Raw genomic sequence first — 144,179 nt, 5'->3', positions numbered from 1 at the left:
CCAGGACCTCCCTTTCTCAGAACAGTTAGCACATGTATAGCCATTGTGGTGTCATATGACCAAGGAAAAACAGATTAGACATGTAGACAAATTCTGTAAAGATATAAAATATAAACATTGTATGATGCCAGAATTTGAATAATAACTGCAGCAGGTTTGGACTGAAGGTATTTCTCATTCACACTGACTGTTAAGAGTTAATAATAAGATGCTTGGGACAGGACAATATGCCTGGGATGGCATACAAATTTTGTTTTCATCTACCATCCTTGAAGAAGCCATTAGAGCCACCAGCCTGAGAACAGGCTGTCATATACCTTTACATTTTTAAGAATTAGGTTATGGGGTTAATGAGTAAAAATGATTAACTCTGTTTATCAATGATGTCAGAACTTGAGGGAAATGATTGGAAAAAGATAACTTTGTTTATCAATGATGATTAAAAGATGCTCAAGTAAAAATGATTTTGTGTATAAATAAAGCCTGTAAGAGATAGAGGTTGTCAGAGTAGGACAAGCCATGTCGAGATATGCTTCTTCTCTGTCCATCTGTCCTAAAACAAAACTAAGAAGTGTCCTGTGTCTGATTCCTATGATCTTCATACCCTGCCCACATCCAGAGCTGGACTCCAGCAGTGAGTCATACCACATTTTCTAAGTTAACTAGCACAAACAGAAATATTTACACAATTGTAGAGTCACAAACCACGACAAATACAACAGATGGCAAATAATAATTAAGGTCAACCCACCAGATGAATAATTATCTGATGGGGAGTTCCACTTAGAAAAAAACATTGGGGTACAGTCTGTGAATGACTGATTGCTTCTGTATTTTTTCTCATGGGTCACTACATTTCTTTCCTAAAGCAGCTATAGATATTTTCTCCACTGCTTATGTGTTTATCTCACGTATATATTCCATCTACTAGGCACACATATATTTGTGGATGGTCAGGAAGATGATCTCTTCTTAAGCTGTACAGTTTTGATGAATAGAAATAATACTGGGATATTTTTCATAACTCAGACTGACATAGGAAAATAAAAGTATTCTCAGCTACATACAAAGACATATTTTTATACATTTAGCTAATTGTAGACCTCATAGCAAATCCACAATGGACTAGTTGCCCCTGGAGATGAATTGCACAAGGACAAGTTCCCAGGTGTCTATTGCTGTACCAAGGTGAGGCATGAAACAACTTTTGTGCCAGTTTTTCCACTTACAAAAACCTGGCAGATAACATGAAAACAGAATTCCCTCTACAAATCCTCTTAGCAATTGACTTTCTGCATATACTCCTAATCTTACTTTATGATACAAGACTCAAGGTTCAGCCAACTACCTATTCATTGTTTAGGTCCTGAATTTCAATGTCACTCTCTGTTGGGGAATGCTGATCACTTAAACCTGCAGGCTTGCTTAATCACTGGCCAGTCAGCATGAAACCCTAGCCTGACAGAAAGTGTCATTTTCTCATGTGTTATCAAAATGGCTCAGACAATGAATATATAACTTTTATATTGTCCAGAGTTTTCTTGTTGAAGGAGATGTGTGCAGAAAGAGCTGTGTAGAGAAATGAGTAGCTATGTAGAAGAGAGCTGTGCAGAGAGATGTAGTAGGTAGCTATGTAAAGATGTATGTAGGAAGAGATATATAGAAAAGAGATGTAACTGTGTATAGAGATATATGGCTGTATAGTAGAGAGATGTAGCTGTATAGAGATGTGTGGCTGTGTAGAAGAGAGATATAGCTGTAGGAGAAAGACATAGCTATGTAGAGACAGATTTTTTTTCAAGATGCAGTAATACAGAAAGTTACCATATATGTGCTTTCTTCCTTGCACCCCCCAGATAGAAAAAGTCTAGCCCTTGACACATTTGTGGATTTCTTTTGCATACCTTGGTGCTGACTGGAGGTTTGCACACCAGGCAGCAATATCCTAACATTCATAGGGCTTTTCTGCAGTGTGAGTTTGTTGATGTATTAACAGTAAAGCTGGAAAACCAATTACTTGTATGCTTGAATCAAATTCAACAAGTATACTTAATGTGGGGACTCCTACATATCTTCTAATTGCTCTGAGAGTGATGTATGTTTTGTCTTTCCATATAACAAATAAAAGGTTTCCACATTTAATTCACTGCATGACTTTCTATTCCTCATAGACTTATGGTATAAGGATTAAAGTTTCTCCACAAAAAATGTCCCTTGACTTTTACTCTAATTTCCCCTCTCACTCAACTGAGCACAGTCACAACAAATATGCCTTTTGTAAGACAGCATAGCTCTCATGGTGCTATGATTCAAATGGCAATATCTGTTTAAGGCATTGTTTTCTTGTTTTCTTTCTTAAAATAATGCATGGCAAATGCAATTCACCTACCTGAAATAGAGGTATATGGTTTCTGAGAATTTAATAATCATCAACGCACTATAAGCTGTGCTTATTTACACTGTTGCTTTTGTTTAAAACTTCCAGGACACATAACAATTTCTTCAGAGGCACAGTTGTATCACCTAGCACATGAAAATTACCTTTCATATCTCCGAGAACTGTGATGATGTTCTTTGATATTACAGTCTTTCAAACTGTATCCTAAAATATACTACCAGAAAATGTATGTTATATTATTGAAAATTGTGCAAAATTTAAGTTGCTATCTTCAGTGAACCTTAGAACTATGATTCATTCACCTCATTCATCTTCTTTCTCAATCATATTAGAGGAGCAGCAATAACCAAAGAACAGTTGCCCCCTTATTTTAAAATGTGAAGAAAAATTCAGTCTTACCTATAGTAGTGAGGTTCCTATAAGTCTCCAACATCACATCTTTGTAGAGATTCTTCTGGGAAGGATCCAGCAAAGTCCACTCTTCCCAAGTGAAGTCAACATGCACATCATCATAGGTCACTGCATTCTAAAACATCCCATACATGTGTACAACAGAAAGCATGATACTGACAACATAGCATAGTCATATAATTCTTGTGCTCCCCACACTTATTCCATGACATATACATTATAATGTAACCACTAAGTCATTTTGAAGAAAACTTGATAGGAGGCTCATCTCTATCATTTCTGTACCGTTTGAGTGGAATATCACCTTACAATAGAAATGCCTATTAACAAACACAGAGAGAGAAATAAACAGATCAACACTACAGAGTACACATGAGAGAAATTGTATGAGCAGTTACTAACTACAGAGAAGAAAAATAATATAGATAAACTGGCTCACACCTTTAACCCCAGCACTCAGAAGGAAGAGGCAAGTATATCTGTCTCTGAGTGGAATGCCAACCTAGTCTATGCAATCAACTCCAGGACAGCCAGAAATACATATTGAGACCCTGTCTCGCATTTAAAAGAAATAGTCAATCTTGCCAGGTGGTGGTGGTGCATGCCTTTAATCCCAGCACTCAGGAGGCAGAGGCAGGCAGATCTCTGTGAGTTTGAAGCCATCCTGGTCTACAAAGTGAGTTCCTGGAAAGGCGCAAAGCTACACAGAGAAACCCTGTCTCAAAAAAAAAAAAATCAGTCAAACTAACAAAAATGATAGAAAGAACTCAGAGGTTTTTACTGAAGTGCCTACAAAGAGTTATGCATTCATTCCAGTTCTGTATTCACCCCCTAGAAACCTGAAGTGCCCTACTTTATACTGTAACATCAATAAGATTTTACTAAAAGATTATTTACTAAAATATTATTACTAAAAGATTTTACATTTTTAAACAGTTACAAATGGACAGATGAAAACATAAACGATATAAATGTTGATCATATATAATCAACACAGGGCAGGAGAGATGGCTCAGTAGTAAAGAGCTCTTGCTGGTCTTGCATATAGGTAGGCTCAATTGCCAGTACTTACATGGGCATCAGAACTACTCATTATTCCAAGTTCAGGGTTTCTGAGACCATCTTTTGAACACTGTGAGGTGATCACCAGGTATCCACATGGTGCATACCCATGCATACAAGTAAAATACTGATATTCATTTAAAAAATTCAAAACAAACACAACAGGCAGGAAGGTGGTCATGCACCTACAATCCAATGACTCAGAAGGCTCAGGCAGTATTAATGTCATGAATACATGCCATCCTGGGAAGCAGAATGATAACCTCTGCCAAATTTTTAAATTCAAGGTATGAGTAAAGCTTAGTTCACCAGCATATGCTTGACGTGTACAAAAACCTACACCACAGGCCCATCACCCAATAATATAAAAACAAAAAAAGCCAAGAATGTTGGCCCACCTTTAATCCCAGGATTTAGGAGCCAGAGTCAGGGGGATCTCTGAGTTTAAGCCCAGCCTGGTGCACAGAGCTACTTTCATGACAGCCAGGGCTATAAAGACAAACCTTGTCTTCAAAAACAAACAAACAAACAAGCAAAACTAAAACAGCCGGCTACCAAACTGCCTTAGCCTGCAATAGCAATTGCTTCTACTGTATTTTATGTGATTTAGAGATACAGTCTATAATGGTAGTAAAGGCATAACAGTACAAGAAGGAAGCTGGCTGATTAGTTTCAACCACAACACACTAGATACAAACTACAGTAAACGGGTTGAGACTATCCCATTCCCAATGAGGAATTTCATCCAGAAAGGCCCCTCCTATTACAGGTTTCACAAGCAATTTAAAGAAATCACCAAGGAGATATACATGTTCAAATATATCATCCTATCTGGGAGGTTTTCATTCATTCTGACAAAGGTCACTATAGGCTCATGGTCATCCACAAAGAAAATGCATTTAGTCACTTCAATGATCCTCATAGTCTGCAACAGCCCCTGAGCTGTTCAAATGTCCAAAGTCTCTTCTGATACTCAAGACCATCTCTTGACAGTGCCATCTTGTAAACTCATAAATCAAGTTACATCTTTCCAATACACAATAGATGTTGGAATACCATTACCATTCCAAATGAGAGAAATGGAGACATAGTGAGGGAAGATTGGACCAAGGCAAGACTGAAGCACAGCCGGACAAACATCAAATTCTTTATCTCTGTCTCAGACACATAGGGCTTCAGTTTCAAAGGGCTTAGATGGCCCTATTCCTGCAACTTCTCATACATCTCTCTTTTTGGTTACTTTCACTCCCTATATGCAGCTCAGTCTCCATGTAAAATTTCTCATAGCTTAGATATCTCAACATCTTGTGGTCTCAAAATGCTACCCAGGCTGTTGTGGAATATTATTTTAAAATGTGTTATATCTGTTTATATTGAACATTTCTTTTAACGATGCAAAGATCTGTTGCATTCTGTTGTGTTGCATTTGTTTAACTCTGTGAGACTGTGATACTTTGCCTGTCTAAAATATCTGATTGATCTAATAAAGAGCTGAATGGGCAACAGCTTGGCAGGAAAGGAAAGGCAGGGCTGGCAGATGGAACAAATGTGAGGAGAAATCTGGAAAGAAAAATAGGAAGGAGGAGCAAGAAAATGAGAGGACACCAGGTGCTAACCATCTAGCTACACAGCAAGCCATGGAGTAAGAAGTAAAGAAAGGTATAATCAGAATAGAGAAAGATAAAAGACCAGAGGCATATAGAATAGAGAAAGATAAAAGCTCACAGGCATAAAGTAGATGGGATAATTTAAGAAAATCTGGTTAGAAACAACCCAAACTAAGGCTGGGCATTTGTAAGAAAGAATAAGCCTGTGTGTGTGTGAGTGTTGAGAGCTGATTGGTAGGACACCAAAAGAGTAGAGTTAAAAAAAAAAAAACAACAACAACCAATAACACCAAGCATCATGCAATGAACTCTTACAGTCTTCTCACTGGGTTTCTGACTCTGCCAAACACAGATGCTTGCAACAATCCTGAACTGTAAACACAGAGTAAGAATCTTGACCTTAAAATTTGATTTTCTTGTTTCCAGGACTAGCCCATGAAAGGTGATCCTGCAAAGTTTGATTTCTTAATTGGGATGGACATTAACATACTTGGACCACAGGAGCAGCAGATTTTGTATGAAGTTGCTTCCTGGGACTTAAAATCACTTTGCTTACTCCTTCCATAAATTGAAGCTTTAGCTGGATGGAGTCTTACCCTTAGGGCACCTTGGTATGCTTCCATTCTATAGCAAGGGCCTTCTTTATAATGATAAATTCCTTGAAAATCCCTGTTTCAGCAATTGACTGCCACCTGAAACTCACAGCTATCCAGATGGATCTCTGCCTCTTGAGTTTTAGAATTAAAAGTGTGTACCACCATTGCCTGACCTCTAATCTGTGTCTGATCTAGTGGCTTGCTCTGTCCTCTTGATACTCAGGCAAGCTTTATTAGGGTACACACTATTATCATTATAGGCTTCCACCTGGGGGAGAGGGGAATCATTCTTTTCCACATTGTGTAATGGGCTGTGCAAGCTAGCCACATTGTGTGCAGGAGGAAGAATGGAAAGTTCCTATGGAGTGCAGGAAGATAGCAGGGTCAGTTATCTTCCATGGAGCCAAGGCAAGTACTATTGAAATGCTTACCTGTGTAAATTTGGAAAAGTCTGGGTCTGGAGTGGGAGGCAGGGCCAAGGAATCACTGTGCTATGTCTTTAAGCACAGGGTAACCCTAAGGGACTTTCTCTTGTCACTCAGTCTTTAGGAGCCAATCAGGGCCTCCAGTCTGTCAGTCAGAAGTGGTGCAGGGCTCTTGCTGGGGCCAGTTCAACTGAGACTCTTTTGAGTGAGGACTCAAGAAAGACATGGCAGTGGCTTGCTCTGCTTCTCTGATCTTTCAGCTTTCACCCCAATATCTGGCTCAGGGATTTTTATTGTAAGAATATTTAACATTTGAACAACAGAAGGGTGCCCAAAATATTAGCAATTAAGAGAGATTTTAGGACCAAAAAGGAGATGTTTGCTCTGTGGCTCCATGCTGAGGTCAGGTGAATTCAAGGTACTTTTTATCTGGTTGTCCCAGGGACTTCAAACAACCAGAAGAGAAAAGCAGGAACTAGATCACAAACAAGATGATAGGTCTTTCTCCCATAAGAAGGCTGGATGATGGCTCCATTGCTTTAGGAGTTTTCTTCTGAAATGCATTTCAATCACTTGAAATTTTAATAATAATAAAAAGTGCAGTCTTCACAATAAGTTGAATACTTAGAAACTGAGCAAGGAAAAATGCTTTTATGGGCACTATAGTTAGCTAGCATGTGTTACTCAATGGGCAGCTGAAAAAACAGCAGTATTAATCAAGGTTCTCTGCTTGAATAGGACTGATAAAATAAATCTCTGTATGTATTTAGTAAGTGGATTTATTAGAATATCTCACAGACTGTAGTCCAGCTAGTCCAGCATTGGTTATTTAACAATGAAAAATTGAAGAATTCAATAGTTCTTTAATCCATGAGGGTGGATGTCTCAGATGGTCTTCAGTATACAACAGAATTCCTAAGATCCACCCTCTAAAGATAATAAAGAAATAACCTTCCCAGCCACAGCCAGGGCAATCATTCAAAGAGAAAGGGCTTCCATCTTCAATTTCTTTTATATATGTAGTCTGCCACCAGAAGGTCTGACAAGATTACAGGTAGATTTTATTACCTCAAAAGATCAAGATTAATGAAGGATTTTCACATTTCAAAACGTTTAATTAAGTAAAATGCTTCCCAGGTATACCCATTTCTTTGTATATTGGTTAATTTCAGAGGTAGTTAGTTTGACTACCAAGAATAGCCATCACAATAGTCAAGATGGAAGAAATGAGAAAAATTTCCTGCCTGCAGGAGGCAAGGACAGCATAGGAGTTATTTCCAAACCAATATTTTTCCAAAACAGAGGAAGCATGGGGATTTTACTTAGGGAGTCTAGACATGTTCATGTAGCATAACAAATCCACTTCTGAACATGATCACAATCTAAAAGGAGTGACATTTAGGGACATTCTCGCCTCAAAGTCATGCAGGAACATATATAAGTTATACAAATGATGGAAAGAAATCTCTCTGGCATGTTCATCTTGTACCACAAGGTCTAAGCTGAAAATCAAGGAAATGGCACTATGAAATTAGATTGCTTTGGAGCCTATGCCGCCTGTCAATCGTGATGTTTCATCTAATAGATACATGTATCAATTCTCACAAAACAAAGGACAGAGAATGCAAACACAGAAAACATCAAGGAAAAGTTACCTATCAGCACTATGGTTACTGCTCTTAGTTTGATAGCTCTGCTGAGCTATTTTCAGCTCAGAACAAGGTTGCTTTTACCAATGTGCAGATGGCTCAGAAGAAGATCATAGCTTCTTCTATGCAGGACAAGGAGTTCATTTTAATTACCCCTGGATGCTGTCTGTCTCAGGCCTGTGACATCACTGCAGAAAATTCCATTCTTTCCTCTTTTCTTTTCTTTTTTAAATTGGTTTTAAATTTTAGTTATGTGGGTATTTTGCCTGAATGTGTATGTTCACAGGACCTACAGAGTCCAGAAGAAGGTAGGAGATGCCTGGGACTGGAGTTACAGCAAATGGTTAGCTACCATGTGGGTTCTGGGAATGGAACCTGGGTCCTCTGTAAAAACAGAGTTATTAATTGCTGAGCCATCTCTCTAGCCCCTCTTTCTATTTAAAATTTATTTCTATACAGTTTATTTAAAAAATATAACACCACTTTCCGAATTTTTTCTATTCACTCCATCCCTTCTCAAATAGTTTGCTTCCAACTTCTTCCTTGTAAAGTATGAATGAATAAGTATGCTAAAATATATGAAGACAACCTGCTGAGTCTGTTTTTCTTGGTTTTATGTATATGATTGCAGGGCTGATGATGTAATAGAGAGAAATAAAGAATTATACATTAGTGACACAGAAAAGGACTCAAACTTGTATGTTGAAGATCACTATTAAAAGTGTGTTTCAGTAGAAAGTCTTATAGATGTCAATGAATTAATATCTGGGTTCTTTTTATTTTGAGCAGAAAAAAAGGGCAGTGAAGTAATTTCATTTCTATTAAATAGATAAAATAATCTGAGTCAAAGTAACTTTGGGGATAAAATATTCATTTGACTCATAATTTTATGGTACATCCCTATCAAAACAGATGTTTTCATCCATGGTCCCCAAAGTCTCATGTTAATCATAACATAAGTGCTGTGGACATCATTCTGTATAAATAAAATGCTGATTGGCCAGTAGCCAGGCAGGAAGTATAGGCGGGACAAGCAGAGAAGAGAATTCTGGGAAGTGGAAGGCCGAGGCAGAGAGATGCCAGCCACCCAGCCACCACCATGAAAAGTGAGATGTAAAGTACTGGTAAGCCATGAGCCACGTGGCAACTTATAGACTAATAGAAATGGGTTAATTTAAGATATAAGAACTAGATAACAAGAAGCCTACTGTGGCCATACAGTTTGTAAGCAATATGTCTCTGTGTGTTCACTTGCTTGGGTCTAAGTGGCTGTGGGACTGGTGCGTGAGAGAGATTTGTCCAGGCCGTGGGCCAGGCAGGACTGGAGAAAACTCTAGCTACAAAATTAACTTCTGAAATCCCATAGTCTTTAAAAATTCCAACATTTAAAAAGTCTACAGTCTCCTAAATGTATACTCTGAAAAAAAAAATGAATAACAGCCCACTGTTTTCAAAACTGGAAGAACAGGAGCACAGCAAATAATCACATTTAAGGGAACCAAAACAGAAAGCTATGCTCCTGTTCTTCCCTTTTTGAGCAGCTTCCTGTATCACATTTTGCAAATTCTGAGACTCTTAATGATATTCTGATTTGGGCTCTCATGGACTGGGGAAGTTCCATGTTTCAGGCTTTGCTATCCCTAGCACACACAGCTTTCCTATCATGTCATTTCTATTCCATGCCTGAAGCTGTCTTTGTTTAGCCTATGGTTCTAGACTCTACCACACCTTCAGGTGCCCACTGTAAGCAGTGTCCTTTCAAGTCCTTTCTGCAGGTGTTTCAAATCTGTAACAGGATCATCAGCTCTCCATGAAACCTTCAATCTTAGATTGACAGTCAAGACACAGACAGAAGAATCTCAGTAAACTCTCAAACAGTCTAGACTCTAGCCAGATAGCAAGCAAGGGTAGTTTCTATTCCTTCAACCTACTGTATATTGATTTACTATTAATCTGATCACACTGTATCCACAATCAGGAGCTAGAGTGTGATAAATGTTGGTCCTTATTGCATAATTCAGTACCAAGACCATGGAATGGAATGGTGATATCACTTCTGGAAGGGAGACAAGTCTTCTCATCTCAATGAACTTAATATATAAGCTAACATATCTAAGCACACCCCAGAGAATAACATGATCTAGATAAGCCCTCACAGGTGTGCCTGGAGAAGTGTCTTTTGACTGATTCCAGATCTTACAAAGTCAAAATGAATATTAACCATAACAAAAAATAACAAAATGTTATAGACAGAGAAAATCTTTCTTTTTTTTTGTGATATCTCAAACACCAATGAGCTATGTTTGAGGCCAAAGTATATAAAACCTCTTGAGTATGGACTTACTCCTTTCCCAGATGTAAGAAGTACTCTTCTGAAGATTGCCAGGGTAGAATTATGAACCTCATGTAGAGTAAGATACAGTGTAGACCTCTTATGACCCATGCTTTTATCTTATTAAATCAGAATCCCACCCAAGCCTCCTCAGGAACTGACCTATGATCTTGTTACCAAAGAAGAGGAGAGAAAAAGAGACAGAAAAATACAAAAAGGAAATAAAAACCAAAGAACATAACACCCACACAACTTAGCAAAATGCAGAAAATCAAGACCTAGACCTATAATCATCCCAAACCCAGATGCCTAGATGATAGCATAAGAACATAGTCAACAACAGCCAGGGCAATATGTTTCCACCAGAACCCAGCTATCCTAGCACAGCAGGCCCTGAATATTCCAACATAGGCTGAAGCACAAGAAAAAGACCTTAACACCAACTATATGAAGATGATAGAGATCCTTAAAGATGAAATAAATAAATCTCTTAAAGAAAGTGAAGAAAACACAAGAATTGGAGGAAATGAATAAATCCTTTAAATAAAGCAAGAAAAAGGGGGGAAAAAAGGTTGAAGGAAATGAATAAAACCTGTCCAAAACCTGAAAATGGAAATGGAAGCAATAAAGAAAATACAAACTAAGGGAATTTTGGAAAGGAAAAGTTTAGGAATACAAACAGGAACTATAGAAGCAATTTCACCAACAGAATAGAAGAGATGGAAGAATCTCAAGCATTAAAGTTAAGATAGAAGAAATGGATAAATTGGTCAAAGAAAATTTTTTTAAAAATTCCTAAAAAAATACAGGAAATCTACAAGAATAATAAAGAATACAGGAAAAAGAAGAAACTCAGGTCAAAGGCACAGAGAATATGTTCACCAAATAATAGAAGAAAATGTCTCTAACCTAAGGAGGAAAGGCCTATCAAAGTAAAAGAAGCATACAGAACATCAAAGAGATTGAACCAAAAATGTCCCCTCACCACATAATAATCTAAACATTAAACATATTGAAGAAAGAATATTAAAAGCTATGGTGATATATTGTGTACCCTAATAAACTTGCTTGGGGATCTGAGAACAGAGCCAGCTACTAGATTAGACATAGAGGCCAGACAGTGGTGGCACACATCCTTAATCCTATAACTTGGGAGGCAGAGATTTGTCTGGATTTCTGTGAGTTCAAGGCCACACTGGAAACAGAGCCTGGTAGTGATGGCACACACCTTTAATCCCAGTACTGGGAAGCACACATGCCTTTAATCCCAGGAAGTGATGTCTGGGCAGAGAAAGGTATATAAGGCATGAGGAAATAGGAACTCATGCTCTTGAGGCTGAGGATTTTGTAGTGGTTAAAAACATGGCTGGCTTGTTCTGTTTCTCTGATCTTTCAGCTTTCACTCCTATATGTGTCTATGGGGTTTTTTTTTAATTAATAGGACTTTTTAATATTCATGCTACAAAAAGCTGAAGAAAAAAACACCAAGTAACACATAAATCTATTAGAATTACACTTGATTTCTCAATGAAGGTTCTAAAAGCCAAGGACCTGGACACATGTGCTGCAGACTCTAAGAGACCACAGATGCCAACCCAGACTAGTATACCCAGCAAAACTTTCAATTACCACAGATGGAGAAAATAAGATATTCCATAATAAATCAAATTTAAACAATATCTATCTACGAATCCAGCTCTACAGAAGAAAAACTCTATTCCATGGAGGGTAACTACAACCATGGAAACACAGGAAATAATCTCATACCAGCAAAGCCAAAAGAAGGGAAACTAATACTCTGTCTCTCTCTGTCTCTGTCTCTCTCTCTCTCTCTCTCTCTCTCTCTCTCTCACACACACACACACACAGAGAGAGAGAGAGAGAGAGAGAGAGAGAGAGAGAGAGAGAGAGAGAGAGAGAGAGAGAGAGAGAGAGAGAGAGAGAGAGAGAGAGAGAGAGGAACAATAACAACAAATCAACAATCATTGGTCATTGATATCTCTCAATATAAATGGTCTCAATTATGCAATAAGAAAATACAAACTAACAGAATGGATATGAAAACAGGGTCCATGCTTCTGCTGCATACAAGAAACACGCCTCAATATCAAAAATAAACATTACCTCCTGGAAAGGGGAGGAAAAAATATATTTCAATCAAATGGAATTATGAAGCATGCTTGTGTACTCATTTTAGTATCAAAATATGCTGCCACCCTTTCAATTCCTCTATATCCTCTCAAAGACAGACTAAAATCTTGAATTGTATTATAGTCTTCATTCTGGGAGTGTGTTTCCACAATGATGGTCTAGGCATATACTCTGCTACAAATATGTAAATAAGTGTAAAGGTATATACTTTGATATAAATATCATTGCATTATCACTACTTTTTATATTTTGGTTACATTTTATCATAAAATACAGAGTAGCAACAGAATGTACCTCTGAAAAAAGCTCAAGAGCCTTACAAGTTAAAAATAAAAAAAAATGCTATTTATATATATGTACTTATACTCTAATTGTTCTAAGTATGTAATGAGCAAACATTAAAATGCACATTATCCAATATGAGATCTTAGATTTTATGAACAAAGTAGGACGCCAATGTGGTACATTTACTGTTACTGCACACCAGAAACAAACATTGCTGCTTTTAATTAACACACAGAAATTGAACTCTTTCTCTTGAAAAATGCTTAAGTATCTACACAATGACCTATAGAACAATGTGATAACAGGACAATAGCAAAATTATAAGTAATAATTTCAAAACATCTTGATTCTCCTAACATTAAAGATATTTGTAAGTACACATGATCACCAAGACACCTGTACATGAGTACACAAATAATAAAACCTAAATGCAATCTACATGGTTATATATTGTAGAACTGAATGAAAGTTATGCTGGACTGCATTAAGTCCTAGGATGGCAGGCAAACCTATGTATGATTAATATTTAAAGATAGACAAGCAGGACCATCTGAGTGAGATCCTTAGACACACATGCAAATTAGCCCTAACAAATAAAAGTAATAAAATACAAGAGCTGAGAGTTGCCTCAGACAATAAAGGACATTGCAATCAAGGCTAAAGACTAGTTTGATCCACAAGACACATATGTTAGAAGGAAACAAAACCCCCATAGTTGTCCTCTGCCCTCCACAAAAGCACTGTGGAATCTGTGTGTGTGCAAACAGTAGAATATTGAACACATGTGTTTTCATTAACAAGACAAGTAGCCGGGCGTTGGTGGCGCACGCCTTTAATCCCAGCACTCGGGAGGCAGAGCCAGGCGGATCTCTGTGAGTTCGAGGCGAGCCTGGGCTACCAAGTGAGTTCCAGGAAAAGGCGCAAAGCTACACAGAGAAACCCTGTCTCGAAAAACCAAAAAAAAAAAAAAAAACCAAGACAGGTAGTGTGCTTTTCTTCTTTCATTTCCCTAATGATAAAACACTTTCTGGTACCCTATTGACATCACTCCTATCTCCTAATTTACACTTAATCATTCCTACTAACCCTCTTGACTTAAATGACTCTTCTGAATCTTATTCCCTCCCTAAGACTTCAATCAGCCCACTTAAGTTCCAAAATTCAACTTGTGCTCTAGAAACAAAAACCAGTCATATTAATGAACTCCTAGACATTTTCACTTATTATTCCTAAACTTTAATTTTTCTTTTTATTTTGCATATGTATTCAAATGAAGGTGCACATGTGTGTATGGGGTACAATGTTCCTGAGAGGGCAAGAGGACAACTTTGGGTGTCATTCCTCAGTATTATCCTGACATTTGATTTAGGAACAAAGATCAAAGTGTATGACACCTGGAGCAGATCCTACCCATATCCAAAGCATCCTTCTCTGCTTTATACCTCTGAACAAAATCATCAGACTTGTTTAAAAGCCAAACTTAAGAAAAGACAAAAATAATAGATGCTTTCATAACGAAACATTCCAACATCTTGGGATGAGGACCAAATTATTTGAAAAGAGTAATGATAAAAGATAAATGAATTGTAAGGGTTTATTTAGTTAGCTTGTTACTTTATTTGATTTTATTTTCAGATAGGGTTTCACTACATAGCTCAGGCTGGCACTTAACTCATGGTCCTTGTCCTGGTTGGCTTTTCCTCAAGAAGACATAAGCTAGAACTATTGGGGAAGATGACCTTCAATTATAGGGTGTTTTCTTGATTAATGATTTATGAGGGAGGGCCCAACCCACTATGGAGCTGTACTATTCTTATGCAGGTGGTACTGCAGTGTATAAGAAAGCAAACAGAATTTTTAGATGCCTGTTTCTTTTCTAATGAGAGAGAGAAGGAGTATAGATTTGGATGCGAGGGGAGCATGTCGGAGGAATTGGGGATGGGGAAATCATAATCAAAACATGTATGAAAATCTATTTTCAATTAAAAAAGGCAAGGGTCTTACCTTTAATGGTACTAAAATCTCTGAAAATCCTTACTTCTTTTTCACCACTGGACTGCCATCTGAGACTACCTAGTGCTGTTTTTCTCAACAAAATAGAGCTTTTCATTTCTTTCTACGTGTTTCTTTTTCACTGTAGACCTGAATGAGTCAACAGTAATAACCATCCAACAAAAACAATATTTTGTCTAAGAAATTAGCCCATTACTTTTTAATTCTGCCCACTTTCTCTGGACTTGGAGAGAATAAGAAAGATTTGGGTCAAACTATCAAACAAATGAACTCTAGCTAATTTTTTCATTAAGTCTTCTAAGCACCTGCCCATACTTACCAGGCCAAGTTCACCTGATATGGCCACAAGGAATGAAGCCAGGCTTGGGCTGGAGGGGCCACAGCAAGAGGAGGCTATGACTGTTTTATTGAAAGCAATCATACTTTTTATATCTTTATCAGAAACAGAACACAATGGCAACTTCCAGGATACAATGAATTGTCAAGCTATATACAGGGTACACAAGATTAATGTCTAAGACCTGTTGTTCGAATGTTAAATGTTTTTATAATAAAAAACTCTGAGGCAGATATTGGGATGAAAGCTGAAAGATCAGAGCACTGCCATGTCTCACCTCACCAATTCCACGAATCCTCTGACTGAAATCCTCTAAGTCCTCACCCAAAAGGGTCTCAGCTGAAATGCTTTTAGTTCTGATCTCTTCACATCTGATATAACTTTCTCTGCCCTGCCATTTTACTTCATGGCCTGTGTGCTTCCCAAGCAAAGGTATGAGATCTTAAGTGCTGGAATTAAAGATATGTGCCACCACTGCCTGGCTCTGTTTCTCTCCTACACTGGATCAATCTCCTGTAGCCCAGTGTGGATTTGAACTCACAGAGATCTAGATGGATCTCTGCCTCCTAGTGATAGGATTAAAAGTGTGTGCCACCGCTGCCTGACCTCTATATCTAATCTAGTGGCTGGCTCTGTCCTCTGATCCTCAGGCAAGTTTTACTGGGGTACACAATATATCACCACAAAGACCAATTGTCCTGTTAATTTTCCATGCTTTTTGACTACTAAGAGATCATACAGAAAGCCAAAAATCAGCTTGAATGCTTCACTGCCTGAAGGAGTGCATCAGTCTGTCAGAACTGGAAGGCACATTGTGCCCCAGGAGCCATGGACTTTAACCTGAAAAACATATGACACATCTCTCAAGGAAGGTAGGCCAGGCTAACTCCATGGTTTCCTGAAGAGCTTATTGCCCAATAAAATCTTATGACCTTGACCTCCACTGTCTGCCATTACTTTCAGCATTCCCATCTTCCAGGAACTACAAGAACAGCCAATTATCTCTGTGTCTAGCTGTCTAAGGCTTTTGACATCTTAAGATGTAGCATGAATCTTAAACGTTCTTATTAATAAAATCAAACTTGAGGCTAGGTATTGGGGTGAACACTGGAAGATCAGAGAAGCAGAACAAGCCACAGCCACCTCACCTTGCCAATTCCTCAGCTGATCCTGTTTCCTCAGACTGGAAGCCTCTGAGTCCTTATCCAGAATCAATGTCTGCTGAACGGCTGCTCAAAAGCCTAAAAGCTTAACCAGCCAAATGCTTCTAGTTTCTGGTCCTCACACCTTATATACCTTTCTGCTTTCTACCACCACTCCCTGGGATTAAAGGCTCACTTTCTGGGATTAAAAGCATGAGTCACCATTCCTGGCTGTTTCCAATGTGGCCTTGAACTCACAGAGATCCAGAGGGATTTCTGCATCTGGAATGCTAGGATTAAAGGCGTGTGCTACCACAGCCTATCCTCTACATTTAATAATGTGGCTGTTCTCTTTTCTGACCCAAGATAAGTTTATTAGCATGCACAATATTTTGGGGAACACAACACCACCACATTAAGACCTGATATCTTCAACATTTTTCCAAAAATCAACATTTCCAGATCCTTTGCAGCAACAAAATCACTTCTGAGTTACAACTTTCTTCTCTGTTGCTGTGACTAAATTATCTAACCAAAAGCAACTCAGGTACCAAACAGATTCATTTGGTTGATACCCCTAGGTCACAGTCCTTCCTTGTGGGAGCTTAGGATAGAAACTCAATCTAATAACTGAAGGCAGAACATGTGGAAACATTGTTTCCTGGCTTTGTCTCTTGCTTTATCACTGCCTTATGCTCAGCTAGCTCTCTTATCCAGCCCAGGCCCACTTCCTCAGAGATACTGCCAACTCAGTGGAAGAGCCTTCCCACATCAAACAAAATCAGCACAATCTCGCCGGGTGTTGGTGGCGCACGCCTTTAATCCCAGCACTCGGGAGGCAGAGCCAGGCGGATCTCTGTGAGTTCGAGGCCAGCCTGGGCTACCAAGTGAGTTCCAGGAAAGGTGCAAAGCTACACAGAAAAACCCTGTCTCGAAAAACCAAAAAAAAAAAAAAAAAAAAAAAGCACAATCTCTCTTTGACACAGTAACCAGATATTTTGATCTAGGCATACTCTCAATTGATGTTTCCTCAGATGACTGTAGGCTGTCATGTTGACAGCTGAAGCTAATTAGGAAAAACAATAATATACAAGAAGGTTTTAAAGATCCAAAGCCAATGTATTAATCCTATCAATCACTTATGCAGCAAAAACACAAACATGAAGATAGCAACAAATGGAAAACACAGATGTGCCAGAAAATGGGAAGAGGCAAGCGTCTAACATCAAGAAGAGAAAACTAAAACTGTCTCTCCACAGAAACTTCCCAAACCAACAAAAACACAAGGATCTCATAACAAGGAATTTTCTGAATACAAAATTGGTGAAGGTTCATCATTTTCCAGAAAATGAGCAATATAACTAGATAATTGATAAAATTAACAACATAGTTGATACCACTAACAAAACAAGACCCAAAGACAGACCTATAAATATATATTGTGGTCCCTTAAACAAGAATGACAAGATTCTAATCAAAATCAAACACCAAGAAATCACTGACCAAAACTCATCCTGCACACTCCGGTTCTCTCCTTTTCCAATAACAGAAAATGGGTTGGGAGAGGAGGACTGTTCCACCAAAATTGAAGAGATTCACTTGAAGCTTTCTGATGTTTTAACTTTGTAGAAAATAGTTTTGACTACTAAAAGGAGCTCATTCTCTTATGATAAAGAAAAAGATGTCTGTTAGGATCACTTAGACACCACTTTGTTTCCTATGTTTGATAATTTCCTGTAAGTCTGCATCAGAGTGAGGAAATAAAAACTTTTTAAAACAAAATTCAAGAAAACAGATTTTTAAGGAACACTTAAAGCAACTTGTTTTACTCTAATTGTTTTATAAATCAAAAGCACTTTTGAAAACAAGTTTGCTGCTACTTTTTTGAATAAGTTTGTGCAAGAGAATGTCTTCCACATGTGTACAGGTGACATACAAAAGAGGGTGTCAGAGCCCCTGGATCTGGAATAGCAGAGAGTTATGAGCCTCCCAACTGTAGGTATCTTAACTCAGGCCATCACCAAAAAGAATATGTGCTAAGCCACATGCCAAGACCCATAATACCTTTTATCTAATAAAACAAAAGTCTTTCACAGATTAACAAAAACAATAACAACAAAATCTAAATAAAGTAAAGAAATGATCCTTGGGAACATGAAGCATCAAAATTAAGATGTTCTGTATGATAAACTTGCACCATAAAATGAATACCATCCAATAACAGTGCTCAACAATTTATAACAGGAAAGCTGATTACAAAGCTACATTCACAGTACAAACAATCAGAATTTTCAATGGGATTATAAAAAAAATGGTACACAGATTGACATGACTTCTATACTTATCATAAAGATACAACAATCAAGAATGTGTAAAATATCTGTGAAAGAATAAAGGGGAAAGAGAGAAAAAGCCAGAAATGAAGGCAGGAAAATATAGTCAACTTTTAATCAAAAGACCAAAGGAAACTTCACCAGGAAAAGTGTGATCTTGACCAATGTCAGCCAGCTACCTATGATTCTATGTGAATAGAAATTAAATACACACAGACTTCACAACTTTCACAAAATTAACTTTAAGTGACCCTTAAACTGTTGTTTCTGACCCTCCAGCTACTGATATTTCTTTCAAAGACAGAAGCCCCATGATCTAGAGCTCTCTTTGCAAATGGAAGTGATCTTTTACTATGGCTCTGCAGCCCCTTATGCCTCTTTGTGGTTTCAGGTAAACCCAGCCCCACTGATGCCCAATCCCAAAACAACAGAGAAGAATAATTTAAAATCTGCTTTCTGCCACATGGATTATGGCACAAGATGTGGATTCTGCCCTATCTACCTGCCCAACACCATGCACACCTGAGAAATCTCTGCAGATCACTCCTTTTGTCCCCTGGAACTAAACTTCACCGAATCACACCACTGTGGCTGGTAGTAGCAGAAATTTAAAAGCATTCTAATCATGTATTGCTGACAGGTGATCCACATCACCATCTTTCTACCGGTTTCTAAACTATTTGTAACATTTATAAAATAAACCTGAAATTGGAATGCAATATTCAGAACTTCTAGAAACCAGACCTTTAGTTTTTCAATCTGTCTTCCCACTGCACACCAAAAGCAGTGCCTGTGTGTGCACACTGGACAGTGACACTATAAGCATCATATCCTCCCATGTCAGGGCTGCAGAGTCTCCCCTTCCCCAGGAAATCCATACGCAGGGAGGCTCAGAGGACAAGGGCCACTGTCCAGGTCAACACATGGACCAACAGAACCACAGTCTGCCTCATGGTCCATCCAAATCTCAGCAGAAATGACAGCTCAGCAGACCTGCTCTGAACACCCTACACACACCACAGTATGGCTTGTGGTCTTTTTTACAACTCCCTACAGCAGAAGCAGAGGAGAATCCTGGAAAGAACCCACAAGCTACCTGCCACTATTTCTCCTGATTGCTAAGCCTCCCCAGAATTCCTCATTGGCTAGGGCCATCCAGCTGGACCTCAGAATATTAGCAGCTCCCCTACTGGGTGACCAGAGATCAAATGACTTAGACAGCACAGTCCTTCAAGCTCTGCCCTTCCAACCCAGCAGAAAGGGCCCTAGTCTGGAACATTTATTTGTATTTTAGTAGGCATTCTTCCACTCTCCTAGAGCACATCCTGTTCCTCATTCAAAGCACAGGTTCCTTTGTATGCACATTTCATTACACACTCAATGTCCAGTACAACCAACCCACTGCCTCATAGCTGGGAAATCCTGCAGACAAACACACTGAAAGCTTTGCTTGATCAGGCAAGTCCTTAACTGTACCGGCGAGGGTCTGCGGATTAAAAAATAAGGAACAAGAGACAGCTAGTCATTCCCCACAGCTGAATGCTGAAACCTTAAATACAGGCTTACAGCACAATGGCGGATCCCCGGAGGGCAGAAGTTCGCTACATTTTTGCATCTAAGCTGTTTACACCAAATGCAGGATACAGGAACAAAGAATCTCCAATTGATCAGTTAGGTGAGAAGGAAACCGGCAGGGAATCTGAATAGGGAGGACATCTGGTCAAGGTCAGCAAGCAAGGCGGCAGCCACTCACAGTGGGGACCAGGGCCCACACTTAACACAACAGTCTTTTACTTATCAAATAGTTGTCACCTGGTTTCATATTGCCCATCTGACAGAACTATGCTTTTCTCAAGAAAACTGGAACTTTATGGTACAGCAGGCCTTAAGGTTGGTTGTGACTCTGAAAGCCGCCTTTAGCAGCCTGTTTTTTGATATGGGGGTGGGTCTAGTGGCTAGTTGTAAATCAGGGGTGGCTTCTTTGTAATGGTTTGGAGCCAAATGTTTGGACAATCCTGGTGAACAAATGTGTATCCTAGCATTCTAATCTCTAACAGGGCTGGTTAGCATATACTTATCTTTTGGGTGTTTTAGACGTAGTCTTCCCTCAGCTGAATTCTACTTTGTGAGACTTACACTCTCCTAAGCATTGGTAAATTTTTTAAATCAACAATTCTACTCTTCTACATGGTGGCATATTAGTGGAATGCTACACAACACTTGAGATGCCCTTTACAACCTCCACAAAATTAACTATAAATGGATCTTACACATAAAGATTAAATGCAAAGTGCTGAACATCTAGAAGATACTGGAGAAACTAGGCCTCTCCAAGTTTCACAACCTGCTTTCCATGGATGCACCAAAAGCATGTTTAAGTTGACTACAAAAATGTTTCTACACAGAGCTCCCTGCTCCCAATGCTCTGAGCAGATTCAGCCCACACAGGAAAATTACTCAGAGGCCTGCCCCTGGGTCCAGGGAGTTGCAAAGACCACATGAGACCTCACAGGACAGGGAATCTGGCTCCAAGTTCCCACCCAGATCTGGGGAGGACCCACCACACTGGCTGCTGCACCTCACCATCTGCTCCTACCCATCTGGGGACAGCAGTCCCTCACTTACCATGTTGTGGTTTCCCAGCTCATCCAAGCTCCTTGCAGCAGCAATGGCAGAATGGCACACAAAACCACTGGTGCCAGCTCCTCTTCAAAGCCAAGCCTGAATTCGGACGCCTGGAAGAGCCCTGCACCACTTCTGACTGGCAGGTCACCTAGAGGGCCTGATTGGCTAGTGAGGTCTGAGTGACAAGAGCACCTCCCATAGGGTTACAGTGTGCTTAAAGACACAGCACAATGGTTCTTGACCCTGCCTTCCACCACAGACAGAAACATTTTCTAGATCAGCAGAGATATGCATTTCAATAGCACTTGTCCCTGCCTCCAACAGCCAACCAGGAAAGAAAAGCAGGAACCAGATCTCAAACAAGATAATAGGTCTTTCTCCAATCAGAAGGCTAGATGATGGCTCCATTGCTTTAGGAGTTTTATTCCTAAATTCAGAGCAAATTCTTGGCAAATGAATAATAACAAAAAAGAGTAGGCTTCACAGAAAGTTGAATATTTAGAGAATAATGAAGCTAGGAAAATGTCTTTATGAGCACTACTGTTAGCCAGCACATCTTCCTCGGTGGGCAGGTGGAGAAAAATAAATAAATAAAAAATAAAATAGCTGCATTATTTAAGGTTCTCTACAAGAATAGAACTGGTAGAATAAATCTCTCCATGTATGTAGAAAGTGGATTTATTAGAATGTCTCACAAACTGTGGTACAGGTAATCCAACAATGGCTGCCTACCAATGGAATGTGAAGAATCCAATAGTTGTTCATTCCATGAGACTGGATGTCTCAGCTGGTCTTCAGGATACACCAGAATTCCAAAGAAGTGGGTTCTAATGCTAGCAAAGGAATGAACTTGATAGTCAGAGTTAGGGCAAGCAGGCAAAAAGAGAGAACTTCCTTCTTCAATATCCTTTATATATGTCAGCTGCTACCAGAAGGCACAATCCAGATTAAAGGTGGATCTTATTCTTTGTTTGATTGTTTGTTTGTTTATTTTGGTGTTTTGGAGACAGGGTTTAATCTGTGTAGCCCTGGAACTCATTTTGCAGACCAGATTGGCCTCAAACTCAGAAAATATGACTGCCTCTGCTTCCTAAAAACTGGGATTAATGCTGTGCACTGCCAACAAGCAGCTAAAGTTGGATCATATCACCTAAAATGATCCAGATTAAAGATGGGTCTTTAACTTCAAAACCTTTAAGAAAGATCATTCACAGGTGTATCTAACTCTTTGGGTCTTAGTTAAGTCCAGATGTAGTCAGTTTGATTACCAAGAATAGCCATCACAACAGCCAAGATGGAAGAAATGAAAAAGATTTCTTACCTGCAGGAGGCAAGGAGAGCATGAGAATTATTTCCAAAACAATACTTTTCCTAAACAAAGGAAGCATATGGATTTTACTTAGGGAGTTTAGACACGTTTACATAGAGTTCTGCCTATTCCCAAGCATGCTCAGTTAACAAATACACTTCTGAACATGATTACAATGTAAAAGTAGAGACATTTAGGGACTTTCTTACCTCAAAGTCATGCAAGAACATATATAAATTATAAAAATGATGGAAAAAATGCCTCTGGTGTATTTATCTTGCACCACAAGGTCTTAGCTGAAAACCAAGTAAATGACACAGTGAAAGTAAATTGCTTTGGAGCCTATGTGACCTGTCAATCGTGATGTTTAATCTAAAAGATAACTGTACCAATGCCACAATTCTCATAGATATAAAAGATAGAGAACACAAATACAGAAAAATTCAAGGAAAAGTCACCTAAAACACTGTATACTCTGCTCCTAGATTAATGGTTATAATAATCTCTATTAATATCAGAACAAAGGTGCTTTTGCCTCTGAGCAGACTGGTTCAGCAGAAGGCCACAGCTGCTTTAATGTAAGACCAGAGGAACTCATTTTAACTAGCCCTGGCTTGCTGTCTGTCTCAGGGCTATGATATCATTGTAGAGAATTTCATTCTTTCATTTTTCTAACTTTTAAAAAATAGCTTTAGTTATATGATGTTTTGCTTGTATGTGTCTCTGCACAGTACCTACAGAGGCCAGAAGATGGGAGATGCCTGAGACTGGAGTTATATCAAATGGTTAGCTACCATGCAGGTTCTGGGAATGGAACCTGGGTCTTCTGTAAAATCACCCAGTGCTCTTAATTGCTAAGTCATCTATCTAGTCCTTTTTTATTTAAAATTTATTTCCATAAATTGTTAATTAAGTGACATTACATCACTTTCCACTTTTATCTCTTCATTCCATCCCTTCCCAAATCCCTTCCAACCTCTTCCTTGTTAAATATGGGTGAATAAGAACACTGAAATACATGAATACAACCTTTTGCACCAATTTTGGTTGGTTGTATATATATGGATAATGGGCTGACCACATTGTATTGGATAAACAACTAGGGAGCTCATTCCTGCTTGAGGCTAACTCTCTCAAATGGAGGCAAATTCCACTTTTTAATGAGCATCAGCTGTCTGACCCTGACTAGGCTGCCATGAACAGGAAACATAATCAAGAATAGAAAACTTAGGGTGGAAAATACCTTAGCAGTTAAGAGCACTGAAAATTCTTTCAAATTATCCAGCTTCTATTCCCAGTACATATAGAAGCTCACTACTATCTATAACTCCAGTATCAGGGGTTCTAACACCATATCCTGGCCTTCCTGGCCACAATAAGAAGAGGAGATTTGAACAATAAAAATTATTTTTCAAGCTGTGTGTGGTAGTGCATCCTTTCAGCACAAGCAATCTGAACACAGAGGCAGGAAGGTCATTGTAAGTTTTAAACCCTCTGCTACACAGTCCACACACACACACACACACACACACACACACACACACACACATACACACACACACCTAGAAAAGAAGATAACTTAAAACATACAAGAAAAGGAGCATTGGAGAATTGGGACAATATAATACCTCTTAAAGTCATTTCAAGTGTCTGCCACTGGTGCCCATTAGAATCATTTTCAAAAATAAACATGGCCAAGCATGTGAGCACATGCCATTAATTCCAGCCACTGGAAGAACCTGAACATTTGACAGTGGGCCACCATTTTACCATGCAACCTGAACTGCCCATCATGAGCTGTGTGTTATCAGATCCACCAAGTCATAAAGTAGGACATGCACAGCAGCAATCTATTATCAAATGGAAGTGGTATATAAGAGATCAGGCCCAAGCAGGTCCTGAAGGCACAAGCAAGATACATGAAGAAGATGCCCAAATGTCTATGGTTTCTACTTCTGTTACAATGCTTTCTGCTGCCAAGCATACACCTGTAGCCTCATGGGGTGTTCCCTATGATTGGTTGACTGAGGAAGATAGAGACTAAGGCCTGGTTTACTAATGGTTCTGTGCATCAGGCAGGCGCCACCCAGAAGTAGACACCTGCAGCATTACAACCCCATTCTGGGACAACCCTGAAAGATGCTGGTGAAGGGAAGAGAAGGGAGAGATATTGAAGAAGTTCAGGCAATACACATAGTCATACAGCTTGTTTGGAAGGAGAAATGGCTTAATGTGCAACTATTCACTGATTGATGGGCTGCTGCAAATGGATTGGCTGGATGGTCAGGGACTTGGAAAGAGTATGATTGGAAAATTGGTGAGAAAAGACATCTGGCGAAGAGAAGTATGTAGATAGTTTTCTCCAGATGGGCTAAGGGTATGAAGATATTTGTATCCCATGGAAATGCTAACCAAAACGTGACTTCAGCTAAGGAGGAGTTCAGTAATCAAGCAGATAGGCTGACTCTGTAGACAGTCAGTCTCCTTTCCCAGACATTTATGTCATTGCCCAATGGGCCCATGAGCAATATGGCCATGATGGCAGAGATGGGGTCTATGCATGGGCTCAACAACATGAACTTCCACTCACCATAGCTGACCTGGCTACTGCTGCTGCTGAGTGCCAGATCAGCCAACAGCAGAGATCAACACTTAGCCCTAGATATGACACCATTATCCAGGGTGACAAGTCAGCAATCTAGTGGCAGGTTGACTACACTGGACCATTTCCTTCATGGAAAGGACAACTCTTTTTCCTTACTAGAGTAGATACTTATTCTGATTATGGATTTGCCTTTCATACATATAATGCTTCTTCCAAAACCATTATCAATGGACTTATAGAATGTATTATCCACCAATGTGATATTCCACATAGTATTGTTTCTGACCAGAGAACTCAATTCACAGTCAGAGAAGTACAACAGTGGCCCACAATCATGGAAGCTACTGGTCTTTCCATGTTCCCCAGCATCTTGAAGAAGCTGGCCTGATAGAGAGATGTAATGGACTTTGGTCTTTTGAAGACACAGTTACAGTACCAATTAGGTGGCAGCATCTTTAGGGCTGGGGCAAGGTTCTCCAGAAGGCAGTATATGCCCTGGATCACCATCTGATATATGGTATGGTTTCTCCTATAGCCAGGATCACCATGGGTCCAGGAATCAAGGGATGGTAAAGGAAATAGTTCCAGTCACTATCACCCTAGTAACCGATTAGGAAAGTTTTTGCTTCTTGTATTCACAACTCTAAGTTCTGCTGGCCTAGAAATTTTGGTTCCAGAGTAGAGAGTGCTTCTGCCAGAAGCCCAGCCACAACAAACATTCCATTGAACTGGAAAGTCAGACTTCCCCCTGGTCATTTTGGGCTTCAAATGCCCTTAAACCAACAGACTAAGAAAGGAATAACACCATTAGAAAGGATGATATATTCAGATTACCATGGGGAAATTAGATTGCCTCTCTACAATGGAGGTAAGCAAGATGATATCTGGAGTGCAGGAGATCCTTTAGGGCATCTCTTGGTGCTATTGTGCCCTGTGATTAAAGTTAATGGGAAACTACAACAATCTAATCCAGGAAGGATGACAAAGGGCACAGATGCATCAGGAATGAAGGTATGGGTCACGTCTCCAGGAAAAGACCCAAGACTTCTGAAGTGTTTGCAGAAGGTGGAAGATATACAGAATGCATAGTAGAGGGATGTAGTTCTAAATATCATCTAAGGCCACGTCACCAGTTACAGAAGTGAGGATTATAACTGACATAAGTGCTTCTATTGCATTTTCTTAATAATGTATTTGTACAGATATTTGTATGTTCTTTCCATTTTCTTATCATATGTTATAATATCAATTAAGAGAATATCAGTGGTTATCAGATGTAAGTTTGAAATACCAGAAAGATATCCCCCAAGAAAGATTACCACTATTCTAAATATATAATGCATTTGCAATTGTAGGATAGTTACATTGTGTTTAGGAATAATTATGACATGGTTATTATTTTTCATTTGGAAATTAATCATGACATAAGGTGATATAATTCTGTGCCAAGTATAATTCCATGACAAGGGGTGGATCTTGATGGCTATTCTTGGTTGTCAACTTGACTATATCTGGAATGTACTATAATTCAGAAATGGAGGGCACAGTTGCCACCTGGATTTTAAGGCAAGAAGACAACATGCCTTTGATCCAGATCCTGAGGCTGAATGACATGCATCTTTAATCCAGACTTTCAGGCTGGAAGCCACACCCTTAATTTGGGTCACACCTTCTGCTAGCAGGACAATGGAAAAAGGCTGCTTTCCCTCATCTTGTCAGCACATTCATTCCTGAACTGGCATTGAAGCCTACTTCTTTGGGATTCCAGCATATACAAAAAGACCAGCTGAGACACCCAGCCTCATGGGACTGAGCAACTACTAAATTCTTGGACTTTTCATTCACAGCTAGCCATTTTTGGATTGCAGTCTATAAGTCATTCCAATAAATTCACACACACACACACACACACACACACACACACACACACACACAGAGAGAGAGAGAGAGAGAGAGAGAGAGAGAGAGAGAGAGAGAGAGAGAGAGAAATTTATTCCATAAGTTTTGTGACTCTAGAGAACCCTGACTAATACACTGGGATTTCCAGTCAATTAAATTTCTATATTTTTAGGTCTTAATTTTTGATTTATACTCCAACTACACATCTGAAACACTTTTATCAAATACCTCCATACCACATTGCATACATCTACAGAAAATAACCTTTCCTATTGTATAAAGCTAAAGAATATGTGAAACAGTGAAGCATAGGGTTGGGTGTTATTTCTGATAAAAAAAATTAAAAAACAGTATGAAACATTAGACACATAGCAAGATTTGGTTATTTTTGATCAAGTTGATAGGTACTTGCTACTTGGTGGATAGCTACTTATTTATTAATTTAATCTTGTAGGCATTCGTTCTTCAAACCTATTAAAGTTCAAAAGTTAAGTAAAGTGATGCTTAAAAGGGAAACACCATCATCAAAGCTCCAATCACCAAGGAAGGAGAAAGTAAACTGTCTCCAGTTCTAAAGCTACCATTTAGAATTGCAGTTAAAGGACTGAATGATGGGAGAGATGGCTTGGTGGTTAAGAGCACTGATTGCTCTTCCAGAAGACCGAGGTTCAATTCTCAATACCCGTATGATAGCTCACATCTGTCTGTAGCTCCAGTCCTAGGGACCTGACACCTTTACATGGACATACATGCAGGCAAAACAACAATGCACATAAAATAAAAATAAATAAATTTAAAGTACTGAATGAAATTTAGCATCACTTTCTAAATGGAGGTATCTTATTCTAGTATCATCCTGACTTAACAGATTTCCCAGTTGCTAAACTTGAAGAAATAAAATTGGAACATTAAAGCTTTAAATGTATGGGTTAATAATGAACTGTAAGTGTTACAGTTCTGAAGGGAAAGGTATACTGACCTGTCAGGAAGTCAGGCTATACCTGAAGCTGGGATGAAGTGAGGAATGGTCTCCCCACAGGATGTAGCAATCCTGCTCCTCTCATAGAGACAGCCATTAGCGCTGAGCTCTGCTCTGTCCTCCTACGGGAACATCCTAGCAGAGCTATTGGTTTCTTCTTCTGTTCTGGCCCAAGATGGTATTTCTGCTTCACTCTGCTAAAGGGGAAACCCCTGCAGAAATGTAGCAATCTGCTCTGGCTCTGGCAACAAGTTGTTACTTTTTTCTGCTCAATCCCCCTAATGGAACATCTCAGCAAAGATTCTTCTGCTCCATGCTGGCAAAAGAATATCTTCACCCAAAACTCTTTTAAGGGAGAGATTTATTTGGGAAGGAGGAGTCAAGGAGAGTGGCTGCCTTGGCCAAGGTGGAAAAGGACAGCTGATAACCTAAACAGGCAGAGGGGCTTATATAGTGCTTCTTAGGGTTGGAGTTTTTTTTTTTTTTCCAGGGAGATTTTCTGCTCAGTGATTGGTTAGTTTTCTTGCTCAGGGATTAGTTGGTTTAGTTGGTCAGGGGCAGAGTTGGCTCTGGTTTAAGGGCCAAAGTGTTTCTTTCACTGGCTCTTTTCAGCCTTTTGGCTCTAGTTTCAGGGCTGGGGTGTATTTCTTTCACTGCCTCTGGTTCTAGGGCCAAAGTGTGTTTCTGCTAGCTTCTTGCTGCTTCTTGGGTGGCAGGCTGGTGTCTCCCCTGACTCTGCCCTTCTTCTCTCTGTATCTCTACTTGGATTTCCCTCCTGGCTGAAAACTTTCTTGCCATAGGCCAAAACAGCTTTATTTACTAACCAATGGGAACAGCATATATTCATAGTATACAGAAAGACATCGCACAGCACTTCCCCACTCTGGTAACCCCAAATCAAAACATGCTTCTCACTTGAGAAATGGGTGTCCTAGGTCCTCAGCCACCTTGTAATAATCCAATCTGTGTATTACCTAGACTGGTGTCCTTAATGTTTGTCTGTCCTATTTTTCTAACTAGCTATTGTGCAGAGTGGGCATATAAGCTGCAAGTCCCAGTCCAAGGGGTCCCAGTCCAAGGAACCCTTCAGCTGCTAGTAGAGGTGTGTAGCTACTGTGAACAGAAATTCTTGTGCACCATGCAAGCAAAATCCGCCCACCCACATTCATGAATGACTTTATGTATTATTTCCTCTTTTCATTTATTTTTATTTTGTTTATGAGACAGCTTTCCTCCTACAGGACAGAACTAGATGCCTTAGCAAAGACCATTGAAAAAGCTGAGATACTGACACCCCTGAGCTCTTATTGAAATAGTTTGCCCACCCCTGGTTTGAACATGGTCTGGCAGAAACCTAGGCCCCAGGAGTACACCACTCACTTGCCTGCCACACAGTCTTTGCTAGTGTGTTTGCAAAGTAAAGTTTAGGGCCTTCAGTTTTCTGCTTTGGAGAATTTGTTCCACAGATTTCTATTTCATTTACAAAAGTCCCAGGGCCTGAGCCTAGCCAGAAGGATCAGATGGCTTTTGGCAGCAGCAACACCATGGATCTGATCTTCTATCTGCCTGCAGGTACCTCCACAGGCTGCACTGTCTGGTCTAAGAATATCAGAGGTCTGGTATCCTCCCACAACATCTTGGAGGATCCACAGAAGCTAAAAGTGCTGAACACCTCCCATGAGAATCTGGAGGTCTATATCTGCCAGCAGCAGCTTACTTAGGGTGTTCTGTGGCATTTTACTGTGGGTGTGAAAGGTTAAGTGTTTGGTGGCTAGGGCTCCCAAGTGTGTTGAGCAGCTGCATAGCCAGGGAGGTCAGGGCAGTCCTAGGCAGGGTGGCTGCAAGATCACTGGTTCAAGAATGTTGCTAGCTGTAGTACCCCCAAGTATGTGCTATTTCAGTGAGTGGACTTGCAGCGGCAGTATTGAAAAGGCAGGGTGCAGTGGGCCCTGAAGGTAGAGAGTAGTGGACCCCAAAATGGGAGCAGCAGGTCTCTGGATGTGCTGGAAATTGGAAAATCACATAGTTCATTCTACATAACAGTTTGAATACAGCTCTGTTTTTAAGCTGTCGGCTCTCAGGAATACCCCACAACTCAATGAATCTGAAGTGGGTGTAATCTCTGTGTTGTTTATTCTTTATCATCAAAGTTGCATGTTCTGCAAGGTCAACTCAACATCAGTAGGTAAGGGAGTCCACTTGGACTCTGATCCTCATACATTCATCAGACAAGTTCTGAAATTACAGACACGCATCACAACTATACAGCCTTTTCATTTTAATGCAGGTCTTATCTAATGAAAAATTATATAAACACATCAAAGCAAGTATGTTGGGTCTTGTTGATTCTCACTGAAGTAAATAGTCAGAAGTCAAGTTTCCAATATTATGCTTATCATATGAAACTGAGCAGGTATATAGGAACTGACATGATGAAAGATACTGTTCATTCTCATGGAAGTCCATTTAAGTAGAATATAATTGAAAAAGTAACAGTTTTGGTGAGTATTACCTCTAAAATTGTGATAAAAGAGTATGTATCATTAATATTTTGAGGCATTATACACTCATGTGTCTAGTGGTCGACTAGATGTTCCTGTTTGGATTTTTATTTTTGTTGAGTGATAATATGAATATAAGTTCAAAACTATTTCAGGTGGAAGTTCCTTTTTAACTTTGTGAATTTATAATTAGCTATTTGTGAGTGTATAATATGATTACATCATATCCTTCTATGGTGATATTTTATTTTGTACTAAAATGTTATTTGTATGTTAATAAATAAAGTTGCCTGGGAGTCAGAGCTATTAGCAAGCCATAGAAAAGCCGGGCGGTGGTGGTGCACGCCTTTAATCCCAGTACTTGGTAGGCAGAGCTAGGTAGATCTCTGTGTGTTCAGGGATACAGCCAGCATTGGAGACACATGCCTTTAATCTCAATACCAACCGTAGAAGACCTGGAGGTCTGTACAGACAGGCAGTGACGAGGCGGTCATGTGGTTGGGTTTACAACCAATGAGAAGGCAGAACAGAAAGTCTTTATAAAGACTTTAACACAGAAATTAGCTCTCTTTCGGAGAGGTAGGACCACCGCAGGAGGAAGGGTAAGGTTTTAGCTCTTAGCTCTGACCTCTTGGCTTTCTTCTTTGCATTGGTTCCGTGTTTCTTATTTAATAAGATGGTTGGTTACATCTACATCCCTCTCACTTTCCTCCTGAGAAACAGACAAGCCACCCATGGAAGCTCTCTATCTAAGGCATGACCTATTTTTCATTTATTTTTGGTATATACAAATATATGTGTATATATATATTCTTAAACATATAAATACACTATAGTTGGTTATTTTTCTAATATTAAATATTAATAAGCCTGAATCTGAGCAATACATTAGAGATATTAGCATGAGATTCAAATCATTGATTCAAGTATGGCAAAAATAAATGGTCCTTTGTTTTTAGATACAAAGACTGTGTCCATATCAGTTTATAACACTGTGGAACACAATTGAATCTTCTTTTTTCACAGTCAAAGGCGATTTTGGGGAATTAGTATATTTTATAATAGTGAGAAGGTTATATGATTAACACAGAATGGCTGAGATATTGAGATGGTATACATCCCATAAACAGAGTTTCAATTCTCATCATAATGTATGTACCTGCCTTTCCAAACCCTGCTGTAGATATGTACAAATTGTCTGTGTTAAATAAGTATTAACATCTGAAAGTCTAGATTACTGAGGAGCTGTATTACCAGGTATCCTACAGTGAAAAGCTAATATACACACATATATGTGTGTGTATTGCACTTATAAATATATATATACATATACATGTATTCACAAATATATATATGTATATGTATTTCAAGATGCCTTATGCTTGTAATTTCATCACAGGAGAAATGTATGAAGAGTATTCCTGAGCATATTAGTAGAGTCATCCATTCGTTATAGTGTATGAAACGCAAGGTATATTATTCATGTGTTTAAGCCAAAGGATGTAGATGCAATATTGAATGACAAAAACCAAATGATTCTTATTTTGTGTCTAGGCAAAACTATGGATGCTAACTGTATACAGTTCTGGTTCAAAAGTCAGATAGTTTCACTCTCAACTCATTATGTGAGTATCTTATCTTTTCTGGTGACTATAAAAACAATGTATACAGTATATTAAATTCACACTCATATTAAGTATTCTAGTTGTAGCTTTACCAAAACATTTTGAGACAGTTAACTAATTCAGAAGTGATTTATTTTTGTATCGTTGTTTCAGGGGATCCCACATCATCACGGAGCAAAGGTCAGGCTGGAGATACTTATATTAAAGGACTGTGGATTTTTTGCAATAAATTTTCTACTCTCCCAGAAAGCTGGGTTCATACACAAAAAGATTTCTATATCATTTTGGTTCCTCATCTAAAACTTCCATGAACCCCACAATCATGAAACAAGTGGGAATGTTTACACATTCTTTCCATCTAAGTGGATAAGTGGCTTCTAGAACATGTTTTTACAACTGTTAGAAAATGAAACAATGAAAAATGTTATGAAGCTTAGAGAAATTACAGTTAGTAAATCATAAAAATATTTTTGTAATATAGGTTAATATCTCTTTTCTGTTAATAAAGCAGAAAAAATGTTTTGCCTGATGACATGATAAGAAAGTAAGGGTTTGAAGTTCATGTCAGTCTGAAAATTTAGCATGTGGTTTAAGAAAACTACAAAGAAAATTATCAATTAATATTTAGTTAGACTTTTTAAAATTATCAGCATTATATCTCATTAAATATTGGTTTTAAAAAGTCATATGTACAAAGTTTAAATAACTCCTGTTGGATATCACTCTTTCAGAGGAAATGTAAAACAATACGTGAACTTTTATTTTAGGATTACACATTCAATCAAATCATTTACTGTTCCTTTTATTAATGGAATAAAATGCACATTTAAAGCAGAATGTGAGGCACACGTACACACACACCCAAATATACATATATACACATATATATAATATTTCACACATCATAGTAACAATTGTTCTTTATTAGCAAATTTCCAATGAACTAAAATGTTAAATTTAATGTCTTTAATTTAATTCTTGTAAGTGTATTCTTGTTTCCAGGATAGTAATGACTGCCATTTACAATTAATTCTGAAAATATGGTAAAAACTATTTATGTATTTTTTTTGTTTGGGCAATCCCTACTTTACACATACATAAACACTATAACTAAATTTAAGTAAATGACAAAATACATTCACACTATCTAATGCAGTTCAATTATTTCTTCTCAGTCTCAGGTGTCCTTCCATTTGTGTTATATTTTCTATAAGTAGTACCAACTTCATATACTTGAAATTTTTTGAAAAAAAAAAAGAAAATTAGAAAACTGAGTGCAGCATTCTGTAAGTATATCTAATTTTAGGTGGCTACAAACATGCTTATTTAGCTTTTTTATATAAGAAAATATTTAACATTTGTTTTGAATCATCAGCATTACTTGACAATAAGTCTCTTTTCAGGTATGTACAAACCACACTTTGGGGTACATATAATTTTTAAATAAATTTTCATATTATCTTAAATCAGAAAGGTCAATGAGACCATTGGCAAGCATCACATCTGTGTCATTGGATTTAACCACCAAAGTGTTGTGTGTCACTGTCACTGAGGAGGAATGAAGAAATATCTATTCATTCCAAATCCTAACCCAAGGGCTTTATTATGCCATCATGTTTATTGGAAAAGCAACTACACTTAGATATCTCATAAGGAATATGAACTGTCTATCAGATATAATTCTATCAATTGTGAAATACCTTGGTGTACCCAGAATGACCTAGACCCATATATGATTATGTGAAGTAAAATACCATCATTATTCTTACAATCTAAAAAAAGGTATAACATTGTACATATTAAATATCAAACTAAAGATAGACTATTATTTTTTGCAATCACAGTCTAGAAGGGAATGATTAATGATGCACCTAGCATGTTGATATCCTGAAGTAGAATGCCACACATCCATCAATATACGGGCAAAACAAATTGGACACAATAGGTTAAACAAAAAGGAAAGTAAGTGTGTGTGTGTGTGTGTGTGTGTGTGTGTGTGTGTGTTGTCTTGTTTGAGTAGAGAAGGGATTTGTTTGTGTGTGGATGTTTTGCCTGCCTGCCTGTCTACAAACCATGTAATTGCCTGGTGCCTTTGTGTGGGGCGGTTACCCAACCACCCCCACAGTTCCCCAGAGCTTTCTTGAGTGCGAGCAGCAAGAAATATTAGATAGAAGGATTTATCGCAGAGAATATTGCAGAGATAAACAGATAGAAAATAAAGGATAGCCTTGAGAGGGCCTGGAACCTATTCCAATGGGGCCCAACTGTCTCTGCCCCAGGGTTTTTATAGAGACGCCAAGGGGTGGAGCAGAAGACCTCCTCCCCCAGCACAGTCAAGTGCAGACCATCTAAAACACCTGCACTCAGGCCCGTGGTCCTAATTATCCTCTATGCTGACCTGCTGGGTAAAGCCACGAGAAACCAGAGAACGGGCTCCCACAGGTCCCCCTTTCTTAATATATAAAAAATAACTATTAGTGGCTTACAGCAATCTCCATAGCTGTTACACCTTGAGTATGGAGTAGAGGATGATATAGATGGCATTTCTCTTTTGAATTAGGTCCAAGGTGACTACAGCAGTCTTTGCTGCCTCAAGCCCTTTCTAAGCCAAAAACTCTTAAGACAACTACAAACTTAAAGAATCCCTTGGCTTCATCATTACCATTAACAGGTTAACATAAATATTGCTATACATAGCCACAATTCTCTCAATCTTACAACTCAAAGCAAACTCTTAACAGAACCATTTGAATTAGCATATATGGTGCTATATATAGTTAACAATTTTCTCCGTCTTACAACTTTAACTCAATCATTTGAATTTTCTTGCTAACAGAACATAGGAAAAACTTCAATGTTCACATCAAACTTAAATATTTCCTTAACTCCACAAAACCAGGGTGCATTAATATCAATAGGTTTCTGCAAACATAATTCAATCTCATAACTCCTCCTTTTCTTTATAATTTTTTAAACAAAATCTCAAACCTAGATAGATGAACCCAAACTCATACAATTCCTACAAACCCACATTGAAAAGCAATCTTCTCAATCTAACCATTAACACTTTGAAAACTTAGCAAAACATCCAAAAGCAGTTTCTTAATAAAACTCTTTACACTTTAAAAGTAGTCTCTTAATATACCCCATTTGCATTTCTTACTAACAAAAACATGACATTAATCCACTCAAACAACTTTTGAAATTAGACTAAGGAATATTAACTCTCCCCCTTTTCTTTATAATTTTTTAAGCAAAATCTCAAGCCTAGTTATAACACCCAAACTTTTCCATTTAAACAGTTCCATTTGTAACACAAAACCAGTTATGTATGTAATTCCATTTTTACATAAACAGTTCCACAAAACAATTCATGAATCACCAATTAATAAAGCATATATGCATACACAAAACTGCATCTTGATTCTAGGTAGAAATAATAAATTTCTTCATTTAACCCATTAACTTCATTTAACAGGAAAACTGTTCCTAGGTCATTACTCAAAATTGTCCCATTGCAATGAAATCTATTGTTCAGTTCATTAAGTCCTAGAATTCAAATGATAAATTCTGGTACTAGCCTTCCAAATATGAAGAAATCCAGAACCAAAATCTTTCTGTAGTTTTATCTCATTTTAAGTTCAAAAAGTTAAAACAAGAAATAAATTCTGGTATCAGGCTTCACTTCCAAATATGAAGAGACGTTTTACAACCAAGACTTTTTGCAGTTAACAATTTTAGTTCAAACAAGCCTCTGCAACTTTTGTTCTCACAGACCGACCTTTTTAGGTACAGTAGTATTCTAAACCGCACCGTTTTTTGATGTTAGCTCAGGTTTTTCTGTGTTGCGTGGATTTTCCACGGATCTCAGCTGCGGATGCCTTGTGCTGGTTCTCGCGTCCGCCATTCTTATCTTCTTAGCGGCTTCTGGAGCTTTTGAAAACTGCTCAGACTGACTACTTTGCAGTCTACTAGGACACCTCCTTCCGTGTCTCAGGTTCTTTCAACCATATACATTAAGAATAGACTCACACTTAACATTTACACTTTTTTACAAACTCACATATAACCTTTTGCCTTGTAAAGCATTTAGACTCACATTCAACATCTACATTTTACAAACTCACATATAACGTATTAACATCTACTTATTTATACTCCTTAAAGAAACTATAGAACTACTTTAGCAAATATATTTCTTATTACTTCTTATATACTTATCATATTTCTTATTTAAACTTACATTTACAATTAGTATCTTTACTTCTTACAAGCTTATTACTACATGTCTTAAGACTACCTTAGATATTTCTTGCAAGCTTATTTTCTTAAAGGAACTCTATAGATCTATTTTACAAACTTATACAGGGCTACCGTTAGCATATATTTAACTTAGCAAACACCTAAAGATTTCTTAACTCAGATCTAACAAGAGAATTTTTACAAACTCACATATCTTATTTTCATCTTTTTCTACTTCTTACTCTTAATTATTATCACTATCTCTATTAGAAAGATTCTTAACTAGACAGGAAGTACGTACATCATTTCTAAAGTTTAGAGTTTATAGTCAGCTTTGCTATAAAACACTGGGATTTAGTAAGTGTTGTTGTTATAGAATTGTGATATTTGTTGCTAGGGGACTATAACATTCCCAGGATGACGCCACACTCCAAAGTTGCCAGTTCTCTCAGCCGTTCAGGAACCGGCAGAGATGCACTGTCAGCGGTAGACGGTTTTTAACTAGAGGCTGTCCCTTTACCCAAATTCATAATAGTTCCCCTAAGTGCTTCAATTCAGACAAACATTTCTATTACAGCAGTACTTTTGGTTTGTTCTACGGAAAAACTTCACTTCACACTGAGGGTGAAATTACCGTATTTAGCTGCTGTAAGGTCTTTGCCAAATACCGCACAGCTATTAGATGATATAAAGTATTTTTCCAAAGGAGCTAGTAAAGCCAAAAGTGGCACAGCTCCGAACTGTATTTAGTATTTTCACTTCATTAGCTTTAACTCCTGATGTTATTAGCAGCTGTGATATTTAGCATTGACTTCTAATAAGAAACTTTCAGGTGAAGTAACCTTTGTAAGACAGATTTTCTGAAGTTTGTTTCCCATCTATAAAGCAGTCATTTCTTTTTGAATGCCTGGTTCTTATCCCCTTAATTAGATTTGCAGAAAAATCACTTATTGCAGGCAGTTTGTTCAAAAGGTAAATAATTTTTAATTTCACATAAGTTTCTTCATATCTAAGACAACGTTCAGTGTATAATCTGCTCTCTCTTGCTTTCTTAAGGATTTCAAAGTGGCTTGTTTGCTCTTAAAGGTAGCTTTTTGTCATCCAACTACCGCAAAAAATTTGCACAGCTATTAGAGTAAATAAGGCATTTTACCAACCCCCCAAACTGTGAAGTGCCTAGTTCCATATCCTTTCAATGTTTCATTGAAACTGACACAAACTCTTAGACGATTATCTTCCTTATTCTTTTAAAAGCTGTATTTTAAGTTTACCATGAACATATTTTTGAGCTGACAAACGTGTTTCAGGGCAATGTCACCATCTTTCGCGGAAAAACTACCTTTCCCGGAATGCATTTCCCTTATATCAGTCCATAATAATATCAGTCCCTTATATCAGTCATTTCCCATAGTTCTTTTTGGGTCTGAGAGTCAACTGGTTCTCTTTTACCAAACTTGCTTACAAATTCTTGCCTGGGAGGTTTGAACAAAGTTTTTTGCTTTTGCAATGGGAGATTTGTACAAGCATTTTACATTTTCAGCTATGGCACATTGGGAGATTTCTATTCTCTCCTCAACTGGCTTTAACAGGTGTTTCTCCTTCATTAGACACTGGCCCCCAAATCAGAACTGCACCTGCCTCGTTAGCCGGCATTGAGGCTGGCATTTCTGATAGCAACTTTCCTCGGGGCTTGTGTTTGTCTTAGCCAGTCAGTGAAAAACAAGATCATGTACAACAGCTTTTCCATAGCTCCTTCAGAGAGATTTTCTCCCACTGATCTATCTCATTTTGCTTGTTCCTCCCTTCCCCAGATGCAGAGCTTCAGGTATCTGTCTGCGGCTCTGTTCCCCAGCTAGCTGCTTTTGGAGGTAGGGGTGCTGTGGGATGTTCTGTATGGCAAATGTGTTGCTGATTAGTCAATAAATAAAACACTGATTGGCCATTGGCTAGGCAGGAAGTGTAGGCAGGACAAGGAGGAGAATAAAGCTGGGAAGTGGAAGGCTGAGTCAGAGAGACACTACCAGCCGCCATGATGACAAGCAGCATGTGAAGATGCCGGTAAGCCATGAGCCGTGTGGCAAGGTATAGATTAATGGAAATGGATTAATTTAAGCTGTAAGAACAGTTAGCAAGAAGCCTGCCACGGCCCTACAGTTTGTAACCAATATAAGTCTCTGTGTTTACTTGGTCGGGTTCTGAGTGGCTGTGGGACTGGCAGGTGAGAGAGATTTGTCCTGACTGTGGGCCAGGCAGGAAAACTCAAGCTACATAGGGGCTTTTTTTTCTCCCCCCGAATCTGCCTCAAATTCTAGCAGCTTTTCACAGGTCATGTATTTTCTGGGAAGGTATCTGTCCATTCTGTTTCTTCGGAGTCTTTTTCCCAGACAGTTCCCAGTTTGGTCTCAGTTTATCCCCTCTACCTCAGAAACAGTTTCCGACACTACAGTGGCTGCTTTCCCTGCTACTGAAGGTAGGGGCTTTTGTCCGTTTGTTTTCCGGGTCTGTGTGGTTTGCGTACAAACTGAAAATCTAACAAGGGAGGTTTTTGCCATTTATAAACTCCCATTAGGACAGGTGTTTTGTCTTATCAGGCCTTCACCTGGCCCAGTCCCCCAGTGGGTTGTGTTTGCTTGTCTGGGTGCTCAAGGACAGAGCTTATGCCAGAGGCAATCGCCCCTTAGGGTTACACTCCCTCATCTCAGGGAGTCAGTTGAAACAAAGCTTTTCTCAAAGAGATGCTTTCTCTGACAGAAAAGAAAGCTTTACTCCTGGATAGTTCTGTTCTGCCTGGCTGGGCTCTTTCCCCAGACAGCGTTCTGACTCAGCAGCACAACTGCTTCAGACACAGTTCAGCTTTATTGTTTTCCCAGAAAGGTCCTTACTCTGATAGGAAAGCTTTTCTCAGATTTCTTTTTGCAGCTGTGGACCTATCAACCCAGGACTTGTAGGAAAGTAGACAACTGTGCCGTTCCCACTGGCTTTAGCTTTGTTCGTTGGCAATCTTCCCCTGGGTCCTGCACCTTCCTGCCTCAGCTCTGTGCTCCAGGAAGTTTACCACTGCAGGAACCCTAGTATCCCCAAAGTGCACTCCAACTCAGAGACGCTAACCAGTCGCCTCTGGGTTTTTGGTCAGAAGCGAGGATACAATGCTAACAGTTTGCATTGCTTCAGGGGATTTTTGCATTAGGTCGATTAGGAGCACCTTTTCATTCTGAAACACTCACTCAAACAAAACCCTTGATGCCTCAGCTCGGCTGTAAGTGAAAAGCTTGGCTTTTTTGCTTTTCCCAGTAAAGTTTCCCGCCCTTTTGGGCTCTCTGTAGCTCTTTACCCACACTCTCCCAAGCGTTTCCCTCAGGGTACACTGACACACTGTCTTTTACTAACTTGAAGAGACAGAGCTTAGAAGAGGTTTTTAGGAACTTGTCCCTGCCTCTTGCATTGCAGGGAGGATTGTTAAAGCTTGAAAGAGAACTTAGGTTTTGCTGTCTTAAGTTTGTTGTTTTCCCTTTGAGCTAATCACAGGTGGTCCCCATACTAATATCTTCAGGTGATTCTAATTTGTCCTTCTGAGAAAGTTAAAGGCTTTAGTTTTTAAGTTTGAGAGCTTTTAGTATGAGAAAGATTAAGGCTTTTTAGAGAGATTTTTTTCCCCCAAATTTTTCAAGAAAAGCTTTATAGTTTGAGAAAGATTTTTTTTTCCCCAGGAGAAGGACCAACTTTTCCCAAAACTTCCCAATTTTAAACTTTTTGGCTTCTTACACCCACGTTTTTGCCTCAGGGAGAAAACACTTTCTCCTGCTGCTTGGACTTAGCATTTCAGCTGTCCCCAGGAAAAAAGCTTCCATAGGAAACTTTTTCTTCCCCATAAGCTCAAAGAAGAGCTTTTTTACTACCCATAAAGCCCAAAGAAAGATTTTTTTCCCAGTTTGCGTTTATAGCCCCCAAAGTTAGAAAATTATAGAGTTTTTCTGTCTAGTTGCCTTATTTTTTTTCCACATGATCTTACACTTCTAAGTTTTTCCTAAACTATATTACTACGCTATACCTTAAACTTATTTTTCACAGATAGAAATTGAGAAAAGGATAGAAGATAGAAAATTTTGACAGAAGAGAATTGCGCTGCAGCATCGGACATCCTTCCAGTCCGCTTTCCTTTTTCTCTCGAGGATAAAACCCCTGCCTCTCAATAATATATATAAAAAATATATATTTTCCATAACACCGGCATGCCTTATCCACTGGCAGGGCTGAACTCAGCACTTTTGCCAAAAACTCTGTAATAAAACTATTATTTTTCTTTATCTTTAGTCCCTATTACTTTGTCTTTAGTCCCTGTTCATTTATCTTTAGTCCCCCCTTTTTTTAGTCCCCCCTTTTTTTCTTTAGTCCCTTTTTTCTTTTTCTTTAGTCCCTTTTTTTCTTTTTTCTTTAGTCCCTGTTCATGGCACCATTCTGTGGGGTGGTTACCCAACCACCCCCACAGTTCCCCAGAGTTTTCTTGAGTGCGAGCAGCAGGAAATATTAGAAGGATTTATTGCAGAGAATATTGTGGAGATAAACAGATAGAAAATAAAGGATAGCCTTGAGAGGGCCTGGAACCTATTCCAATGGGGCCCAACTGTCTCTGCCCCAGGGTTTTTATAGAGACGCCAAGGGGTGGAGCAGAAGACCTCCTCCCCCAGCACAGCCAAGTGCAGACCATCTAAAACACCTGCACTCAGGCCCGTGGTCCTAATTATCCTCTATGCGGACCTGCTGGATAAAGCCACGAGGAACCCGAGAATGGGCTCCCACAACTTTGGAAGCCAGAAGAAGGGGTTGGATTAGCTGAAACTAGAGTTATGGATGGCTGTCACCTGCTGATTGGCTGCCATGTGGGTAGTGGGGCATGACATGTGGGTAGTAGACAGAGACATGAAAGACAGGAGGGAATAGAAACAGGGTAGTCCATTTCAGTATTTCAGAGGTATGTCTGAGGAGCAGCCTAGTTACATGAAACAAAAATAAATCCTTTTAAACATCCATATGTCCTCTGATGATTGGGAAAAAAAGGGGGAACAGTGTTTTAGGTGTTCCTAAATCCTCAAAGACACTCAGACAAAATTTACCCTTAGATAGGTGTGGAGAACAGCAGGAGTTCACTGGGTACCTATCTCCTCTGAATTGCTTCAAGTTTTACTCAATTTAGGATGATGTTGGCTATAAGATTCTCATTTTTAATGATGATTTAAGACTCTAGCTTTTGTTTGATAGACACATGTTCCCTCTAGTCCTATTGGCTGTATGATTTTGATCATGAAGGCAATCATGATGAGGGATTTCATCAAAAAATTTCTCTGTATTTTATATTTCATCTTTGATTGTTATTACTTGCCTTCTAGTGGGTTCCTGTTAGATTTGTTTGAATATTTTCTAATTCTTGAATGAATGGTGTAGATGTAACCAACCATCTTATTAAATAAGAAACAGAACCAATGCAAAGAAGAAAGCCAAGAGAGCAGAGCTAAGAGCCTTACCTGCCTGCTGCAGCTAGCCTCTTCAGCCAAGAGATCTCTCTGAAAGAGACCTACTTCCTGTCTGTTTGTCTTTATATAGACTTTCTGTTCTGACTTCTCATTGGTTGTAAACCCAACCACATGACTGCCTCGTCACTGTCTGTTGGCTGTATCCTTGAACACACAGAGATCTACCTAGCTCTGCCTACCAAGTTCTGAGATTAAAGGCTTGCACCAACAACACCCAGCTTTTGCTATGGCTCTAATAGCTCTGATCCCCGGACAATTTTATTTATTAACATATAATTAAAATCACATTTCAGTACAAATAAAATACCACCATATTTCCCCTTTTCTATTTTAATAAAAAGAAAAAAGATTATAACTAACATAAGAAAAACTATATACAAAAGTACAATAACTATATACAATATATACAAGTAATAAATACCTAAAAAATGTCTAGTCCATTTGTATTTGACAAATTCAGAGAAAATAATTCCATTATCTATCCTATTTTGGTAAGTCCAAAATGTACCTAATTCACTTTCTATCCTAACTAGTCTTAAATTATAACTAACTAATTTTCAACTATAACTAACTAATTTTCAACTCCCTCAGGACCCAAGAAGGAAATAATATTACCTAACAAAAATAAAAACAGGAAGTGCATGCAAGCAACTTCCAAAAAATTTGTGAGTTGACAGAAACAGCCAGCTGCCTGGAGAGTCACCTGAGGTTTCTCTGCAGTGTTGGGGTATCATCTTCAGCCTATAGGCTTAGCGTATCTGACAGACTCACTTGTGAAGTAGGATGTACACAAGATCAACAGTTCAACCTCACACTGGGTGAGGGCAGTCCATGTACCAGAAACACCTGAATTCCACTAGTGTCATGTCATGATTCAGGATTTTAAATTCTGGAAATTGTTGATGGTTTTTGAGTTCAGCAGTCCATTCTTCTTGGCTGTGTATATATGTGGCTTCATCTTAGCATTCCATTCTTCTCCACATCCCTCTATTAAATGTCAGTCTACTATTGAGAGGCGTGAGCTTAGTTACTCTTCAAGAATAACTGTTTCAGCTGTTGTTCCACTGCACATCAGAAGCCATCGACCTACTGCCTGTTCAGCTGCCTTAGAAGAAAAGGGCACTGTACCTTTTCTGGATTGTGAAGGCCACTTCAGGGATGGTGTCATATTATACTGGCCTCAGAAGATGCCTTTTGATAAAGCCATAACCACACTTGTTTTGGCAAGAATCGGTAGTCCTTTGTTTCAGGTCCTGTCTGTCCATTTTGTCCTGTTGATTCAAGGATACTTTGTTGTCCAGTGGCTAACTTTTACCACAATGAAAGTTAACTCCATATGCAGTTTCTTCAATGTTCATATTTTCTCTGAAGTAGATTGGTACTGCCAGGAGCTGACATGTCTCATAGTCATAACAAAAAAGAAAAATTTTCTAAGTTATTAAAACATTTTAAATGCCATATTCTATAGATTTCTGAAGGGTTTGAAGATGACCTGTCTATCTAAAATATATCTGCTCAATTTTTAAAACATATCTAATATGACTACAAGTTCTATTGTAACATCTAACTACTAACTTTCATTTCTTTATATCCTAATAGTTGGTAAAAATAACATTCAAGGATCAGAAAATTGCATTACATTGTTAAAAGAATGGTATAAGTACAATTAGAAATATACATATAGCATTTTCTAACAATATCAATTTCAATATATATAATTTGTATACAATAGAAAACAATCCAATCCAATGTCAAGTATTTAAAACTAGTAATTGTCTTTCTCTTTTCTTTTCTTTTCTTTTCTTTTTTTTTAAAACAAAAACCTTAAATCTAATCTCCTTTGCTTAGCCTTTTTTCTTATCCTTGACAACAACTTGTAACCAACCCCCCTAAACAATGAAAATTATTCCAGACCCAAAACCCATTAAAAAGACCAAAAAACCACCCACCCCACACCACCTCTTTGGGAATGTGGGCGTGGTATTCTTAAAATTGCTTCCTGCTGGGTAGGGGCGAAGTTATCTTTATCCTGAAAGAAAAATTTTAGAATGATTGTCAAATTCTAGGAAAGGTAACTATAGCCTTCGTTATCTAGTCTGTGTATAATGCCAAAGTTCAGGGTTTATCTCAAGTCCTTATTCAAGTAGTCTTTGAGACTGGATCATCTCAGCTAGTCATCTCAAAATTGCTCTGAGTACCTTGTAGTTCAAAGCTGATCTGTAGATGATGTTTGTCAGCTTAGTGATATTATTATTGTCCACGTGGAATTGTTGTTGTTGTGGAGCCCCATCTTCCTCCTGGAGACTTCAGTTGATGTTAGGCCTGGCCGTGATTTCCTGCAGAAAACTGATAAGAGACTCGAACACAAAGACATATATATGCAGCTAATTGAAGCCTTCTTACTAGAATTAATTAGTACTCTATATGACCATTCATATCTTAACAAAGTTTAAAATGTATATATATCTATATATCTATATATATTAATCTTGTAAGTTTTGATATAAAATTTATACTTTAAGAAAAGTTTAAAGAATCAGAATAGAATCAAAGAGTTGAGATTAGTAATAGAATAGTCCCTTAATTAATTTGGCTTTTCTCCTGTCCCATAGCAGAAGATGCCTCTTTTATTCTGGCATGATACAGGGAGTTTGCATTTTCCTTTTAACAACATGCTTGAGTTTAAAGAAGGAGAGAGCCATTCTCCAACTCCAAAGTCAGCTTTAAATTTTAATTGAACTAGGACTATTAGAAGACAAATAGTGTTAAATCTTTAGAGAAAAGCAGAAACAAAAATTTAGGAAGACATAAAATTTTTTAGATAATATATACCCATACGCCGTTTTACTCTGTTTCCTAGGATAGATGATTTGTCACTTTTCTTTAGTTGTCTCATTTGTCCAGTGTTCTTCAGATTCCTTAACCTTCATTCTCCTAAAAGACAAAAACAAAAACCTTTCACCAAGACTAATTTTTGGGGATGTTCCTTTTTGGCAAGTTATTATCTGATTAAATGAAAAGGCATGTGTTACTGGTATAAGTTAGTTTAAATTGGATGTTCATGCTGGTTGATGAACTATTACCTCCTCTAATTAAGAGGTCTTTCTTGTTCAAATCAAACCTTTATCAATTTTGATGGTACCCACAGCTTATCTTCTCCTGTAGAAATAAAAGCAAAACCTCGTCCCCAACGTAATACATACCCTGGTTTCCATTCTGAAGTCAGCACATCCTTAAAGTATATAGGCTGATTTAATTCTGTAGTTTTTTCTATTATCCAATGTCTCTCTGCAGCTGTTGTTCCTTTCTCATTGGCATTAAGAAAGTTCAAAGTTAATAGAGCATTATGCAGTCTATTTCTGGGGGGTTTTGTTACCCCTTTCTGTTTATTTAGCATATCCTTTAGAGTTCTGTTTGATCTTTCTATAACTGCTTGACCTGTAGGATTAAGTGGTATGCCTGTAATATGCTTTATATTGTAATAAGCAAAAAACTGTTTCATTTTAACAGAGACATATGATGGAGCATTGTCAGGTTTGGTTTGTGCAGGAATACCCATGATGGCCATAACTTCTAGCAAATGAGTGATTACAGAATCAGCTTTTTCAGAACTCAAAGCAGTAGCCCACTGAAATCCTGAATAAGTGTCAATAGTATGGTGTACATATTTCAATTTTCCAAATTCTGCAAAGTGAAACACGTCCATCTGCCAGATTTCATTCCTTTGAGTACCCTTTGGGTTACATCCTGCTGGTAATGGTGTTTGATTGTAGAAGGAACAAGTAGGACATTTCTTTACTATTTCTTTGGCTTGTTGCCAGGTTATGGAAAAATCCTTTTTTAAACCTTTACTATTGATATGATTTTTTTAATGAAATTCTGAGGCATCCAGCACATTTCCTATCAATAATTTATCAATCTCATCATTGCCTTGTGCTAGAGGGCCTGGCAGACCAGTATGGGATCGAATGTGAATTACATATAAAGGATGACTCCTTTTCCTGATTGTATCTTGTAATTGAATAAATAGTGAAGTTAATTCTGAAGCATCAGGGATAAATTCTGCAGTCTCAATATGTAATACTACTCTTTCAACATACTGAGAGTCAGTTACTATGTTGAGAGGTTCTGAAAAATCCATTAATACCAACAGAATAGCATACAATTCTGATTTTTGAACAGAATTATAAGGACTTTGAACCACTTTACTTAAATTTTCTGATTTGTAACCTGCCTTTCCTTGTTTGTTGGCATCTGTATAAAATGTACGAACTCCAGATATGGGTTTTTCCCATACAATTCGAGGCAAGATCCAATCAGCTCTCTTTATAAGATCAATTCTATCGCTTTTGGGATATTTGCTGTTAATTTCTCCCAAAAAAATTACTGCAAGCTCTTTGCCAAGGTTCACTTTCTGTCCATAATTTTTCAATGTCCTCTTTAGTGAAAGGTATGACAATTTCTGCTGGGTCTATTCCTGCTAATTGACGAAGTCTCAATTTTCCTTTCCAAATCAAGTCAGAGATTTTTTCCACATAAGTTTTTAATTTTTTATTTGGTTTATTTGGTAAAAATATCCATTCTAATATAATATCTTCCCTCTGCATTAATATTCCTGTAGGAGAATGCCTAGAAGGTAAAATAACCAAAATGTAATCCAGCTTTGGATCAATACGATCCACGTGCCCTTCATGTACTTTCTTTCCTACCAAGGCCAATTCTTTCTCAGCTTCAGGTGATAATTCTCTTGGACTATTTAAGTCCTTGTCACCTTCTAAGGTTTTGGACAAATTATGCAGTTCATCATTTTTTACCCCAACAATAGTTCGTAGATGAGAAATATCTCCAAATAATCTTTGAAAGTCATTAAGAGTCTGTAGTCTATCTCTCCTAACTTGCACCTTTTGGGGTCTAATTTTTTGTAGCTCTATTTTATATCCTAAATAATTAATAGAATCTCCTCTTTGTATCTTTTCAGGAGCAATTTGTAATCCCCAGCAAGGCAAAATTTTCTTTACTTCTTCAAACATTCTTTCTAAAGTATCTGCATTTGAGTCAGCTAGTAAAATATCATCCATATAATGATAAATTATAGATTTAGGAAATTTTTTACATATCACTTCCAATGGCTGTTGTACAAAATATTGGCACAGAGTCGGGCTATTCAACATTCCCTGTGGGAGGACCCTTCATTGAAATCTTTTAACCAGTTGAGAATTATTATAAGTAGGCACTGTGAAAGCAAATCTTTCTCTGTCTTTTTCTTGTAAGGGTATTGAAAAGAAACAGTCTTTTAAATCAATAACTATGAGAGGCCATCCTTTTGGTAACAGAGTAGGCAGAGGAATTCCAGATTGTAGAGAGCCCATTGGTTGAATTACTTTGTTAATTGCTCTAAGGTTTGTTACCATTCTCCATTTACCAGATTTCTTTTTAATAACAAATACAGGAGAATTCCAAGGGCTGGTTGATTCTTCAATATGCTGAGCATTTAACTGTTCTTCTACCAGCTCTTCTAAAGCCTGGAGTTTCTCTGTTGTTAAAGGCCGTTGCTGGACCCATACAGGCTTGTCTGTTAACCATTTTAAAGGTAGAGCTGTTGGTGTCTTTGGAAGATCATCAGTTGTTGTGCTCTGTTCTTGTATAATATGGATGGCTGGTGACCTGTCAGAATAATGCCTTCTAATATTTCTCTCAGAAACATGTGCTAGTTTATGATTTTGTTTCTGACATTGGAGGGACCTTAATCTGAGTATTCCATTGTTGCAACAAGTCTCGACCCCACAGGTTCACAGCTATGTTAGCTACATATGGTTTCAATTTTCCTCTCTGTCCTTCTGGACCTATACATTCGAGCCATCTTGCACTCTGTTTCACCTGAGATAATGTCCCAATTCCTAACAGTTGAACGTTTACCTCCTGAAGAGGCCAAGTTGGATGCCAAAATTCTGGTGCAATTATGGTAACGTCTGCACCTGTGTCTACCAGACCAGACAACAAAACACCATTTATTTTTATTGTTAATTTTGGTCTTTGTTCATTAATAGAAATTTGCCAAAAAATTTTCTATATGTTTTCTCCTGAATTTTCTATTCTCTCTGTTTCATCATCCTGACCAACATGATTTATTCCAATAGGCATTTGGTTATTTAATTGCTCTGAGTAGGGGTTTCCTCTATGACTGCAGGAAAGGTTTGAACTGGATTTGCTATTGGGGCCTGCATGAGGCCCCTCTGGGAGTTTCCCAAAGATTGAGGCAAAGGATTACCCTGTCTGTCCCTTGTTGATCTACATTCCTTGGTCCAGTGTTTTCCCTTACCACACCTTCTGCATTCTCCAGAAGGAAGGTGCATTCTGTTACCAGTGTTCCTTGAAGAAACATTGTTTCTAGAAATGACTTGTCTACAGTCCCTTTCTTTTTTCTTTTTTTTTTTTTTTTTAGTTTTTCGAGACAGGGTTTCTCTGTGTAGCTTTGCACCTTTCCTGGAACTCACTTGGTAGCCCAGGCTGGCCTCGAACTCACAGAGATCCGCCTGGCTCTGCCTCCCGAGTGCTGGGATTAAAGGCGTGCGCCACCACCGCCCGGCTTACAGTCCCTTTTCAAATGTCCTTGCTTTCCACATCCGAAACATCTAACATTCCTCAAACCTTTTGAAATTGCTTCTCCTACCCACATATCATCATGCTCATGAGCTTCAACATTAACCGTGTCTCTAATCCAATCTTCCAAAGGTGCAGATCTTGCCTTTAACAGCCTGATTATTCTTTTGCATGCTGCATTCGCATTCTCAAAGGCCAAAGATTCAATTATTATCTTACTAGCTTCTGAATCCGGGACCATTCTCTTTACTGCTGAAGCCAGTCTTTGTAAAAAATCTGTGAAAGATTCTTTTGGGCCTTGTACAACCTTTGTAAATGACTCAGTTTTTTTCCTGGTTCCTCAACTCTGTCCCATGCATTCAAGGCTGCTGTTCGACATAAAATTAGGGTTTGGACATCATATAAACATTGTGTTTGTGCTGAAGCATATTGACCTTCTCCAATAAGCTGATCCTGGCAGACTTGTATTACTTTATCCCTCCATTGTTTTTCTATGTTTTTAGCTTCATCCTTGAACCAAGTTAGCCACTGAAGCCTTTGACTGGTTTCAAGAACAGCTTGTGCCAGCTCCCGCCAATCCTGTGGTACAATACTATTATATGTTGACCAAGAGTTTAACATTTGCTTTACATATGGGGAATGCATGCCATAAGATACTATTGCCTCCTTAAACCTTCGTAAATCTAACATTTCAATTGGAGCCCAAATATTTTGTGTAGTCATTTTATTAGGCAACTGCTGTACGGTTACTGGAAAAATTAAAGGTGACTGTGTGAAAACAGCTTTCTTTCTGTAACCTTCTGATCCAATCTTGAAGCAACTTCACTGTTAATTTCTTCTGTCTGAATTTTTACAGGTTTAACAAGTTTTTCTAAAGCTGTCATCCTGACACATTGACTATCTTTTTAAATAGTAAAATGAGGATAAGCATAGTAATAAACTGCATAATTTGATCAACATTAATCTTCTCATATAGTTGTTCCATTGTCAGACTGCCTAAAATTGCAAACAAAGCCCAATTTTCTTCCAATGTACACAGAAAACTCATTTTTTTTTAATGTGGAAAAAATTTCTCTTTTTAATAGTTTCCTTTAAAATATCTGATATGTTAAGTGACTTACCGAGTCTGTGTAGAACAGTACAAATCTGAGGGAATTTCAAAACAGCCACTTAGTGTCCGAGGTGTGAATCCAGAGAGAGGGAGAGAGAGGGAGAGAGAGAGAGAGAGAGAGAGAGAGAGAGAGAGAGAGAGAGAGAGAGAGCATAGCCACAAGTTCTGCCTAAGAGCTTGAATCCAGCCACATGTTCCCGCTTGAGCCTAGTCAAGCCTTGGCTCTAGCTTCCTTAAGTTCCAACTGCGTGTGTTGGCTTTACAGGCAGGGGCCCTGTTCAGCAGGGCAGGCCTAAGTTGTCTGTAGCACTGGCTTTAAGCAAGTAGCTCAAGGTTAGTCCGGCCTGAGGCCAAGCCAATCTGGGCCTGGGCTAGGGAGCCAGCCGCCCAAGTGGGAAACCGGACCTGCCGGCTGCCCAGGCGGGAAAACAGACCTGCCGCCAAGCCAAGTTAAGTGGTTTTTAATGGATTCTTATCACGTTGGGCGCCAAACGTAGATGTAACCAACCATCTTATTAAATAAGAAACACAGAGCCGATTCAGAGAGGAAAGCCAAGAGGTCAGAACTAAGAGCCTTACCCTTCCTGCTTCAGCCAAGAGAGCTCTCCGAAAGGGGGCCTACTTCCTGTGTGTATGTCTTTATATAGTCTAGCTGTTCTGCCTTCTCATTGGTTGTAAATCCAAACACGTGACTGCCTCATCACTGCCTGTATGTACAGCCCTCCAAGTCCTCTATGGTATTGAGATTAAAGGCGTGTGTCTCCATTGTTGGCTGTATCCTTGAACACACAGAGATCTACCTAGCTCTGTCTACCAAGTGCTGGGATTAAAGGTGTGCGCCACCACCGCCACACTCTTGCTGCGGCTCTAAAACCCCCGGGCAACTTTATTTATTAACATACAATTAAAATCACATTTCAGTACAAATAAAATACCACTTTATTTATTAACATACAATTAAAATCACATTTCAGTACAAATAAAATACCACCAATTGTTTGTCTTAAGATAATTCTGAGTAACAGTAATGAAATAAAAGAATGCTAAATAGAAACTGTGTATATATGTTTTAAATTAATATTTCCTAGATACAATCTATTAAACTAAACCTTAGAGAATACATAAGATAGTCTTCATGTAATACATGGCATCACTATTACAACTATGGTTTTGGATTTTAATTCAAGTATGTAATTGATACCAAGAAACAGCAAATACATAACAAAACATCATGGAATTGATGTCTGCAGCATCCAGTACAATACAACTAAGAAATCCCTCTTAAAACTATGATGCCCCAGCTTACTACAGAGAAATCTTTACACAGAGGGTCTCTCTATCCTTTCCATGGATGAACATTCCATTTGCTATTTTTACTACAGACATGTGACCAATAACAGTATACATAAAAGATGAATAAACATTTACATCCCAGCATCCAAATATCTGACAGCCCTGGTTAACATACTACTTATCTTTGGGGTATTTTAGAGGCAGCTCTTCCTTAGCTAAGTTCTACTTTGTGTGAATTACTATCTCCTAAGCATTGGTCAATCTTTTATATCACCAATTCTACTCTTCTACGTTACAGCTTAGTAGTGGAGTGCTACCCAGTACATGAGATGTCATTTACAACCTCCACAAATTAACTCCAAATGGATCTTACACCTAAATGTCAAACACAAAGTGCAGAACCTCTAGAGGATACTTGAAACTAGGCTTCTCTGAGCTTGGCAACTTGCCTAGGCTTTGGGAGATTTCTCTAAGGCTCTGATGTAAAGAGCAAAAACAGAGCTCTGTCTCTAATACCAGGAATATGCTTGGAGGAGCTGGCAATGATCTGGGGCCAGGGCCTTTGGGAAGGGGTTGCTTCAGATCGTGATGGGGCTGTGGTTTTCAGTCCCAACACCACTGTGCCACTGTGGACTTTGTTTATAATGTTCTTGAATTCCCAGTGTTCCTCTTGTTCGATTAGCCTCCTTCTGAATTTGTATACTTCCTTTTAAAACTGAACCCACTGATTCACATTAACAAGAGACTTGCTGTTCAATTTGGCACAAATCTCCATCCAATCTGCGATAGGTCTGTCCTTATATTGGAAGCCAGGGCAGGGAACCACTGTGCTGTGTCCCTTCAGCTAACCTGGTCCTGTCACTCAGACCTCACTAGCCAATCAGAGCCTCCAGCGGACCTGCCAGTCAAATGGGAGTGCTCTTCCGGGAGTCAGGCTTCCTGGCCCAGCTCTTCCTCTTCGAGGAAGTCGGATGTTGTCCTGTGTGCTGTGCCTTGCACTCCGTGGTGGGGAGACAGTGGGTCAGCTCAGCAGCTGCAACATGGTGAACGAGGGGTTGCTTTCCACAGACGGAGAGGAGCAGTGGGCCAAGGTGCGTGAGGGCCCGCTGTCCCCAGGGCGGAGGAGTAGCCCGCCTCAGTGAGTGAGGGGCCGCTGTCCCCAGGCAGGAAGGAGTGGCAGGCCATGGTGAGCAGGGGGCTGCTGTCCCCATGTAGGGAGGAGTGACTGGTCTTGGTGAGCGAGGGGCCGCTGTCCCTAGACTAGGTAGAACGGCCAGCTGAGGCTCGTGATCTCGTGTGGTGGGTCCTCCCTTGGCTAGTTGGGAGCCAGTGGCCAGACACAAGAGTTCAGCGTGGTCCTGCCTGGTCCTGCCTGGTCTAGCGTGTTCCTACGTGGTCTTTGCAAGTCCCTGGGCCGCACTGGCAGCCTTTGAATAACTTCACTCCCCAGGCTGTGTCTGTGCAGAGTGTTAGGAGCAGAACTATGCTTAGAAATATCCTTGTTGTTAACATCACTGTGAAAAGCTGGTGCCTGCAATACTTACATTGTCACATGTGGAGAGACATCACCAGATTTCCCAAACTCGGAGAGTACTGGTCTCTTAAGCTCTTTTAACACTTAACATTTAGGTTTAGGATCCATCTGGAGTTAATTTTGTGGAGCTTGTAAACGGTATCTCCTGTGTAGATTAGCACTCCACTGCTAAACTGTGATGTAGAAGAGTAGAGTTGATGGTAGTAGAATTGATGGTATAAGGATTTATCAGTTCTTAGGAGACATTAAGTCACATAAAGTAGAATTTAGGTAAGGAAGGGCATGCCTGTTAGAGATTAGTATGATAAGATGTAAATGTTCACCAGGATTAATCAGCCATTAAGCTACATTCCCATAACAAATGAGACAACCCTGATTTACAGCCAGCCAAAAGGCTCACATCCTCATCAAAGGCCTCTAACATGGTGCTCAAGGGATCGTTACAGGGTCACAACCAACATTAAGTCCTGTTGTGCCATGAAGGTATGTTAATTATAGAACAGCTGCATCTCCAGTCTTTTTGAAAAGCAGTTTTGAGTCAAGGTCTTCTGTGTTGATTGAGGTGGACTTGAACCCTGCTTGTGGCCCCACAGGGCATTGACCTTGCTATCCTCCTGACTAACTACCCTAAATTCTTGGATTACACATTTACATCACCACAGAGTTCTAAAATTGCCAGTTTGAGTCACATAGTGAACTGTCCATTGCAGAACAGGGAAAGGATTTTCGTGTGGAGCATGGCTTCTCCCTTCAGACCAGAAGAGGAGGAACAGTGTACTGTGTACAGTGCAGGGAGAAACAGACTAGACAATAGCTAGTTGAAGGCAGTGAGCTGCAGGGGTCTCCATTACAAAGAAGGATGGGACATGATGAGTGACTTTCTAATTTCCCATCATGCATTAATTCCTTCCGTGTGAATGAAAACAGACAGAATTGGTAGGTGTACAGTTTTGGGAGGATAGCTTGAACTACTAAGTATTCAGTTTCCAATTATCGAACTCTCCTATGTAGATATGTGCTAACCTGGTTTACACAGTTAAGTCAGCTCAGAGGTTCCGTGGCTAACATTTTACATGGGACAAAGTCATACAGTCTGTTATTAATGGCAATTTCCCTACCAGGGGACTGCCTACTGTGTTTCAAAGTCAGCATAGCTAAGCGTTCCTCCAATTATTTTTATCATTTTAAAAATTTAATTATTGGTATCATTTTTTTAAAATTTCATTTTCTTTAAATGCATTACTGCTATAATCTTTGTTTCTTTTTTCTAATGTTTCCTGGTTTAAGAATTTCATTACATTTTTTTCTTAAGTGGTATTTATTTATGGCACTTTAGAGCAGTGGTTCTCAACCTGGGGGTCATGGCTCCTTTTTGGGGGATCAAATGATCCTATCACAGGACTGGCCTAAGAACACTGGGAAACACAGATATTTATATTACATTTCATAACAGCAAAATTATAGTTATAAAGTGACAGTGAAAATAGTTTTATGCTTGGAGGGGTCATCACATCATGAGGAACTGTATTAAAGGGTCACAGCATTAGGAAGGTTGAGAACCACTGGTTTTGATCAATGTCTCCTGTAGCTCAGGCTTGCCTCACACTATATAATTGAGAATTGCTTTGAACACCTAATTCTGCCTCTGCTACCCAGTGCTGGAAAGACAGTCCTGCAACTCCTTCCAGGCTGGGCCTTGACTGGTCTGTGAGAAGGAAAAATAGACCAGTGAATGAGTATCTTCCAACTTCTCTAGATTTTATCATGAATTTTTAAATGAAGTGGGACCTGTGTAAGAGTTGAGTTCACTGACCAACTGTAAAGCAGGTGTAGTCACAATGCAGAAAAGGATGGGCAAGAAAGAGGGTGAAAGCTTTCCTGCTTTGACAGTAGTTGACATTAGCAATGAGTAGTGAGGTAATCAATTTTAAATGATCAATAAATTACTGTAGTTACACCAGTTTAACCTAAATCGAAGAACTAGATAAAATGGTATGGCTCTGCCTAGCATGACTGGACTCTGAGAGAAATGACATGAGTAGTACTTGGTGTGTTCTAATACAAATCCCTAGTCTCTGGAGCATACATGGCTATAAAGCCTGTTTCAACTTTTTAACAGAATTTTTTGGGATTATAATTATACTATTTCTACTATCTCTTTCCTGCCTTCAAGCCCTCCCATAGATCCTTCCTTGCGTTCTAATCCATGGCCTCTTTGTTTAACAACAGTTACTCTTTGGATGTGACCTGTGTTTGGTTGCAGGACCTCCTAGCTATGAAGCAAAAGGTTGTCTGCACTAGACATTGAGTGTGTTATGGACCCTGTGCCTTGGAAGAGGAACAAGAAGTGCTCTAAGAGATTGGACAATTTCACTAAACTACAATTTTCCTAGATTAGGGCCCTGTCTGACCATAGTGTGGAAGAGCAAAGCTGGGAGGGCCTGTGCTGTCTAAGTCATTTGATCTCTGCTCACCCAGTAGGGTAACTGCTCATGTCCTTAAGCTCAGCTTGGTGGTCTTAACTAATGAGGAGCTTTGGGAAGGCTTAGCCATCAGGAGCACCAGTGGGAGGTAGCTTACAGGTTCTTTCCAGGATTCTTCTCTTGTTCTGCTATAGGGGGCTGCAAGCCAGGCCATGGTGATTGTTGGGGCCACTGTCCCCAGACCAGGAAGATCAGGTTGGCTGAGCTATTAGAATCTGAACTGCTTGGACTGGGATGGACCATGAGCCAGACTGAAGTTCTATTGGTCCCTGTGGTGACCTGGGCAGTGGCCCTTGGCCTCTGAGCTTTGTTAAATGTGGATCCCTGGGGAGGGTAGGCTCTGCCATCCTGGCATGGGAGACTGTGAGCTTCTAATATCACTGTCCAGTGTGCTCACACAGGCATTGCTTTTGTTGTGCAATGGGAAGACAGATTGGAAAAGTGAAGGTCTGGTTTTTAGAAGTTCTGATTGTTTCATTCTACTTTCAGGTTTGTCTTACAAATGTTACAGATAGTTTAGAAACTGGTAGAAAGGAAGGGATGGGCATCATCCTTCAGCAATACATGATTAAAATGTTTTCAACTTTTTGCTGCTGCTAGCAATCATGGTGTGATTCAGTGAACTTCACAGCTCACAAAAGGAGTTTCTGAGCTGTAGAGATAGCTCAGGTTTGTATGGTGTTGTGCAGATGGATAGGGCAGATGTCACATCTTGTAACATAATCCATATGGCAGGAAGCAGACATTAAATTATTGTTAAACATTGTTTTATGATTGGGCATCATTGGGCCTGGGTTTCCCTGAAACCACAAGGGAGCATGAGAGGCTGTAGAGCCATAATAGTAGGCTCTAGAAGAAATCCCCTCCATTTGCAGGGAGGGCTCTAGAACATTGGACCTCTCTGGAAGAAGTATCAGTAGCTGGAGGGTCAGAAAGTTAACAGTTTAAGGGTCACTTTGAGTTAATTTTGTGAAATCTGTCTTTATATAATTTCTATACACATAGGTGGCTGGGTACACCAAGTAAGATCACACTTTTCCTGGTTGAGTTTCCTTTGATCTTTTGATTAAAAGTTGACTCTATTTTCCTGCTTTTGTTCTTGGCTCTTTCTTTCTATCCTCTTTATTCTTTCACAAACATTGTATACATTCCTGATTATTGTAGCTTTTGTGGTAAAGATAGAAGTCACATTGTATCAATTGTATATGTGTACTATTTTTTTCATAATCCATTGAGCATTCTGAGTTTTTCCATTTTGCTTGTAGCTTTAGAATCAACTTTCCTGTTATAAATTGTTGGGCATTGTCTTTGGATTGTATTCAATTTATTGTGCAAATTGACCATAAACAACACCTTAATATTGTTGCATCATGTTCCCAAGGATCATTTATATACTTTATTTATTTAAGTTTTGTTGTTGTTAATCTGTGAAAGTCTTTTAGATTATTGAATAAAAAGTATTATAGGCCTTAGTAGGTTGCTCAGCACAAATTCTTCTTGGTGATGACCTGAGTTCAGATCCCAACACCTAAATCAGGATGCTCATAACCCCCTGCTACTCCAGTTTCAGGGGATCTGATAGCCTCTTTTCTGGTGTGTCAGCTGTACTCAAATGGAAGGTATTCTCTTGAACATACAAACATACACATAAAAATGGGGATAAATTTTTTTTCAAAAGTTCTTGTGACATATAAAGTAATTAGAGCAAAACAAGTTGCTTTAGGTGTATAATAGAAATCATACATTGTTTCTTTTAAAATATGTTACCTTGCATTTGGTTTGGAAAAGTTTTACTTTTCTCACTCTGATGCAGACTTACATCTAATCATCAGTCATAGGAAAGTGATCCTAAGTTTTGTGAGCAAGAAGGTAGATATGTATAGTTAGTATAATAAAAGTTATATTTTATTATGCTGATGGTCATCATACAAGGTTCACATTCTAAACTCCAAACTCTGATTCTAAGCCTATCTTGCCTAGGCTGCTCACCCATGCAATGTATCTTAGCTGAAGTTCAGGTCCAGTCTCTAACAGAAGTCTCTGATTCAAGGGTCAGGATCCTGGTGGAGATGCTCTAGCCACAGGGTTGGTCAAGGTGATGTCTCTCCACATATGCAGAGTAGAGCATTGCTTTTGGTTTCTGTTTATATACTGTCCAGTGAGCATCATATAGTTATGATTATGATTGGTTATCTGGAGTGAGTGATATCACTGGGTTCTGGTTATCAGGTACAGCCTTGGGTGTAGTGGGGTTCATGACTAAGCTGTTTTTTTACATGTCTAAAAGGCTTTTTTTTTCATCATCTAATGAGATGATTGTGTGTGTAGTTTTTTTTTTCTTTCAGTTTGTTTATATGGTGGATTACATTGATAGATTTTCATATGTTGAACCATCCCTGCATCTCTGGGATGAAGCCTACTTGATTAGGGTGGATGATTTTATTTCATGTGTTCTTGGATTTGGTTTGCCAGTATTTCGGCATCAATGTTCATGAGGGAGATTGGTCTGTAATTATCTTTGTTGAGTCTTCGTGTGGTTTGGGTATAAGGGTAACTGTAGCCTCATAAAAAGAATTTGGCAGTGTTCCTTCTGTTTCTATTGTGTGGAACAATTTGAGGAATATTGGTACTGGCTCTTCTTTGAAAATCTGGTATAATTCTGTGCTGAAACCATCTGGCCTTAGGCTTTTTTTTTTGGTTGGGGGACTTTTAATGACTGCTTCTATTCCCTTAGTGGTTATAGGTCTATTTAAATTATTTGTCTATTCTTGATTTAATTTTTGTATGTGGTACCTATCAAGAAAATTGTCCATTTCTTTTAGATTTTCCAAGTTTGTGCAGTATTTTCAAAAACCAAGTAGGTTTTTAAAGTATGACCTAAGGATTCTCTGGATTTCCTCAGTGTCTGCTTTTAGTTAGATTGGATATTTTGTTGATTTGCTCAAAGAACTAACTCTTTGTTTCACTGATTCTTTGTATTGTTCTCTTTGTTTCTATTTGATTGATTTCAGCCCGGAGTTTATTTCCTGCTGTCTACTCCTCCTGGGTGAGATTCCTTCTTTTTGTTCTAGAACTTTCAGGTGTGCTGTTAAGTTGCTAGTGTGATAGATCCATATCTATTGCCCCGCACAAAGCTCAAGTTCAAGTGGATCAAATGCCTCAATATAAATCCAGTTACACTGAACCTAATAGAAGATAAAGTAGGAAGTAGCCTTGAACACAATGGCACAGGAGACAACTTCCTGAATAGAACACCAGTAGCACAGACACTGAGATCAACAATTAATAACTGGGACCTCATGAAACTGAACTGATTCTGTAAGGCAAAGGATACTTCAATAAGACAAAATGGCAGCCTACAGAATAGGAAAAGATCTTCACCAACCCCACATCTGACAGAGGGCTGATTTCCAAAATATATAAAGAACTCAAGAAACTAGACATCAAAATACCAAATAATCCAATTAAAAAACTGGGTACTGATCTAAACAGAAGGATCTCAAATGGCCAAGATACACTTAAAGAACTGTTCAGCATCCTTAGCCATCAGGGAAATACAAATCAAAACGACTCTGAGATACCATCTTACACTTTTCAGATGGCTAAGAATAAAACCAATAATGAAAACTTATGTTGGAGAGGATGTGGAGTAAGTGGAACACTCCTCCACTGCTAATGGGAGTGCAAAGTTACAGCCACTTTGGAAATCAATAAGTTGGTTTCTCAGAAAATTGGGAATCAATCTACCTCAAGACCCAGCTATACCAATCTTGGGCATATACCCAAAGGATGTTCAATTATACCACAAGGACACTTGTTCAGCTATGTTCATAGCAGCATTATTTGTAATATCCAGAACCTGGAAACAACCTAGATGCCCCTCAACTGAAGAATGGATAAAGAAAATGTGGTACATTTATACAATGGAGTATTACTCAGCTGTAAAAAACAATGATATCATGAAATTTGAAGGCAAATGGATGGAACTAGGAAAAAAATCATCCTGAATGAGGTAACCCAGACCCAAAAAGACAAACATGGTATGTACTCACTCATAAGTGGATATTAGCTGTAAAGTAAAGAATAACCAGGCTACAATCCACAGTCCCAGAGAGGCTAGGTAGCAAGGAGAGTCCAAAGAGGGATGCATGGATTTCTCTGAGAAGGGGAAATAGAAGAGATCTCTTCGGTAAACTGGGGGTGGGGGTGGGGGTGGGGGTTGGGAATATGAGGGATCAGGCTGGGTGGGTTGAGGGGTGGGATGGAGGGGGAGGGTAATGAAACATGTCGATATGGGGGCATTTTGGGGTTAGGGAGAAGAAACCTGGTACCAGGGGAACTCCAAGGAATCCATAAGGGTGACCCCAGCTAAGACTCCTAGTAATAGTAGAAAGGGTGCCTGAACTGGCCATCACCTATAATCAGATTGGTGACTACCCTAATTGTCATTAGCGAGCCTTCATCCAGTAACTGATGGAAGCAGATACAGAGATCCACATTCCAGGAATCCTGTTCAAAAGAGGAAGGAGGGATTGTATGAGCTGGGGGAGGGGGGTGTATGTGTCAAGGTCATCATAAAGGAACTCACGGAAACAACTAACTTGGGCTCATAGCAGCTCACAGACTCTAGACAAACAGCTAGGGAGCCTACATAGGATTGACCTAGGCCCTCTACATATGTGTGACAGTTATACAGCTTGATCTATTTGTGGGACTCCTAGCAGTAGGATCAGGGCCTCTCCCTGGCGCTTGATTTGGCTTTGGGGAACCTGTTCCCCATACTAGGTTACCTCAACCCTTAATACAAAGGGAGGTGCTTAGTCCTACCTCAACTTAATATGCCATGCTTTGTTGACACCCATGGGATGCATGCCCCTTTCTGAACAGAAAGAAACAGAGGAAGAACTGATGAGGAGGGCAGAGGGGAGGAGGAGGGAGGGAAAGAGAGAAGAGGAGGGAAGGAAAGAGAGAAGAAGAGGGAGGGGAAACTGCTGTTGGGATGTAAAATACATGAAATAAAATTTAACAAAAAGAAAAATATAAACGAGAGAAACCTTTTGACAAATATCCATGCAGTGGACAGTTTCCAGGGACTCTAGACTAAAACAAGAACATCTGTGTGATAGATATACCCTCCTCTCCCACCACCTGTATAACATAATCATACAAAAGATGCATTACATGAGGTGTCACTCAGAGTCACCTAAAGAAACAACTAATTCCAGCCATGCAGTAGGAAGCTGTGTTACTTGGCTGAAAATCTTAAGGAAAGAAGGATCTCGCATTCCTGTAATGATGGGGGGGGCCTGGGGAGGAGAGGTGGGAGGAGAAATTGTAGATGGTATGTAAAGTGAATAAAATTTTTTTTAAATGTACAGAATAATTTATAAATAAAAAAGTGGGCCTAGAGAGATGGCTAGGCTCTTAAGAGTACTGGGTGTTGTTACAGAGGACCCAGGTTCCATTCCCAGAACCCACATGGTAGTTAATAATTTGCTATAACTCCAATTCCAGACATCTCCTGCCTTCTTCTGGCCTCTGTAGGTAATGCAAACAGACACATGAAGGCAGAACACCCATATAACTAAAATTAAAATAAAGGTTTTAAAAAATGAAAAGAATGGAATTCTCCACAGTGCTGTCACAGGCCTGAGATAAGCATCAGCCAGGGCTAGTTAAAATAAACTCCTTCTGGTTCTGCACAGAAGTAGCTGTGACCTTCCTCTGAGCCAGCTTGCTCAGAGGCAAAAGCAGCCTTATTCTGAGGTAACAATAACTCAGCATAGCTATCCAATGAAGAACAGCAACCACAGTGCTGATAGGTGACTTTTCCTTGATGTTTTCTATATTTGTTCTCTGTCCTTTGCATTTGTGAGAATTGTGGCGTGTGCCACCACAACCAACTCTGTTCCTAGTGTGGCCTTGAACTCACAGAGATCTGGATGAATCTCTGCCTCCTGGATGCTAAAATTAAGGGTGTGTGCTACCTTACCACTGCCTGACTGCTATGTTTAATATAGTAGCTGGCTTGGCTTTTTCCTTTGATCCTCAGGTAAGCTTTTATTGGGGTGCACAAATAAAATTTTCCCTTTTTTTTAAAGTCAGAAATAAAAAAAGTTATAACTAATATAAGAAAGACTTAGTACAGCAACTATATACAATATATACAGACAATAAATACATCAACAATGTCTAGTCCATTTGCATTTGATAAATTCAGAGAAAATATTCCATTATCCTATTATGGTGAGTCCATAATGTACCTAATTCACTTTCTATCCTAACTTGTATTACCAACTGAAAACTGTCTTTTGATATCTTTCAAACTTACACACTTTACACCTCTTAGTGAGTTTCTTTTCTGAATTTCTTAACAAGGAAAACTATATAACTATCTAATCTTCCACTCCCTCAGAGACCTGAGAAGGAAATAATATTACCTAGTAAAACAAGGAGTGCAAACAGTCAACTTCCAAAAAATGTGAGAAATGACAGAAACAGCTGGCTGCCTAGACAGTCACCTGAGGTTCCTCTGCAATGTTGGGGCATCATCTTTGGCCTACAGGCTTAGCATATCTGACAGACTCATCTGTGAAGTAGGATTTTCTAAAAAATCTTCCTATCTTGTTTTGGCAAGGATCAACAGTCCTTTTTTTGTGTCCTGCTTGTCCATTTTAGACAGCATACTGTCAGCAGTAGATGCAAGGGCATTTTTTTGACCAGTGGCTAACTTTTGCCACAATGAAAGTAAACTCCATAGGAAGTTTCTTCATTGCTCATCGTCTTCTCTGAAGTAGATTGGTACTGCCAGGAGCAGACATGTCTCATAGTTATAAAAAAAAATCTGTTATTAAAACATCTTAAATGCCATATTCTGCAGATCTCTGAAGTGTTTGAAGATGATCTGTCTATCTAAAATATATTTCTGCTTGACCTTGAAAACATACCTAATTGACTACAAGTTCAATTGTAATGACTAACTACTAACTAACATTTCTTTATATCCTAATTAGTTGGTAATAATAACTATAAAGGATTAGCAAATTGTATTACATTGTTAAATGAATTGTATAGGTACAATACCTTGAACAAGATTAAAAATATATGTACAATATGTTCTAACAAAATTAATCTCAAATTTGTATTAATATATATAATTTGTATACAATATACAAAAATCCAATCCAATGTAAAATATTTAAAACTAGTAGATGCCTTCTAAAAGTAGATTTAATAATCTACCTTTTTATCTCATCATATATCCATATTCTCTCTTTTTTTCAGAATAAATTCAATAATCTACCCTTTATCCATCATTTCTATATCTTTTTTTAAGAGCAGATTCAGTAATCTACCTTTTATCTAAATCCTCTTTTTTTTCTTTTTCCTTCAAACAAGAACCTTAAATCTAATCTCCATTGTTTAGCGTTTTTCTTGACCATTAACAATAACAACTTGTAACCAACATCCTAAACAATGACAATTATCCAAAACCCATTAAAAGACCAAAAACCACCCACCCCACCTCTTGGGAATACGGGCATCGTGTTCTTAAAATTACTTCTTGCTGTCTGGGGGTGAAGGCATCTTTAGGGGATCCCAAAAAGAAAAATTTTGAGTTAATTGTCAAGTCCTGGGAGAGGCAGCTGCATCATTTGTTGTCTAATCTCTGCATAATGCCAAAATGCAGGGCTTGTCTCAAGTCCTTGTTCAAGCAGTCTGTGAGACTGGATCATCTCAGCTAGCCATCTCAAAATTGTCCTGAGCAGTTTCTTTGGGTGGTGTTTGTCAGCTTAGTGGTATTATCATCATCCTGATGGAATCATCATTATGGACCCCCATCATCTTTTTGGAGACTTCAAATTTGCTGTTAGGCGTGGTCGTGATTCCCTGCAGAAAACTGATAGAGACTCAAATATGAAAACATGTACAGGCAACTAGATGAAGCCTTTTCTCTAGAATTAGTTAGTACTCTATATGACCATTAGTATCCTGACAAAAGTTTAATATATATAAATCTTATAAATTTTGATATAAAATTCTTATCTTAAAAAAGTTTTAAAGAGTCAAAATAGAACCAAAGAATTATGAGATTAGTGACAATAGAATAGTCTCTTAATTATGGTTTTCTTCTGTCCCATATTAGATAGCTCTTCTGACATGATACAGAGATTTTTAGATTTTCTTTTAACAAGCATGCTTGGGTTTAGAGAGGGAGAGAGCCATGCTCCAACTCCAAAGTCAGCTTTAACTTTTAATTGAACTGGAACCACATAAAGACCATTGTGTTAAGTGTTTGTAAAAAAAAAAAAAAACAAAAACAAAAACAAAACAAAAAAACAAAAAAACCCCAGCAGAAACAAACTTTTAGGAAGACTTGCAAAATTTTATATATGATATACCAAAAGGCCAATTTATTCTTTTTCTTGGGACATTTTTTTTTCTGGATGATTTGTCCTTTTTTTTTTCAGATGTCTTATTTGTCCAGTGTTTTCCAGCTTCCTTAGCCTTCTTCTCCTGAAAGACAAAAACAAAAACCCTTCCCTGTAGATGTAACCAACCGTCTTATTAAATAAGAAACACAGAGCCGATTCAGAGAAGAAAGCCAAGAGGTCAGAACTAAGAGCCTTACCCTTCCTGCTTCAGCTATCCTGCTTCAGCCAAGAGAGCTCTCCGAAAAAGAGGCCTACTTCCTGTGTGTACGTCTTTAAATACTCTAGATGTTCTGCCTTCTCATTGGTTGTAAACTGAACACGTGACTGCCTTGTCATTGCCTGTATGTACCGCCCTCCAGGTCCTTAAAGGCGTGCGCCACCACCGCCACGCACTTGCTATGGCTCTATAACTCTGACCCCCAGGCAACTTTATTTATTAACATACAATTAAAATCACATTTCAGTACAAGTAAAATACCACCACATTTCCCCCTTTCTATTTTAATAAAAAGAAAAAGAAAAAGGTTATAACTAACAAAAGAAAAACTATATACAAAAGTTCAATAACTATATACAATATATACAAATAATAAATGTCTAAACAATGTCTAGTCCATTTGTATTTGACAAATTCAGAGATGATAATTTCATTATCCTATTTTGTTAAGTCCAAAATGTATCTAATTCACTTTCTATCCTAATTAATCTTCAACTAACTAACCTTCAACTATAACTAACTAATCTTCAACTCCCTCAGAGACCCAAGAAGGAAATAATATTAGCTAACAAAAATAAAAACAGAAAGTGCATGCAAGCAACTTCCAAAAAATTTGTGAGTTGACAGAAACAGCCAACTGCCTGGACAGTCACCTGAGGTTTCTCCGCAATGCTGGGGCATCATCTTCAGCCTATATAGGCTTAGCATATCTGACAGACTCATTTGTGAAGTAGGATGTACACAAGGTCAACAGTTCAACCTCACATTGGGTGAGAGCAGTCCATGCACCAGAAACACCTGAATTCCACTAATGTCATGTCATGATTCAGGATTTTAAATTCTGGAAAATGTTGATGGTTTTTTTAGTTCAGCTCTCCATTCTTCTTGGCTGTGTACATATGGCTTCATCTCAGCATCCCGTTCTTCTCCACATCTCTCTATCAAATGCCAGTCTACTATTGAGAGGCGTGAGCTTAGTTACTCTTCAAGAATAACTGTTTCAGCTGCTGTTCCATAGCACATCAGAAGCCATCGGCCCACTGCCTGTTCAGCTGCCTTCGAAGAAAAGGGCACTGTACCTTTTCCGAGTTGCGAAGGCCATGTCAGGGATGGTGCCATATTGTCCTGGCCTCAGAAGATGCCTTTTGATAAAGCCATAACCACGCTTGTTTAGGCAAGAATCAGTAGTCCTTTGTTTCATGTCCTGTCTGTCCATTTTGTCATCAGTTGATTCGAGGATACTTTGTTGTCCAGTGGCTAACTTTTGCCACAATGAAAGCTAACTCCATACGCAGTTTCTTCAATGCCCATATTTTCTCTGAAGTAGATTGGTACTGCCAGGAGCCGACATGTCTCATAGTCATAACAAAAAAGAAAAATTTTCTAAGTTATTAAAACATTTTAAATGCCATATTCTGTAGATCTCTGAAGGGTTTGAAGATGACCTATCTAAAATATATCTGCTCAATTTTTAAAACATATCTAATATGACTACAAGTTCTATTGTAATGTCTAACTACTAACTATCATTTCTTTATATCCTAATGGTAATAATAATATTCAAGGATCAGAAAATTGCATTGTTAAATGAACGATATAAGTACAATTAGAAATATACATATAGCATTTTCTAACAATATCAATTTCAATATATATAATTTGTATACAATATAAAACAATCCAATCCAATGTCAAGTATTTAAAACTAGTAATTGTCTTTTTCTTCTTCTTTCTTTCTCTCTCTTTTTTTTTTAAATAAGAACCTTAAATCTAATCTGCTTAGTCTTTTTCCTAACCCTTGACAACAACTTGTAACCAACCCCCCTAAACAATGAAAATTATCCCAGACCCAAAACCCATTAAAAAGACCAAAAAACCACCCACCCCACACCACCTCTTTGGGAATGTGGGCGTGGTATTCTTAAAATTGCTTCCTGCTGGGTATGGGCGAAGTTATCTTTATCCTGAAAGAAAAATTTTAGGTTAATTGTCAAATTCTAGGAAAGGTAACTATATCCTTCATTATCCATTCTGTGTATAATGCCAAAGTTCAGGGTTTATCTCAAGTCCTTATTCAAGTAGTCTTTGAGACTGGATCATCTCAGCTAGTCATCTCAAAATTGCTCTGAGTACCTTGTAGTTCAAAGCTGATCTGTAGATGATGTTTGTCAGCTTAGTGATGTTATTATTGTCCACGTGGAATTGTTGTTGTTGTGGGGCCCCAACTTCTTCCTGGAGACTTCAGTTGATGTTAGGCCTGGCCGTGAATTCCTGCAGAAAACTGATAAGAGACTCAAACACAAAGACATATATATGCAGCTAATTGAAGCCTTTTTTTTTTAGAATTAATCAGTACTCTATATGACCATTCATATCTTAGCGAAGTTTAAAATGTATATATATATCTATATATCTATATATATTAATCTTGTAAGTTTTGATATAAAATTTATACTTTAAGAAAAGTTTAAAGAATCAGAATAGAATCAAAGAGTTGAGATTAGTGATAGAATAGTCCCTTAATTAATTTGGCTTTTCTCCTGTCTCATAGCAGAAGATGGCTCTTTTATTCTGGCATGATACAGGGAGTTTGCATTTTCCTTTTAACAACATGCTTGAGTTTAAAGAAGGAGAGAGCCATTCTCCAACTCCAAAGTCAGCTTTAAATTTTAATTGGACTGGGACTATTAGAAGACCAATAGTGTTAAATCTTTAGAGAAAAGCAGAAACAAACATTTAGGAAGACATACATTTTTTTAGATAATATATACCCATACGCCATTTCACTCTGCTTCCTGGGAGAGATGATTTGTCCCTTTTCTTCAGTTGTCTTATTTGTCCAGTGTTCTTCAGATTCCTTAACCTTCATTCTCCTAAAAGACAAAAACAAAAACCTTTCCCCAAGACTAATTTTGGGGATGTTCCTTTTTGGCAAGTTATTATCTGATTAAATGAAAAGACATGTGTTACTGGTATAAGTTAGTTTAAATTGGATGTTCATGTTGGTTGATGAGCTATCACCTCCTCTAATTAAGAGGTTTCTCTTGTTCAAATCGAACCTTTATCAATTTTGATGGTACCCACAACTTATCTTCTCCTGTAGAAACAAAAGCAAAACCTTGTCCCCAATGTAACACATACCCTGGTTTCCATTCTGAGGTCAGCACATCCTTAAAATATATAGGCTGATTTAATTCTGTAGTTTTTTCTATTATCCAATGTCTTTCTGCAGCTGTTGTTCCTTTCTCATTGGCATTAAGAAAATTCAAAGTTAATAGAGCATTATGCAGTCTATTTCTGGGGGTTTTTGTTGCCCCTTTCTGTTTATTTAGCATATCCTTTAGAGTTCTGTTTGATCTTTCTATAACTGCTTGACCTGTAGGATTATGTGGTATGCCTGTAATATGCTTTATATTGTAATAAGCAAAAAACTGTTTCATTTTAACAGAGACATATGATGGAGCATTGTCAGTTTTGATTTGTGCAGGTATACCCATGATGGCCATAACTTCTAGCAAATGAGTGATTACAGAATCAGCTTTTTCAGAACTCAAAGCAGTTGCCCACTGAAATCCTGAATAAGTATCGATAGTGTGGTGTACATATTTCAGTTTTCCAAATTCTGCAAAGTGAAACACGTCCATCTGCCAGATTTCATTCCTTTGAGTACCCTTTGGGTTACATCCTGCTGGTAATGGCATTTGATTGTAGAAGGAACAAGTAGGACATTTCTTTACTATTTCTTTGGCTTGTTGCCAGGTTATGGAAAAATCCTTTTTTAAACCTTTACTATTGACATGATGTTTTCTATGACATTCTGAGGCCTCCAGCACATTTCCTATTAATAACTTATCAATCTCATCATTGCCTTGTGCTAGAGGGCCTGGCAGACCAGTATGGGATCGAATGTGAGTTATATATAAAGGATGACTCCTTTTCCTGATTGTATCTTGTAATTGAATAAATAATGAAGTTAATTCTGAAGCATCAGGGATAAATTCTGCAGTCTCAATATGTAATACTACTCTTTCAGCATACTGAGAGTCAGTTACTATGTTGAGAGGTTCTGAAAAATCCATTAATACCAACAGAATAGCATATAATTCTGATTTTTGAACTGAATTATAAGGACTTTGAACCACTTTACTTAAATTTTCTGATTTGTAACCTGCCTTTCCTTGTTTGTTGGCATCTGTATAAAATGTACGAACTCCAGATATGGGCTTTACCCGTACAATTCGAGGCAAGATCCAATCAGCTCTCTTTATAAGATCAATTCTATCGCTTTTGGGATATTTGCTGTTAATTTCTCCCAAAAAATTACTGCAAGCTCTTTGCCAAGGTTCACTTTCTGTCCATAATTTTTCAATGTCCTCCTTAGTTAAAGGTACGACAATTTCTGCTGGGTCTATTCCTGCTAACTGACGAAGTCTCAATTTTCCTTTCCAAATCAAGTCAGAGATTTTTTCCACATAAGTTTTTAATTTTTTGTTTGGTTTATTTGGTAAAAATTTCCACTCTAATATAATATCTTCCCTCTGCATTAATATTCCTGTAGGAGAATGCCTAGAAGGTAAAATAACCAAAATGCAATCCAGCTTTGGATCAATACGATCGATATGCCCTTCATGTACTTTCTTTTCTACCAAGGCCAATTCTTTCTCAGCTTCACGTGATAACTCTCTTGGACTATTTAGGTCCTTGTCACCTTCTAAGGTTTTGAACAAATTATGCAGTTCATCATTTTTTACCCCAACAATAGTTCGTAGATGAGAAATATTTCCAAATAATCTTTGAAAGTCATTAAGAGTCTGTAGTCTATCTCTCCTAATTTGCACCTTTTGGGGTCTAATTTTTGTAGCTCTATTTTATATCCTAAATAATTAATAGAATCTCCTCTTTGTATCTTTTCAGGAGCAATTTGTAATCCCCAGCAAGGCAAAATTTTCTTTACGTCTTCAAATATTCTTTCTAAAGTATCTGCATTTGAGTCAGCTAGTAAAATATCATCCATATAATGATAAATTATAGATTTAGGAAATTTTTTACGTATCACTTCCAGTGGCTGTTGTACAAAATATTGGCACAGAGTTGGGCTATTCAACATTCCCTGTGGGAGGACCCTCCATTGAAATCTTTTAACCGGTTGAGAATTATTATAAGTAGGCACTGTGAAAGCAAATCTTTCTCTGTCTTTTTCTTGTAAGGGTATTGAAAAGAAACAGTCTTTTAAATCAATAACTATGAGAGGCCATCCTTTTGGTAACAGAGTAGGCAGAGGAATTCCAGATTGTAGAGAGCCCATTGGCTGAATTACTTTGTTAATTGCTCTAAGGTTTGTTACCATTCTCCATTTACCAGATTTCTTTTTAATAACAAATACAGGAGAATTCCAAGGGCTGGTTGATTCCTCAATATGCTGAGCATTTAACTGTTCTTCTACCAGCTCTTCTAAAGCCTGGAGTTTCTCTGTTGTTAAAGGCCATTGCTGGACCCATACAGGCTTGTCTGTTAACCATTTTAAAGGTAGAGCTGTTGGTGTCTTTGGAAGATCATCAGTTGTTGTGCCCTGTTCTTGTATAATATGGATGGCTGGTGACCACTCAGAATAATGCCTTCTAATATTTCTCTCAGAAACATGTGCTAATTTATGATTTGTTTCTGAGATTGGAGGGATGTTAATCTGAGTATTCCATTGTTGTAACAAGTCTCGACCCCACAAGTTCATAGCTATGTTAGCTACATATGGTTTCAATTTCCCTCTCTGTCCTTCTGGACCTATACACTCGAGCCATCTTGCACTCTGTTTCACCTGAGATAATGTCCCAATTCCTAACAGTTGAACATTTACCTCCTGAAGAGGCCAAGTTGGATGCCAAAATTCTGGTGCAATTATGGTAATGTCCGCACCTGTGTCTACCAGACCAGACAACAAAACACCATTTATTTTTATCGATAATTTTGGTCTTTGTTCATTAATAAAAGTTTGCCAAAAATTTTCTTTATATTTGCTCCTGAATTTTCTATTCTATATGTTTCATCATCCTGACCAGCATGACTTATTCCAATAGGTATTTGGTTATTTAATTGCTCTGGGTAGGGGTTTCCTCTACGACTGCAGGAAAGGTTTGAACTGGATTTGCTATTGGGGCCTGCATGAGGCCCCTCTGGGAGTTTCCCGAAGACTAAGGCAAAGGATTACCTTGTCTGTCCCTTGTTGATCTACATTCGTTGGTCCAGTGTTTTCCCTTACCACACCTTCTGCATACTCCAGAAGGAAGGGGCTTTCTGTTGCCATTGTTCCTTGAAGAAACATTGTTTCTAGGAATGACCTGTTTACAGTCCCTTTTCAAATGTCCTTGCTTTCCACATCCAAAACATCTAACATTCCTCAAACCTTTTGAAATTGCTTCTCCTACCCATGTATCATCATGCTCATGAGCTTCAACATTAACCGTATCTCTAATCCAATTTTCCAAAGGTGCAGATCTTGCCTTTAACGGCCTGATTATTGTTTTGCATGCTGCATTCGCATTCTCAAAGGCCAAAGATTCAATTATTATCTTACTAGCTTCTGAATCCGGGACCATTCTCTTTACTGCTGAAGCCAGTCTTTGTAAAAAATCTGTGAAAGATTCTTTTGGGCCTTGTACAACCTTTGTAAATGACTCAGTTTTTTTTCCTGGTTCCTCAACTCTGTCCCATGCATTCAAGGCTGCTGTTCGACATAAAATTAGGGTTTGGACATCCTATAAACATTGTGTTTGTGCTGAAGCATATTGACCTTCTCCAATAAGCTGATCCTGGCAGACTTGTATTCCTTTATCCCTCCACTGCTTTTCTATGTTTTTAGCTTCGTCCTTGAACCAAGTTAGCCACTGAAGCCTTTGACTGGGTTCAAGAACAGCTTGTGCCAGCTCCCGCCAGTCCTGTGGTACAATCCTATTATATGTTGACCAAGAGTTTAACATTTGCTTTACATATGGGGAATGCATACCATAAGATACTATTGCCTCCTTAAACCTTCGTAAATCTATCATTTCAATTGGAGCCCAAATATTTTGTGTAGTCATTTGATCAGGCGACTGCTGTACTGTTACTGGACAAACTAAGGGTGACTGTGTGAAAATAGGCTTTCTTTCTGTAACCCTATGATCCAATCTTGAAGCAGCTTCACTGTTAGTTTCTTCTGTCTGAGTTTTTACAGGTTTAATAGGTTTTTTTAAAGCTGTCATCCTGGCACTTAAATTGACTATCTTTTTAAATAGTAAAATGAGGATAAACATAGTAATAAAATGCATAATTCGATCAACAGTAATCTTCTCATATAGCTGTTCCATTGTCAGACTGTCTAAAATTGCAAACAAATTTTCTTCCAATGTACACAGAAAACCCATTTTTTTTTAATGTGGAAAAAAAAATTTTTTTAAATAGTTTTCTTTAAAATATCTGATATGTTAAGTGACTTACCAAGTCCTTGTAGAACAGTACCAATCCGAGGGAATTTCAAACAGCCACCTAGTGTCCGAGGTGTGAGTCCAGAGAGAGAGAGAGAGAGAGTGAGAGAGAGAGAGAGAGAGAGAGAGAGAGCAAGCGTAGCCACAAGTTCTGCCTAAGAGCTTGAATCCAGCCACGTGTTCCCGCTTGAGCCTAGTCAAGCCTTGGCTCTGGCTACCTTAAGCTCCAACCACGTGCGTTGGTTTTACAGGCAGGGGCCCTGTTCGGCAGGGCAGGCCTGAGTTGTTTGTAGCACTGGCTTTAGGCAAGTAGCTCAAGGTTAGTCCGGCCTGAGGCCAAGCCGACCTGGGCCCGGGCTAGGGAGCCGGCCGCCCTGGCGGGAAACCAGACCTGCCGGCCGCCCTGGCGGGAACCCGGACCTGCTGCCAAGCCAAGTTAAGCGGTTTTAATGGATTCTTATGACGTTGGGCGCCAAATGTAGATGTAACCAACCGTCTTATTAAATAAGAAACACAGAGCCGATTCAGAGAAGAAAGCCAAGAGGTCAGAACTAAGAGCCTTACCCTTCCTGCTTCAGCTATCCTGCTTCAGCCAAGAGAGCTCTCCGAAAAAGAGGCCTACTTCCTGTGTGTACGTCTTTAAATACTCTAGATGTTCTGCCTTCTCATTGGTTGTAAACTAAACACGTGACTGCCTTGTCATTGCCTGTATGTACTGCCCTCCAGGTCCTTAAAGGCGTGCGCCACCACCGCCATGCACTTGCTATGGCTCTATAACTCTGACCCCCAGGCAACTTTATTTATTAACATACAATTAAAATCACATTTCAGTACAAGTAAAATACCACCACACTTCCCCAACCCTAACTTTGGGAAGGTTCCCTTTTGGCAAGTTATATCTGATTAAATGAAAAGCATTTATTAGTTGTGCAAGTTAATAGAAATTGAATGGTCATGCTGGTTCATGAACCATTACCTCTTCTAATCAAGAGGTCTCTCTTGTTCAAATCAAATCTTTATCAATTTTGATGGTATCAATAGCTTTTCTTTTCCTGTAGAAACAAAAGAAAAACTTTGTCCCCAACGTAATACATATCCTGGTTTCCATTCTGAGGTCAGCACATCAAAGTATATATAGGCTGATTTAATTCTGTAGGTTTTTTTTTTTATATTATCCAATGTTTCTCCACAGCCGTTGTTCCTTTCTCATTAGCATTGAGAAAATTCAAAGTTAATAGAGCATTATGTAATCTATTTCTGGGTGTTTTTTTTTTGTTACCCCTTTCTGTTTATTTAGCATATCCTTTAGAGTTTAATTTGCTCTTTCTATGACTGCTTGGCCTGTAGGACTATGTGGTATACTTGTAATATGCTTTATATTGTAATAAGCAAAAAACTGTGCTGTGGGATGGTCTGTATGTCAAATGTGTTGCTGATTGGTCAATAAATAAATCACTGATTGGCCAGTGGCCAGGCAGGAAGTATAGGCGGGACTAACAGAGAATTGAGAGAACAGGAAGCTGGGTGGAGGAAGACACTGCCAGCTGCCACCATGACAAGCCGCATGTGAAGACACCGGTAAGCCATGAGCCATGTGGCAAGGTATAGATTAATGGAAATAGATTAATTTAAGCTATAAGAACAGTTAGCAAGAAGCCTGCCATGGCCATACAGTTTGTAAGCAATATAAGTGTCTGTGTTTACTTGGTCGGGCCTGAGTGGCTGTGGGACTGGCAGGTGATAGAGATTTGTCCTGACTGTGGGCAAGGCAGGAAAACTCTAGCTACAAATGGCGCCCAACGTGTTGGCAAGAGTTTCCACCTAAAACCTGAGTAAAAAGATTCTAAAACAGAGCTAAAAACAGCTCCTAGTTGTCTCTTTCAAGCTAGTGGCAGCCTGCGTGTTTGAGCTACCATGGAGGGTTCCTGGCGTGCATGCTCGACCTGCAGTATGGCGGGAATGAGGCCTCTGCAAGTGGCACATTAAGCTGTGTGGTGGATTTAGCCTTTGCTAGTACAAAAAAAAAAAAGAGGTTTCTGGGCTACACGCTGCTTTGATAGAAGCATAGACCCACTATTTCTGAGAGTTGATGGCTCTCAGAGCTGGTGGAAAACGTACCACTGCCATGTTGGGAAGCTGAAGTGGGCGGAGCCAGCAGCCATAGCGCCAGGGACATTTCAGGCTTAGAAGGCTGCAGTTTAAAGCAATAGGCTCAAGCTAATATAAAAAAAAATAAGCCAGGTAAAGATGGCTACCACACAGAGAATCTGGATTATGTTCTCTTTGATATTCATAACTGAAGAAAAACATTTGATTACAAAAGCTATTGAGTTATGCCAAAATGTATATTTTAAAGGTACCTTGACTTCAAAATTTGGATGTAAGGATATGTTGCTTTGGAAAGGAGGCTCTGCTTTTGTTTCCACAGAAATCCAGAGGCTATGGATTTGTTCCAGATTAAGATACATCAGGTTTGACCAGCCAAAACCACCTAAAAGGTCTCCGATGACACCATGGCCCAGATGATCCAACATCTAGAACCATTTCAAGGCAACTGGCTCAGACGATACACCCTCATGGACTACTCCATAATCCTAAAGTATTCTTTGTGTCCCCATAAGATACAGCGCCCCCCTCCAGCAGGAAGTAGTAAGAGAAGCTACGCCCAAATTCCCAAATATACCAAGCTGACTTTGGAGATGTGTAAAGGTTAAAACCTTCCTTTTTAAGAATAGAAAAGGAGAAGTGCTGTGGGATGGTCTGTATGTCAAATGTGTTGCTGATTGGTCAATAAATAAATCACTGATTGGCCAGTGGCCAGGCAGGAAGTATAGGCAGGACTAACAGAGGAAAATTGAGAGAACAGGAAGCTGGGTGGAGGAAGACACTGCCAGCCGCCACCATGACAAGCCGCATGTGAAGACACCGGTAAGCCATGAGCCACGTGGCAAGGTATAGATTTATGGAAATGGATTAATTTAAGCTATAAGAACAGTTAGCAAGAAGCCTGCCATGACCATACAGTTTGTAAGCAATATAAGTGTCTGTGTTTACTTGGTCGGGTCTGAGTGGCTGTGGGACTGGCAGGTGATAGAGATTTGTCCTGACTGTGGGCAAGGCAGGAAAACTTAAGCTACAAAACTGTTTCATTTTAGCAGAGACACATGCTGGAGCATTGTTAGTTTTAATTTGTGCAGGTATACTCATGATGGCCATAACTTCTAGCAAATGCGTGATTACAGAATCAGCCTTTTCAGAACTTGGAGCAGTTGCCCATTGCAATTCTGAATAGGTATCAATGGTGTGGTGTATATACTTCAGTTTTCCAAATTCTACAAAAATCCATCTGCCAGGTTTCATTCCTTTGAGTACCCTTTGGATTATATTCTGCTGATAGTGGAGTTTGATTGTAAAAAGAAAAAGTAGGACATTTCCTTACAATTTCCTTGGCTTTTTGCCAGGTTATGGAAAAATCCTTATTTATTTATTTATTTATATTTATTTATTTATAAAAGAGATTTATTTATTGTATATACAATGTTCCACCTGCATGTATGTCTACAGGCCAGAAGAGGGCACCAGATCTCATTACAGATGGTTTTGAGCCACGATGTGGTTGCTGGGGATTGAACTCAGGACCTCTGAAAGAGCAGTCACTGTTCTTAACCTCGGATCCATCTCTCTAGCCCTGGAAAAATCCTTTTTTAAACCCTTACTATTGACATGATTTTTTTTTTGATGAAACTCTGAGGCCTCCAGCATATTTCCTATCAATAGTTGATCGATCTCATTACCTTGTGCTAGAGGGCTTGGCAGACCCATATGGGATTGGATTCAAGTTATATATAAGGGATGCTTCCTATTCCTATCTTGTAACTGAATAAATAACAAAGTTAATTCTGACTCATCAGGGATAAATTATGCTGTTTCAATATGTAAGACCACTCTTTCAGCATACTGAGAGTCAGTAACTATGTTGAGAGGCTCTGAAAAATCCATTAATACCCTCACAAGAGCATATAATTCTGTTTTTTTGAACCCAATTATAAGGACTTTAAACCACTTTGCTTAAATTTTCTGATTTGTAACCTGCCTTTCCTTGTTTGTTTGCATCTGTATAAATTGTAGGGGCTCTAGATATTGGTGTTTCCCATACAATGCAAGGCAGAATCCAGTTAGCTCTCCTTATAAGTTTAATTTTATCACTTTTGAGATATTTGTTAATCTGTCTTAAAAAATTACTGCAAGCTCTTTGCCAAGGTTTACTTTCTGCCCATAATTTGTCCGATTCATCATTAGTTAAAGGTACTACAATTTCTGCTGGGTCTATTCCTGCTAATTGACAAAGTTTCAATTTTCCTTTTAAAATCAACTCAGAGATCTTTTCCACATAAGTTTTTAATTTTTTAACTCTGTTTATTTGGTAGGAATATCCATTCCAATATAATATCTTCTCTCAGCATTAAAAATTCTGTAGGAAAATGCTTAGAGGGTAAAATAACCAAAATATACTCAAGCTTTGCCTCCATGTGGTCCACATGTTCATTCTGTATTTTCTTTTCCACCAAGGCCAATTCTCTCTCAGCTTTAGCTGATAATTTTCTTGGACTATTTAAGTCCTTGTCACCCTCTAAGGTTTTGAACGAATTACTCAGTTCATCATTTTTTACTCCAACAGCAGTCCATAGATAGGAAATGTCTCTGAATAATCTTTGAAAGTCATTAAGAGTCCGTAATCAGTCTCTCCTAATTTGTACCTTTTGGGGTCTAATTTTTTTGTAGATCTACTTTATATCCTAAATATTCAATAGAATCTCCTCTTTGTATCTTTTCAGGGGCACTTTGTAATTCCCCAACAAGGCAAAATTTTCTTCACTTCATCAAATATTCTTTCAAAAGTATCTGCATTTGAATCAGCTAGTAAAATATCATCCATGTAATGATAAATTATAGGTTTAGGAAATTGTTTATGTATTACTTCTAATGGCTTTCATACAAAATATTGGCACAGGTTGGGCTATTTAACATTTCCTGTGGGAGAACCTTCCATTGATATCTCTTAATTGGCTGAGAATTAGTATAAGTAGGCACCGTGAAGGCAAATCTTTCTCTGTCCTTTTCTTGTAAGGGTATTGTGAAGAAACAGTTTTAAATTGATAACTATAAGAGGCCATCCTTTAGATAACAGAGTGGGCAAAGGAATTCCAGATTATAGAGAGCCCATTGGCTGAATTACCTTGTTAATTGCTTTTAAATCTGTTACCATTCTCCACTTACTAGATTTCTTTTTAATAACAAATACAGGAGAATTCCAAGGGCTGGTTGATTCTTTAATATGCTGAGCATTTAACTGCTCTTGTGCCAGCTCTTCCAAGGCCTGCAGTTTCTCTGTTGTTAAAGGCCACTGCTGAACCCATACAAGCTTGTCTGTTAACCATTTTAAAGGTAGAGCTGTTGGTGTCTTTGAAAGATCAATAGCTGTTGTGCCCTGTTCTTGTACAATCTGGATGGTTGGTGACTCTTCTTTATAATACCTTCTAATATTTTTCTCAGAAGCATATGTTAGTTTATGGTTTGTTTCTGAGGTTGAAGGAATGTTAATCTGGGGTATTCCATTGTTGCAATAAATCACAGCCCTATAAATTCATAGCTATATTAGCTCTTTATATATATGGCTTTAATTTTCCTTCCTCTCCTTCTGGCTCTATACACTCGACCTATCTTGTGCTCTGTTTCACTTGAGCACAAATGTTCCAATCCCTAACAGCTGAACATTTACCTCCTGAAGAGGTCAATTTGGATACCAAGAGTCTGGTGCAATTATTGTTATGTCCACACCTGTGTCTACAACACCTTCAATGAGAACATGATTTATTCATATTTTTAATTTTGGTTTTTGTTCATTTATAGAAGTTTGCCAAAAAATTTGCTTTATGGTTTCTCCTGAATTTTTTGTTCTCTCTGCTATAGCTGTTCTATTACCCCAAGGCGTATGGTATTTTACAACAAGCATTTGGTTATTTAATTGCTCTGGGAAGGGGTTTCTTCTATAATGGCAGGAAAGGACTGAACTGAAGTTGCCATGGGGGCCTGTGAGAGGCCCCTCAGTGAGTTTCCTGACAGCAAAGGCAATGGATTATCTTGTCTGTCCCTGTTGATCTACATTCGTTAGTCCAGTGTTTGCCTTTACCACACCTTCTGCATAATCCAGAAAGGAGGAGCATTCTGTTGGGATTATTCCTTGAAGAAACATTGTTTCTAGGAATGCCCTGTTTACAGTCCCTTTTTGGGTGACCTTGTTTACCACAATTAAAGCATCTGACATTATTTTTCTTCAAAACTCTGGTAATCACCTCTCCTATCCAAGTATCATCGTGGTCATGAGATTCAATATTAATTGTATCTCAGATCCATTCCTCCAAGGGTACTGATCCTACCTTTAACAGCCTAATTACCCTTTTGCATGCTGCATTAGCATTTTCAAAAGCCAGAGACTCAATTATTATCTGTCTAGCTGCTGAATTTGGTATCATTCTATTTACTGCTAAAGACAGCCTTTGTAAGAAATCCATGAAGGTTTCTTTTGGGCCATGTATAACTTTTGTAAATGACTCGATTTTCTTTCCTACTATTTCGATTCTGTCCCAAGCATTCTGGGCTGCCATTCAGCACACAATTAGAGTGTGATCATCATGTAAAGATTGTCTTTGTATATCAGTATAATCACCTTCTCCAAGGGTTGATCTTGGGAAATTTCCATACCTCTAGCCTTACTGGTTTTGTTGTTGTTGTTGTTGTTGTTGTTTTCACCTGCCCACTGAGGAAGATGTGCTGGCTCACAATAGTGCTCATAAAGGCATTCTTCCTTGTTCCATTTCTAATTATTCAACTTATTATGAAGACTACACTTTTTATTGTTATTAAATTGTCAAGAGATTGAAATGAATTTCAGGAATAATACTCCTAAAACAATGGAGCCATCATCCCACCTTCTGGTTCGAGAAATATCTATATCTTGTTTGTGGTCTGGTTCCCTCTTTTCTCTCCTGGTTGTCTGAAGTCCCTGTGACAACCAGGTAAAAAGTACCTTCAGCTCATATGACCAAAGTGTTAAGCCATAGAACAAACAACTTCTTTTGTGTCCTAAAATCTCTCTTTAATTGTTAAAATACTGGGCATCCATCCACCTATGGGACAGGGGAATCATTTCTCTCCACATTATGCAGTGGGCTGTGCAGGCTAGCCACATTGTGCCAAGGAGGAAGAAGGGGAAGTGTCTATGGAGTGCAGGAAGATAGCTTGGTCAGCTATTGCAGCCTGGGGCAAGTGCTATTGAAATGCGTGTCTCTGAAGATCTGGAAAGATCTGGATCTGGGTTGGAAGGTAGGACAAGGAACCACCATGCTTTGTCCACTCAGCACACTGTAAGCTTAAGGGTTAAGCTTGTCACTCAATCCTCACTAGCCAATCAGGGCATGCAGGGTAACATGGCAGTCAGAAGTAGTGTAGGGCTTTTCAGGCTCCAGGCAGCAGGAGTGTCTGTGTAGCTGAAAAGGCACCAGTGGTTTTGTTTGCTGTGCTGTGAGTGCTACTGCAGGGAGCTGTGAGGGGAGCATGGGCAATCTGGGGAGCCATGACATAGTGAGTGAGGGGCTGCTGCCCCCAGATGGGGAGGAGGAGATGGTGAGCTGCCCAAGCCAGTGTGGCAAGGCTTCCCCTAGTGGGAACCTGAGGCCAGATTTGGTGTCCTGTAAGGTCCTATGCAGTCTTTGCGACTCCCTGGGCCCAAATGCAGGCCTCTTCATAACTTCCCTCGGTGGGGTGCCTCTGTGCAGAGCATTGGTAACAGGGAGTTGTGTGTAGAAATATCTTTGTAGTCAATGTCAGCATTCTTTTGGTACATCCATGGAAGGCAGGTTGCCAGTTTCAGAGAGGTCTAGTTTCTTTAGTATCTTCTAGAAGTTCTGTACTTTGCATTTAATATTTAGGTATAAGATCCATTTATAGTTAATTATGTGGAGGTTGTATAAGGCATCTCTTGTGTAGGATAGCACTCCACTACTAAGCTGTGATGTAGTAGAGTAGAGTTGGTGATATAAAGGATTTATCAATGCTTAGGAGATAGTCACATGAAGTCACATTTAGCTAAGCAAGGGCTGCCTCTAAAACACTCCAAAGATAGGCAATATGCTAACCAGGCTTGTTATACAGTAGGATATTAGGATACACATTTGTTCACCAGGATTGTCCAGTAATTTGGCTTCAAGCCATTAAAAAGGAGACACTCTAATATACAAACAGTCACTATGCCCATCCCCATATCAAGGAACAGGTCTCGAACAAGCTGTTAAAGGGGACATTACAGGGTCACAGCCAACATTAAGGCCTGGTGTGCCATAAAGGTCCAGTTTTCTCTTTGAGGAAAGCATAGTTCTGCTAGATAGGCAAGATAGCAGGTGACAACTGTTTGAGAAGAAAAAATATTGATGTGTGGAAGGCTGGCCTGATCAAACAAGTGTGGTGGTATTGTGTTCCCCAAATTATTGTGCACCCTAGTAAACTTATCTGGAGTCAGAGAACAGAACAGCCACTGATACAGAGGCTAGAAAATGGTGGCACTCACGCCTTTAATCCTAGCATTCCAGAGGCAGAAAATCCATCTGGATCTCTGAGTTTAAAGCCACACTGGAAACAGCCAGGCATGGTGACTCATGCCTTTAATCCCACGAAGTGAGCCTTTAATCCCAGGAAGTGAGGGCAGAAAGCAGAAAGGTATATTAGGCGTGAGGACCAGGAACTAGAGGTGGGTTAAGCTTTCAGGCTGTGAGTAGCAGTTCAGCTGAGATTCATTCTGAATGAGGACTGAGAAGCTTCCAGTCTGAGAAAACAGGATCAGCTGAGGAATTGGCGAGGTGAGGAAACTGTGCCTTGTTCTGCTTCTCTGATCTTCCAGCATTCACCCTAATACCTGGCTCTAGGTTTGCCTTATTAATAAGACCATTTAAGATTCATGCTACAAACAAGGCCTTCCCTGGGGCCCTCATGTATGGAGAAGGAACACAGCTTCTTCTCAAACCTAGGAGCAAGCTCGGAAAAGTCAAGTAATAGCCTGGAAGCTTTCCCTGAGTCTCTGAAGTATAGAGCAAAAACAGAACTCCTTCTCTAAAATGAGAAATATGCTTGGGGGAGCTGGTAATGGTCTCTGTCTAGGGCCTTTGTGAAGGGGTTGCTTGAAATATGAGAATCCAACTCTTCCCACCACATGTAGCTGTGGTTATCAGTCACAAGACCACTGTGGGCTTCATCGATAACGTTCTTGAAATACTCTGTGTCCCCCATATGCAGCATTGTTTGATTAGCCTCCTCCCTGAGGTCATCCCATTGTATGATAGTTTCTGCTGACTTCATAGATGTCTTCTATTTCCCCCCTGGAAGTAGTATACAAGATGCTATAGTCACCTATAGAATTAAGGCTGCTAGTTAGATGACACTTGGAATAAAATGATTTTTTCCTAGATTATCTAGATAGGCCAAGTATAATCACAAGGTTGTTTTTAGTGCAAAAGGGAGACAGACAGGAAGTCTCAAAGTGATGTGGTATGAGAGACTCAGCTACTCATTCTTGACATTGATGGATAAAGTGGGTGTTAACCAAAGAAGGCAGGAAGTTTCTAGAGATGACAAAGAGACATGAACATGCATTTTCTGCTAGAGCTTCAGAAAGTTTGGCCAACACATTGATTTTAGTGATGGGAAGTTTAAGAATAATAGGCTTCATCTTGTTTACTTGCATAGTTGTCTGTAGTATTCAGTATCTCACAGTCTATTGCACTGGTATCTTAGTTGCTTGATGGAACTTGACCAGATACTTCCCTCTTTTCCCTGTCACATATTCCAGGGTACCTAATAACATTGTATTTGTCTTTAATCAGAGAGGGAGAGAAAAGAAAGAAGCCAGTATGTTTATAGCCCAATTTTACAAAATCTCACCCAGATTTTGAAAAGTATAATTGACAAACAAATATTGCATGGTTTTATGTACAGCATATTTGATATACATGTACACTGTTAAATGAGTGAATTAATCTAATTAATACATCTCTAACCTCAAACATTCAAGAGAGAGCATTTAAGATGTACACTCAGTGACCGCAAACATCTAATATAGTATATTACTTGTAGTCACCTCACTATACTGTTTATTTTTAAATACATGATTGTTTATGCAAATAACAAATAACTATGGCATTCTGATTCCATTAGAAATACTTCAGTGAGGAATTGAATAGTATTATTGTAAATGTCAGTCTACCATATTCTGCAATTTATATCCCTTAATACTATTTAATCTGATGATATAAAACTTAGATGGCAAAGAAGACACTTAGTCTTGTTTCCTCAAATTTATCAGTGAGTATGCTAGCAAAATGCCTGAGTGCCCTTCAGCTGTTTAAAAAAAAAGTGAAATTATTAAATTTGCAGAAAAAGATGGATCTTGGGGGTTTGATATTATGGGTGAGGTGACCTAATTTCAGAAAGATAAAAATCTCATGCTCTCTCATATTGTATCCTAACTTAAAATGTTTGTATGTACTTAAATAACAGGCTGTGAGAGTGGATTGTAGAGTGTAAAACTAGACAGGTGTAGTCGGATGTTTCTCAGGTCCCACCAAGCTCCTGCAGTCCTGTGGCCTGCTTATAAAATAATCACTCAGTGGTGGCATATGCCTTTAATTCCAACACTCAGGAGGCAGAGGCTGACAGATCTCTGTGAGTTTGAGGCCAGCCTGGTCTACAAAGGGAGTTCCAGGACAGGCTCCAAAGCTATACAGAGAAACTCTGCCTTGAAAAAAAACAAAAAACAAAAAAAATAATAATCACCCAGAAGCTTATATTAATTATAACTGCTTGCCCATTAGCTCAGGCTTATTACTGACTAGTTCTTACACTTAAATTAACCTATAATTTTTATCTATGTTTAGCCATGTAGCTTGATACCTTTTCTCAGTTCTGCCTTGACATCTTGCTTCCTCTGTGTCTGGCTGGTGGCTCCTGACTCAGCCCTTCCTCTTCCCGGAATTCTCCTTGTCTGCTTACCCCACCTATACTTCCTGTCTGGCTACTGGCCAATCAGTGTTTTATTTATCAACCAATCAGAGCAACACATATTCACAGCATACAGAACAATATCCCACAGCACTTCCCCTTTTCTGTCTAATCAAAAAAGGTTTTAACTTTAACATAGTAAAATTACATATAACAAAACAGTTGTCAAGTAAGAATTACAGTTATAATATCTAGTCTATTTGTATTTGGCAATATTAAAGACAATACTCTATCTTATATTTGTGTCTAAATTTTTATGTCTAATTTATCTTTTATCATAACCAATAAAATTATAACTAGCTTTCAACTACATCAAAGACCCCAGAAAGATATAATATTACCTAAGTAAACAGGAAATGCACTTTAAGCAACTTCCATAATTCTAGAAATGACAGAGACATCTTGCTGCCTGGACATTCATCCAAAGTTCCTCTGTAATGTTGGGGCATCCACCTTCAGCTAATAGGTCTAGAGTTTTTTAGTCACTTCTCCCCACGTCTTGTAGAATATTTGGCAGTCTCCTCTGTGAAGCAGGAACCTGAAGGACCATCTTGCCTTGCAAAGTTCAGTGGTCACCTTCCTATGGGTACTGCATGTCCAGTCAATAAAACACTTGGTCAAGCAGTCAAGGCAAGAACAGTTTCTTGCCCAAATGTCTATTTTTGCCAAGAAGAAGATAAACTCCGTATGGAGTGTCTTTGAAACCCATCTTCCTCTTTGAAGTAAATTGGTGCTGCCAGGAGCAGATATGTCTCATTGTCCAGGAAAGTCTAAGTTTTTAAAACATTTTAAATGCTATATTCTGTAGGTCTTTCAAGTATTTGAAGATTACATACCTAATTGAAATATATTTATGTATACTTAGAAAACTTAACTAACATGACTATAAGTTTGATTATCATAGATGACTAATTATTAATCTGTATTTCTCAACTATACATTATAATTTCAAATGAGTTGCATAAACAAAATACTTTAAACAAGAGTAGAAATATACATACAGTATAACAAAATTAACTTTAAATTTGTATTAATAAACTAAAATCCATAGCAGTGTAAAACATCTTAAAACAAGTTGTTGCTCTTTAAAAGTAGGTTCAATAATCAACCCTTTCATCCTATCATATCTATATTATCCCCTTTTCTTCATTAGAAAGAGATTGTATTTATAATAAACCCCCTTTAAATAAAAATAAACACTTATAAACAATAATTTGGGAATTTGGATGTAGCTTCTCATACGACTTCCTGCTGGATAGAGGCACTGGCAATCTTATGGGAGTCCTGAGAAAATTAAGAATTATGATCAAGTTCTGACTGGAGTAGTCTATGAGGCTGCATTGTCTGATCCAGTTGCCTTGAAGCTGATCTGGATGTTAGAACATCTGGAGACCTCTTTGGGGGTCTTCCTTGATCAAACCATCTTAGCTCAGAAGCAATACTAAGTTTTCATCTTCTGTGGAAACAAAAGCAGAACCTTCCAAAGCCATGTATCCTTAGACATAAATTTTGAAGTCAAGATACCTTTAAAATTATATATGTATATATATATGTATATATATATATTGATTTAACTCAACAGCTTTTACAATCAAATGTCTTTCTGCAGTTAAAAATCCCAAAGACAACACAATCCAGATTCTTTTTGTAATATCCATCTTTACATGGCTTATTTTTTTTTCTTATAAATACCTGGCCTTAGCTTGGCTTGTTTATAACCAGCTTTTCTTTTCTTTCTTTCTTTCTTTCTTTCTTTCTTTCTTTCTTTCTTTCTTTCTTTCTTTTTTAATGCTGAATGCCATTTATTGAAGGAGGGAGGAGGTCTTAAATACAGGCTTACAGCACAATGGGAGAACCCAAGAGGGCAGAAGTTCGCTACCAATATTTTACAGTTTTGCATCTAAGCTGTTAATGCCCAATATGCAGGATACACAGACAAGGAACTTCCCTTAAGCATTCAGGAGGGTGGAACCTGGCAGGGAATTAGCATAGGGAGGATATCAAGGTCAAGGTCAGCAAGCAAGGCAACAGTTACCCAAAACGGGGGCCAGGGCCCTACAGATCCTCCCCTTTTACTAAAAAATGAGCTTCTGACTTAGGTTGCGTGAGACGTCAGCAGGTCACCTTACCCGTCATGGAGACACCTGCATAGGCCACATAGGCACTCTGTCTTAGGTTGGTGAGTACCCCTAAGGCCTTACCAATCTCTGAATACTCATTATCATACAGGCTCAATCGTGTGTGAGTGAGCTGCAGAGTTAACTGCTGAATGGCTTATTTTTTACATTACCTTTACTGTCTCTTTAAAGACTTTATTTTTTGAAATGATTTCTTTATATAACTGTCTATATTCATTTTCTTCTCTCTTTCAAGCCTACATACATTTTTACACACACTGTAAACCATTTAAAGTCTTATTCCGTCTGAATCTGCCTTATTGTGAATCTGTTGCTTTAAACTGCAGTGGCTAGTACTGAAACAGAAGCCTTGGCTGCTGACTCCACTCACTTCAGCTCCCCAATATGGCAGTGGTACATTTACCGCCAGCTCTGGGAGCCATGTGCACCACCGACTCTTGGAAGCAGTAGGTCTATGCCTCCATCAAAGCAGCATATAGCCTAGAAGCCATTTTTTTGTCTGTACTAGCGAAAGCTAAATCTGCCACACATTGTGCTGCACAACTTGGAGAAACCCCTGTGTGACTTGACAGGAATCTGCCATGCTGTAGCACCAGCCTGCATACCATACACCTGCCACAGCAGGGTACACATCACTGAACCTCAGCCCGCTATGAGCGACATGACCTGGGAAGGTGCTCTTAGCTACATTTGTAATCTCTTCTTAAGCTCTCTCAGGTTTTAGGTGGAAACTCTTGCCACCACATCTGGGTGCCATCAGATAGTTCTTGGGTCCCGCCAAGCCCCCACAGTCCTGTGGTCCACTTATAAAATAATCACTCAGAAACTTACATTAATTATAACTCCTTGGCCATTAGCTCAGACTTATTACTGACTAGCTCTTACACTTAAAATAACCCATAATTCTTATCTATGTTTAGCTACATAGCTTGGTACCTTTTCTCAGTTCTGCCTTGACATCTTGCTTCCTCTGTGTCTGGCTGGTGACTCCTGACTCAGCCTTCCTCTTCCCAGAATTCTCCTCGTCTGCTCACCCTGCCTATACTTCCTGCCTGGCTACTGGCCAATCAGTGTTTTATTTATCAACCAATCAGAGCAACACATTCACAGCATACAAAATGGCATCCCAACAGACAGGTGTCCAGGAGAGGTGGACAAAGGATGCTAAGAGTGGGGAGAGGTCACATGTGACATAAAAGTAGAAAGGAAGCTGGAGTTAGAGTTTCAATTAGGTGAGGGAGATGGGAGGAACAAAGGGGGAAGAAAAACAACAAAAACAAGTTTTGTTGAAAAAACTTTATTAAAGCCTGATTCTTTGTAAGCTAATGAGACATTCAAAATGAAACTAAAAAAGACTTAGTCAAATGCAGTTGATGAGAGCTTCAACTAAGAAAGATTCAATAAGTAGATTGGATGCGGGTGGTGGTGGTGGTGCACGCCTTTAATCCCAGCACTCGGGAGGCAGAGGCAGGCCGATCTCTGTGAGTTCGAGGCCAGCCTGGTCGACAGAGTGAGTTCCAGGAAAGGCGCAAAGCTACACAGAGAAACCCTGTCTTGAAAAACCAAAAAAAAAAAAAAAAAAAAAAAGTAGATTGGATGCAAGCACGTGCACGCGCGCGCACGCGCACACACACACACACAATGGGTAACTAACACTTCCGTGACATTCTGCTATGGAAAACCTAAATGTCATTGCTTTTTGAATCATCAATGGATATATAAGTGAATCCTTTGGGTTTGTTGCAGTGATGATTGTTTTCAGAGTTGCATGTATGCTGTATGTTTCATCAGTAATAGTAATAGTTTTTATTTTTGATCAGTAATTAATTACACATGTACACATAGTATTAAATTTGCATAAAATGGATGGATCTTGACAATATGATATGAGCGAGGTGACCCAGTCCCAGAAAAAAACTCATATGTGTATCATAACTTATAATGTCTGTATGTACATAAACAAGGGATTGTGAGAGTAGAATATAGAATATGTGTGTGTGTGTACTTGATAAATCCAAAGTAAAAGAATACATACCAATGGAGAGATACAGCAATAATAAGTGGACAGATAACAGGCAGACAGGCAAGCAGGCAGACAGATATATAAAAATATATCTTTAAATTCAGAACTTAAAACATCAAGAAGAAATTAAATTTGGAATCTCCTTGGGATTCTCAAGAGATGTCCAGTAAAAGCAGTTTCCACTGTACTGAGGTTTTCAAAGAAAACAAAAATGAGAAGGAAAAAGAATACTTCATCACACTGGGGGCTAACAAGTATTCCGTAGAAACCAACTAATGAACCCAGTTTAGGTAATCAGCTGGAGTTCCCAATAGAGACATGCTCAGTGAAACTTTCTCACTGTGGTTCACCTGCAGCATGTATCTTTGCAGCAAGGTGAACTAACCAGTGGCTATACTATGTAGAGTGGAGGAATACCAGAGTGTGTGAAGTCTTTAGTGAGTGTGTGTTCTTGACATAAGCCAACGATGTAAAGAACCATAACCTCATATCCATGGAAAAGTGGAAAAGCTTCCATTACCCAGGATGAGGATCAGAGAAATGTAACGCCATACCTCAGTGGCCTAAATGTGGATATTGACAGTGTTTGCAAAAAGAAGTCCACCATGTTTTTCTCCTGGATGTTTACAGCCTGAATACTGTTCCCATACAGAGACTGCTCCTACCTAGTTAGCTAAACTTGTCTCCTTGATCCAAGTGTATACACTCAACCCCACCTCCTTGTTTATTGTATGCCATAACTCTATCTCCTTGTTCAAGGGTATACAGTAACCCTGCACCTCTGTTCAAGTCTATACAATAAATGTGCTGAACTTCTCAGGTGCTGAGGTTTCTTCATGTGAGACCCCAGAACAATCAACCCCAGCTCTCTGTCCATGTGTCTGTCTACCTGTTTTTTCTTTATTCCCTCACTGCTCCAGTCAAGTCCATCCCTAGAGCTATGCTGGATGCACTGTACCACTAATGTCAGTGAATCCTTTTCACAAGTATCCATAAGCATCCACTAGCTTCCTCAGGGAGCCATAAGTCCCCTTGAAATTGTTAGTCCAGGACTGAATGTAGTCTTACTCAGGTACGGTGCAAGAACCACAATGTTATGAGTTCTTGATGAGAAAGGCAATGTAATACCAGAAGAGTTTTTTACATCCAGCCTTTAAACTCTTTGGACTTCCTACCTACAATCTTTTCTAAGCTATACAGGGAGTGGTGTAGATACCCCATTTAGCAATAAAACTCAACATTGTATAATCCTCAGCACTGTGAGCAATCAAAGGTATCTGGCATCACAACAGGAGCTTCTTTGCTCAAGGTTGAAAGCAGAAGTTGTCCTCAGATCACAAGACCTCACCCATCTGATGTGGTGCTTGGGACTCTATGTGAGTGTGCATCCCTGATCACTTTCTCTCTCCTGGCCCAACACCCTGACCATAAATGTATTTCTTTGAGTTTGTTATGACTTTCTATCAGTTCATTTGTCATTTGAAGGGAACTCCAATAAAGACATACTTAGGGAATAAAAGCAAACTTAGGTGAGACTATGTTGAGTGGCAATTAACATTATTTTTTTCCAGAATTAAGACATTTAAATTCCAGATTCCAATATTCCTTATGCACCATTTCTCTTGTCCAGTTTTCTCCACTTGAAATATTGCATATATCTTCCTTGTTAACAAAATCTTTAGGACGTATGGTGTCATCTTTGAACATGTTGTGAAAGAACTGGCATTTAAATAATTTATATCATATTGCAAATTTCCAGGAACTAAAGTTCCAACATGTGCACATGACTAAGACTCTTCCTTCACATTTATCTAAACATTTACTTTATCTAAAACAGTTTTGGAGAATGAATCAAAAATAAAATTTCACAGGCTGTTGAATGTTACCATTTATGCCATATATCATGATGACTGTCATCACAATGGTGGAAATACATATGATGCTAACTACATGTTAAGAAAGCAATCTGTAGCTGGGTGGTGGTGGCTCACACCTTTAATCCCAGCACTCGGGAGGCAGAGCCAGGCGGATCTTTGTGAGTTCGAGGCCAGCCTGGTCTACAGAGCGAGATCCAGGAAAGGTGCAAAGCTACACAGAGAAACCCTGTCTCAAAATGCAAAAAAAAAAAAAAAAAAAAAAGAAAAGAAAAGAAAGCAATCTGTAATAAGATTCAGAAATTATCCACTAAGGTACAGCTTTTACATCATCGCTCGCACTATTAGGAAGAGGGAAGTTATAAAGGAAAGATCTGTGAGATCCACAGGAGATGGGAACAGGTAGGCAGGAAAGACTGTCACAAGTGTTTTGCTGCAGAGCTGGGGATGAGATGGGGTGTTGAATCTAGGGGAACAGAGGGAGAAGAGAAGATCTGCAGGTGGTCCCTGCATGAGTTGGGGCTGGGGTAAATCAATGAGTAGTGGGAGGTAGGCTAGGTGGGGGTGGTCTCTGGGATCCACAGTGGGCAGGAGGAGGGGATAGGGTATGGGGGGAGGCTGTAGCTGGTGTTCTGTTGAAGTGCTAGGGATGAGACTGGGGGAAATAAGATTTGGAGGTGAAGAGGGAGTCTTCAGTTGGCTTACCTCTTCCCTGGCCTGTTCAGCTTCTGTGTTCTCAGTGAATGCCTGCCACTGTTGGAGCAGGGATGATGAGATGAGTTGGGTGGGGAGGGGGAAGGAAGATTGGAGGAAAAGATCTTTGTGATACACTGGGGATGGAGTCAGAGAGGAAAGGAAGACCACAGAAGATTTTCTGCTACAGGCCTGGGGATTAGACTGGGAGGATTGGATCTGGAGGAGCAGAAGGAGAGGTGTGCATCCACCCTAAATCTACTTGTTGCTGTGGCAGGAACATCCTTGGGTGCCTGCTGGGGTTGCTTAGTAGTGGAGTGCTACCCAACACAAGAGATGCCTTGAACCTCCACAACATTAATTCAAATGGATCTTACACCTAAATGTCAAGTGCCAAGTGCATAACTTGGTTGTAGAATATTATTTTAAGATATGTTACTTTTGTTTATGTTGCATTTGTTTAACTCTGTGAATCTATGTTACTTTGCCTGTCTAAGCACCTGGTGGTCTAATAAAGAACTGAATGGCCAATAGCAAGGCAGGAGAGAGAAATAGGTGGGGCTGGCAGGCAGAAAGAATAAGTAGGAGGAGGAATCTAGGCTAGAGAGAAGTAGCCAGAGAAGGAGTAGGACTCTAGGGGCCAGCTACACAGCAAGCCACGGAGTAATAGTAAGATTTACAGAAGAGAATGGGAAAAGCCCAGAGGCAAAAGGTAGATGGGATAAGTTAAGGAAAGCTGGCAAGAAACAAGCCAAGCTAAGGCTCAATGTTTATAATTAAGAATAAGTCTCCATGTGTAATTTATTTGGGAGCTGAGTGGTGGACCCCTCAAAAGAGTAGAAACAACCAACAACAGAACTCCTAGAAGATACTCGAGAAACTAGACCTCTCTGAGCCTTGTAACCTGCCAAGGCCTACAGAGCCCTAAGAGAGAGAGAGAGAGAGAGAGAGAGAGAGAGAGAGAGAGAGATCCTTTAAAAAAATTTTTTTTAATTAAAAATTTTTTTTATTCATTTTACATACCAACCACAGATGCCCCTCTGCTACAGGCCGCAGGAATATATTATAAGAACTCAGCTGGTTATGGCAAAGCCACTACCTGAAGGGATCAAGGAATTCCTTCAGAGGAAGCCAAATTTCAAGGAGCTTTTGGTGTTATCTGGCTTGTTATATATCAGCTGTCTTCTGTTATGAAAATCATGTGTGCCTTCATAGTTTTCCCAATTGATTTTTTCCTAAGAATTGCTAACACTGTGGACTGATCACTCTCTGGACATATACATTGGAGAACAGCCTCAGGAAAGGCTTTCTTCCCCCCAGCCCATCCATTTTTCCCCTTTCAGCACTGGAATCAGATATCTCCCTTAGCCACATTCAAGGACTAACAGAAATAACAGTCCAGACCACCACATGCTAGTCTCCTGATTTAGGGTAAATTCCACAAGGAGACACCACCTAGGTCAGGTGGACCTTAAGTAATAAATAGCTTTACACAATTTAGCTCAGACCCTCCTTTCTGTTGAGTATGTACTGTTGTGCTGAGCTTCACCAACATCTTGAATTTTGAAATTTGGCAGAGGGTATCATTCTCTCTTCCAGGGTGGTATGTATTCATGACACTAATACTGCCTGAGCCTTCTGAGTCATTGGATTGCAGGTGTGACATTCTTCCTGCTTGTTGTATTTGCTTTGAATTTTTTAAATGAGTATGAGTCTTGTCTATATGTATGGATATGCACTCCATGGGTTTCTGGTCCTCACACTAGTCCAAAGATGGTCTCAGAACCCTGAGCTTGGAATAATGGATAGTTGTGTTCCCCTATGTAAGTACTGGCAATTGAACCTACACATATGCAAAACCAGCAAGAGCTTTTTACTACTGAGCCATCTTTCCTGCCCTACTTTTGATTATTTATGATCAACATTTATATTGCTTATGTTTTCATGTGTCCATTTGTACTTGTTTAAACATGCAGTTCATTTCAGTTAGATCTTATTAATGTTACAGTTTAGACAGGTACTTCAGGTTTCTAGATGATAAATATAGAACTGGAGTGAATGCATAGCTCTTTGTAGGAAATTCAGTAAAAAACCTCTGAGTTCTTTCTGTCTTTTTTGTTTGATTTTTGCAGGGGAGACAGGTTCTTAATATGTACTTCTGGCTGTGTTGGAACTGATTGTGTAAACAAGGCTAGCATTCAGCTCAGGCAGACACACCTGCCTCTGCCTTAAGAATGCTGGGATTAAAGGCATGAGCTGGTTCACCTAATCTTTTTTTGTAGTTAGTAATTAATTGTTCATATAATTTCTCTGATGTGTAGTCAGAGAAACAGTTGATCTGTTTGTCTATGTCTGTTAATAGGCATTTCTCTAACAAGGTAATACCCCATGCAAAGGGTGCAGAAATGACAGAGGTGACCCTCTTATTCAGTTTCCTTCTAAAGTGACTTGGTGATTACATTAGAACTTCCATGTTATGGAATAAATGTGGGAAGCACAATAATTATGACTATATTTTTAAATAAGTATACATTTACAATGTTGTCAGTATCACTTTCTTTTGTACACATGTATGGGATATTTTAGAATGCAGTGGCCTATGAAGATGTGCATGTTGACTTCACTCAGGAAGAGTGGGCTTTGCTGGATCCTTCCCAGAAGAGTCTCTACAGAGATGTGATGCGGGATACCTACAGGAACCTTACTGCTATAGGTAAGACTGTGAATTTTACTTCACAGTCTTCACATTTTAAAATAAGGGGGGGTGACTGTTTCTTAATTATTGATGCTCTTCTGTAATTATAATTGAGACTGAGGAAGAATGATGTGAATAAATCAGGTGTAAGACCAATTGCTAAACGATCTTATTAATAAAAAACCCAGAGCCAGATAGTGGAGTGAAAACTGAAATATCAGAGGAATAGGACAAGCCACAGTCAACCTCACCTCACCAACGCCTCAGCCTTCAGAGAGAGCCACTTCCTGTATACTCATGCCTATATCCTTTCTGTGCCCTGCCATCTCACTTCCTCTCTCTGCCCAGCTATATTACTTTCTTCTTTCTGCCCAGCTCTATCACTTCCTCTCTGTCTGTACAGAGTTCCAGACCTCTATGATTAACTACTGCTGGGATTAAAGGCTTATGCCACCATTCCTGGCTCTGTTCCCAGTGTGGTCTTGAACTCACAGAGAGCTGGATGAATTTCAGGGTTAAGGACATGTACTACCACTACCTGACCTCTATGTAGTAATATAGTGGCTGGCTTTTTCCTCTGATCCTCAGATAAGCTTTGTTGGGGTGCACAAATAAATTATCACCACAATCAGGCATGTTTCTAAGGTTCACTGAAGATAATAACTTAAATTTTGCAGTTTCCAATAATATACATTTTCTGGTACTATATTTTAGGCTACACATGGGAAGATCATAATATTGAAGACCATTGTCAAAGTTCTAGAAGACATGAAAGGTAATTTTCATGTGCAAGCTAATACAAATATGCATCAAGAAATTTTAAGGTGTTTGGAAGTTTTTAAAAAAAGCAACAGTGTAAATAAGCACAACTTAAAGTGCATTGATGATTATTAAATTCTCATAAAACTATATACCACAATGTCAAGTAAGTGAATTGTGTTTGCAAGGCATTGTTTTAAGAAAGAAGACAAGGAAACAATGCCTTAACAGATACCACCATTTGAATCATAGCCTTATGAGAGCTATGCTGTAGAACTGCCAATCCATTTAGTTTTATACCACTCATATTACAAAAGTATTTACATTGATAAGTATGTTTAAATAAAGTATGTACAGTGATAAGTATATGTCTAAAACCTTCTAATAAGCAAATAGTCCACAGTAAAAGTAGTGTAACTCATATACTTGTTGTGACTGCTCAGTTTAATGAGAGGGGCAGTTAGAGTCAAGAGCCAAGGGGTGGTTGTTGTAGAGAAACCTTAATCCCTATACCATATGTCTATGAGGAACAGAATGTCAGAGTGTGTGATGGCAATGTGGACACCTTTTATTTGCTATTCTTCCTTTAATAGGTATATCATATGTCACTCTGGATACAAGCCATATGAACATAGGGATATTGAAAGAAGCAACATATCCTTCTCCCTCTCAGAAGAATTAGATTTGTAGTAATCCCCAATTTGAATAGACTTGTTGAATGTGATTCAAGTTTACAAGTAATTGATTTTCTGGCTTCATTGGAAATACATCAACAAACTAACACTGTAGAAAAGCCCTATGAGTGCTAGGAATGCATAAATACTTCTATTTGTCCTGGTTCACTTTGCAAATGTAGTATGATTCACAGTATAGGAAATTTATGAATGCAATAAGGCTAGTAAAGCTCTAAGTTTTTCCAGTTCTCTTCAAATATGTGAAAAAATTCATATAGAAAAAAAGATGCTATAAATGTGAGTCCTGTAATAAAGGCTCTTACCATCACAGGTATATTCAAAGATGCAAAACAACCTTTAATGAAGGGGAAAAATATGAGTTTAAACAAAGTAATAAAGCTTTAAGATCTGATTCCTCTTTACAGTTAGACTGAAGGGTAAAATTAATTCATTCAGATATATTCAACAGTGTAATGTAAATCTTTTACATATGCTAATTATCGTTGCAGGCATGAAAGAAGTCATACTGGAGAGGACCCTTCTGAATATACTCAAAATGTTAAAGCCTATGCATATCATAATTATCTTCAAAGGCATGAAAAAATCTATACTGGAGAGAAACCCTATGAATGTAATCAATGTGGTAAAGCCTATGCATGTAACAGTAGTCTTCTAAGGCATAAAAGAGCACATACTGGAGAGAAACCCTATGAATGTAATCAGTGTGGTAAAGCTTTTGCACGTGACAGTAGTCTCCAAACACATAAAAGAACACATACTGGAGAGAAACCCTATGAATGTAATCAATGTGGTAAAGCCTTTGCACAACACAGTCATCTTCTAATGCATAGAAGAATACATACTGGAGAGAAACCCTATGAATGTAATCAGTGTGGTAAAGCCTTTGTATGTCACAGTTCTCTCCAAATACATAAGAGAACACATACAGGAGAGAAACCCTATGAATGTAATCAATGTGGTAAAGCTTTTGCATATCACAATTATCTCCAAACACATAAAAGAATACATACTGGAGAGAAACCCTATAAATGTAATCAATGTGGTAAAGCCTTTGCACGTGACAGTAGTCTCCAAACACATAAAAGAACACATACTGGAGAGAAACCCTATGAATGTAATCAGTGTGGTAAAGCCTTTGCACAACATAGTCATCTTCTAATGCATAGAAGAGTACATTCTGGAGAGAAACCCTATGAATGTAATCAATGTGGTAAAGCTTTTTTATGTCACAGTCATCTCCAAATACATAAAAGAACACATACAGGAGAGAAACCCTATGAATGTAATCAGTGTGGTAAAGCCTTTGCATGTCACAGTTATCTCCAAACACATAAAAGAATACATACTGGAGAGAAACCCTATGAATGTAATCATTGTGGTAAAGCCTTTACATGTCATAGTCATCTTGTAATGCATAGAAGAACGCATACTGGAGAGAAACCCTATAAATGTAATCAATGTGGAAAAGCTTTTTCACAACAGAGTAATCTCCAAATTCATAAAAGAATCCATACTTCAGAGAAATACTATGAATGCAATCAGTGTGCTAAAAGCTTTACAATTCACTCTAACCTCCAAATACATAAAAGAACACATACTGGAGAGAAACTCTCTGAATGTAATCAATGTGGGAAAGCCTTTGCATTTAACAGTAGACTCCAAATACATAAAAGAACACATACTGGAGGGAAATCCTATGAAAGTAATCAATGTGGTAAAGCCTTTGTATGTCACTGTAGTCTTCAAAATCATGAGAAAACATCATACTGCAGAGAAACCCTATAAATGTAGTCAGTGTGGTAAGGTTTTGCACTTCATGGTAGTCTTTATAAAAGAGTAAAACTTGCCGGGCGGTGGTGGCGCACGCCTTTAATCCCAGCACTCGGGAGGCAGAGCCAGGTGGATCTCTGTGAGTTCGAGGCCAGCCTGGACTGCCAAGTGAGTTCCAGGAAAGGCGCAAAGCTACACAGAGAAACCCTGTCTCGGAAAAATCAAAAAAAAAAAAAAGAGTAAAACTTACAGTGTGAAATCGTTCTGCTAAAGCCTGTGCATATCACAATAGCCATTGAGGACCTGAAAAAACTCATACAGAAGAGAATCTGGCTATAAAGGATTTGGTAAGATCTTTAGCCAATTAAGTTACACAAGAGTATTCTGGAGATAAAAAAATCTGACAATGTCAACAGTCTGTGCAAGCAGTATAATGCTTGTTTTTATTTTGTTTGCAACTGCAAACTCATGTGGACAAAACCCTATAAATGTAAATGATAAAGTAACCCTTTTAGATTTCATACATCTCTTCAATGACATGAAATAAATAATTCAGGTGTAAAACTTTATGAATGTTTATTTGTGCCTTTGCTGTTGTTATAAAACATGTCAGGAGCTGGAGATATGGCTCAGTGGTTAAGAGCACTGATTGCTCTTCCAAAGGACCCAGGTTCAATTCCCAGCACCCACATGGCAGCTCACAACTGTCTGTGACTCCAGTTGCAGGGGACCTGACACCCATGGCAAAACACTAATGCACATAAAGCAAAAATAAATTTAAAAAATTAAAAAAAATAAAACATAATGTTTACATCAACTTATGAAAGAGTTTAATTTAACTCTTGGTTCCAGAGGGATACAGGATCACCATGAAAGTGGCATGGCAACAGGTGTCAGACATGGCAGCTATAGCATTAGGCTAAGCTCTCCCATCCTCAACCTGCAGCATGAAGCAGAGAGTGGGAACTGGAAATGGTGTGCAGATATAAATTATGAAAGCATACCCCCAGTGACATATTTCCTCCAGCAGGGCATCATTTCCTAAATCTTCCCAAATGATATCACCAACTGAGAAGTATTTATTTCTGTGACTTCAAGCCTACATGCTTGCTTTCTGTTACATGAACCAATTCATGATGAAGAAAAACTCTTAAGCCTTTACATGCCTCAACACCTGTGTTATAGGAATGAATGCTTATAAGAGAAAAACTAATGAGTGAAAATTTGTTTAAAGATTTTAATTTTAATTTTAATTATGTGATGTCAGTGTGTGTTTTTGTGGGTATGTGAATGTGCATGCTGGTTCCCAAGAAGGTTAGACCCTTGAATCTTCTTGTAGCAGGAATTACAGAAAGTTGTCAAAAACCTCACCTTGGTCCTGGGAATGAACTTTTAACTGCTCAGCAATGTCTCTAGCTGTGTAAAAATTTTAAAGCCCCTTTATATCAACTTGAAGTCAGGAAATAGGGAAGAACTCATACAAGAGAAAAACCCTATTCATGTAAGTGATTGGGTAAAGACTCTAGACATCATAGTTGTCTTCAGTTTCAAGGAAAAAAGCTTATTTAATCTCATTTTCATTCTGCCCTTGAAGAAAGTAAATTACCATGTTCACTCAAGACTGATGGTGGACATAACTACATTGTAGTTTCTGTTTCACAACATTTGGGATAGATATTAAAGTATGCTATATGTGTGGCAATTCCACTTACTAAAGTTTATTTTGTTGTCTTTATATCCTTTCTGTGGCTTTGTTCATCTTCCATTGTGCTTTTACTTAGTGATAGGTTTTTTGCTGCTGCAGTGTATAGAATGGAATGTCCATCATCTAAATGGCCCATTATTTATTTAAATGTCAGGCAGTGTGTGACTATATTTTTCAAGTAAGGGTGTCTGTGAGATGTCTTGCACCCAAGTTTGATGTCAAATACATGTCTCAACCTCACCCCCATGACCTGACCACCTGTAGCATGTCTTACTATTGTTCTGTGTACAGATTTGTCCTTGTTGCCCTGGTAATTTCCTTGTACCACTGTCACTGTGATGTCCAAAGACTTTCATCCCTGGGGTTCTGTTCCTGAACTTCAGAGTTCCAGAGGTACAGGGCCACTACAGAAGCTCATGGGAAGCATTTATCCTGTGAGACCACCTGAGGTGGTTTCTTGGGTGAGCTATATTCTTAGACTAACCTGTGAATTGCTTAAATAAGTATCCGGACAAGGCCAATTTTTTTTCTTGATCAGGAGGATGTGCTCTTGAAAAGGGAATTTACCTAGACAGGAACTGTACATGATTTTATCCTGAGGAAAGTGGTGACTGTGTCTTTTCTCCAATATCTGGCATCAGTCTTTACGGTCTTATTATGTGAGTATGGAAGGAATTGAAGAAGAAAGGAGGCACTGCTTCAGGCCATCAAATTCCTAGAATTCAGACTTGGGCCTGAGAATAAACAATATTTTACTAGGTGAAGGAAGTGTTGAGATTTAAATTCCATAATTAAATTCAAGTTTGATACTATTTGATAGAAAAGATTCATATTTGATATTTCTTACGTCATGTGGTTGCATTTGTTGACACCAAAGAGGAAATAGGGGTGGCAGAGGAAAGCAGGCTTCTCTGATCAGCTCCATATCCAGAGAAAGCTCTAGAGAGTGGGGCCTCAGCAACTGTAGGTGTCTAGTAGCCCAGACACTGGTAAGGGGCCACATTCCAGGATGATCAAGGACCACAAGCTTGGGGCCAAGCAGAGGACTGTAACTTTTGGCCAGAACTATCAGTGTGAGCCAGCAGTCTGGATGGCACCATCAGCTAGGCTGGAAGTTGGTTGGGCTGCTCTCTGGGATCCGTACCTACTGTAAACCTTGGGGTGTGATGCTACCTGGTAGGGTCTTGACAGAAGTCAGGAGTTGAGAAGATATAGTAAGAAGTTAGAACAGGCCCCAAATGCAATGTCTAGTACTCTTAGAAGACAAAAGGCTGATATGTTAGCACACACCTATGTTCACAGCACTTTTTTTTTCTGGCACTGGTAATGAAACCTGGGACCTCATATACACTGGGCAAACACTCTACCACTGAGCAATAACCCCAAGACCCTGCTCTGAAGTTCAGGCCAGCATGCAGGGCTACTCATCAAGACCCTCTCTCAAATAAGAACACAATAAAGAACACAAATTTAGATGAAGGCAGAGATGGAAACCAGTGGGATGTAACCCATGCCACAGAACAACCAAGTCCCAGATCCTGAAGTAGGCAGGAAGGAATCCCCCTGCTGTGGGATGTATGGCAAATGTGTTGCTAATTAATCAATAAAACACTGATTGGCCGTTGGCTAGGCAGGAAGTATAGGCGGGGCAAGGAGGAGAATAAAGCTGGGAAGTGGAAGGCTGAGTCAGAGAGACACTGCCAGCCACCACCATGACAAGCTGCATGTGAAGATCCTGGTAAGCCACAAGCCATGTGGCAAGGTATAGATTTATGGAAATGAATTAATTTAAGCTGTAAGAACAGTTAACAAGAAGCCTGCCACGGCCATACAGTTTGTAAGCAATATAAGTCTCTGTGTTTACTTGGTCGGGTTTGAGCGGCTGTGGGACTGGCAGGTGAAAGAGATTTGTCTGACTGTGGGCCAGGCAGGAAAACTCCAGCTACAAATGGCGTCCAACGTGGTGGCAAGAGTTTCCACCTAAAACCTGAAAAAAGATTCTAAAACGGAGCTAAAAACAGCTTCCTAATTGTCTCTCTCAAATGAGCGGCAGCTGCTGGTTTGAGCTATTGGCGGGTTCCTAGCGCGTGTGCTTGATCTGCAGTAGGGCGGAAATGAGGCCTCTGCAAGTGGCACATTAAGCTGCATGGTGGATTTAGACATTGCTAGTATAAAACAAAAAAAGAGGTTTCTGGACTACATGCTGCTTGGATAAAAGCATAGACCCATGATAGCTCCCAGAGCTGGTGGTAAACATAGCCATGTTGAGAAGCTGTGGGCAGAGCCAGCAGCCACAGCTGCTGCAGGTTAAAGCAATAAATTCACAATAAGACAGATTCAGATGTAATAGTTTACAATGTGTGTAAAAGATACGTAGGCTTGAAAGAGACAAAAAAGGTGATATATAGAGTTATAGAAACAAATACATAGTTTTAAAAAATAAAGTCTTTAAAGAGACAGTAAAGGTAGTATAAAAAATAAGCCATGTAAAAATGGATATTACACAGAGAATCTGGATTATGTTGTCTTTGGGACTTTTAACTGCAGAAAAACATTTGATTGTAAAAGCTGTTGAGTTATGCCAAAATGTATATTTTAAAGATACCTTGACTTCAAAATTTGGATATAAGGATATGTTGCTTTGGAAAAGAGTGTCTTTTGTTCCCACAGAAAGCCAAAGGCTATGGAATTGTTCCAGATTAAGATACATCAGGTTTGACCAGCCAAGACCCCCCAAAGGTCTCCAATGATACCATGGCCCAGATGATCCAACATCCAGAATGGTTTGAAGGCATCTGGCTCAGACGATACAGCCTCATGGACTATTCCATAATTCTAAAATTTTCTTTGTTTCCCCATAAGATACAGCGCCCCCTTCCTGCAGGAAGTAGTAAGAGAAGCTACGCCCAAATTCCCAAATTATATGTAATTTTACTTTGTTAAGGTTAAAACCTTCCTTTTTGAAAAAAAAGGGGGAAGTGCTGTGGGATGTATGGCAAATGTGTTGCTAATTAATCAATAAAACACTGATTGGCCGTTGGCTAGGCAGGAAGTATAGGCGGGGCAAGGAGGAGAATAAAGCTGGGAAGTGGAAGGCTGAGTCAGAGAGACACTGCCAGCCACCACCATGAGAAGCTGCATGTGAAGATCCTGGTAAGCCACGAGCCATGTGGCAAGGTATAGATTTATGGAAATGAATTAATTTAAGCTGTAAGAACAGTTAACAAGAAGCCTGCCACGGCCATACAGTTTGTAAGCAATATAAGTCTCTGTGTTTACTTGGTCGGGTTTGAGCGGCTGTGGGACTAGCAGGTGAAAGAGATTTGTCCTGACTGTGGGCCAGGCAGGAAAACTCCAGCTACATCCCCCTCTGGAACTTCTGAAGGTGGCAGTATCCAGAATTTGAAACTTTGGGCCTTCAGCACTAGAACATTCCATTCCTGCTGTTTTAAGCCACCTGGCTTGTAGCCAATTATGACAACCCAGTACCTGTCTCTAGGTTCCTAAGGTTGAACATGATGAAAAGGCCCTTTCAGACCCTCCCCTAACTCCACAACAGGGCGCAGAATGTGTCATTCTTCCTTCCTGAGGCCACTTTTGCTGTCTGAGGGATCAGGTGCCATGGAAACAGTACCACTCCAACCATGAGCCAGGCTACCTTAATTGCTATCTGCTACCCACTCTGTCATCCATCTCTCAGGGCAGCTTTCCCTGCCTGTAGTCTATGTGCCTTTGTCCAAAAATAATCCTCTCTCTCTCTCTCTCTCTCTCTCTCTCTCTCTCTCTCTCTCTCTCCCTCCCTCCCTCCCTTTCTCTCACCCCTCTTTCCATGTCCCATGTAGCCTAGGCTAGCCTCCAACTCACCATGCAACTGAGGCTAACCTTCAAGCCCTGAGCTTTTTTTCTGTCTAGATGTCAAGGCATGTGTTTATGCAGTACTGAGATGCAGCTCAATGCTTTTTATACCCTAGGAAAGTCCTCCACCAACTAAGCCCCTGTCCTTCCTGATCTACCTTTTCTTTGAGGCATAGTTTCTGTAATCCATGTGGGTGGTCTAGAACTGATTTTCCTATGCTTTTTCCCTAATGCTGGGATGACAGTCATGTGTCCCCACACCCTTTTTTCCAGTCAATGAATGCCACTCCAGTATCCCCAGGGTCTGGTATTGGGTTACTAGCATGAGAATGTAGCTATGAGAGAGGTGAGTGACACTCAATCAGAGCAAAGGCACATTCCCACAGCCCTGGGCAGGACTGACATGCTCAATATCATTTTTGACTCACTACTTGGGTGGAACACAACTGGTGGCATGGATGGAGAAGAGGCCTCGATATTGCTCTGGGTCCTCCAGTGTCATAACAACCATCCACCACAGCGAAGATGGACCTGTTCCAAGCATCTGAGGAGTAGGGAGACCCACAAACACACATATCAAGGTGGGCATTTGGGAACAGGGATTCAGGGAGGCAGAGAAGCAACCAAAGTCAGACACCGCTGGAGACAGCCAAGCATATAAGGAATATGGTGACAGGGGCCAAGTGAAGGCACAAGCCAGCTAGGTTTGAGAACAGTATCCAGTGTGGATATGAGAAGAGTCAAAGTAGGAATGGCCAGATCCTGAGGCCCCACAAACATGGGAAAGATCTTACTTAGACTGTCACTTGTATCAGATAGGGATATTATGGGGACTGATGGAGGGTCTGGGGTTAGCAGTGGTCATTACACGTGTCAGGGGAGCTTACAGTGGCAGAGGTCAGACCTATGACAAGCAGGCAGACTCTGGTTGCAAGTGGGAGGCAAGGAATGGATCCTATGAGTAGCTGGGTTCTGGAACATTTCCTGTGCCCCATAGGCTGCAAAATAAAGACACAGGACATTGCAAAGCTGGCAGTCCCCATGCAGAGAATAAACATCTCTGTGGACCTTTCTATAATTTCCACAGACCACCTGTCACTAGGGCCCAGGATCAGAGCCACCAAGAAAAAAAAATTTAAGTCCTGCCTGCTACTTAAATTTGTGAGACAACTGAGTCTTATTCCAGTCCCACAGAAGGCAGGAAAACACTCAATAACTGTTTATTGTGGTGGTATTGTGTTCCCCAAAATATTAAAATATTGTGCACCTTAATAAACTTATCTGGGGTCAGAGAACAGAACAGCCACTAGATATAGAGGCCAGAAAATGGTGGCACACACACCTTTAATCCTATCACTTGGGAGGCAGAGATCATACAGATCTCTGTGAGTTTAAAGCCACACTGGAAACAGCCAGGCATGGTCACTCATGCCTTTAATCCCAGGAAGTGAGCCTTTAATCCCAGGCAGTGATGGCAGAAAGCAGAAAGGTATATAAGGCATGAAACTAGAAGCTTTTAGCCTGGTTAAGCTTTTAGGCTTCTAGCAGCACAGTGCAGCTGAGATTCATCCTGGATGAGGATTCAGAGGCTTCCAGTCAGAGGAAACAGGATCAGCTGAGGAACTGGCAAGGTGAAGTAGCTGTGGCTTGTTCTGCTTCTCTGATCTTCCAGCATTCACCCCAATAACTGGCCTCAGGTTTGATTTTATTAATAAGAACTTTTAAGATTCGTGCTACAGTTTATAGTTTGTTTGTTTTTGTTTTCTGAGACAGGGTTTCTTTGTGTAGCCTTGGCAGACCAGGCTGGCCTGGAACTCACAGAGATCCATCTGTGTCAGCTTCTTGATTGCTGGGATTAAAGGCATGCAATACCACAGCCTGGCATACTCAACTGCTTAAAACAAAACAAAACAATAAAAGCAATCTCCTTGTAAAGCCCAGACTGGCCTTAGGTTCCTAACTTTCTTGCCTCAGAGTAACTGGGAATCCTAATCTGCTTTGAAGAGTAGTTGATGTACAGCCTAGGAAGAAAGTTGGAGCCATGTAAGGTCCCAGGGCTGGTAGGATCATCAGGAACCTAGTGCCAAATTCTAAGTCACTTTCACTAACCTAACAGTGCAGCCTGAGTCAGCTCTGCTGTTTGGGAAATCCAAGTCACATCACACAATGGGACTCTCCATCTCACACAGGCTGTGGTGTCGGTCTGGGCCTCAGGTGAGCATGAAATAGACACTCAAAAAAGATTGGCTCCTGGTCTCCCATAGATCTAGAATTTCCTGTGGCAAATGCCTGGGATCATAAGCATTTTAGATTTCAGATATTTCTGGATTTTAGAACATTTACAAATATGAAAAAAGGATCTGGGTATGGTAATGCATACCTGTGATCCCAGCACTTGGGAAACTGAGGCAGGATTATTGAAGACTGCAAGTTCCAGTCTATGTCTCAAAAAAAAAGTAATATTGAAGATTCCACACAACTGTAAGTCAAAAAGCTTCTGCATCAGCTCTGACATTCGTAGGTCAGCCCTCCCATCCTTGGAGACCCATGGAGACACCGTGCAACATTTGCCTTGTGTCTCTTTTGATGGTGATCCATCTCAAGGTGCCAGGTGAGGAATCTTTCATCCATGACATCATGTGCGTGGCTCAGAAAGTTCTAGGTTTGGGAGAATTTAGGAGTTTGGATTTGGGGATTAAAAAAATCCAGTCAAGACACCAATGTTATTTACCAGGTATGAAAATGGACCACAAGATACAGCAAAGCCCACTTTGAGAGTTTTATTAGAATGGGATAGGAAAGATGGGCAAGTGAGCAGGACTGCTGGACAGAAATGTGTGGAAGAGGAGGGAATGGGTGGAGTCTGCTTTTAAGGATCACCTGGAGCATGCATATAGGGGCTTATGTAGCCACACCATGCATGCACATAGATTATGTGGCCATGCTGCACAGGGATTATATATGCTGTAAGGCCTCCACTTTCAGGTTTGTCTTATAAATGTTACAAATATCTTAGAAACTTGTAGAAAGAAGTGTTGGGAATCATCCATCAGCAATACATGATTAGAATCTTTTAAAATTTCTGATACCAGTCTCAACCTGATTCAGGGTTAGGGTTAGGGTTAGGGTTAGGGTTCCATGGGAGAAAACAAGTTTCTGAGCTACAAAGATATTTGAGGTTTGCATGATGTTGGACAGGTGGTTAGGGCAGATAACTGTGGTTGATACATTGTGCACCTCAATAAACTTATCTGGGGGTCAGAGAACAGCCATTATATATACACACAGAAGTTAGGTGGTGGTGGTGCACACCTTTAGTCCCAGCACTCAGGAGGCAGAGCCAGGCAAACCTCTATGTAGCTTTAGAGCCTGTCTTGGAACTCACTTTGTAAAACAGGCTGGCCTCAAACTCACAGAGATCCAGATGGATCCCTGCCTCTGGAATGCTAGGATTAAGGGTGTGTGCCACCACTGTCTGGCCTCTATGTCTAATCTAGTGACTGTTCTGTTTTCTGACCCCAGATAAGTTTTATTAGGATACACAATATTTTGGGGGACACAATAGATCACCACAGATAACATCATGTGCCATACCCATGTAGCAGGAAATAGACATTAAATTATTCTTCTATACTTGTAGCTTAAGTTTTCCTGCCTGGTCCACAGTCAGGACAAATCTCTTTCACCTGCCAGTCCCACAGCCTCTCAGACCCGACCAAGTAAATACAGAGACTTATATTGGTTACAAACTGTATGGCCGTGGCAGGCTTCTTGCTAACTATTCTTATAGCTTAAATTAATCCATTTCCTTTAATCTATACCTTGCCACACGGCTCGTGGCTTACCGGCATCTTCACAAGCTGTTTCTCATCGTGGCGGCTGGCAGTGTCTCTCTGACTCAGCCTTCCACTTCCCAGCTTTATTCTCCTCCTTGCCCCGCCTATACTTCCTGCCTAGCCAACGGCCAATCAGTGTTTTATTGATTAATAAGCAACACATTTGCCATACATCCCACAGCACTTCCCCCCCTTTTTTTTTTCAAAAAGGAATGTTTTAACCTTAACAAAGTAAAATTACATATCATTTGGGAATTTGGGCGTAGCTTCTCTTACTACTTCCTGCTGGAGGGGGGCGCTGTATCTTATGGGGAAACAAAGAAAATTTTAGAATTATGGAATAGTCCATGAGGCTGTATCGTCTGAGCCAGATGCCTTCAAACCATTCTGGATGTTGGATCATCTGGGCCATGGTGTCATTGGAGACCTTCAGGGGGTCTTGGCTGGTCAAACCTGATGTATCTTAATCTTGAACAAATCCATAGCCTCTGGCTTTCTGTGGAAACAAAAGCAGAGTCTCCTTTCCAAAGTAACATATCCTTATATTCAAATTTTGAAGTCAAGGTATCTTTAAAATATACATATTGGCATAACTCAACAGCTTTTACAATCAAATGTTTTTCTGCAGTTAAAAATCCCAAAGACAACACAATCCAGATTCTCTGTGTAATATCCATTTTTACGTGGCTTATTTTTTATACTACCTTTACTGTCTCTTCAATGACTTTATTTTTTAAAACTATGTATTTGTTTCTATAACTCTATATATCACCTTTTTTGTCTCTTTCAAGCCTACGTATCTTTTACACACATTGTAAACTATTACACCTGAATCTGTCTTATTGTGAATCTATTGCTTTAAACTGCAGCAGCTGTGGCTGCTGGCTCTGCCCACCTCAGCTTCCCAACATGGCTATGTTTACCACCAGCTCTGGGAGCTATCGTGGGTCTATGCTTTTATCCAAGCAGCATGTAGTCCAGAAACCTCTTTTTTTGTTTTATACTAGCAATGTCTAAATCTACCATGCAGCTTAATGTGCCACTTGCAGAGGCCTCATTTCCGCCCTACTGCAGATCAAGCACACGCGCTAGGAACCCGCCAATAGCTCAAACCAGCAGCTGCCGCTCATTTGAGAGAGACAATTAGGAAGCTGTTTTTAGCTCCGTTTTAGAATCTTTTTTCAGGTTTTAGGTGGAAACTCTTGCCACCACGTTGGGCGCCATTTGTAGCTGGAGTTTTCCTGCCTGGCCCACAGTCAGGGCAAATCTCTCTCACCTGCCAGTCCCACAGCCTCTCAGACCCGACCAAGTAAACACAGAGACTTATGTTGCTTTCAAACTGTATGGCCGTGGCAGGCTTCTTGCTAACTGTTCTTATAGCTTAAATTAATCCATTTCCTTTCATCTATACCTTGCCACATGGCTCGTGGCTTACCGGCATCTTCACAAGCTGTTTCTCATCGTGGCGGCTGGCAGTGTCTCTCTGACTCAGCCTTCCACTTCCCAGCTTTATTCTCCTTCTTGCCCCGCCTATACTTCCTGCCTAGCCAACGGCCAATCAGTGTTTTATTGATTAATAAGCAACACATTTGCCATACATCCCACAGCATATACTGTTTTGTGATTGGGCATCAGTGGAACTAGGTTTCCCTGAAACCACAAGGGGGAAAGGAAAGTTTGCAGAGCCATCACATGAGATTACCTCCATTTGCCAAGAGAGCTCTAGAGCTTGGAGCCTCTCTGTTTGGAAGAAATATCAGAGGATCAGAAACATAACAGTTGAAGAGTCATTTTGAGTTAATTTTGTGGGAGTTGTGAAGTCTGTGCTAATTTCTATATACATACAATTATAGGTAGTTGGGTAACATTGTTGAAGATCACACTTTTCCTAGCTTAGTTTTCTTTAGTCTTTTGGTTAAAAGTTGACTATATTTTTCTGATTTTGTTCTTGGATCTTTCTCTCTCCTTTATTTTACAAATGTTGTACATATTCTTGATTGTTGTAGCTTTATGGTAAATATAGAAGTCACATGGTGTCATTATATATATTAGTTTTTCATAATCTCATTGAGCATTCTGAGTGTTTCCACTTTGAATGTAGCATTAGAATCAGGTATCCTGCGCCGGGCGGTGGTGGCACATGCCTTTAATCCCAGCACTCGGGAGGCAGAGCCAGGCGGATCTCTGTGAGTTCGAGGCCAGCCTGGTCTCCAAAGCGAGTTCCAGGAAAGGCGCAAAGCTACACAGAGAAACCCTGTCTCGAAAAAACCAAAAAAAAAAAAAATCGGGTATCCTGTTATAAATTGTCGAAAATTTTCTTTGGATTGTATTCAATTCATGCTGCAAATTTACCATACACAACATCTTAATATTGATGCATCATCTTAATATTGATGCATCATGTTCCCAAGGGTCATTTATTTACCTTTTTATTTAGGTTTGGTTGTTGTTGTTGTTAATCTGTGAAAGACTTTTTACTTTATTGGATAAAAAGTACTGTGGGGATAGGCAGATAGCACAGCATCTATTCTTCTTGGGGATGACCTGAGTTCATATCCCAAAATCCAAGTTGAGAGGCTCATAACCATCTGCTACTCCACATCCAGGGGATCTGACACCCTCTTTTCTTGTATGCCACCTATATACACATGGAAGACATTCTCTCACACACACAAAATGTGGGGATAAACTTGTTTTTAAAAGTTCTTGTGATTCATAAAGCAACTAGAACAAAACAAGTTGCTTTAGTTGTATAATACAAATCATACACTGTTTCTTTAAGAATCTGTTATCTTGCATGTGGTTTTGAAAAGTTTTCATTTCCTCATTCTGATGCAGACTTACAGGCAATCATCAGTGAGGAAACAAAATGGTGCCTAAGTGATCCTAACAAATATCCTTTTCTTTATTATAAGAGAATGAAATCCTTTTAGTAATCAAAACTATGTTCTACAAAATTAAATGATCAGAAGGCTTCAAGCAAATCTTTCCAATTTTGGTGGAACAACCCTCCTTGCCCAACCAATTTTCTATTACTGGCAAAAAAGAGAACCAGAGTACACAGGATGAGTGCTGTCCAGTGATTTCTTGTGGTTTAATTTTTATTAGAATCTTGTAGTTCTTGTTTAAGGAATATGATATATATTTATAGGTATGTCTTTTTATCTTGTTTAGTCAATGGTGCCATCTATGTTGTTGATTTTATTAAATGTCATCTAAATTTACTGTTGTTTTTCTGGAAAATGATGGATCTTCACTACTTTTTTTCCAGAAAATTTGCTATATTATGTTATGAGTTCCTTGAGTTTTTGTTGGTTTGGGAACTTTCTCTTAAGAGACAGTTTTAGTTTTCTCATCATGATCTTAGAGGCTTGCTTCTCCTTATTTCTTGACATAGCTGTGTTTTCCAGTTGTTGCTATCTTCATTTTTGGGTTTTCCTGCTTACGTGATTGATATGGTTAATATATTGTTTTTAAAATATTCTTATATATTAAATTCTCTCTTTGTCTTAATTAGCATTAGCTGTCAACATGAGGTAGCCTAGAGTCATCTGATGGAACATCTATTGAGGCTATGCCCAGATTAGAACCACTAGTTACTGTTTGTGAGAAATTGTGTTGATTGATGATTGATGTGGGATGGCTCTTCCACTGAGTTGGCAATATCTCTAAGCAAGTGGGCCTGAGATGGATAAGAGAGCTAGCTGAGAATGTAATAGTGACCAAGCAAGAGAGAAAGCCAGTAAACAATGTTTCCCTGTGGTTTTTGCCTTCAGCTCCTAGCTTGTGTTTCTATCCAAAGCTCCTACAGTTGTGGGTTGTGATTTGGCAATATCAGCCAAATAAACCTGTCCATTACCTGAGGTGCTTTTGGTTGGAGAATTTAATCACAGCAAGAAACATGCAAGTTAGAACAAAATGTAGTACACCAAAAGTGATTTTATTCCCAGGTAGAATATGGGAATGTCATCTTTTGGAGGAATGTGGAAGATTTTAGGACTTTAGATGACAAAAGCCATAGAAAGCTGCACACAGAGCTTAGCTAGCTATTCTTGTAGGACTAGAAATATGGGAGTGTTGAAAGTGATGCAGACAATGGAGCTTGAGGTCATAGGATTTCAATGGGAAATAGACTCCATGAAAAATTTAGCTACAGGTCATTTGTATAATACTTTGTCCTCAAATCATTCTTAGTTTCTCCATTCCCTGAGAAATTGAGTAAGGCAGAATTAAAAAGTAATTGGCTGATTTCTTGGACAAAGTATTAATTCTGATGGGTGTTTATTACTAATGACTCATTTAGGTCTACAGTGGAAAAGAAATAAGTGGTGCAAAAAGAAATGAAAAATCAGTTTTGTAGAGAAAAACAGCACTAGGTAGTTTCAAATGGCAGTTCTGTGATGAAGCAGAGGCAGGAAATTTCAAGAAGTTTAATACCATTAAAGAGAAGGCCCTTTCAGCATTTAAAGCCTAGGAAGGCACTGTAAGGGTAAGAGTCCATTCATCTAAGCTTTTAATTTATGGAAATAATAAGCAAAGTGATTCCTAACCTCAAGAAATAACTTCATACAGAACCTGACATAACTCTGGTCCAAGTGTGGTAGGGTCCATCACAACTTAGAAGCCAAATTTGGGAGGATAACCCATGTCATACTGGTTCTGGAAACAAGAAAGATGCAAAACTTACAGGTCATAGATTCTTCCTCTGTGTTTTCAGTTCAACACTGTTGTATACATCTGTTTGGCAGGGTCAGAAACCCAGTGAGGAGACTGTGAGAGTTCATTGCATAAAGCTGTGAAGATGAAGCCAACATTGTATTTTGAGATGATAGGATGCTGAGATACACAAGCTATGAAACACCTGCCATGGAGAGCTGCATACAAGGAGTAGAAATAGCAAAGGAGAGACATGGATGAACAATTTCAGGGATAGAGCTATCTACACCTTTTGAGAATGAAGGCCCACCTGTCTGAGACAGAGCTACAGGGTTTGTTGTTTGCCTTGTTGAGTTGTAGTCTTGCCTTGGTCTAATCTTCCTTCACCCTGTCCCCATTGCTTTCTTTCTTTTTTTTTAATTTATTCTTCTCTCATATAATACATTGTGACTTCAGTTTCCCCTCCCTCCACTCCTCCCAGTCCTCTCCACTGCTCCTCTCTCCACCAGATCTACTCCTCCTCCATTTCCCTTCAGAATAGAGCAGATAACCCAGGGATATCAACAAAAACCAGTTACAATAAGACTAGGCACAAACCCTCATCAAGGTTGGATGAAGCAACCCAGTAGGAGGAACAGGGTTCTAAGAACAGGCAAAAGAGTAAGAGACACCCCCCATCCCACTGTTAGGAGTTCCACAAAAACACCAAGCTACACAACCATAGCATATATGCAGAGGACCTGGTGTAGACCCCTGTAGGCTCCATGATTGCTGTTGCAGTCTCTTGAGCCCCTAATTGTTGATTCTGTGGGTTGTGTTATCCTGTGTCCTTTTTTAAGTTAGGAAAATTTTCAACTATGATTTTTTTAAAAAAAATATATCTGGGCCTTTAAGCTTAGATTCTTATCCTTTTCCTATTATTCTTAGGTTTGGTCTTTTCATAGCATTGCAGATTTCCTGGGTGTAATGTTTCAAGGAATTTTTAGATTTAACATTTTCTTTGATCGATATATCCATTTATTTCTATCATATCTTCAAAGCCTGAAATTCTCTGTTCTATGTCTTATATTCTTTCGGTAAAGCTTGTCTCTGTAGGTCCTGTTCAATTATCTAGATTTTCATTTTCAGAATTCCTTCAGTTTGAATTTTTTTAAATTGCTTTTATTCCCATTTTCAGATCTTGAACAGATTTGTTCATTTCCTTCAACTGTTTATTCATTTGTTTTTTAGGGTTTTTTTTTGTTTTTGTTTTTTGGCTTTCTTTAAGGGATTTTTCACTTTCTCTTTAAGGAACAGTATCACTTTTATAAAGTTTGTCTTAATTGTGCTTCAACTGTGTTAGAATAGTCAAGGCTTGATGTAGTAGGATAGATGGAATCTGGTAGTGACATATTGCTCTGGCTGTTGTTGATTGTGTTCTTTTGGGTTTGTTTGTTTGTTTGTTGTTTTTTTGTTGTTTTGTTTTGTTTTGAGACAGGGTTTCTTTGTGTAGTTTTGGTGCCTATCCTGGAACTCACTCTGTACACCAGGCTGGCCCCAAACTCACAGAGATCCACCTGCTTCTGCCTCCTGAGTGCTGCGATTAAAGGCATGTGCCACCATGCCCAGCCATTGATTGTGTTCTTAAGCTGGTGTTCAGATATCTGGGTTTGAGGTGATTGTGGGTCTAGGTGCTGATTTCTCAGTTTGTCTGTGTTGGGTGGGTGTTCTGTTCTTTGGTTTCTATTTGCTCTCTGGTCTTCTGGTCTGTGTGGCTCATCCCAAGTTGGAGGCTACAAATCTGGCAGTAGGTGTGGCATTTGTTCCAGCAGGGAGTATGTGCCCATGTTTGGGGCTAAAAAAAAGGGAACAGAAAGGGGAGCTTGGGGATAGTGTTAAGGGGGCATTGATAGAGTGGAGAAGGTCTGTGGGCAGGTGGCCTACATGGACTTCTGGCAGATGGTGTGTCCTTTGTTTGAGCAAGGGGTGTAGTTGAAGTTTTCCTGTGTCCTACCTGGCCCATGGTCTGGACAAATCTCACTCACCCACCAGTCCTGCAGCTGCTTGGACCCAAGTAAACACACAGAGGCTTATATTAATTAAAACTGTTCAGCCATTAGCTCAGGCTAACTATTGACTAGCTCTTACACTTAAGTGAACCCATAATTCTTATTTATTTTTAGTCATGTGGCTTGCTACCTTTTCTCAGTTATGCCTTCACATCTTGCTTCCTCTGTGTCTGGCTGGCAACTCCTGATTCAGTCTTGCTCTTCCCAGCATTCTCTTCTCTGCATGTCCTGCCTATACTTCCTGCCTGGCTACTGGCCAATTAGCATTTTATTTATTAACCAATCAGAGCAACACATTTGCAGAATACAGAGTGATATCCACAGCAAAGTTGCAGCCAAGTTAGAGGCTACAACACAGAGATGAGGGAAGTGGGATTGAGGATACTGTTGGGGGGGTTATTGAAAGAATGGAGGAGGTCAACAGGTGAGCAGCTTATGTGGATTTCTGATGGCTGGCATGGCCTCTGGTCTAGCAAGGAGTCTTCACCTCAGTTTGCCTACCTGTTCTTCTGGCTGATGTGGCATGCATATGAGCATGGGATGTCTGCTTGAGTAGGGGGCTGGAACACAGCCATATTCCTCTTATTCTGAATGGGAATATATCCTGTACCATTGTATGTTGGAAATCCACAATTTGTTTTTGATTTTAGAAGATGGGACAGTCAAGAGATTGTCTTGAGTGTCAGAAGAGACTTTGGACATTTGCATTGTTTGAGCTGTTACAGATTATGAGGATCATTGAAGTTAGAAAAAAATGCATTTTCATTTCTTTCTTTTTTATTTATATTTGTTCTTCTCTCATACAACACATCCTGACTTTAGCCTCCTCTTCTCCATTCCCTCTCCCTACCTAACCCCCATTCTCCCAGATCCACTGCTACTCTCTTTTACTGGGAATCATCCCTGGTGGTGGACAGGTCCCAGCAGAGGGTGTAAGGTGTTAGTGGGGGATGGAGGTGAGCCAGGCCATGGTTATGGTAAGAAACTGCTGCAGGCTGCAAAAAAATATATGAAGTAGGAATTCAGCTGATTATGACAAAACTATACCTGGAGGAGTTAAGAACTCTTCCAGAGGATGAGGCCAAGGCTCAAGGAGTCTTGGTGATATTAGCTTTTGATTATTAACCATTTCTTGCTATGAATTTTTCATGTGCTATTGTAGCTTTTACATCATTCATTGGGCACCATTTCCCCTCTACTAATGGAATATTTAGATAACCTTCTGTTCTGACAACTATAAATAGTCAGAACCCCAGTTCAAGCCTCCCTGTAATTATTGTCATTAGCAGCATCTGGCCAGGACCATCCCCAGATGGACAAAAGTGCCTTATCAGAGATACCTCTGTACTCTCTAAGAATAAACTATAGCATCCAGACTATCTGGAAGATGTGCTAATTAAGCTTAACCTTCTCCCTTTCCAAAATCTTATCTCTAGTTTTAGATCTACCTTTAACTATTAACTCAGAACTAAAGGGTTCTTCTTATAGGTATATCAAACTGACTCAGGCTGCCCAGTCACTGAGTGTACTCTCCCACTCTGCCAGAAAACAGCAGTGGCCAAAATAGCTTGGACAGAAGATAAGGGACCAAAGGAAAATATGACAGTTTTATTTTCACTTGTCACTGATAGACTCCTAACACTTTAAGTACTTTTAAGAATATAATTGAGCACATAAAATCCCCTTTGCTCAGATATTAACCAAATTTTGCCCTCAGTTGATTCTATTCTCCATTAGTCACTTCCCTTTTGGGTTGCAGATGATGGCTGGCAATTACTGCTCTTTTGTGTGGATCTTATTGCCTCTCTTTTTGACCCTGAGGGAATTCAAGCCTGGTGACCGTGCCTTAGCCAGAGCATTGCTATTGTATGGATATATAACTGTAAAACTTAGAAACTAAAGGGAAGAACTAGATTGGGAAAGGACTAGATTGAAGAACATCACTGGGGAATTAGATGGAGAACTAGAAGAATGAGATGGAAGATGAGGAAGAGCCATATGGGGAAGAACTAGGTGGGTAAGAATAAGATGGGAAGAACTAAGGAGATGAGAAAGAACTAGATGGGAAAGAATGAGAGAGAGAACTTAGAAGATTATAGAGAGGAACTAAGGACAAAGAGGAGTTAAGATGGGAAAGAACTAGATGGATGAGAACCTAGATGCGGCAGAACTAGATGAAGGAATTAAGATATCACATAGAGGAAACAGCAGAAAAATGTAAAGAGAAACCAGGCAAAAAAGGAGCTAGGCATGACAGCAGAATAGAAACTGTGTAGGAAGAGAACTGACTCAGAAGAGTAAAGTGAATGGACTAAAGAGTTTCATGCATGTAGATTTATTAGAGTGTCCCTCAGATTAATCTGCCACTGATAGTATCTCTTCTGGAACTCTGAGAGAAGGCTATCAAGGGGCTGGACCCTAATAGCTTTTGATAAGAATCTTATAGCCTGACCAACTAGCAGCCAGAGTACTTCTTTGTTTATACAGAATTTAGTAAGCAGGGATACATTCATGTTGTTCCAATACATAGATCATATCATTTTTGTTTTTGGACATGTGCTTCACTTCCTTTTGTTCATCTTTTAGTCACCATTAATAAACTATCCCTCAAGTTTTGACACCACTAATAAACAGAGTCATCATTTTACTCATTAACCCTATAACCCAATTTTAAGAATCTAGATGGACATGACAGCCTGTTCTCAGGCCAGTAGCTTTCGTAGCTATGAGGACACTAGACTAAAACAAACTCTTCAAGCCAGCCTGGGAATATTGCCATGCCCCAGGCAGTGTATTATTAACTCTTAATGGTCAGACTGCCCAAGAAAAATCCTCAGGCCAAAGCTGCTGCAGTTATTATTCAAATTCTGGTATAATACAATGTTTGTATTTTTATCTATATAGAATTTGTTTATAAGTATATTACTGGCATTCTGTTGTTCCTTGGTCATATGACATTACAGTGACTCTGCATGTGCTAACTTTTCTCAGAAAAGGAGGTCCTGACATCTCATTCTTTTGTCATCTTTCCACTCCATTCTTTGCTTACCAATATAACTCTCTGTGTAGGGCACAGGTAACTCCAGCTAATCTAACTTTATTGCTGTATATGCCACATAATTGCTTGAGTTCCTGGGTTGAGGGGGTGAATGTGAGATCTGTCTTTTTGTAGAATTGGACCTCCACAAAATGAACAAAGATGGTCTTTGCTCCAGAAATAGATCAGAGTTTCCCAGTGTGGCCACAGCTTAGCAGGAACTCCAAAACTCTTTGACTTAGAAGGGGTCTTGACTCAGTAAAGGTCCTGGACCTCTCTACAGGTGGTGGCTTGGAAATGGGTAACTTACTCGAGCCAAAAGTTGATCCAATCTGGTGGAGAGGGAGAAAAAGAAAGAATAACCAGTAAAAGGGTTCCACATTTAATTCACACAGTTTGACTTTCTGTCCTCATAGATGTGTGATATAGGGATTAAGGTTTCTCCACAACAACTGCTCCTTGACTCTTGACTCTAAATGCCCCTCTCACTAAACAGCACAGTCACAACAAGTATATGAGTTACACTAGCTTTATTATGGACTATTTGCTTATTAGAAAGTTTTGAAGATATACTTATCACCTCTTCACTGTGTACATCTTTTGTAATATGAATGGTATGAAATAAATGGATTGGCATTCTATAGCATAGCTCTCATTTTGCTATGAGATATGGCGATATCTGTTAAGCCGTGGTTTCCTTGACTTCTTTCTTAAAAGAACGCCTTGCAAAAGTAATTCACCTACCTGATATTGAGGCATATGGTGTAGCAGTAATCTTAAAAGGTCTTATTAATAAAATCAAACCTGAAGCCAGGTTTTGGGGTGAATGCTGGAAGACCAGAGAAACAGAACAAGCCACAGTTTCCTCACCTTGCCAATTCCTCAAGTGATCCTGTTTCCTCAGACTAGATGGCTCTCACCTGAACTGTGCTGCTCAAAGCCTAAAAGCTTAACCACCTAAAAGCTTCTAGTTTCTGGTCTTCACGCCTTATATACCTTTCTGCTTTCTGCCATAACTCCCTGGGATTAAAGGCTCACTTCTTGGGATTAAAGGCTCACTTCTTAGGATTAAGGGTATGTGTCACCATGCCTGGCTGTTTCCAACATGGCCTTGAACTCACAGAGAGAGATCTAGATGGATTTCTGCCTCTGGAATGCTAGGATTAAAGGTGTGAGTGCCACCATTTTCTAGCCTCTGTATCTACTGGCTGTTCTGTTCTCTGACCCCAGATAAGTTTATTAGGGTGCACAATATTTTGGGGAACACAATATCATCACTGTAGCAGGAATCTTAAAGGTACTTGTTAATAAAATTAAACCTGAGGCCAGTTATTGGGGTGAACGCTGGAAGATAAGAGAAGCAGAACAAACCACAGCCACCTCACCTTGCCAATCCCTCAGCTGATCCTGTTTCCTCAGACTGGAAGCTTCTGAGTCCTCATCCAGAATGAGTCTCATCTGAACTGTGCTGCTCAAAGCCTAAAAGCTTAACCAGCCAAATGCTTCTAGTTTCTGGTCTCCATGCCTTATATAGCTTTCTCTTTCTGCCATCACTCCCTGGGATTAAAGGCTGGCTTTCTGGGATTAAAGGCGTGAGTAACCATGCTTGGCTGTATCCTTGAACAGATGGATTTCTGCCTCTGGAATGCTAGGATTAAAGGCGTGTGCTACCACTGCCTATCCTCTATGTTTAATATTGTGGCTGTTCTGTCTCTGACCCCAGATAAGTTTATTATGGTGCACAATATTTCAGGGAACACAATACCACCACACACCACAGTATGGTGTAGATGTAACCAACCATCTTATTAAATAAGAAACACAGAGCCAATTCAGAGAAGAAAGCCAAGAGGTCAGAACTAAGAGCCTTACCCTTCCTGCTTCAGCCAAGAGAGCTCTCCGAAAAGGACCTACTTCCTGTGTGTATGTCTTTATATAGTCTAGCTGTTCTGCATTCTCATTGGTTGTAAACCCAAACACATGACTGCCTCTGTAGAGACTTCCAGGTCTTCTATGGTTGGTGTTGAGATTAAAGGCATGTGTCTCCAATGCTGGCTGTATCCTTTTACACACAGAGATCTACCTAGCTCTGTCTACCAAGTGCTGGGATTAAAGGCGTGAGCCACCACTGCCATGCTCTTGCTATGGTTCTAATAGCTCTAACCCCCGGGCAACTTTATTTATTAACATACAATTAAAATCACATTTCAGTACAAATAAATACCACCATAGTATGGTTTTATGAGAATTTAATAATTATTGATGCACTTTAAGTTATGCTTATTTACACTGTTGCTTTTGTCTAAAACTTCCAGTATACATTACAATTTCTTCAAAGGCACATTTGTATCAACTTGCACTTGAAAATTACCTTTCACCGGGCGGTGGTGGCGCACGCCTTTAATCCCAGCACTTGGGAGGCAGAGGCAGGCAGATCTCTGTGAGTTTGAGGCCAGCCTGGTCTCCAAAGCGAGTTCCAGGAAAGGCGCAAAGCTACACAGAAAAACCCTGTCTCTAAAAAAAAAAAACAAACAAAAAATATCTTTCATATCTTCTAGAACTTTGACAATGTTCTTCAATATTTTGGTCTTTCCAACTGTATCCTAAAATATAGTACCAGAAAATGTATGTTATATTGTTGAAAACTGTACAAAATTTTAGTTACTATCTTCAGTGAACCTTAGAAACATGCCTGACTCATTCACCTCATTCTTGTTCTTTCTCAATCAAATTACAGAAGAGCATAAATAACCAAGGAACCGTTGTCCCCTTATTTTAAAACATAAAGAAAAATTCAGTCTTACCTATAGTAGTGAGGTTCCTGTAGGTCTCCAGCATCACATCTTTGTAGAGATTCTTCTGGGAAGGATCCAGCAAAGTCCACTCTTCCCAAGTGATGTCAACATGCACATCATCATAGGTCACTGCATTCTAACTGTTAAAGTTCCCAGTGCCTTTTAGTAAAATCTTGTTGATGTTACAGCTTAAATTGGGGCACTTCAGTGTAGTATGAATCTTAGAGAGTCTTATTAATAAAAATCAAACCCGGGGCCAGTTATTAGGGTGAAATGCTGGATGGTCAGAGAGACAGAACAAGCCACAGCTAACTTCACCTGGCCAACTTCTCAGCTGGTCTTGTTTCCTCAGACTGGAAGCCTTTGTGTCCTCATATCAGAATGGCTCTCAGCTGAACTGTGCTGCTAGAAGCCTGAAAGCTTAACCAGCCAAATGCTTAACCAGCCAAATGCTTCTAGTTTCTGGTCCTCACACCTTATATACCTTTCTGCTGTCTACCACCACTCCCTGGGATTAAAGGTTCACTTTCTGGCATTAAAGGCGTGAGTCACCATGCTTGGCTGTATCCTTGAACAGATGGATTTCTGCCTCTGGAATGCTAGGATTAAAGGCGTGTGCTACCACTGCCTATCCTCTATGTTTAATATTGTGGCTGTTCTGTCTCTGACCCCAGATAAGTTTATTAGGGTGCACAATATTTCAGGGAACACAATACCACCTCACTTCAGGTTTCTGGAAGATGGATACAGAACTAGTGTGAATGCACAACTCTTTGTAGGAACTTCAGTTAAAACCTCTGAGTTCTTTCTATCTTTTTTATTTGTTTGACTGATTTTTTGCATGGGAGACAGGCTCTTAATATGTACTTCTGGCTGCCCTGGACCTGATTGCATAGATGAGGCTGGCATTCAACTCAGAGGCAGATATACCTGCCTCAGACTTCTGAGTGCTGAGGTTAAAGGTGTGAGCCAATACACCAAGTTATTCCATCTTATTTTTCTTTTTTGTGTGGGGAGCACCAGAATTATATAACTATACGGTCAAAGAAGTATACGTTAACAATGTTGTACAACAGAAAGCATGATAGTGACAACATTGTTCTTTTTTGTAGTAGTAATTTTTTTATATTCCCAGCACTCAGGAACTAGAAAGTGGAGGACCAGCCCCCCCATCCCACCCCACACCCCTGTGAGTTGGAAGATGAGTCCAGTGTTTCTAATGCTCCTTTTCCTGACACACTCAAATAAAGGTTTATTCAGGCATGGTATTCCAGAGCCCATAGAAGCCCAGACACAAGAAGTAAGTATCTCTCTGTAACACAAAAATAGGGTAGGCACCCTGAGAGAGGCCAGAGGCATTGTAGGCACCCCGAGAGAGGCCAGAGGCATTGGCTGTTCTGGAGTGGACAGGCATATTAGATAAATAAATGAAGTTAAATGTTGTGGGATTTCTATCCCTTCAGCCAATGACTTTTGGGGGTTATAAGCCCTAAGGCATGGTCTTGTTTGTGTACATGACCATTTAAAAACTGAGGGAGAGGGTCTCATGCTGTAGCTCTCTTGCTTTTTCTTGGGGAGCTGGAGCCAGCAGTAAAGATTGCTTTGTGCTACGGGCCACAGGAAAATATAAAAACTCAGCTATTTATGACAAAGCCACTACCTGAAGGGATCAGGGAATTCCTTCAGAGGAAGCCAAATTTCAAGGAGCTTTTGGTGTTGTTTGGCTTGTTATATATCAGCTGTCTTCTGTTATGAAAATCATATGTGCCTTCATGGTTTTCCCAAATGATTTTTTTCCCTGAGAAGTGCTAACACTGTGGACTGATCACTCTCTGGACATATACATTCAAGGTATTTGGAGAACAGCCTCAGGAAAGGCTTCCTTCCCCCCAGCCCATCCGTTTCTCCCTTTTCAGCACTGGAATCAGATATCTCCCTTAGCCACATTCAAGGACTAACAGTAATAACAGTCCTGACCACCACATTCTAGTCTCCTGATTTAAGGTAAATTCCACAAGGAGACACCACCTAGGTCAGGTGGACCTTAAGTAATAGCTTTACACAATTTAGTTCAGACCCTCATTTCTTACAGCCTTACTAACTTTATAGAGCCCTAACTTCTTATGTAATCACTTCTCTGAATGTAGACTGAGCACATAGATCCCCTTTTTCATATACTAACCAGTCATTAGCACTCATTTGACCTTCTCTTTTACCATTCCCATTTTGGATTGTGAAAGAAAGCCTGGTGTTCACTGCCTGAGGGAAATTCTTACCTGCCTTTATGACCCCATAGAATTCAAGCCTGGTGACATTGCTTGACCAGGGGATTGCTATTGCTTGGATTTATAACTGGATTCCTGAGAGACTTAGGGAGGACTGAGAGAATAAGGAAACAGAGAAGAGAAAAGAGAATGGAAGAACTAGATGGGTAAGAAGTTGAGAGGGACAAACTGAGACAGGGAAAAACTAGATTGAAGGACTAGAAGAGAGTACTAGAGGAACAAGATGGAAGATGGGGAAGAGCCAGATGGGGAAGTACTAGTTGGGTAAGAACGAGATGAAAAGGACCTAGATGAGGCAGAGTTAAGACAAGAGAATTAAGGTAGAACTTAGAGGGAGCAGTAGATAAATATAGAGAGAAATCAGGCAAGAAAGGAGCTAAGCGCGAGAACAGAACTGAAGCTGTGTAAATAGGATGTTATTACAGAGGAATTAAAGCAAGCGGACTATAGAGCTCGGTGTGCTGAGATTCTGTTTCTCAAAAATAGTCCTCACCATTTGTAGTTCTCTCTCCTGAGCCCCTGGGATGTATAATATTAAGACTGGTCCCTCTAATATTATACAAGAGCCTTGCAATTGGTCCTATCTCCTCTGGGTAGAACAGCAGAGAACAGAAGCTGGATCAGCAGCAGATCAGCAGCAGATCAGCAGCACGCCTACCCTGTGTTGTATTAGTGAGTCTGATTTCCCATTTCATCCCTTAATAAATTGATATATATTTACACCAGTGTAGTGTGGTATTGTGTTCCCCAAAATATTGTGCATGCTAATAAACTTATCTGGGGTCAGAGACAGAACAACCACAATATTAAACATAGAAGTTAGGCAGTGGTAGCACATGCCTTTAATCCTAGCATTCCAGAGGCAGAAATCCGTCTGTTCAAGGATACAGCCAAGCATGGTGACTCACGCCTTTAATCCCAGAAAGCCAGCCTTTAATCCCAGGGAATGATGGCAAAAACAGAAAGATACATAAGGCGTGGAGACCAGAAACTAGAAGCATTTGGCTGGTTAAGCATTTGGCCGGTTAAGCATTCAGGCTTTTGAGCAGCAATTCAGCTGAGTCCCATTCTGGATGAAGACTCAGAGGCCTCCAGTCTGAGGAGACAAGACCAGCTGAGGATCCAGTGAGGTGAGGTAGCTGTGGCTTATTCTGTCTCTCTGATCTATCAGCATTGACCCTAATAACTGGCCTCGGGTTTGATTTTATTAATAAGAACTTTTTAGATTCACGCTACAGTGTAGGCTCTCACTCTCGTAAGACTGTGGCACCCTACTGGCTCTTTGAGAGCCAACTCGTGCCCTGTTTGGCTCTGTCCACATGATTTTTTAAGTTTAGCATGGCACCTTCAGCAGACTTGGACAGCACAGAGCCCATATTGCTGCCTCCCTCTGCTTTGAACCTCATTGGCTCCTGGCACACTTCCCAAGCCCCACTGAGCCCTGCCTTCCCAGCTTAGATCCCCGAGATTGCCTGTATGCCCCACGCTGGCCCTGTGCATGGCACCCACCAGCCCATGTGTAGCTGGCTCACACACGCCTGAATGGAGCCCGGCTCCACTCCAGTTCCAGGCGCTTTTGTGCATTCAAACCACACAAGCTGCTCCAAGCTGCCTGCTCAGGTGGCTCACGCCAGCCTGGCATTCCAGTCGCAGCGCCTGTGTCCCCAGGACACACTCCGTGGCATTGTGGCCTTCCTGGCTGGTATGAGCAGCGCTTGCCCTGTAGTCTGAGTGTAGTGTTGTTTTGCCCACTGGCCCCTGCCCCATTCTGAGCAGGCTCCAGTGGCTGTCCCAAGTTCGATGTGGGAGTCGCTGGTACATTTTGCCTGCTCACCAGTGACCACACTGCATATGCCAGCACCAGCAGGCTGCTCTTTTCTTTTAAATGTGTCTGCTGTAGTTGCTTTCAACCCTGCATAAGCTTACAGGTCAGATAACTTGGGAGCACAAGCCGGCGTGGAGGTAAAGGGCCCAGGACCTGCTTTGGCGCTACACCTGCAACACCTGCTGGCCAAATATAGTCATTACATATTAAAATCACCACGCAAAACAGCCATCCATACCTGCCTGGTTAATTAAGAGCCTAGGACACCTAGGACGATCTCCTGAGGGTTTTATCTGAGGTACATCTTTACACTTTAAACTGTTAAACAAACAAACAAACAAACAAATAAATGAATGAGTGAATGAATGAATGAATAAATAAATAAATTTTTACAATTTGTAAACTTCTTCCACACCAATAGCAGATAATATCACCATTCAGGAATTTAAAAACGTTTTGTTTCTACTATGGATGGAATTTTAGAGAACATATATGACCTACCTGGGACATATACGTTTTTAGCTATAGTCACTATCAGTCTGGTAATTCATATCATAGCCTTAAAAATGGTTTCATAACAATGCCAAAAATGAGAGACTAATTGATATGATACAGACTTTACAAAGTGGTAATGAGAAATTATCTCAGAAAATTCTTTCCATGGAAACTGATAATGATAAATTGGCTGAAAAAATCATTCCATATGAAATGATAATGATATATTGGCAAGAAAATTTCATTCCATGGGAAATAGTTATGAGAAATTGGCAGATAGAACTTTGTTTTTGGAAGGAAATTTGCATGCAGTTCAGATAATCTCTAAAGATGACAAGGTAACCATGATGGATAAAATGAAATCTTTAGAATTACATATAAATAATGAAAACAAGAAACTGATTGATCTAATGAAGTCACTGGAATCATTTACTGTTCAGGAGGTTCAGACCCTACAAAAAGCAGTGATAAATTGATTTCAAGCCTTAGAAGAACTTGTTAAAACTGATTTTTTTAAAAAAGAGCATTAAGGCACAGACGAAAGAAGTTAGAGGGGAATTAACCTCACTAATACCTTACAGAGTTAGAGATGACTTGCCTAAGGTCATGATTTCACCTGCTATGGTGTATTTTGTTACTATTTGTGAAAAACCAGCAAATATTAATTATCCTGAAGGATATGAACATTGTAAATGGAAGCCTATACATATGAGAGACTTAAAATATATTAAGGAAGCAATAGTCTCCTATGGTATGCATTCAGCATATGTAAGGCACATGCTGAATATACGGTCTAGGAATAGAATCACTCCAAATGACTGGAGTCAATTAGTCTCAGCAGCATTAGAATATAGTTATCAGTTACAATGGAAAAGCTAGTTGAGAGAAGAAGCTAAGGCCCTTGAACAGAAAGGTAAGATTAGGGCTTTTGAGATTTCCCAAGATCATATTCTTGGTGAGGGCTATTTTGCTGATGTAAATAAGCAGGTTACCTGCTGTGGGATGTTCTATATGGCAAATGTGTTGCTCTGATTGGTTAGTAAATAAAACACTGATTGACCAGTAGTCAGGCAGGAGGAAGTATAGGCCAGACAAGGAGGAGAAGAATTCTGGGAAGTGGAAGGCTGAGTCAGAGACACTGCCAGCCGCTGCCATGACAAACAGCATGTGAAGATGCTGGTAAGCCACAAGCCATGTGGCAAGGTATAGATTTATGGAAATGGATTAATTTAAGATATAAGAAGAGTTACCAAGAAGCCTGCCACGGCCATACAGTTTGTAAGCAATATAAGTCTCTGTGTTTACTTGGTTGGGTCTGAGCGGCTGTGGGACTGGCAAGTGAGAGAGATTTGTGCTGACTGTGGGCCAGGCAGGAAAACTCTAGCTACAAATGGTGCCCAACGTGTTGGCAAGAGTTTCCACTTAAAACCTGAGAAAAGATTCTAAAACGGAGCTAAAAACAGCTTCCTAATTGTCTCTCTCAAATGAGTGGCAACCTGCCAGTTCGAGCTACTGGTGGATTCCTAGCATGTGCCCTTGACCTGCCGTATGGCGGGAATGAGGCCTCTGCAAGTGGCACATTAAGCTGCGTAGTGGATTTAGCCTTTGCTAGTACAAAACAAAAAAAGAGGTTTGTGGGCTACATGCTGCTTGGATAAAAGCATAGACCCACGATAGCTCCCAGAGCTGGTGGTAAATGTACCACCGCCATGTTGTGAAGCTGAGGTGGGCGGAGCCAGCAGCCATAGCGCCATTTCAGTCTTACAGATGCTGCAGTTTAAAGCAATAGATTCACAATAAAATGGATTCAGATATAAAAGTTTACAATGTGTGTAAAATATACATAGGCTTGAAAGAGACAAAAAAGGTGATATATACAGTTATATAAACAAATACATAGTTTAAAAAAATAAAGTCTTTAAAGAGACAGTAAAATTAATATAAAAAATAAGCCATGTAAAGATGAATATTACACAGAGAATCTGGATTATGTTGTCTTTGGGATTTTTAACTGCAGAAAAACATTTGATCGTAAAAGATGTTGAGTTAAACCAATATGTATATTTTAAAGATACCTTGACTTCAAAATTTGGATGTAAGGATGTGTTGCTTTGGAAAGGAGGCTCTGCTTTTGTTTCCACAGAAAGCAAGAGGCTATGGATTTGTTCCAGATTAAGACACATCAGGTTTGACCAGCCAAGACCCCCTGAAAGGTCTCCGATGACACCATGGCCCAGATGATCCAACATCTAGAATGATTTGAAGGCAACTGGCTCAGACAATATAGCCTCATGGACTATTCCATAATCCTAAAATTTTCTTTGTGTCCCCATAAGATACAGCGCCCCCCTCCAGCAGGAAGTAGTAAGAGAAGCTACGCCCAAATTCCCAAATTATATGTAATTTTACTTTGTTAAGGTTAAAACCTTCCTTTTTGAAAAAAAAACAAAAAGAAAAGGGGAAGTGCTGTGGGATGTTCTGTATGGCAAATGTGTTGCTCTGATTGGTTAGTAAATAAAACACTGATTGGCCAGTAGTCAGGCAGGAGGAAGTATAGGCCGGACAAGGAGGAGAAGAATTCTGGGAAGTGGAAGGCTGAGTCAGAGACACTGCCAGCCGCTGCCATGACAAACAGCATGTGAAGATGCTGGTAAGCCACGAGCCACGTGGCAAGAAATAGATTTATAGAAATGGATTAATTTAAGATATAAGAACAGTTAGCAAGAAGCCTTCCACAGCTATACAGTTTGTAAGCAATATAAGTCTCTGTGTTTACTTGGTTGGGTTTGAGCAGCTGTGGGACTGGCAGGTGAGAGAGATTTGTCCTGACTGTGGGCCAGGCAGGAAAACTCTAGCTACAGCTACCTTTGATGAGCATACCTTGTTCCTATGCTGTACAGCAGCCTTAAATGCTTGAGATAAGATTCAAGAACAAGGAAAAAGAATTGAGCCATTTACTAAAGTCATACAAAGCTCAAAAGAACCTTTTACTGACTTTTTGCAAAGATTGATTAAAGCTGTAAATAGAGTGATATCAGGTCAAGAATTCAGATGAATACTAGTTGAATCTTTGGCTTTTGAACATGCTTATTTAGAATGTAAAAAAAAATGCCTTTAAAGGTCAGATTAGCATCCATAGAAAAATGGATCCAACATACAGTCAATATTGAGTCTCATAACTATAGCAATGAGGCTTGGCTAGGAGAGGCAATTTCCAAAGGCCTGAAGAGACATCAAGATTTCAAATGTTTTAATTGTTGTAAACCATGACATCTAAGAAGAAATTGTACACAGGGTGTTCCTAGAAACAATGCTTCTTCTAAGAATGACCCGAACAGAAGGCTCTAACCTTCTGGATTATGCAGAAGATGCAGCAAAGGCCGACATTGGACCAATGAATACAGATCAATAAGAGACAAACAAGGCAACCCTTTACCATCAGGAAATGCCTTGTGGGGCCTCTCACAGGCCCCCAAGTCAAATGTGGTTCAGTCATTCCCAGTCACTGTGGAGGAAACTTGCCAATATTTTGTGCAAAAACCATTGGGAATAATTCATGTACAGTGTCCACAATCTATAATTTGCCATTATATGGATGATATCTTATTAGCTGATTCAAATGTAGATACTTTGAAAAAATGTTTGAAGAAGTAAAGTTTTGCCTTGCTGAGGATTACAAATTGCTCCTGAAAAATACAAAGAGGAGATTCTATTAATTACTTAGGATGTAAAATAGGTCTATAAAAATTTTGACCCCACAAGGTACAAATCAAGAGAGATCAATTGCGAACTCTTAATGACTTTCAAAATTTGCTAGGAGACATTTCCAATTTACAGCCCACAATTGGAATAAAAAATCATGAACTGTGTAATTTTTTCAAAACCTTGAATGGTGACAAGGACTTAAATAGTCCAAGAGAATTATCAGCTGAAGCTGAGAGAGACTTGGCTTTGGTGGAAAAGAAATTACAGGAGGCACATGTAGATCATATGGATCTAGAGTTTAACTATGTTCTGGTCATATTACCCTCTACACATTCCCCTACAGGGATTTTAATGCAGAGGGAAGATATTATATTGGAATGGTTATTTCTACCACATAAACAGAAAAAGAAATTAAAGACATGTGGAAAAAATTTCTGATTTGATTTTCAAAGGAAAATTAAGACTTTGTCAATTGACAGGAAAGGACTCAGCAGAAATTGTAGTGCCTTTAGCTAATGAGAAAATTTCCTCTTTATGGGCAGAAAATGAATATTGGCAAAGAGCTTGCAATATTTTTTGGGAGAGATTAAAAATAGTTATCCCAAGAGTGAGAGAATCAGATTCATTAAAAACAAAACAAAACAAAACAAAACTATTTTGGTCCTTCCTCACATTATATGGAGAATACCAATCTCTGGCATCCCTACATTCTATACTGATGTAAATAAATCAGGAAAGGTAGGATGTAAAAAAATCAGAAAACTTAAGTAAAATGGTTCAAAACCCTTACAATTCTGTATAAAAGTCAGAATTGTATGCTATTCATATGCTACTTATGGATTTTACAGAACCTCCCAATATACTTACTGACTCTCAATATGCAGAAAGAGTTGTTTTACATTTGAAACCACTGAATTTATTCCTGATAAAACAGAATAAACTTCATTATTTATACAATTACAGGAAACAATCAGGGATAGGGATCATCCTATATATATAAAACACACATCAGATCCCATACAGGTCTGCCAGGTCCTCTAGCACAAGGTAATAATGAGATTGATAAAACATGTTGGAGGCCTCAGAATTTCATAAGAAAAACATCATGTCAATAGCAAAGGTTTAAAAAGGGATTTCTCCATCACTTGAAAACAAGCCAAGGAAATTGTAAAAACGTGTTCTATTTGTTCTTTCTATAACCAAATCCCATTACCTGTAGGAAGTAATCCTAAAGGTATGCAAAGAAATAAAATTCGGCGAATGGATATCTTTCATTTTTCAGAATTTTGAAAATTAAAATATATACACCATATAATAGATACAGCTTTAGGATTTCAGTGGGCAACTACTTTGAGTTCAGAAAAGGCTGATTCTATAATTACACACCTATTAGAAGTCATGGCCATAATGGGCATACCTGTACAAGTTAAAACTGATAGTGCTCCAGCATATATCTCCAGTAAAATGAAACTGGTTTCTGAATATTATAATATAAAGCATATTACAGGTATACCACACAATCCTACAGGACAAGCAGTTATAGAAAGATCCAGTTACACTTTAAAAGAAATGCTTAATAAACAGAAAGGGGGAACTAAGGCCCCCCAAAGGCAGATTGCATAATGCCTTATTAACCTTGAATTTTCTTAATGCTGATGAGAAAGGAACAACAGCTGTGGGGAGACATTGGACAATAGAAAAAAACTACTGAGCTAAATCAACCTGTGTATTTTAAAGATATGCTGATCTCAGAATAGAAACCAGGATATGTTCTACATTGAGGAAAGGGTTTTGCTTTTGTTTCCACAGGAGAAGAAAAGCAATGGATACCATAAAAAATTATTAAGATTCGATTCAAATAGGAGAAACCTCTTAATAAGGAGAAGTGATAATTCATCCACCAATGTGACAATTCAACAGGTTGTAAGGAAAACTCACCAAACAAGGCTTGGGGCAGGGTTCTGTTTTTGTCTTTACAGGAAAATAGAGATACCCATCTTCAAGAAATCAAAAGACCCTGGACATCTAGATGTCTAAGAAGAAGGGAAAACTTCCAGAAAAAAATTACCAAGCAAGGAAAAATCTGACCTAATGGTACCTATATTCTCTACAGGGTAAAATCTCACTACCTAAACATCAGTATCTCCTTACTTCTAAGAAAAGTTGTAGTCCTGACTCAATTATAATCAAAGCTGGCTTTAGAGTTAGAGTGTGGCTCTCTCCTTCTCTAAATCCAATCATGTTGTTAAAACAAAAAATTAAAGAGTTTCTGTCTCATATCAGAAGAGCTACCTGATGTGGGACAGAAGAAGATCAAAAATTTAGGGACTATCGTTGTTCAAATTCTATTTCTCACCATACTTATTTTTTATTCGTTTGAAGCTTTCTTTAGGTATAGTGATATCCTCAAATTTAAACTTTCCATTTTTATATTAATAATGTTTAAGTTTTCCACAGTAAACAATAAATTCCCCTAACAGCGATCTCTGAAGTCTCCAGAAGGAAGATGGGGCCCCACAATAATGATTCTACCTGGTTCATAATAATGCCATTGAGCCAATAAACACCACACACACAAAGATCAGCTTTGGACTGCAAACTGTTCATGACAGTTCCAAGGTGGCTAGCTGAGATGGTCTACCATCTTACCCTACTTTGAGACTGGCTACAAATGCTACAGCTAGTCTTTATGAGACTTAATCATTATTCTAATTTTTATGGAATCCCACAGAGACACCATCACCCACTAAACAATAGGAAGCAATTCTAAGAAAACAATGCTCTGTCTCCCAACAGGTTTTTGTCTTCTCGGGGTTATGGTTAATTGTCATTTGTAAAGGGTTGGTTGTAAGTTGGATAGGGTTGGGGGTGGAACAATAAAATTTAGACTCAGGAATCTCTTTTGAAAAAAAAGGGGGGGATAGGTAAGATACAATAATAAGGTAGATTATTGTATATAGTTGTAAACTAAATTAGTAACTATCAGCTTTAGATAATTTGCATTGGCATGGATTCTTGTATGTTGATACAAATGTAGATTTTTCTACTTTTGTTTAAGATAATTTGTATATTGATACAAATATGAAACTATACTTGTCATATTGTACATATGTTTCTACTCCTATTTAAAATATTTTTGTATATTAATACAAATGTAAAATTATATTTGCCATACTATATGTATGTTCTACTTCTGTTTAGGATATTTTGCATATTGATAGGAATTAAGGTACTGTTGTCATATTGCACTATACATTTCTACCTTAATATATTTTTGTATATCATCACAAATTTGAGGTCATTTTCCTTATACTGTACATATGTTTATAGATTATTTTTATAATGTAAAGCCTTAGTCTTTAAGCTATTTAGGCTGGTGAGAAATACAGGTTAATAGTCACTGTGCTTGTCATACTTATAGCCATATTAGTTAGGTTTCCTAGATATACAGATATATATGTCAGATGGATAGGTAATCTTCAAACACTTCATAGACCTAGAGAATATGACATTTAAATGCTTTAATAACTTAGAGTTCTGTTGACATGAGATGTGATTGTAGCACCAATCTACTCCCGAGAAGATGATAGGTATCAAAGACACTCCATATGGAGTTTATCTTCTTCTTGGCAAAAGTAGCCTGTTGGGCAAAGAACTGCCCTTGCCTTGACTGCTGACAGTAAGCATGTTGTTCAATCTAGACAAGCAGCACACAAGGAAAAGCAACTGCTGAACCTTTCCAAGACAGGGTAGGACAGTCTCTCAAAATTTCCTGCTTTTGAAAATGGTCTGTCAGATATTCTAGGCCTGTAGCCAAAAGTGGATGCCCCAATGTTGCAGAGAACATTGGGTAACTGTCCAGACAGCCAGCTGTCTCTGTCATTTCTTGAATTTTTGAAAGTTGCTTGCTTGTACTTCCTGATCACTCAGGTAATATTGTTTTCCTTCTCAGGGCTTTGTGGGGTTGAAGACTAGACAGTTATGGATATAATCCTCTTATGTTTTAGCTAAGAGCATTTCAGGTACAAGATTTAGTTTCTTCAGGATAGGACAGCTATTAAAGTAATCTCCAAAGCTCGCCAACTACTTTTGTACTGGACATTTAATATATGCTTCATGCTTGATGTTGTTATTGTTGGTTATAGTTATCTTTTGTTTATGTCATTACCCTTTCTTTCTTCTAGACAATACTCGATAGTTGTTCTTATTGTATATAGTTTTGTGTTAGAATTAGAACCTTCTTATTTATGAAAAAAGTGGAAGTGTTATGGGATTTTGATCCCTTCATCCAGTGACTTTTGGAGGTTATGAGCCCTAAGGCATGGTCTTGTCTGTGTATATGACTGTTTAAAAGCTGAAGGAAAGGGTCTTACACTGTTGTGCTCTCACTTTCTCTTGGGGAGCTGGAGCCAGCAGTGAAGAGTGCCTTGCAGTTGGTCCCATCTTTGGGTAGAACAGCAGAGAATGGAAGCTAGATCAGCAGCAGGTCAGCAGCACATCTACCCTGCATCATATTAGTGAGACTGATTTCCCATTACATCCCTTAATAAATAGATATATATTTACACTAGGGTGGGATCTCATAACAGATTGTAGATGAATTGCTAAACTGTCTTCTTAATAAAAAAAACCCTCAGAGTCAGAAATTAGGGTTAAAGCCTGAGAGAAATCAGAGGAATAAGAAAAGCCACAGCTAACCTCACCTCACCAACTCCACAGCTTCCGAAAGTGAGCTACTTCCTATCTACCCACACCTATATGCCTTTCTGTTCTGTTCTCTCATTTGCTCTCTCAGCCCAGCTACATCACTTCCTCTTCCTGACCAGCTCTGTCACTTCTTGTTTGTCTGTACAGATGCTAGATCTCTATGGTTAGTGTTGGGATTAAAGGAGGGTATCACTATGCCTGGCTCTGTCCTCAATGTGGCCTTGAACTCACACAGATCCAGACAGATCCCTGCCTCCCAAGTGATAGGATTAAAGGTGTGTGCTACCATTGCCTAACTTCTATGTTAATATAGTGGCTGACTTTTTCCTCTGATACTCAGGTAAATTTTATTGGGAAACACAGTATATTGGGGGACACAATACATCACCACAACAGATAAATAATGAAATTAAAGTAAAATGAATAAATATACACATGAATATGATTAACTTAGAATAAAACTGGCTTTGTTCTGTGTTCTGTGGCAATATACCACTTTATGCACTGCTATGAATAGAAGCCAGTGCTTAGGGCACTGTAAATCTTATCTATCTATCTATCTATCTATCTATCTATCTATCTATCTATCTACTTACCTTTATTTATTTATTTGTTTGTTTATCTATCTATCTATCTATTATGCCTGCCCACTCCAGGGAATCCAATGCCTCTGGCTCCCTACCAATTAAAAGCAATATAATTAATTGTCCTGGAACTACTTCTGTAGGCCAGTTAGACTTTGAATTCAGAACTCTGCCTGCCTCTGGACTCAAGACTCCAGTGCTGAGATTAAAGGCATGTATCACCATGCCCAGATTTCTTTTACTTCTTTAACTCCAGGAACGTTATCAGAAACATTCAGGAGTCCTAGTTTAGATATCTGTGAGTTCTAGGCAAGACACCAGTGTCTACACAGCAATCTCAAAAAAGTAAATGAATAAATAATAAACAAGTAAATGAACAATTAAACAAAGAAATGGAAGCCATTTGTCCTGATGCAATCTTTTAATCTCGGCACAGACAGATTTCTATAAATTTGAGGCCAGCCTGGTCTAGGTGGTGATTTCCAGTACTATAGAGAGAGATCCTGAATCAAGTAACTAAATGAATAGATAGATAAATCATAAAAGTGAAATAAATAAATATAAACATAAATCTAGGGGCTGGAGAGATGGATCAAGGCTTAAGAGCACTGCTCTCCAGAGGACCAGGGTTCAATTCTTAGCACCCACATGGCAGCTCACACCTGTGTGTAACTCCAGTTCCAGGGGAACTGACACCCTCACACAGACATATATACAGGCAAAATAGCCATGCACATAAAAATAAATAAATGTAAAAAATAAAATGCATATAATTGACTTGGAATTTGGAATAAAACAAAGGACAGCAGTGCTGTGGATCTGGCTTATAGCCTAGGGTGCCTGGAGACCTGGGCTTTATCCTCTTGGTGCTGCATAAACTGGGTGTGCTGGTCCATGCCTGTAATCCCAACACTCAGGAGCTGGAAAGTGGAGGACCAGTTCCCACCCTTGTGAGTTGAAAAGTGACCCCCACATTAGATATATGTTTAAGCACTGCTGAGGATAGAAGCCAGTCTGGAAGCCTCAAAACAGCCCCAGCCCTGTTTTCCTTTGTTTTAGTTAGTTAGTTAGTTAGTTAGTTAGTTAGTTAGTTAGTTAGTTAGTTGAATCTTAAAAGTTTTTATTAATAAAAACAAACCTGAGGCCACTTATTGGGGTGAACACTGGAAGATCAGAGAAGCAGAACAACCACAGCTTCCTCACCTCACCAGTTCCTCAGCTGGTCCTTTTTCCTCAGACTGGAAGCTTCTGAGTCCTCATTCAGAATGAATCTCAGCTGAACTGCTGCTCCAAGGCAGCTAAAAGCTTCTAGTTTCTGGTCTTCACACCTTATATATCTTTCTGTTTTTGCCATCACTCCCTGAGATTAAAGGCTCGCTTTCTGGGATTAAAGGCATGTGTCACCATGCTTGGCTGTATCCTTGAACAGATGGATTTCTACCTCTGGAATGCTAGGATTAAAGGCATGTGCTACCACTGCCTATCCTAAGTATCTAGTGGCTTTTCTGTTCTCTGACCCCAGATAAGTTTATTAGGGTACACAATACCACCACATTAGTTTTTTGATTTTTTAAGACAGGGCCTCTCTGTGTCATCCTGGCTGTCCTGGAACTAGCTCTGTAGACCAGGCTGGCCTCCAACTCACAGAGATCTACCTGCCTCTGCCTCCCGAGTGCTGGGATTAAAAGCATACATCACCACTGCCTAGTTAATTTTACTTCTCTTCTCTTCTCTTCTCTTCTCTTCTCTTCTCTTCTCTTCTCTTCTCTTCTCTTCTCTTCTCTTCCTTCCTTTCTTTCTTACTTGTTTCTTTCTCTATTATGTCTACCCACGCTAGAGGATCCAAAGCCTCTGGCCTCCCTACACAATTAAAAATAATTAAAATTAAAATAATTAACCTGGCGTTAATAAAGAAAAAAGTAAAAAGAAATGAATAAAAAAGCAAAGGGAACCTGGGCTGGGAATGGGATGAAGCTTTGGGTGTTGGGTTAGAAAGCTGAGCTAGTTTATGGCTCTGATCTCAGCAATGTGTGCATACACTGAGGTGCGCACTTTTATTTTCACACAGAACAAAGCAAGTTCTGGTGGTTGTTGAGATTTGGGGTAGTATGAGAAGAAGCCTGGATGCTGATTGCAAAGTAGTTTTTCTTTGTCACCTTTTCTTTTTTAATAAATAAAGTTTTTTTTAAAGGACCTGAATGGCACAGAGCTTCCATTGCCAGACCCATACTCACACAGGGTTTGGATGCCACCTGCTCCCACCGCATGCCTGCAGTATCATATACAAATATACAGGTTCCCACTCTCCCACCAATGCAAGCTCGCAGGAAAATGAATAAATAAATAAGAAATAATCAGGCCCTGAGAGATGGCTCAGCCTTTAAAAGCACTGGATGCTCTCCCTTCAGAATTTCCAGAAACTACATAGTGGGATCTGGTGTCCTCTTCTGGTGAAAGAGCATACATGGAGATAGAGCACTCACACACATAAAATAAATACATAAATCTTTTTTTTAACTAAAGAATCAAATGAAAGGGCAGTGAACTGTCATTTCCATGTAAAGATGGGCATTTTCTGCAATTCACCGAGTTCTAAGAGAGTTCAGTGATCATGAAAGACAGAGACAGGACCATGAGGGCTCCTCATCTAATGAGCAGAGAGTCAGATTCAACCACAACTTGTAGAGCAAGTTCCAGGACAGCCAGGGCAACACAACGAAACCCTGTCTCAAGCAAACAAACAAACAAACAAAAAGATAATACATGTAGTCTATCTCTAAAACCAATCTCCTTAGAAGAAGTGACATGTACTTAGAGATGAGTTTGGATGTGATTATGCCTCCTTGTGCACAGAGGATTGTATTACACCAGAAAACTTTTTTTTTTTTCAAATTTTGCACTGTGCTTAGATATGCTTATAAACTGCTCAGGATCAGACTTTAGAAATTTGAACCAGTGCTGGCTAACTAAGTTGTGTTGAACCAAATTTCCTTCTTGCCTCTCAAACATTGTTTCTCTGCTGACCAGAGCATTTGCAGGGACTCCCAGAACACATAATGAAACAGATGAATGAAACAGAAAATTAAAACAGATCTTGAATCTTTTTAGGGTCATGGACTTTCCAAAATATCTGAAGATTGGGGTCTCCTCCCTAGAAAGGAAGATCTTTGTACAAACAAAACAATTTAGGATACAATATTAAAAGTTGTTAACTGGTCTCAGAAATCAAAACATATATTATTTATCAGGTTAAGTTTTAATTATGAAAAAGGGAAGCAAAGTAAGTAAACCACAGCAGTTTTAAATTAAATGAGACATTAAAATGAAGCAATAATATTATTACAGGTAATAATTATAAAGGATTTTGAGGCCTGGCATGATGATAAATACATGTTGTCCTAGAACTTAGGAGACTAAGGAAGGAGGGTCACAGGTTCCAGGCCAGGTAGACCTGGAATAAAACCTACAGTTCCACCCATTTGCTGTATGTATTCTACGCTATGTATTTACTCATTTACGATTAAACATGATCACTCAAGTTAAACACTACCACCAGCTCTAATGCATAGAAGAGGCAGTCTATTTGTTAGACACAGAGAAGACAGACAAGTCACTACACTTGATCACTACATTTTCTTCATAAAGGACTTCCTTTAAAAGGAAGATTGCTGTGGGATGGTCTTTCTGTATGCTGTGAATATATGTTGCTATTATTGGTTAATAAAGAAGCTGTTTTGGCCTATGGTAAGGTAGGATAAGAACCAGACAGGAAATCCAAGAGAGATACGGGCAAAAGAGGGCAGAGTCAGGGAAGACATGATCCAGCTATCCAAGGAGCAACAAGATACCAGCAAACTGGTAACACCACAGCCACATGGCAAAACATAGATTAATAGAAATAGGTTAATTTAAGATGAAAGGGCTACCCAGAAAGAAAACTGAGCCATATACCAAGCAGTTTGTAATTAATATTAAGCCTCTGAGTGATTATTTATAAGCATCTGCTTGATTGGGGAACTGGAAGGAGGGACACAGAAAGGCTTCTGGCTACAATTGACACTCAAATACAAATAGACTAGATATTGTAACTGTAATTCTTGCTTGCTAACTGTTTTGTTATATGTAATTTTACTATATTAAAATGAAAACTTTCTTTTTTGATTAGACAGAAATGGGGAAATGCTGTGGGATTGTCTTTCTGTACACTGTGAATATATGTTACTATTGGTTAATCAAGAAGCTGGTATGGCCAATGCAAGGCAGAATAGAGCCATGCAGGAAATCCAAGCAAAGATATAGGGAGAAGGAAGGTGAAGTTGGGAGATGCTGTGAGCCACCTCCAGGAGAAGCAAGATATGAGAGAACAGGTAATGCCATGAAGCCATGTGGCAAAACAAATATTAATAGGAATGGGTAGAGTTAGGTTGTAAGAGCTAGTTAGTAATGAGCCTAAGCCATAGGCCATATAGTTTGTAATTAATATTAAGCCTCTGAGTGATTATTTTATAAGTACCTGTGGGACCACAGGTGGGAGAGATTCATCTGGATCTTGGGACCAGGTGGGACAGAAACTTCCATCTACAATTGGCACCCAACATGGGGCACTGATCCATATAGACCTGATAAAACTTAAAAAGCATTCTTAATGCACAGAAATGCAGCCACACTGGGCTTCCTGGTCTCACAGTCTCATGCTAGCAGCAGTGCAGAGACATGTTTCCTGACAGCTGCCTGTGAGATGGAGTTGGCTGCCAGTCACCATGAGCTAATTGGTGTGGCAGATTTCCAAAGTTTCTCCCATAGGCCACAGTACAGAGAAGATTCTTTCAGCCACTGCCTGCCAGCTTGAGAGCACAGCCATGGACTTAAGAACACAGCTCCACGTTATTTAATATTGTTTCCCAGAATTGAGGAGGTAAGCATGACTCATTGGTATCTACATCATGCTAAAAAGCTGAACAGGACAGAGCTAGCTGCCAAAGCTACACTTTCATCTCAGCCACACAGCTTGGCAGTTTAGAATCTCTCCTGGTCAGAAAAGGATTACAGATATACAATAAAACAGATTAAGATGAGGAAAAAAACTCTAAACAGGTTAAGTATGTTTAAAAATATATGTAGGCTTGAGAGAAAAAAGAAAAAGGGTAGAAAAGTCCATAAAAAAGAAATAGAGTAATAAAAAATATAATAAGCCACTTAAAGATGGAAAATACACAGAGAGTATGGATACTGAATATTGTTGTGTTTTCTTTGGGATTTTTAACTGCAGAGAGACATGTGATTGTAAAGGCTGCTAAGTTAAACCAACATATATATTTTAAAGGTATTTTGGCTTCAAAATTTGGGTCAAAGGATATGTTGCGTTAGAAAAGAGGTTCTGTTTTTGTTTCCACAGAGATGAGAACCTTTGGATTGCTTCTAGGCTAATATGGTTTGATCGAACAAGATTCCCCTGAAAAAAATCTTCAATGGGAACAGATGGCCCAGATGATCCAATGTTTCAGAGCACTTCTGTTGCAGTTTCCTCTGAGTTCTGCATCCAGAAAGGCTTCAAGGCTGCTAGCTGAGATGACCCAGCCTCACAGACTATTCCAGTCAGGATTTGACCATAATCCTAAATTTTCTCAGGGTTCCCATAAGATTAACAGTGCCCCCAATCAGCAAGAAGTAGTCTAGACAACTGTGCCCACATTCCTAAAAAATGGATTATGGATGTTTGTCATTGTTTTGGAGGTTTGGTTACAAATTGTTATTGGTCATAGTCAATCTCTTTCTAAAAGAAGAAAGAGAGATATGATATACAAATGATAAAAAGATAGATTATTGAATCTACTTTGATGCAAAAAACAACTGTTAATCTCAAAATATTTTACATTGGTACATATTTTGGTTTATTGATACAATAAATATACAATTTTGTTATACTGTATATGTATTTCTATTCTTCTTTAAGATATTATGTTTATGCAACTCACTTAAAATTGTAATGTATAATTAAGAACTACGGATTAATAATTAATCATCAATGATAATCAAACTTATAGTCATGTTAGTTGAGTTTTCTAGGTATACAAAGATAAATTTTAATTAGGTAGGTAATCTTCGAACACTTCAAAGACCTACAGAATATGACATTTAAAATGTTTTAAGAACTTAGACTTTTCTGGACATTGAGACATGTCTGCTCTTGGCAGTACCAGTCTACTTCAGAGAAGATGATGGGCATCAAAGAAACTTGTTATGGAGTTTGCTTACAATGTGGAAAAAAATGGCCATTTGAGCAAGAAATTGCTCTTGCCTGGACTGTTTCACAGTATGTTGTATAAACTGGATATACAGAACCCATAGGAAAGTGACCACTGAACTTTGCCAAAACAAGGGGAGATGGTCCTTCAGGTTCCTGCTTCACACAAGATACTGTCAGACATTCTGCAGGACACAGAGGAAAGCAACTGATAAACTTTGCCAATAGGCAAGGCAGTCCTTCAAATTTCCTGCTTCATTAAAATATCTGCCAGAGACCTTAGGCCTATAGGCTATAATGCCTCAACATTGCAGAGGAACTTTGGGTGATTGTCAAGGCGGCCAGATGTCGCTGTCATTTCTAGAATTTTGGAAGTTGCTTACAATGCACTTCCTGTCTACTTAGGTAATATTATATCCTTCTGGCATCTTTGATGGAGTTGAAGACTAGATAGTTACAGTTACAATCCTCTCATATCTTAGCTAAGAACATATCAGGTACTAGAGTTAGATTCTTCAGGATAAGACAGCTATTGGAGTAATCTCTGTAATTTGCTATTTACCTATGGTCTGGCTATTTAGCATGTGTTTCTTGCTTGATGTTGTTCTTGTTGGCTGTATTTCCATTTTTGTTTATGTTATTACCTTTTCCTTCTCCTGGACAACTTAATAATCATTCTTATTGTATGTAGCTTTGTATTAGATTTAGAACATTTTTATTTACACAAAAAGGGGAAATGTAATGGGTATTCATTCCACCTACGGCCTTGGGGTACCAGCCCCTAAGATGTGGCCTCTTGGCTAGCTTAAGACCTGGGGAGCACAAACACAGGTCCCTTCTCTCTCATACTCTTGGATGGTGGGGGCTGAATTAGGTGGCATGAAGCAGCATGGGACCAGTTCTCAGCATTCCAGGACTCTGTGACTGAATCTGCCTTATCCTGCATTAATGAGTTATTCCCTCCAATATAATCCTTTAATAAATAGTCCTTTTATTGATAATCTGAGTATATCCTGCATTAGAAGATTTCCTGAAAGGAGCTATATTTACCTCAGAGCACACTTGATCTCAACACTACCTAGGCTCCTGATCCAGATCATGAGGAAAGGCTCATTCTCTACTGTATCTGATGCCCAACATTCTCTCTGATCTATGTATCCAGAGAGGTTTCATGTCTAAATTTTCAGAAGTTGTTACTACCATATCTTCAGTAGAATTCTAATCAAAGCCTCAAATAACTTAGAATTGACAGTAAGATTTGCAAGCAAGTAATCCTCATGCTTCAGAGTAGAGACTAAGATAGCATTTTGAATTTTTATGTCTTAAGTTATTTCAGTGAAACTCACTCATGTTAGGGATACAGCTCAATGATAGTTTGTCTAGCATGCTCAAGGCTCTGAGTTCAATCTCTATTATCACACAAAATAAAACCCACACTCAAAATACTGTCCTCTAACAAATAAATTTTTGTCCATTTATCTAGATAATTTATATTTTTCTACTCAATGTTTGATGATATGCAAGTATATTTTAAATGGATTATTGGAAGTGTAAAAATATGTTTCTTTGTTTTACATTATAGGTATTCTACTTGTTACTAACCAAAATGTTTGTGTAAGATGTATAAAACATGCTAAACTCTATTAAGTGTTCCAGAAGACAAGTAAAATTTAAGTCAACACTGCCATACAAACTTGCTGGAGTATTATTTCCCATCACTTGGTGCAATAACTATTAACTTATATTTTATTATCAGGAACTCTCCACACTGGCATGCTCATTTATGTGTTCTGAAGGGAAAAATGAAGCTGTATTATTTCTCAACTTCTTTAAGCCATCTTAGATTTAAGGCTTTGTAAAGAATGCTCCAAGGATAATGCATGTAGTGGGAATTTTACAAAGAACAAAACCTGATTTGTATGCCAGAATGAAATTTGTATATTTTGCCTCCATCCAGGACCCGGTCTATAGAATGCAACCAAGTGCTAATAAGATTGGAAGCATTTCTACAAGATCCAATTTGCACAGCTTCTCTTCAGCCGTTCTACTCATCGTAAAAAGATGCTCTGTATTGTATCAGTGGGTGCTTTCTATGGCATAATTTGCCTGGTTAATAGCCCTGACCCACACTGGTGACATGTGAAGAACTACTCCCAGTTTGAGCTATCTGATGGATCATAAATGGAGAGTGCTGTATGAAGATAATGTTACTCTGGCTATACTTACAAGCCTCCTGTCCAGTGTGAACTCACTTAGTGATTAATGAGATCATTCTTCCTGATATAGGCCTTCCCACATTGACAACATTCATATGTTTTCTCTTCAGTATGAATTCTCTGATGTGCAATGAAGGCAGAACTCTGGCCAAAGGACTTTCCACAATCATTACATTCATATAGTTTCCAGTGTGGGTTCTCTGATGTGAGAAAAGATGAGAGCTTCAACTGAAGCATTTTCTACAGTCATTATACTCACAAGGCTTTAGTCCAATGTGAATTCTATGGTGCACAACAAAGTGAAACCTCTGGCTGTAGGACTTCCTGTAGTGGGTAGCCATTCCAGCTTTGATCTGGAAGTTCCAACCCCCATTGAGACTTCGGCAACTGTCACGCCTACAAGGTGGGGCCAAGGGAGGCACCTGGAGACCGGAGATCTGGATGGGCCTAGGCTCTCACTCTGTTCCGGGTCCCTGGATGGTGGAGGTGGGCCAAGCAGAGCTCCAGAGAACACTGCTGGACTGCGATACACCTTCCCCAGACCCCGCGACCTACCTACCCCTTAATTTGTAAGTTACACCACTAAATAAATCTCCTTTTAACTACGTGGAGTGGCCTTAATAATTACACCAATAACTTCCCACATTCAGTACACTCATAGGGCTGCACTTGGACATGAGTGCTCTGATGTAGAATGAGATGAGTGCTCTGTCTGAAAGACTTCCCACATTCAGGACATTCATTGGGCTTCTCTCCAGTGTGAGTTGTCTGATGCCTAATCATCCTGGAGCTATGAACAAAGGATTTTCTACACTGACAGCCAGTATATAATTTGTCTCCTGTGTGTGTCCTCTGGTGAGTGACAAGATGGGAAAACCAGCTGAAGGACTTCCCACACTCTTTGCACTCCTAGGGCTTCCCACCAGTATGACTCTTTTGAGATCCAGTAAGGTAGGAACTTCAGATAAAAGACTTTCCACATTCTTTACACTCATAGGGATTCTCTCCTGTGTGAATAAGCTGGTGCCTGGTAAGATTAGAGCACCAGCTGAAGAATTTTACATATTCCTTGCACTAGGTTTTTCTCTACATATGTCCTTTGGTATTCCAAGAAAGAGCATTATTAGGACACTTGTAGGGTCCATCTCCAGTGTGAGTTCTTGAAAACTCAGTAAAGTGAATGTTTTGACAGGTTTTATTACATTCACTACCTTTGTCTGCAAAATTTTCATGATGATCACTTGTGGTGATATTGTGTTCCCCAAAATATTGTGCATCCTAATAAACTTATCTGGGGTCAGAGAACAGAATAGCCACTAGACATAGAGGCCAGAAAATGGTGGCACACATGTCTTTAATCCTATCACTTGGGAGACAGAGATCCATCTGGATCTCTGTGAGTTTAAAGCCACACTGGAAACAGCCAGGCATGGTGACTCATGCCTTTAATCCCAGGAAGTGAGCCTTTAATCCCAGGGAGTGATGGCAGGAAGCAGAAAGGTATTTAAAGTATGAGGATGAGGAGCTAGAGCTTGGTTAAGCTTTTAGGCTTTTGGGCAGCACAGTGCAGCTGAGATTCATTCTGGATGAGGACTCAGAGGCATCCAGTCTGAGGAAACAGGATCAGCTAAGGAACTGGCAAGGTGAGGTGTCTGTGGCTTGTTCTGCTTCTCTGATCTTCCAGCATTCACCCCAATACCTGGCTCCAGGTTTGTTTTTATTAATAAGACTCTTTAAGATTTATGCTACAATCACTGAATTCCAAATCATGTTTTAAACATTTTGTATATGAGCCACAATGATGGAAATAATCTCTCTCTCTCTCTCTCTCTCTCTCTCTCTCTCTCTCTCTCTCTCTCTCTCCTCTCTCTCTCTTAAAGATTCACTTATGTCTGTGGGTGGGTGTTTTGTCTGCATGTGCATTTGCACTCCAAAGGAAGGCATCAGATCCCATGGGGATACAATCATAGATGTGAGTCACCATGTGGGTGCTGGGAATTGAACCTGGGTCTTCTGGAAGAACAGCCAGTACTCTTAGCCACTGTACCATTTCTCCAGCCCCTGGAAATAATCTCAAAGAATAAGCTAAGCAGGAAGAAGACAGCCTCTCTCATAATTACCATGTTCACAGTCAATTTCTTGAGTGAGTGCTTTCTTCTGGATGAATGTTTCTTGCCTCAAATATTTCTCATAGTTTTCCTGATGTTTTTCTAATTGCTCTTCACATTTCCAAACATTTTATAATGACAAATAACTGTGATCACTCCTTGACACTCCTTCTGCTTTAACACTACAGTGTTTATCTTTAGAAATGCTTTTATTGGAGACTAGTGATTTAATTCCCCCAGCCATCTCTAAATATGAAAGAAATTACAAGGCCTTTTATAACCAAAGAAAGTATTAAGGAATAATGATAGGATGTTAATGAAGCCAAAGAATGTAAAAATTTCTTTCAAATATGGTTCTACAACTTCAGCTAAAAAGGAGAAACGGGAATAAATGGAGGCAGTAAGTAGTGCATAGGCCTGGTTGTTCCTAGGTGAGAAAAGAAAAGATTCAGGTCTTAGTCTATCACTGCCTGGAGGACCAGCCCCCAGCAGCACAGAGCTCAAAGGGAATCCACAGAGTTGGCACATACTAGACTTGTTTTAATCCAACTTTGCATAAGCAGACCTAATTGAAGACAGGTAAATGTTAATGATGCACCAATTCAGATACCAAGGTGTGTGGGAAGAGTGAAACGTGTGTTGAGTTGCACAGCATTTGCAGGAAGTTCTGTGCAGGGTCAGCTGCCAAATAAGGTCAGGCATCTGAGCTTAGGGACACTCTCCAAGTGAAGTTGGGCAAAGAAGAGGAAGCCCCCAAAGGAAAGAGAGCCTCCACTTTGCACCAAGCTAAGAGAGCTATCTGGACATAGTGGCTGAGACCTTAACAGCAGGGTTCTCCAATACATTAGTTTTCTTCTCTAACTTTTCTAAAACATATGTTTCAAAGTAATGTTGACTAGAACATCTAAGGCTAGCTCTAAACTCCTTCATATGAATAGTAACATAATAAAAGTAAACATTTTGAACATGCCTACAAAGCTGAAATTGCAATATTGAATTAAAAAAAACCACAGGCCTCAACTATCTGCTACCTTAGAGAGGTGAGAACAAAAATGATGAATAAACATCACAAACATGTCATACATTGCTTTGGAAAATACATTTCCCATTAAGCTAAATAGCTTTTTTTTAAAAGCATATTATCTGTGTTAATCAGTTTTCTGTTACTTTAACAAAATACATGTGACAAAGAGGAAAGGGTTATTTTGGCCCACAGGTTAGAAGGTTTCAGTACAGAGTCAGTGTTCTTGCTAGTTTTATATCAACTTGTCACAAGCTAGAGTCATTTGGGATCAGAGACTCTCAATTGAGAAAATGCATTCATAAGATTTGCCTGTAGGCAAATCTGCAGTACATATTTGTTCAGTTGGAACCTCCAGCTTGCTCCTGCATGATTTGGAAAGCCCCATTCCTATCTCTCTCTCTCCAAACCCCAGAACAAAGGGAAGGCACCTAAAAACCCAGTTCCATATTCTTGGTGGCTACTGCAACTTCCTCCCTAGAAGTTCCCAGCTGCCCAAGTCTCCACTAAAGCATTCAGCTTTTGACCATGACATGTTATCACCCCTCACCTACAACCTATATAAGCTCCCTGCTTTAGTTTGGGCATGTGACTTCTCCAGCCTTGATCTCTGGGACTGGAGAACTCACCCAGGAGTTGCTTTGCTAAACAAAAAACAAAAAAAAAAACTGTTCTTTTACTTTTTTAATTCAGCTTTATCTGACTTACTGTGTCAGTGGAGAAATCTATTATTGGGTTACAGAAAACCTATTGTCTTGGTGCCAAAAGCCTTCCTGCCAAGTAGACCAGGTCCTCTGGCTACATGGGTTGTATCGGGCGGGGGGGGGGCATTCCTCTCCCTTTATCCTTCTCTCCAGCAGATGTGATTGACTTTTGACTCAGGGTAAGTCACCTGTTTCCCAGTCACCACCTACAGGGTCAAGGAACCCCAGGACCCCTGCCAAGCCATGGCCATGCCAGAGCAAGTCCATATGTTCTGGAGCAGAGACATTCATCCCCCTGTTTCAGGGGACCTTTGTATTAGGAAACATCCTTCCCAAAGGCTACCCCCACACCCACTGCTCAACCCCAGGCTATTGTATGGGATGCCTCGTCCTAGTCTTTGGTGTCCAGCACAGGCTGGGTAACAACAGGTCTAAACCTGATCCTCAGTCACTCCTGGGGTGTCTGCTACAAAATTTATCCAAATTGGGATTGTCTCATACCATACACCCAAAACAAATGGTTTGAGCTCCCTTATTCAGGGTTTTTTAGCTCTGCACCCCTGCCCCTTTCTTTGTAGCCAGTGCTCAGTGGCCCAGGTTTTGTTGGTTGGGGTTGGGGTTGCTCCAGGTGCCTTTTCACCCAGGAACTGACCCTGAGCCCTGCACTCAAACTGAGTTTCCTGAGTCACTGGCACCTTCACCTCTCTTCTTCCTCTTGTCTCTTCCCTGTTCTGTTTGTCTGTCTACTTGCCTCTCTCATGTCTCCACTTCAAGACAGTCTTTCACTCTTTAACTCTTTCCCCATTCCCCAATAAACCCCTTATACTAACTCTGTTGTTCATGGTGTGTTCTCTTAATAGCATACGTTGGCAGGGCCCACTGAAAGGTACCCACTTTGCCTGTTTTATTCACTAGGATTTCCTGGCATTTGGTGTGGCTATGCTGTGATCCTACCTGCCCACTCCACCTGCCACAGATTCCATCTTCCTGTTTGTTTCTGTCTACTCTTCTACCCTACCATGCTGGAATCCTACCTGCCTGCTCTACCTGCCTTGATCCAGGCTCCCCAGCAGGAGCCATGATCCTGGCTACCCATTTCATTTCTCAGTAATCACCAGATATCAGAAAGAAACTAAAAAAGGCTGAGGATGGTCCCCAAACCCCCATACAGAAATTGGTGAAAATGACTTTTAAGGTTTTTTAACATCCAAGAGGAGGCAGCTGAGTCTTCCCGGCAGGCTCAGTTGCAGCAGAAGGATATGCTCCAAACTCCTGCCTTGGCAGATGCCCTGAGGCCATTGGCACTCCCACAGAGGGAACAGGGGAAGTCCATGGGGCTCCATCCTGCCGGGCCCAGTCAAACTCAACTCCACCAGGGGACTGCTTCAAATGTGGCCAGGAAGGCTACTAGTCCTG

At 39.4% G+C, this 144,179-nt stretch overlaps 1 protein-coding gene and 1 long non-coding RNA gene across 3 annotated transcripts; one reads left to right on the top strand and one right to left on the bottom strand.

Moving 5' to 3' along the window:
• The first annotated feature begins 52,001 nt into the window (after positions 1–52,001).
• LOC131918069 (zinc finger protein 431-like) lies at positions 52,002–95,006 on the top strand. 2 transcript variants are annotated; one of them, XM_059272351.1, is made up of 5 exons: positions 52,002–52,101; positions 58,087–59,115; positions 91,605–91,731; positions 92,428–92,488; positions 93,656–95,006. In XM_059272351.1, the coding sequence occupies exons 2-5, from the start codon at positions 59,113–59,115 to the stop codon at positions 94,950–94,952; spliced, it is 1,488 nt and encodes a 495-aa protein (XP_059128334.1). In that variant the 5' UTR covers positions 52,002–52,101; positions 58,087–59,112; the 3' UTR covers positions 94,953–95,006. The 2 variants fall into 2 exon arrangements, with proteins under 2 accessions (XP_059128334.1, XP_059128335.1); XM_059272352.1 differs by lacking the exon at positions 93,656–95,006 and having other exon boundaries at positions 92,428–92,492.
• A 19,112-nt stretch (positions 95,007–114,118) lies between these two features.
• Positions 114,119–117,088, bottom strand: LOC131916531 (uncharacterized). Its single transcript, XR_009380558.1, has 2 exons — positions 116,879–117,088; positions 114,119–114,406 (listed from the first exon to the last, which is right to left on the bottom strand). It is a non-coding gene; the product is annotated as an uncharacterized LOC131916531 (long non-coding RNA).
• Positions 117,089–144,179: the final 27,091 nt, after the last annotated feature.

Source organism: Peromyscus eremicus, chromosome 8a, assembly GCF_949786415.1.
Source record: "Peromyscus eremicus chromosome 8a, PerEre_H2_v1, whole genome shotgun sequence".
NCBI lineage: Eukaryota > Metazoa > Chordata > Mammalia > Rodentia > Cricetidae > Peromyscus > Peromyscus eremicus.
The sequence above is the reverse complement of the archived record's forward strand: the minus strand, read 5'-3'. Positions and strand labels throughout refer to the sequence as shown.

Coding starts and splice junctions, on each gene's coding strand:
- LOC131918069 (XM_059272351.1), top strand. Junction 91,732..92,427: donor CAGGAACCTTACTGCTATAG/GTAAGACTGTGA, acceptor ACTATATTTTAG/GCTACACATGGGAAGATCAT. Junction 92,489..93,655: donor AGTTCTAGAAGACATGAAAG/GTAATTTTCATG, acceptor TTATCGTTGCAG/GCATGAAAGAAGTCATACTG.